The 144,179-nt window shown below is 45.3% G+C and overlaps 4 protein-coding genes across 4 annotated transcripts; 1 reads left to right on the forward strand and 3 right to left on the reverse strand.

Annotated features, from left to right (window-relative positions):
- Window positions 1-7,017: 7,017 nt before the first annotated feature.
- On the reverse strand, window positions 7,018-30,128 carry MRPL27 (mitochondrial ribosomal protein L27). Its single transcript, XM_089677606.1, has 4 exons — window positions 29,962-30,128; window positions 24,969-25,088; window positions 20,809-20,876; window positions 7,018-7,277 (listed from the first exon to the last, which is right to left on the reverse strand). Exons 1-4 carry the CDS (start codon window positions 29,993-29,995, stop codon window positions 7,071-7,073), a joined length of 429 nt encoding a protein of 142 aa, XP_089533732.1. The 5' UTR covers window positions 29,996-30,128; the 3' UTR covers window positions 7,018-7,070.
- On the forward strand, window positions 30,007-52,130 carry EME1 (essential meiotic structure-specific endonuclease 1). Its single transcript, XM_089677605.1, has 8 exons — window positions 30,007-30,445; window positions 33,642-33,769; window positions 35,664-35,750; window positions 40,364-40,479; window positions 40,558-40,684; window positions 42,222-42,337; window positions 46,054-46,243; window positions 47,951-52,130. Exons 1-8 carry the CDS (start codon window positions 30,070-30,072, stop codon window positions 48,119-48,121), a joined length of 1,311 nt encoding a protein of 436 aa, XP_089533731.1. The 5' UTR covers window positions 30,007-30,069; the 3' UTR covers window positions 48,122-52,130.
- Window positions 52,131-55,752: 3,622 nt separating this feature from the next.
- Window positions 55,753-93,653, reverse strand: LRRC59 (leucine rich repeat containing 59). The gene is made up of 8 exons (XM_089677608.1): window positions 93,539-93,653; window positions 82,028-82,136; window positions 75,494-75,553; window positions 71,082-71,240; window positions 67,411-67,515; window positions 65,228-65,300; window positions 64,949-65,122; window positions 55,753-60,067 (listed from the first exon to the last, which is right to left on the reverse strand). The coding sequence occupies exons 2-8, from the start codon at window positions 82,130-82,132 to the stop codon at window positions 59,826-59,828; spliced, it is 918 nt and encodes a 305-aa protein (XP_089533734.1). The 5' UTR covers window positions 82,133-82,136; window positions 93,539-93,653; the 3' UTR covers window positions 55,753-59,825.
- Window positions 93,654-103,379: 9,726 nt separating this feature from the next.
- Window positions 103,380-112,626, reverse strand: LOC149462000 (trafficking protein particle complex subunit 5-like). The gene is made up of 2 exons (XM_089677609.1): window positions 112,471-112,626; window positions 103,380-105,906 (listed from the first exon to the last, which is right to left on the reverse strand). Exon 2 carries the CDS (start codon window positions 105,901-105,903, stop codon window positions 105,337-105,339), a length of 567 nt encoding a protein of 188 aa, XP_089533735.1. The 5' UTR covers window positions 105,904-105,906; window positions 112,471-112,626; the 3' UTR covers window positions 103,380-105,336.
- Between the last annotated feature and the right edge of the window lie 31,553 nt (window positions 112,627-144,179).

The following is a 144,179-nucleotide window of genomic DNA, read 5'->3' on the forward strand; positions in this document are numbered from 1 at the left end:
TACTCCTCACATCCAATAGATGGAAGACTTTTCCTGCGTGTAGTACTTCCTCTCAGCCACTAGAGGTCAGACTTTTCCTGAGTGTAGTACTCCTCATAACCAAATTTGCACTCAAGAAATTGTGGGATTGACTAATCCCACACTTTTTGAGGGCTGAGCAAAACAGAAAAGTATGAAAATTAGGGTAACCATTGTCCTTTGCGATAGGATCAGAACACTCTTCCTAATGTGCAACAAAATAGGAAAGGGGAGAGAGAGTGAGCAAATATGCTAATTACATACATTGCTCTCCCTAAGTTAAAACCATATGGTCAAAAAGTATCCTTATTGGTGCTGGCTAAAAATGAGAGAGAGATAATGAGAGTGACCTTTGCAATTGGATCAGAACACAATCTTAAATAAGTTCACCTTTTACAAACATAATAGCACTTTTTTTTTTTTGCAGGTAAAAAAAATGTGCATTTGTTGTTCTTGTTTGTGTGCTGTTTTTTTTTTTTTTTTTTTTTTTTTTTTTTTTTTTTTTGAGCCTGTAAAGGATTACACTCATGATCAGCAGATCTCGGGGTGCAGTGCAGGGCTCCTGCAGACTGTCAGTGTAAGCTGTCTGTCCGTACCTCTTACAGGCAGACAATTACATAATGACAGGAAGCATCAATGAACTACCTAGAGTGCTCACTATCGCCCCGATAGTTCATTGAGAACTACAAGCATTCAGCCACAAATTCTCTTGGTACATGTATTTTTTCATTCACAGAACTCGGGGAATTAATTATGTGTCCGTGTGGGCAGGACACTGTACAGATGCGTTCTTGTTAATTTGTGACGGTGAGCACAGGGAGAAGATCCCCAGCCCACTGTCACAATTAGCTGGGGGATCCAGGGAGGCCGCAGGAGCAGTCACATGTTACATGTTCAATCCTAAAAACATTAGGAGCATGTAACATGTTAGAGCCTGGCAAACCATCAGAAAGGAGAAACCCCAGTCTTTGGTAATGTCCATGGGTTCCAGACTTTAGGAAGTCATTGCCAGTAAAGGATTCTCAACAAAATATTAAAAATTAACATTTTATTTATGATGATATTCAATTGTTCAATTACTTTTGGTCCGTTATTTATTACAGGTACTTGTATAGCGCTGTAAATTTACTCAGCACTTTACATTTATATTGTACATTCACATCAGTCCCTGACCCTCAAGGGGTGTACAATCTAAGGTCCCTAATTTACATTCATACATACACATACTAGGGACGATTTAGACAGGAGCCAATTCACCTACCAGCATGTCTTTGGAGTGTGGGAGGAAACCGGAGGAAACCCATGCAGTTACGGGGAGAACATGCAAACTCCAGGCAGGTGGTACCATGGTTGGGATTGGAACCAATGACCCTAGTACTGCCAGGTGGAAGTGCTAACCATTTAGCCACTGTGCTGCCCATTAAAAAAAAAAGGGGGAGATGGCTACTCCTTAAGAGTTGTAATTCCTAAACCCTTCCTCCAATTTGACTGTACATACCCTCAAATTAAACCTGAGAGTGTGCACTTACAGGCCATAAAATTTAAAATGATGCCTGTGTCCAAATATATATGGACCTGTGTGTGTGTGTGTGTGTATATATATATATATGTGTGTGTGTGTGTGTGTGTGTATGTATATGTGTGTGTGTGTGTGTATGTATATGTGTGTGTGTGTGTGTGTGTGTGTGTGTGTGTGTATATGTGTGTGTGTGTGTGTGTGTGTGTGTGTGTGTGTGTGTGTATATGTGTGTGTGTGTGTGTGTGTGTGTGTGTGTGTGTGTGTGTATGTGTGTGTGTGTGTATATGTGTGTGTGTGTATATGTGTGTGTGTGTGTGTATATGTGTGTGTGTGTATATGTGTGTGTGTGTATATGTGTGTGTGTGTATATGTGTGTGTGTGTATATGTGTGTGTGTGTATATGTGTGTGTGTGTATATATGTGTGTGTGTATATGTGTGTGTGTATATGTGTGTGTGTATATGTGTGTGTGTGTGTGTATATGTGTGTATATGTGTGTGTGTGTGTATGTATATGTGTGTATGTGTGTGTGTGTGTGTGTGTGTGTGTGTGTGTGTGAATGTATATGTGTATATGTGTGTGTGTGTGTGTGTATGTGTGTGTGTGTGTGTGTGTGTGTGTGTATATATATATATATAATGTGTACATTAATTGGTTTGTGTGAAAGTTGAAGCATCTACAAACTATGGTATAAATACTGGAATTTTTTATTTCTTTTTATACTTGTAATGTTGGTGACCAGCCATTTATAGTGGGACTGTGATAGTGCTGCTGCCAATCTGACACGAATTGACGGTGGCTGGGGGGTACTGACACTGAATAATACAATGATAATACTATACACTGTCACTGTACTAATAAAACAGGCTGGGAAGGGATTAACACCTAGGGGCAATTAGAGGGTTAACTACCTAACAATGTGTAATGTGTCAAACAACAACAGAGAACAATTCCCAGCTCAACTTACCAACCAGCCGAATTGTCCTTACAGTTCATGTTAAAAAAGGGTATAGTTTGCACACATTTAAAGTTCCTAACTCCCGTATTTGTAAATTTCTGCAAACTAACCCCGGTTTTACCATGAACTGTTAGACAGGACACGTCCGTTGGCTGCAGGCTGGTTTAGACAGGACACTTCGGTTGGCTGCAGGTTGGTTGGTAAGTTGAGCTGGGAATCTCTCTGTTGTCACCCTTCCATGTGCTCCTTACTTAAAGGCTAGTTATAGAGTGGGGCAGTTGCTGTGTGTATTATGTGCTGCCTTTTACTAAATATGTTTGTTCCTTCTCCCTGCTTTGTTCCCTCTGGACAGAGACCATGTGCTGTTTGACAACACAAGGCTCTGGGCTGTGATTGGCCACAGCCAATCAGCAGGTCTCAGCCATGGACCATTGGCTAAAACCTGCTGATAAAATCTTTGTGTCCAATCACAGCGAGAGTCCACACGCCCTGATCCCGGAGGCTGCTGCTGACGTATAGGTACGTTATTGTGACTGTACAAGCTGTAAAATGCAGGCGGGTGGTTAGCAAGTGGTTTAAGGATTTTTGTATTCCCAGTCAAATCCTTTTTTTTGGGAGTCCTTTGAGAGACACAGGAAATCTTTAACCTTTGGGTTATGCTGCTACTTACAGGATTGGACAGCGGGTAGAAAAATAAAAATAAATTGTAGGTCAGCCCTTCCTCCTACCAGAATGTCTTTAGCCAAACCGTATAGAGAGCATGACCACAAATGCAGAGGGGTGGGACCTGTGTCCCCCTTTGGAGTCCGTGAAGTTTATGGTTCCTAAAATAAATGTTACATATTTTTTTTGGTTTTTTTCCCCCTCCTCTCCGTATTGGAATGTAGGAATACTTTAACCTTCAGGATGTCCAAAAGCAGCCCAAACTGAGAGGTAGGTGAGGGTAAACAAATGCAAAAAGGCCCAAGAAAAAAAAAAAAAAAAAGATAAACTAGGGACCGCCTGCAGCTCAAAGAGCCACCTGAAGCATGTTACACCCCATGCATCAGATGAGGCTTCAACATCCACCTGATTAAAATGTGTGAACAGAAGATCAGGTAGCAGCCAGGGTCCATTTAGAATTACAAACTCCTTATCTTCCTTGATAAATCAGCAACTGGGACATAAACGCTCACAGCCCAAATCTTATGCAGTGGAGAGAAATGGAGCCGGGTAGAGGGAATGAAGAACCATGCCTACCTTAGGTGAGAGGGAAGTCCTAGGCCTGAACACCACACCTGGGTTGGGGTCATTGAGTATATGAGAAAGGTATAGAGGTGTCAGCAGTTTCTGCTTTCCAGTGTTGGGGTGTAATAGTGTGTCTCAGGGTATCTAAGTAGGGTGTATGGAGGTGTCAGCTGTCACTTCATTCCAGTTTGGGGTACAGCAAGGTGTTATGAGGTGTAGAAGGGGACGTAAGGTGTTGGGGTGTAGAAGGATCTCATGGGGTGCTAGTTGTCCTTTCCAGTTCCGGGGTAAAGTAGGGTGTCCTCTGTTGTAGCAGGTTGTCTCAGGATGTTGGGGTGTATCTTGGTTTTAGGGTGTCAGCTGTCCTCTATAGTGTTAGGGTGCAGGGAATAGTCGGGTGTTATGGAGTGTAGTAGGGGGCTGTGCAAGGTGTATTAGGGTCAGCTGTCACCTCTCTCCAGTGTTGGGGTGCAGTAAGATGGAATAGTGATTTTGTCAGGGTGCTGGGGTGTCAGCTGTTGCCTCTCCCCAGTTTTAGAATACAATAGGGTATAATGGGGTATATAAGTAGGGTGTTGGGATGTCAGCTGTCACCTCTCCCCAGTTTTGGGGTGTAGCAGGAGGTTATGGGTTGTCCCAGTAGGGTGTTGGGATGTCAGCTGTCACCTCTCCCCAGTTTTGGGGTGTAGCAGGAGGTTATGGGTTGTCCCAGTAGGGTGTTGGGATGTCAGCTGTCACCTCTCCCCAGTTTTGGGGTGTAGCAGGAGGTTATGGGTTGTCCCAGTAGGGTGTTGGGGTGTCATCATGATGTGGATGTTGCAGCTCTCATCTCTCCAGTGTTTTTATTGTCCAGAAAATATTAGGAAAGAAGCTCATAGCTGCTGTGGGGCCAGATTTATTGTGAGCAAGCAGAGTATGAGCACACATATTACATGTGGGGGGTCAGCAACCCGTTCATGGCATCCGTGCCTTGCTGACCCTCCGAAGTGCTCCTGATCCCTGCCGCCTCTACTCTCATCCATCCCATAGGACACCTTGGATGGACAAGAGAGAGGAGGCCTGGTCTAGCAGAGTTCTGTACCCTCTGTGCTTACTTCACATGCGCCTGTCTCACAGCTCAGTGATGGGCCTGGGGGGAGGAGCCAAACACTGCCAACCCCTCACCTGGCAGACATTTTAATGTGACAGATGTGATCGATATTGTTTATCGGGCATGTCGTGTGATGGCAGGGGAGGGAGGAAGTGTCCTCTTCCTACCTGTACTCTACAGAATATTATATATACCCCAATGTATGGTCAGCACACCCAGCTCATGGTTTGGGGGGGGGAGGTGTCAGTGATGGTAGGGGTGTTTTTTTGAGGAGGGTGATGCCCAGAGTTGATCTTTAAGGCTCAAGAGCTATCCCCACATTTAGTATAATAACCCCCCCTCCCCTCAGCCTTTCACTGGGAAGGTAACTGTGCTGCTGTTTCTCCTCCCCCAGCTCTCAGCTCCTTATGCAATTGAGAACAGAGGGTATATGGTAACTTTTTAAAAGGGGGGAGAGGTTTTTTTTTTTTTATATCTACACGTTTTGCCTTTCAATTCTATTTTAAACTGTATGGGTTGTTTTTACAAGTTTGAGGGTTTACGTATAGTGTAATTGCACTCATGTTCAGCAGCACAAAAAGGGAGAAGGAAGCTATTTTTTATTTACTGCTCCAGTGCCTTACCACATCTAATATGGGTGCCAGAGAACTTACACCCAAATCAAATGCCTCCTGGAAGCTCCATTCCCCCAGAACTTCCTTCCTCTCAAATCTAAAGAACAAATAGATCAGTAGAGGCCCCTGTGTCATACAGTGAGAACTCAATGCCATCTACTGGAAGATGAAAGGTATTACATCATCCTAGCACTTCCTATCACTAACTATAATATATATATATATATATATATAAAATATAGCTGAATCCTAGGAAATACATACAAATGCATAATAATTCATACACTCCATATCATCAGAAAACACCAAACACGGATTATATAATTTTATTTAAATTATATGTGATGATGTGATAGCATAGGCAGTGACCGGGTCATTTAACTATTATACCCCAGATCCCTCCTTCTGGTCCTGAACACACCAGATCAAACGGAGATCGGTAACCGCCTGATTACATTAGGCCAAAAACGGAAGCTTCGGGTTTCTTAGACCATAGAAATGATCAGGGATATTCTTGTTCTCACACATCTCTATGGTGAGCCAGCAAAACCGCCGGCTTTAGTCCCAGGCTCCTCAGTGGGACAGGTGAGCCTGTAAATGTGGCTGGAAGGACCCCCTTCGACCACCTGTAAAAGTGATCCAGTGGCTATTTAGCCGATTGGATCGCTTCTAATTTATTCAGCATTGCTGGCTGAAAAAAATTGATACTGAGGCTATGACTGCAGCTCCGGTATAACCACTAAAAGCAAACGACGTATGGGTATATCCTTTTGGTGAAGGGGTTAAAAGTCAACTTGTAAAGAATAGGTGACGTGATAGCTGTATTTTCCCCAACTGATTCACACACCTACTGGTGGGTATGTACCCTGTGGGGCATCACTGGAGGAAATGATGATGGCTGCCAGGTGCCTGAGTTTCCAAGGCAATGAAACGCTTATACCCCGCAGTTATTCAGGAGGGGAGGAGCAGCTGGAAGTGAATTCACTGTAACTGAAGACGAGGGATTGGTGTGCGGAGGGAGTGGCTTTGTACAGACATGCTGTACTCTTGCACAGCATGCCTGTACAGACAGCGCGAGATGACAAGGTGTAAACTGACCGGGCTAGCATGGATTGACTGCCATGTTTAGCATGGTCAGTTTACTCTCAGGAGCAGCACAGACAGGCTTAACTAAGTATTAGAGAACACCGGCAGGCACAAATAAACACTAACATTAACTCCTTTGTGCCGCCAGTACATATATACGCCTTCTGGCAGGCGGGCCCTGACAACGAGATGGTTGTATATATGCGTACCAAAACGTAAACCAACCTGTGCCGAGAGCATGCGCCCTGCACACTCCCGGCACAGTTATTGGTGCCTAATGGAAAACTCCCAATCACTACTTGCGATCAGGAGCTTTACAATCGTGTGACAGCCAATGGAGGTGGTTACGGGATCATAAAACCCCCCTCTTGGCATCAGAAACCCCTTATAAAGGGTCGAAAGGTGTCGGCGTTAAAGAACCAGTAGCATGTTTTCTTTTGGTTTTTGTTTTTTATTAGATTTACAAGACTGTAGAAACCTTCACAAATAAGGGAAAGACCACAATCTTTCTTAGAAAGCAGTTTAATTAAATAAATGTTATTTACATGATGATTACCACTCACATCATTTCCACCAATTTAAAGCTATGTTCTTTAGGCTCCGGAATGACATTAATGAAGGTTTTATATAGAACTGCGCCCATAGGTAGCTTGGGGATAACTTTGATACCATCACTGCTACGAGGTCTTGGTACATAGACTTCTTTGGTGTAACGTACAATGCCATCCTCTAGTGCGTACAGAGTGTTATTTCGGCCAATTCCTACCTAGAGAAATCAAGGAAATTGTTACGATCTCAGTACAGTTATTGAAATATTTATTCAAAAGTGAGTATTTGATTTTAACGTTTGGGGAAAAAACAAACATTTATACTCACCTAGGTGAATGCAGCATCAATCCATACTGCATCTGTCCCCCACTGCCTCTAAGACCGAGAACTGAGCGATCAACCACCGCTGATTGCTCAGTTCTCTGTCTTCAGTGAGCAGAGGGTGTCAGTCACCGGCTCTCTGCTCCCCCCCTCCAGCACTCGGAGCACTTAGCTGTGGAGGGAGAAGAGTGGCAAGCTCAGCATCTCAGTGGCATGCTGTGAGGCTGAGCTAGCTGCTGATCAGGCATCTGGGCAGATCTCAATAATAGGATCGGGTTGTTTCAGAACCGATCCCACCCCCCCCTCATAAACCATGATCCTTCTGTGGCTGTCAGCTTCCCTACTCTGCCTCTCCCGCTGATTTTCAGTGCTGAAGAACAGCCACAGAGCGATCCAAATGGAAGACCAGATACCCCCCCACGCTGCTCTGGCCCCCCCCACCTTTCCTGTATCAGGGCACACCTCCCTGAAGCTGTTTGCTGGCTCTCCCTACTTCCCCTTCCACTGGCTGTAGCCGCTGACAGATCGCAGATGTGTTTACCAGCCCCCTACCTTTCCTCAATGAATACAGACAGCTAAGATGAGTGGGGGTGCCTTTGCCAGAATGAATGGCAGCCCTGCCCACCTTGCAAGAGCAGCTGTCTTCAGTCCTCAAAAAAAGAGAGACATTACAGGTCTGTTTAGACCCCTGTTGTCTCTCCAGAGCCCCCCCCCCCCTTCAAAAAATAACAAAAATGTACCATTTAAATAAAAAAACATAGTAAGGGTAGATTTAGACATGCGTCTAAATCTCCCTTTCTTCTGGAGCATGGTGGCATCATCACCCTGTCCATTGCCTATTGCAACTTAAGGGGGGTGTTTGGCAGGCAGCAAAAACCCAGCATGTCCACGCATTTTTACTGCCCCTAACTGCATGTCTAAACAAGGCCAAAGGCCTCATTCATGTGGGGCATACTACAGCGGAGCCCTGTTTAGCTGCAAAGGGATGCACACGTGTTCCATGCATCCCCATGCAGGCAGTCCCATTGATGGTAATTTGGACGCAGTGGTTGCATGGGAACGCACAGGTGTTCCATGCATTCCTGTGCAGGTAGTCCCGTCTATATCAATTGGGACACAATGGCTGCAACAAGACAGCCACTGCTCCCAACTTGACATCCATGTGGGTGTATATCCCTGAACACTGCGTTTTGGGCAATGGACCTACACCCACATGGATGTCAGATCTGTCCATGCAGCTGCTGCATCCCAGCTGACATGAATAGGACTACCTGTGCATTTCCTTGCGGGTAAACACGGCCCTCCATGGACATACGCTTTAGTGCTTCCCATTGAATGAGGGCTTAGTAGGAATTTAGCAGGAATGTTGGAAGTTATGTTGTGGTTTTGACTGCAAATAAGGACTTTAGTGTTTTTTTTGTTAGTGAAAATAGCGAGTTGATAAACATTTAAACTATTGTGGTGCCTACAAAAAAATCAGTAGCACCATCTTTTTATTCTATTGGTCACGTGCTTTCAGATTTTACATACTTACCTGTAAAAATCCATTTTTGTGAATGGACACTGGCCGACCAATCAGAGAGGAGTTCCTCCCCTATATAACCTTTCCTATACAGGAAGTATTTTTTGTAGCAAGCAATAAACATTCCAGAAATAGGGGTGAGACCTCTGTGTCCCGTAATGTACTCCAAGAAATGGATTTTATAGGTAAGTATGTATAAAAAAATCCAATTTTCTTTATCATACATCACGGGACACAAAGCAGGCTATTCGTGACTATGGGGTCCTCTTATGAAACTGAGATCAGTGGCGATCCTAAGGATCATTGCTGATCTCAGATCATTAGTGGTTTAGGAAACAGAGATGATCAGCGGAGAACATGTTATCCGCTGATCATCTCAGCACACAGAGAATCTGACAGACACGGCCAGTGTATGAAGGAGCGATGTCAGCCCTTCACTGGCAAACTGTGAAAATTCTCCCTCCAGATTCTCCAGTTGAGGTGGAGAATCGGGGGAGCAGCAGTAATTTACCGCTTACTAAACTGTGTGTTTGACTGATCTCTTACTGTAATCTCGCGAGATTATAGTAACAGCAGCCGTTTTCCAGCATTCAAAGCGTTTGTAGATCACTTCTCTCCTCATTAGAAGCGATCTACACTGCTTCATGAACAGGCATTCAGAGAACTGTGTTCTCTGGGAATGCCAGAGAACTGAGCAGCGGTCATTTTCCACCGCATGATAAAAGGACACCATAGTTGGATGTCCCAAAGCAATAAGAAATTTGAGGGGAGGGTGACACCATGATAGCCACCATCCATAATCCCTCAGCCACCCGTAGAACACTGTGGCCAACTGCATAATCCTCTGCCGCCTTGACATCCACTTGGTAGAATCTTGTGAATGTGTGAACTGAAGACCATGTAGCAGCCTTGCAAACCTATGCCACTGATGTCTGATGGAGGATTTCCCAAGATGCCCCCCGAAAGGGTGGGATTTTACCTTTCAAACCATAGGCTTGAATGATCAATTGGTGGATCCAATGAGAAATAGTCACCTTGGATGCCACCTGCCCCTTCCTAGGCCCCTCTGGCAGCACAAACTGAGCATCTGACCTCCTGGCCTGTGCTGTAGCCTTCAAAAAGACCCTTACAGCACGAACCACATCCAAGGTATGCTGGGATCTTTTGCTTGATGACTGAAGAAAGAATGAAGGCAGAACTATGTCCTGACTGGGATGAAAGCTAGAAACAAGCTTTGGTAAAAAGCACGTATGAGGTCGCAACACCACCTTATGATGTAAAACCAGAAATGGTTCTCTGCAAGATAGAGCTGCCGGCTCAGACACCCTTCTCGCAGAAGCGATTGCCACTAGAAACAACACCTTACGAGTCAACCAAACCAGTGGAATCTCTCCAATAGGTTCAGATGGTGGCTTTTGCAAAACCTCCAAAACCAAGTTCAGGTCCCAAGGACACAAAGGCAACCTGACAGGAGGAGCCATATGCATCAAAAATGAGATGCCGAAGAGTGAGATGCAATGGGAAAAAAATAGCTAATGCTGAAACCTTGCCCTTAATGGTACCAATATCCAAATTACTCTGCAACCCTGTTTGAAGAAACGACAGAATCCTGCCAATCACATACTTTCTTAGGTGCCATTTGTGAACCTCGCACTAGGCAATGTAAGCCATCCAGGTTCTGTAATAAATGTTCCTAAAAACTTCCTTTCTAGCACCCAACATGATGGGGATGACAGAATCCGACACTCCCCTATCCTTCAGGATCTGGGTTTCAATAGCCACGCCATCAAATTTAGCGACCGTAAAGCTGGGTGCAATATAAGACCTTGAGACAACAGATCTGGCCGATACGGCAGGGCCCACAGCCCATTTACTGCCATCTTCACTATGTCCGCGTACCAGGCCGGAGCAATCAGTAACACCGGAATAAACTCCTCCAGAATACTGCGTAAGAGACACGGCAGCAGCTGGATCAGAGGAAAGGCATTAATCACTCAGAACTGGTTCCAAGGACTCAGTAAAGGTGTCTACCCCTGCCGTGCGGGGGTCCCTTACCCTGGACACAAAGACCAACCTTGTTGTTGAACCTGCATGCCAATAGGTCTACATCCGGGCAACCCCATCACTGGCAGATTTCCTTGAAAATATCGGGATGCAAAGCCCATTCCCCTGGAAGCAACTGCCGGCAGCTGACATAATCCACCTGCCAATTTTCCACACCTGGAATTAACACTGCTGACAGACTTGGAACATATCTCTCTCCTCAGGTCAGAATGTATTTCACCTCCTTCTGAGCACCTCGATTCCTGGTAGTTGCTGTGGTATTGTCAGACTGAATCATTACAGGCAAACCCTGAAGCCTGGATGTCCAATACCTCAGAGGCAGCCTCACTGCTCAAAGTTCCAGGACATTGATGGAAGAACCCTTTCCCATGGAAGCCATGTTCCCTGAACTATGGCCTCCTCCAGAATGGCCCCACCAACCTGAAAGGCGGTTACCAACTTCCACACCACCAGCTGAAAGGATCTTCCCTTTACAAATTGTGAGGTATCAATCACCAATTCAGGCTCTGCTGCACCTCTAGAGACAGAGATATGCAGTAATACAGGGCCGGAATCTCTCTGTTCCAAACAGACAGAATGTACCTTTGCAGCAGTCTGGAGTGGAATTGAGCATAGGGAATAGCCTCAAGCGAGGACACCATTCTCCCCAGAAACCTCATACAGAGGGGAATCGAAGGATACCTCTTGGCCTTCAAACTGCAAACCTTTTTCTCAGGGTGCCACATTTCCCTGGAGGCAGAAATACCTTTGCCTGAATCGTGTCTAGGACCATCCCCAAACACTTTAGGCTTTGCACTGGTTCAAGGGACAATCTCTTGAGGTTCAGCACCCAGCCCAGCTGTTCCAGGATCTGCATCGTAAGGACCACATCCTGCTTCAGATCTGGCACCGACCGATTTCTGAGCAAGAGATAGTCTAGACAATCTGTGACCGATACTCCCTGAGTTCTGAGTATTTTTGTGAAAACTCTGGGAGCCGTGACCAGCCAAAACGATAGTGCTATGAACTGGAAATGCTGAGCGCCCTACTGTAAACCACAGAAATCTTTGGTGAGGAATGAATATTGGTACATGCAGATATACGTCCCTGATGTCTATGGACACCAAATCTCCCTCTTGTAGGGAGGCCACTACTGACCAAACTAATTCCATACGAAAGGATCGGCTATTAAGGAACTGATTTAGCCCCTTGAGATCTAAAATGGGCCTTGTATCCCCATTTGGTTTTGGGACTGTAAACAGGTTTGAATAAAACCCCTGAAATCTTTCATCCGCTGGAACCTCCTTGATCACTCCCTGAGATAATAGGCAATCAAGTGCCTGAAATAAAGCTCTTCTTTTCTCTGGATTTATTGGTACATTTGATCTTGGAAACCAAGGAGAAGGAAATACCCGAAATTCTAGCCTGTACCCAAGAAATTCGGGAGATGACCTATTTATCTAAGATTAGAGCCCTCCGTGCGGCCACAAAATTCAAAAGCCTTCCCCCTACCCGAACAAGTGGGGTTACCCCTTCATAAGGAAGCAGACCTCGGATCTGGCTTAGACAACTTTTGCACCCAGGGCCTCCTTGTGTTTTGATTCTGAGATCTACCTCTGGAGGCTGGGACCTGTGTGGGGTGAAATGACTGGTAGATGAGGGCCCAGAAACCGAAGCCCCTGACACCTTAAAAGAAGCGCGTTTGGATTTCCTCTTAGAGGGTAAAAGAGCACTCTTACCCCCTGAAATCTTTTGGATATATTAGTCCAAATCTTTCCAAAACAGCCATTCCCCATGAAAGGGAAAACCTGCCAACAATCTTTTGCATGGTAGTTCTGCTGACCAACTCTTCAGCCACAAAACCTTGGGTATGTGCACTGATAGAGAGGGCCAAGCGAGCAATTTCCTGAATTGAATCCTTAAAGAGCATCAACCGCAAAACACAAAGCACACGGAACATCCTCCAAATCCTTGGCCAAGCATTCCCCCTGCACGTATGGTCCTCCAATCCGCTGCCTGACACATTCAGAAAGACTGGCAAATGCTAATAGCTGCCACAGCTGTACGGCAGAACCTGCCAGAGAGAGGGAGGCCTTAGGGAGAGACTCCAGCTTCTTATCCGCTGGGTCCTTGAAAACCTGTACATTATCCGTAGGTCATAAGGATTTACTCAGGGATGAAACCGCTACATCCACTACAGGCAACCCCCATTTCTTGACAAACTTTTGTTCCATGGGGTACAAGAAAGAAAATCTCTTTGGTGGAACAAAAACCCTGTCTGGGTGATCCAAGTCGGCATACATAATTTGCTCCAGAAGAGGATGCACCGGAAAGGCCCAAGTACTCTGTAAAGGCTTCAAAGAGCCCAGGGAAGAATAAGTAACCTCAGAGTTTTCTGTCGGAGGTAGCCCAAATCCAGACCATACCACATCAGCGAGGTCCTGGACTAAACATCTGAGGCTGGGAGGCAGAGACCGCCTGCTTCTCCTCAGGCTGTGACTCCATAGAGATTCTGTGCCTGACCTTCCTCCAGTTCTTCCTCATCCTCAGGCTCCACCCATTCCTGCTCCAGGAATGGTGGTTCTAGTGATGATCTATTCCGCTTCTCAGTCCCCTGAGAAACTGATGCAATCATCCCAGCGATCGTATCTTCTAAACCCGCTAAGGCTGAAGCAAGATCATCCCTGGTTACATATGCCGAGGCAGAAGCCCCAGTAGGAGCCAAAATGCCAGATAGATGCAGCGGCTCAGACTGCCCAGTCGCTTCTGGCTTGTCAGGAGAGGATATTACAATGGACCTTCGGTTCCTCAGGACCTGGCAGTGGTACATTGGTGCCCTTTCCTGCCGCACCTCCCCCACTCCGCTTTCTGGAAGACAGTACTTCAGATAGTGTAAACCTGTGCACCTCCACTAGTAACACAGATCTCAAGATATAGCTAGGCAAGTAGTGTGCTGAAGTAAAACACTCAATGCAAATGCTGCCTTACGAGCCACCTGAGTGACTGGTCCAAGCTTCCCCCTCAGGGGAGTACTCACGTGCCCCTACAAACTAGTCTGCTCTGTGTCCCAGCCACAGTAGATTCCCCAGCAGCAGCAGCCCATGTGTCTTCTGGTCTCCAGATAAACAAATATGGCCAATTTCCATTTCCGGCCACTGTTGAACATGCTGCTTGCTGGCTGTACTCCCTCTAGTGGCCGAAAACAGAAGATCAAGCACATCTCGGGAACAATTGCCAACACCCCTCTGATGGAAACTCAGTCACAAAACCTCTCCTTTTCCCTCAAATTCAGAACTTTGTTTCCTTTTACAGAGAGAGAAAAAAAAAAAAAGATATCTTACCAGTCCCACTGCAGGTCCCTGATTTCCGTCAGGCACCAACCTTCATCCATCACGGTGGGAATTGTCATACAGACCTTCAAGGACTCAGATCCCATGCTGAGCGGCCACGGCCGTATAGCACCCCACTGGAAGTTCCTTGGTCAGATTTAAAACTGCTCAGGGTCCTATCTGTGCGAGGTCCAGCGCCGTAAGGCTACATTACAGGCAAAACCTCAAGGATTCTTCTCCTTATCCAGCAAGGCTCAGGTACCATCCATTTTGGCTCACAGCTTTCCAAATGGATCCGATTAAAGTCTCTGATTCTCGAATGGAACCGTTCTGGACTTTCAGGTATACTCCAAGAGCACAGCAACACTGCCACTGACCATCCACCTTACAGACACTGGCGAAAGAACTGAAGTACTTCCTGTATAGGAGGGGTTACAAAGGGGAGGACCTCCTCTCTGATTGGTCAGCCAGTATCCATTCACCTATAGATCACCTATAACCTACATAGTCATGAATAGCCTGCTCTGTGTCCCGTGATGCACAATAAAGAAATATGGTTTTGGGGGGGAATACAAATTATGAAAGCTGTAAGTGAAAACCTCCAGATTTGAGAAATTTTTGCATATGTTCGATTTTCACCATTTCGCAAAAAGGCACAATTTAATATCGACAAAATATCAGTACAGTTTAAGCTTTTATATTTAGTAGGAATTTAGCAGAGATTTTGTAAAATTTGCTGTGTTTGTATCTGCTAATAATGAGTTTAGTGTATTTTTAGCAAAAATATGGTTTTGATAAATATTTGCGCAAATACTGTGGAGACTTAACTATCAGTAGCACCTTCTTTTTATTCTACTGGTCACGTGATATCAGAAAATATATGGATTGGGGTTTTTTACAAATTCTGAAACCTGTAAGTGAAAAATTAAAAACCTCCGATTTTTGATCATTTACATTTTTGCATGCTTTCGATTTTCACCATTTTGCAAAAACGCGCAATTTAAAACTGACAAATATTTGTTATTTATTAACTCAACACAGGTTAAACTGTTGTATTTGGCAGCAATTTTGTAAAATTTTCTGTGATTTTATCTGCTAATAATGATTTTAATGAATTTTCAGCACCTTCTTTTATTCTACTGGTCATGTGCTTTCAGAAAATATATGGTTTGGGGGGGGGGTCTTTTACATACTCTGAAAGCTGTATGGTAAAAATAAAAAAAACAATGGAAAAATTGCAGAAATGGTCTGGCCAGCTTAGTTTAAAAGTGGAGCGCAGGACCTGGCACTGAAAGGGTTACTGCATGAAGGTACAAAAAAAAAAAACCCAAAAAAATTCTGCCCTTAGAGCCACTTTAGCTGTAGGACAGTGTGTATTTTTTACTGAAATTCTGCTCTTGATAAACCATTGCGCAAATATCAGGGTCTTTCAGCAAATATATGATGTTTGGGAGTTTTAACCACTTGCCGTCCGCCTGCTGTTCATAAACGGCAGGGCGGTGGCACTCCAGGGGCGGGTTGCCGTTCATAAACGGCACCCACCTTTCCTAGCTGTGCGCGCTCCCTGGGAGCGCGCAGCACTGCGATCCGGTGCCCGTTGTGTCCTCCGGACACAGTGAAACACCGATCGTCGGACGGGACCTCGGTCCCGATCATGTGATCACTGATTGGCCAATCAGTGATCACATGCAAAGTAGTAAGCAAGATGTCACTTGTGACATCATTGCTTACTACGTGTGAAATCTGTGAATGATCACAGAGGTCACATGGTACAAGGCTATTCACAACAGCCTTGTATCATGTGACAAGGTGTGACCAATCACAGCTCACTCAGTAGTTCTCAATGGCTGCAAGAATGCAGACAGAGAGAAAGAGAAATGATTGCTTTTACATCCTATATGGGTGTAAAAGCAATCACTGTAAAAAAAAAAAAAAAATCTTCGTCACCCCCCACAAGTAGTACAGTGTCACCATGGTGACACTGTACTGCTAGGGTGACAGTATGTAAAAAAACAAAAAACAAAAACATGAATAATAATTAAAAAAAAAAAAAGAATTAAAAAAAAAATGTTTAAAAATTATAATTTTTGGTTATAAACTAATTTGGCTTATTTTTTTTTTTTCTAAAAATATAACGGAATACATTTCGGCCAAGATTTATGATGAAAAATTATTTATTTGTAAAATCTTATAAGAAAAACACTATTTTTCAAAATTTTTAGACATTTTCATTTACATAGCAAAAAAAATAAAAATCCCAGTGGTGAATAAATACCACCAAAATAAAGCTTTATCTGTCTCAAAAAAATGGTAAAAAATTCATATGGGTACAGTATTGCATGACCGCGCAATTGTCATTTAAAGTGTGATAGCGCTGAAAGCTGAAAATTGCCCTGGACAGGAAGGGGGTGAAAGTGTCCGGTCTGGAAGTGGTTAACTAATCACCTGATCTAGAGTGATTTTTTTTTTTAAACGAATGCAAAAAAAAAAACATGCAAAAATGCCTTTAGTAGCAAAAGGGTTAAAGAGACAGGTACTGTGCAAAGAACCCCCAGACCCAGTGATACTCACCTCCCTAGCAGCTCCCTTCACTGCCATGTTCAGACCTAGCAGATGACTGCTAGTTCCAAGCACTGTCACATTATAAGGGGAAGGATGTCAAGACTCAAGCAATCTACACCAGAAATGTTTTTTTTTTTTTACTGCTTGGTGCAATGCCAGTTTGCGCTGAGCAGCTGGGGCGCTTTTTTAAAACGTCTCTTTAACCACTTGAGCTCCAGAAGATTTACCCCCCTTAATGACCAGGCCTCTTTTTGCTACTCGGCGCTGCACTAATTCAAATGATAATTGCGCGGTCATGCAATGCTGCACCCAAACGAAATTTACGTCCTTTTTTTCACACAAATAGAGCTTTCTTTCGGTGTAATTTGATCACCTGTGCGCTTTTTATTTTTTACGCTATAAACAAAAAAAGGCCAAAAATTTTGAAGAAAAACAATATTTTTTACTTTCAGCTATAAAAAATCTATAGTAAACTCAAAGTTGGTTATAAATTTAGGCCAAAATGTATTCTGCTGCATGTTTTTGGTAAAAAAAATCCCAATAAGTGTATATTGATTGCTTTGTGTGGAAGTTATAGCGTCTACAAACTATGGTATAGATAATAGAATTTACCCCATTTTTTTGCTATACAGCGCTGCGCTAGTTTAACGGACAATTGCGCGGTCATGCAATATGGTACATAAATGAAATTTACATCCTTTTTTTCCCCACAAATTGAGCTTTCTTTTGGTGGTATTTGATTGCCTGTGCGGTTTTTATTTTTTGCGCTATAAAAAAAAAGGCTGACAATTTTGAGGAAAAAAAAACATTATTTTGGACTTTTTGCTATAAAACACGTCCAGTAAAAAAAAAAATCAAATGTAGTCATAAATTTCTGCCAAAGTGCATTCTGCGAGATGTCTTTGCTAAAAAAAAACCCAATACGTGTAAATTAATTGGTTTACATCAGCGGTTCTCAACCTGGGGGTCGCGACCCCTTTGGGGGTCGAACGACCATTTCCCAGGGGTCGCCTAAGACCATCGGAAAACACATATTTCCGATGGTCTTAGGAACCGAGACACCGCTCCTCTGACTCAGTCGATGTGTGGGCGGGATGATACGCTGCCCTGTCACCTGGCCACACCTCCGGGATCACAACAGCTGTGCCTCCTCGCCGCTGATTGGCCACCGGAACTGTAGCTCAGGAGAGGCACACAGGCGGCCAATCACCGGCGAGGAGGTGGAGCTTGGAGAGGAGGAGCCGAGCGGCAGCGCGCGTAGATCTAAGAAGATCGAGGGAGCTGCCGGAGTAAGTGAAGAGGAGAGCGGCCAGAGAAGGAAGACAGCTGACAGGTAAGTGAGAGAGCGAGCCCAGGCTGGAGCAGGGGTCAGCAAGGTAAGTATCATTGGTGTCAGTGGGAGGAATAGTGCCCCATCATTTGTGTCACTAATACCAACGATGGGGCACTATTTCTCCCACCACTGACACCAACGATGGGGCACTATTCCTCCCCCCACTGACACCAACGATGGGGCACTGGTCCTCCCCCCACTGACACCAACGATGGGGCACTGGTCCTCCCCCCACTGACACCAACGATGGGGCACTGGTCCTCCCCCCACTGACACCAACGATGGGGCACTGGTCCTCCCCCCACTGACACCAACGATGGGGCACTATTCCTCCCCCCACTGACACCAACGATGGGGCACTATTCCTCCCCCCACCGACACCAACGATGGGACACTATTTCCCCCCCCCCCACTGACACCAATGATGGGGCACTATTTCCCCCTCCACCACACTGACATCAATGATGGGGCACTATGCCCCCCACTGACACCAATGATGGGGCACTATTCCCCCCACTGACACCAATGATGGGGCACTATTCCCCCCACTGACACCAATGATGGGAAACTATTCCCCCCACTGACACCAATGATGGGGCACTATTCCCCCCACTGACACCAATGATGGGGCTCTATTCCCCCCACTGACACCAATGATGGGGCTCTATTCCCCCCACTGACACCAATGATGGGGCTCTATTCCCCCCACTGACACCAATGATGGGGCACTATTCCCCCCACTGACACCAATGATGGGGCACTATTCCCCCCACTGACACCAATGATGGGGCACTATTCCCCCCACTGACACCAATGATGGGGCACTATTCCTCCCACTGACACCAATGATGGGGCACTATTCCTCCCACTGACACCAACGATGGGGCACTATTCCCCCCACTGACACCAACGATGGGGCACTATTCCTCCCAATGACACCAACGATGGGGCACTATTCCTCCCACTGGCACCAACGATGGGGCACTATTCCTCCCACTGGCACCAACGATGGGGCACTATTCCCCCCACTGACACCAACGATGGGGCACTATTCCTCCCACTGGCACCAACGATGGGGCACTATTCCTCCCACTGGCACCAACGATGGGGCACTATTCCTCCCACTGGCACCAACGATGGGGAACTATTCCTCCCACTGGCACCAACGATGGGGCACTATTCCTCCGACTGGCACCAACGATGGGGCACTATTCCTCCCACTGGCACCAACGATGGGGCACTATTCCTCCCACTGACACCAACGATGGGACACTATTCATCCCACTGACATCAGTGATGGGGCACTACTCCTTCCACTGACACCAATGATGTGGCACTAGTCCTCCCACTGCAAAATTACAGTTATGAAGTAGCAACGAAAATAATTTTATGGTTGGGGGTCACCACAACATGAGGAACTGTATTAAGGGGTCGCGGCATTAGAAAGGTTGAGAACCACTGGTTTATGTGAAAGTTATAGCGTTTACAAATGGCAGAAAGATACTGGGATTTTTAGGGGTTTTTTATACTAATAATGGCAGCGATCAGTGAATTATGGCAGCGACCAGCGACTTATGGTGGGACTGCGGCGGACATTCTGACATTGGGGGGTACTGACTTGGGGTCACTGACATCCCCAAAAACACTAATACAGTGATCAGTGCAAAAAAAAAAACACTGACACTGTACTAATGGCAATGGGGAGGAAGGGGTTAACTTTATTTTGCAGGGAAAGGTTATAGGAGTGAGGGGGAGTGTTTTACTAGGGGGCGGGGTGTGTACTGGATGGGACAAGGCTGATTGAGAAAGAAAAACTGTTCTCTCTCGATCAGCTCATCCTCGAGCTGACAGGGAAGTGACAGACAGCACAGCTACTGCAGCTGTGCTGTCTGTCACTGTTTGCCGCCAATCGCCGGGAAACAGCCGCTAAGGACCGGCTGTGACCCGGCGACTCACATCTGCGGCGGTGATCGGCGGGACAGATAGGGCGGTGGCACGCCTCCTATTTGTTTACAAAACACACGTTTTAAAACGTGGTTTTGCCTGCGAGTGCCGCCCTGCCGCCGTATATCTACAGTGGCTGGGCGGCAAGTGGTTAAAATTTTTTTTTTAAACTTTATTACTCTCGCAAAGGATGAACATAATCAGCATGGGCTGTGATAGGTACTCTTTACTGAGACATCTGGGATCTATTAGATCCCCAGTTATTTCCTCTGCCCTTAAAAGCATCTGATCAAACTGAGATTGATTTGATCAGACGCTGTACAAGGTTTTGTTTACAGCATCCTTGTTGCTTCCGGTTTCATAGCGACGACTGGGGAGCTTCCATTCTTCTATTTCTATGCTCAGTGAGCAGAAATGCTGGCTTCAGTCCTGGACTCCCCCCGGGGGAACGCAAGAGGGGAATGGGACCACTTTCAACCACACGTAAAAGTAATCCAGTGGCAATATAGCCGCTGTGATTACTTTTTCATTATTCAGTATCAACACCTGAAAAGAAGGATACCGGGGTCATGACTGCAGCCATGACCTTGGTATAACCACTTCAACCTGAAGGTGTACCGGTACGTTCTAAGGGTGGGAAGTGCTTAAAGTGCAAGAAACCATAAAACTGTCAGTAATTTTAACTGCAGCCTACCTGAGACCCTGGGTGCCATCGCATCAGCCTCTGAGTAGCAAGAATGTTTCCAGCATGGACAAATTCACCTAAAAATGTAATCAGACAAGGGTCAACAGGATGCAGCAGGAGAGGTAACAAAAAATAATAATGTACGCCAGGCAAAGCAATAAAATACTCCCAAAACAAATTTAAATGACAATATAATCTCCCCCAGAAAAACTTAGAGAGCCAAAAGGTAGGAAACAAGTTGCTGGAGAGGCAAGTGTGATGTCTCTTCACTTGCAGAGACCTTCAATCCGGGTTCCATTTTTTTTGGTGACGACAGTGTCACTTTAGAGAGGGACTCTCTGGAACCTGTGACTAGTTCCAATATTTTTTGGTTCCCTGTGGGTGATCTATCCCGGTACGGACTTATGTTTTGGTCTGCACTGTCTCTGTGGAAGTAGCCATCTTGGTAGAGAGAGGGTTTTCCTTCTTAATGTCAGAGTCTCCAGCAAAGAAAACAGTGAGCAGCACAGTATTGACATCACCAAATTACCTCCTGACACAAGCAGTCAGAGGCAGCAGTGACAGAGATACAGTGGGGATCGAAAGTTTGGGCACCCCAGCTAAAAATTTGTATTAATGTGCATAAAGAAGCCAAGGAAAGATGGAAAAATCTCCAAAAAGGCATCAAATTACAGATTAGACATTCTTATAATATGTCAACAAAAGTTAGATTTTATTTCCATCATTTACACTTTCAAAATAACAGAAAACAAAAAAATGGCGTCTGCAAAAGTTTGGGCACCCTGCAGAATTTATAGCATGCACTGCCCCCTTTGCAAAGCTGAGACCTGCCAGTGTCATGGATTGTTCTCAATCATCGTCTGGGAAGACCAGGTTATGTCAATCTCAAAGGTTTTAAATGCCCAGACTCATCTGACCTTGCCCCAACAATCAGCACCATGGGTTCTTCTAAGCAGTTGTCTAGAAAACTGAAACTGAAAATAGTTGACGCTCACAAAGCTGGAGAAGGCTATAAGAAGATAGCAAAGCGTTTTCAGATGTCAATATCCTCTGTTCGGAATGTAATTAAGAAATGGCAGTCATCAGGAACAGTGGAAGTTAAAGCAAGATCTGGAAGACCAAGAAAAATATCAGACAGAACAGCTCGCAGGATTGTGAGAAAAACAATTCAAAACCCACGTTTGACTGCACGATCCCTCCAGAAAGATCTGGCAGACACTGGAGTTGTGGTACACTATTCCACTATAAAGAGATACTTGTACAAATATGGTCTTCATGGAAGAGTCATCAGAAGAAAACCTCTTCTACGTCCTCACCACAAAAATCATCGTTTGAACTTTGCAAATGAACATATAGACAAGCCTGATGCATTTTGGAAACAAGTTCTGTGGACCGATGAGGTTAAAATGGAACTTTTTGGCTGGAATGAGCAAAGGTACGTTTGGAGAAGAAGGGGTACAGAATTTAATGAAAAGAACCTCTGTCCAACTGTTAAGCATGGGGTTGAATCAATCATGCTTTGGGGTTGTGTTGCAGCCAGTGGCACGGAACATCTCACGAGTAGAAGGAAAAATGGATTCAATAAAATTTCAGCAAATTTTGGATGGTAATTTGATGCCATCTGTGAAAAAGCTGAAGTTAAAGAGAGGATGGCTTCTACAAATGGATAATGATCCTAAACACACCTCGAAATCCACGGGGGATTACATCAAGAGGCGTAAACTGAAGGTTGTGCCATGGCCTTCACAATCTCCTGACCTCAACATAATTGAAAATCTATGGATAGACCTTAAAAGAGCAGTGCGTGACAGACAGCCCAGAAATCTCAAAGAACTGGAAGACTTTTGTAAGGAAGAATGGGCAAAGATACCTCAAACAAGAATTGAAAGACTCTTGGCTGGCTACAAAAAGCGTTTACAAGCTGTGATACTTGCCAAAGGGGGCAGTACAAGATATTAACTCTGCAGGGGGCCCAAACTTTTGCAGACGCCATTTTTTTGTTTTCTGTTATTTTGAAAGTGTAAATGATGGAAATAAAATCTAACTTTTGTTGACATATAAGAATGTCTAATCTGTAATTTGATGCCTTTTGGAGATTTTTCCATCTTTCCTTGGCTTCTTTATGCACATTAATACAAATGTTTAGCTGGGGTGCCCAAACTTTCGATCCCCACTGTATACAGCCATAAAAGCTACACACACAAGAACCTATGCACCCCCACATTCCATGAAGTGCATTTTGCTGAGAACCAGCATGACCTCCCCCCATCACTAATGACTGCAATTATCAAAGATTATGTTCCCTGTTGGTAGGACAATTCCCATCCTGACTCAGCAAGTGGCACATTTCACACCTCTGCTTCCATGCAGAGCACAAATGTCTTCTCTGTGGCATGCTGGCAGTGGACAGGCTATTCTACACAGGCTGTGGCTGGAGGACTTTGCACACTTTTGTTTTGATGCACCTGAAATGTTTTGAGTAAATTCAAATTGAATTCACATGCTGTTCATACTCAGTCGCTATGGGATTCGTTTTCTGTGTTCTGCAAAAAAAATGGTTGATCCTGCTGTTCTCTATCTCCCCCTTCTGTCCATGTTCCCAATGCAGTTGGAGATTTTGCAGTGCACTGTTGGCAGCTCAGCACATGCTCAGTTTTCAGTGAATATGTATGCTGTGCACTTCCTCCCTATCACATCTGAGCAGCCATGTAACTAAAGTCACACAAGTGGGTGTATACACAGTGGTAAATGACAGCCCACTCCCTCCCTGCCCTCTAACCAGCTAAACACAGTGGGGGAGGGATATTACATCTTGATTGATGGAGGCTTCACCTCCCTGGTATTCTAAGACAATGTTATTGCCAAAAAATAATAACGATTTGATTTCAACTATATGACAATTTAAAACAGTTTATTGATATTATTTATTTTTACTCTGTATCCCAAAAGGCAGTTTTTTTTTTTTTTAATTTTGCATGTGACCAGCAGCAAAAGACTAGAAGTGCCTCTTGCTTACGTTTCCCTGCAGACAGGCTAGTAAGGAGCTGGTCATGTGACAGCTGTATATTGATTAGGAAAAAAGTACACACATTTTTTTTTTTTTCTTCAATTAAAATAACTACAGTGCCACCATCCACATACAGAATGAGAAGGGCTAATGTAAATTAAACAGTTTGTGTTTAGTATCACTTTAACCTCCCTGGCGGTATTCCCAAGTGTAGCTCGGGGTAAAATGTCAGTACCGAGAGCGGTAACCCTGAGCTACACTCGGGCTTACCATGCGGCGCTGCATAGGGAGTCCCTGCAGAGCTTACCTTGTCCTTCGCTCCCGCGATGTGTCCCCTGCAGCGTTCCCAGCCATCTCCTCTGGCTGATGCCGGCATCCGGCTTCTGTGTTCCGGTCCTTGTGACGTCGGGACGTACGGGTACCGCCGGCGGGAAATTTTAAAATTTTAAAAAATGTCATTTTTTTAAAAAAAATTTTACATAGCAAAACATTGCTGTTTCAACCCATTTCACATACATTTTGTCCCGAGTGCTTTGTCCGGCGCCCTGCCTGCATTTTTACTGTTCTTTCTGCCTGGAAACTGAGAAACGTCCATGGCGTCCAAAAAGTGTCCCTTTAGGTCAAAAGCGGTTTTAGACCGGCTAGAGAACAGCGATAGTAAATCAGAACCACTTGCAGAATTGAGTGATAATGATTCGTGGGGGAAATTCCTCATCAGACACTGAAAACGATTCTGCGACTTTGCTCAGCGATGTGCGAACTTGGCGCTCTATTTCAAATTTCAGTGTTTTTGGTTTGATTATATTATTGAATTAAATGTATTATTATTATATTATTTTTTATGATTATTTATTAAATTATAATTTATGATTTTGTGTTTCAAATTTTATCATACCCGGGATGTTTACTAGACTCTTGTTCGGACAGATTTCAGGGAGTTATTCCTAAATATTACAGCCTACAATAAAAAAACTACATATTTCCATGCAAAATAATGGTACCGCTTTCAGCACCAAAAATCTGAAATAATCATACCGCCAGGGAGGTTAATAAAATATAAATTCTACATTGTTTCAATCTGCTAAATACACTGATCTATTGTGCACTGCATTGGCTCTGTTTCTATCTTTCGATTCAATAAAGCATCACATAATAGGCTCACCATCTAGGGTCTTGACACCGTATCTCTGCCCTGGACTCTTTCCTCCCATGTTCTTTGAAGTAGATCCTGTTTTCTTTGATGCATCCCTTACCAGGATCAACGTTGCAGGTGACGGAGAAACTGAGGCAAAAAACAAACATATTTACAGCAAAATGTTATAAAAGCCCATCTCTAAAATAAAGATAGACTCCTCCTCCATCCCATGCACCTCTAAGGACCTGTGTGTTCAAGGACAAATGCAAGGAACACATAAGACCTCCTCTGCCTGTTCTGGATCCTCTGTTTCTCAAGTGGTCAGTTAGAAAGCAGGAATGCCTCTTCATCAATGCAGATACTCTACTGTTGACACTCACCAAAGACCCGGCCGCACATGCAACCAGTCGTTTTTAGGCTCCATGCATACTAAAAACTAAAAAAAAAAAACAGCGAAAAAACACTGAATAAAAACACTCAGTATTAGCGTTTTTGCCGGCGTATTTCCATTTTTGCCCTGCTGATTTGCCAAAGTTTAGCTGGGTATAGCAGGTTGTGAAGGAGCCGGCGTCCGCCTGCGTGCTTAACAACCGATGACTCATCAGTGGGATTCCCAGCTGACTGCTGAATGTAAACAAAAGAATGCTGGCAGCATTAAAAAACAAAACAAACTACATACCCTCCATGCCACAAATAAAAAAAAAAACAACAACAGCGTGTTCCCCACCCCTGATGTGAATGTACAATATAGAATGCTCAAAAAAATTAAAGGAACACTTTTTAATCAGAGTATAGCATAAAGTTAATGAAACTCGTGGGATATTGATCTGGTTAGGTAAGTCGCAGAGGGGGTTGGTAATCAGTTTCCGCTGCTTTGGTGTTAATGAAATTAACAACAGGTGCACTAGATGGGCAACAATGAGACAACCCCCAAAACAGGAATGGTTTTACAGGTGGAGGCCACTGACATTTTATTCCCTACTTATCTTTTCTGACTGTTTTTCACTAGTTTTGCATTTGGCTAGGGTCAGTGTCACTACTGGTAGCATGAGGCGATACCTGAACCCTACAGAGGTTGCACAGGCAGTCCAACTCCTCCAGGATGGCACATCAATACGTGCCATTGCCAGAAGGTTTACTGTGTCTCCCAGCACAGTCTCAAGAGCATGGAGGAGATTCCAGGAGACAGGCAGTTACTTTAGGAGAGCTGGACAGGGCCATAGAAGGTCCTTAACCCATCAGCAGGACCAGTATCTTGTCCTTTGTGCAAGGAGGACCAAGATGAGCACTGCCAGAGCCCTACAAAATGACCTCCAGCAGGCCACTGGTGTGAATGTCTCTGACCAAAAAATCAAACAGACTTCATGAGGGTGGCCTGAGGGCCCGACGTCCTCTAGTGGGCCCTGTGCTCACTGCCCGGTACCATAGAGCTCAATTGGCATTTGCCACTGAACACCAGAATTGGCAGGTTTACCACTGGCGTCCTGTACTTTTCACAGATAAGAGCAGGTTCACCCTGAGCACATGTGACAGACGTGAAAGAGTCTGGAGAAGCCGTGGAGAACGTTCTGCTGCCTGTAACATCGTTCAGCATGATTGTTTTGGTGGTGGGCCAGTGATGGTCTAGAGAGGCATATCCATGGAGGGACACACATACCTCTACAGGCTAGACAATGGCACCCTGACTGCCATTAGGTATCTAGATGAAATCCTTGGACCCATTGTCAGACCCTACACTGGTGCAGTGGGTCCTTGGTTCCTCCTGCTGCACGACAATGCCTGGCCTCATGTGGTTAGAGTATGCAGGCAGTTCCTGGAGAATGAAGGAATTGATACCATTGAATGGCCCTCGCGTTCGCCTGACCAAAATCCAATACAACTTCTCTGGGATGTCATGATTCGGTCCATCCGACGCCGCCAGGTTGCACCTCAGACTGTCCAGGAGCTCAGTGATGCCCTGGTCCAGATCTGGGAGGAAATCCCCCAGGACACCATCCATCGTCTCATTAGGAGCCTCCCCCGACGTTGTCAGGCATGCATACAAGCACATGGGGGCCATACAAACTACTGAGGACCATTCTGAGTTGCTGCAATGAAATTTCAGCACAATGGACTCGCCTGCTGCATCATTTTTTCACTTTGATTTTTGGGGTGTCTTTGAATTCAGTCCTCTGTAGGTTGATACATTTAATTTCCATCATATGATGGGGCATCCTTACATTCATAACACATTACTCCGTCCATATCAGTATAGAGATCCAGCAGGAGATTTGCCCCCAGTGAGATCTGATGTGTTTTCAAAGTGTTCCTTTCATTATTTTGAGCCGTGTATATGTAAAGGGAAGCATAAACTGACAGTGCTATATAAGTACCTGTAATAAATAAAATACTTTTTTTTTTCTAAATGTGCTGCACAAATATTGTGTGACATAAAAATATGCAACGCCTCCATTTTATTCTCTGGGGCCAGTGCGTAAAAGCGCCAAAACCGTGAAATTATATGCGAAATAAATGAATAAATGCTGCTGCTCATTAAGCCTTGTAGATGGATTCGCTTTTTGTCTACACAGCTAATGAGTGGTGTCTGGTGATCCTGGAGGTTGGAGGCTGGCTATATTCCTGTCTGGAGGAGGGGAGATCCAAAAATATCTGGTGATTGGAGGCATATTGACTGGGTCTAGGATCCCGAAAAACCCTAAAAGGCGTTTTTTCACCAATATCTGATGAGTGCGGTATTTGAGCACCATTATGGTGGAAAAACGGGTTAAAAGTTTTATTTTTGGAAAAGGACTTTCCTGAATATATTTGATTTTTCACTTTATTGATTTGGAGTGGGACTTATTAATTTTCTTTTTATATTTTTTATTGTCATTTATTTTTCACTGCAGTGTTTATTTATGAATTTTTTATTATATATTTGTGCTGTTTTGATGGTTTATTTTATATATATATATATAAATAATGTTTGGGGGTTCTAAGTAACTTTCTGGCAAACAATAAAGTGCTGGTTCTTCAATGCAGAATACCAGCCTTGGCCCGGACTGGGACTAGTTAGGTACGCCTGCGTGGACGAAGCTCTAGGCCCAGGGTGGATAAAAATCAATGATTTTGTTTTTAAAAAATCAAAAAACAAAAATCGGATTTTTTTTTATTTAAATCGGATTTTTTTAAATAAAATGCTTTTTGAGGAAAATATATTACCATCCAAAGGTTATTCCATCATAAAATAAAGATTAGTTTTTAATTATGTAGAATAAGGCTGTATATGTTTAGATTTTTTGGTACATAAATTCCATGAATCCATTCACAATGTCATGCTCTTCCAGAGGTTTTTGTAAGATTATTGGGCAGTTTCTCTGCCTACAAGATATTATCACAGATGTTGGTTTACTTTTGCAGTTCTCAAAACTGAATTGGACTCAGCGGAGATCACATGCCTCTTCTTCACAGCAAAAATGTTATAACATGAACAGTTAAGAAAAAGACCTTCATCCTAACTTCTACAAACCTATGAATACAGAATCAACCCCTTCAGTGCTAAGTTTCAAGAAGTTCAGTGAATAGAATAGAAACAATATTTTTCTGATTGTTTGGAGTGGAATAGATCTGCGCAAGAAGAAAGTGAAACTAAGTGTGAGGAGGAAGGGGCTGACAGTCTAAGTTTCTTCAAATATATATATTTTGTTTAGCCGAATTAGTTACCAAACATGGATGTTTAAGCAAATCACATCTGCTGGAATGTTATTGTTTCAGATGAATAAATCTATTTAAATTGTTATTATTAAGGTAATGATTATTTTTCTCCTTCCTAAGTACAACAGAAAAGTTGTCCAAATATGAATGATTAACCTATTAAACTGGGGATAAAAAAACTAATATGAAAAGTTGTTATTCTAAAAATCTTCATCTACTTGTATATTAAAGTTATACCAGCAAGAATTAGTCTTTATGTAGAAAACTAGGATTTATATCAAGCCTTACTGACTAGTGATTTAAATCAAATCCACCCTGGTCTAGGATCCCGAAAAAACCCTAAAAGGCATTTTTTTCACCAATATCTGGTGAGTGCGGTATTTGAGCACTATTTCAGTGGAAACACGGGTCAAAAGTTTTTTTTTTTGGAAAAGGACTTTCCTGAATATATTTTATTTTTCACTTTATTGATTTGGAGTGGGACTTATTAATTTCCATTTTATATATTTTGTCATTTATTTAATTTTTCACTGCAGGGTATATTTATGAATTTTTTTATTATATATTTGCGCTGTTTTGACGGTTTATTTTATATATAAATAATGTTTGGGGGTTCTAAGTAACTTTCTGGCAAACAATAAAGTGCTGGTTCTTCAATGCAGAATATCAGCCTTGGCCTGGACTTGTTAGGTACACCTGTGTGGACGAAGCTCTAGGCCCCATTCACATGACACGTAGGTCACGTCTGCAGTTTATGTTTTGTATGTTTTTCACATGATGCACAGAGAACGAAGCCCTACGCACTCCAAAGACGTCCCGGCACCTTGTCGGGCACTGCTCTTGGTGCGTGTTGTCTGCTGTGTTCGGGGTGATACTATGGGTGGCGTGATGCGTGTCTTGCCAGGCGGGAACACAAGACGTGTGCGTGGGACCTGGCACAACAGTCCTATGCGTGTACTGGAGCGCCCCCCTATGGTTACATGGAAGCCCCCTGTCCCCGGTATGTTTATCTGGTTGTCAGGTGACGAGCCTCTCCACAGATATCGGGGGCTCTTCTCCACACCGCCATCTTGTCCGACTCTCAGGTGAGTGTCGGTCGGGTGACTTCCTCCATATTCCAGGCAGAGAGCTCTCCCCGACCCCTATGGCTGGACTCTGCGATCCAGGAAGACGGTTCTGGAGGTCACAGCTCAACCCCACGTGGATGACACTGATGTGTGGTGACCGGTTCTCTTTAATGAGCTGTCAGTGTCACCTAACCCAACTGCCCCGGTTGCCATGGAGACACAGCCAGTCAGGTTACACGCACAGCGCGGAGGTCACTCACCGAGCCGCCGGGACACAGCGCACAGCAGCGACATTTTTCCTCACTTCCTGACGTCACTGCCGTTTCCGCCCACCTCGTTTCCGGCGCCAAGTTTGAAGGGAAGTCGGCATGAGCTCCTCGTCCGAATCCAGCGACAGCGAGCAACTGCCCCGCCTGCCCTTCCTGGCCTCCACCGCCGCCGCCAGGCGCCCAGTCGCAGCGCAAACTATCATCAGCAGCGACAGCGAGCAGGAAGTGGAGGAGCTCCCTCTGTTCCGGCGATTGGCTGCTCCGCAGTCACGTGCCGCCACAGCTCCGCGAGAGCCCTCGGCCCGCCCAGCTGAGTCACGTGAGCCTGCGCCAGCCGTCAAGAGCACCGCCTCCGCCAGTGCTCCTCCGCCGCGTAAATTGGCCAGAGCTCCTCCGTCACGTGACCCCGCCAGGGCTCCTCAGGCCAAGAAAGCCAAGAAATGTCCAGAGAGCCTAGCAGTGTACATAGACACCGGTACGGCGGTGGGGGGTATTCATTATTGTTGTTATACAGCTTTCACGGGTGTCAAATTGAGGGCCCTCCAGCTGTTCCCAAACTGCAAGTCCCATGAGGCATTGCAAGATTGACAGTTGCGAGCATGACTTCCAAAGACAGAGGAATGATGGGACTTGTAGTTTCACAACAGATGGAGGGCCGCTTGACACCCTGCGCTAATAGGAATCATTGCAATGCTCCTGCACACCTGGCTCACCCGCATTACATTAACCACTGCCGCCAGTCTGACATTCCTCTCCTACATCAAAAAGTTTAATTTACGTATGCGTGCAGTGCAATCACAGTTTACGCATGAGCGCAGTGCAATCACAGTTTACGCATGAGCGCAGTGCAATCACAGTTTACGCATGAGCGCAGTGCAATCACAGTTTACGTATGCGTGCAGTGCAATCACAGTTTACGTATGCATTCAGTCACAGTTTACATATGTGCACAGTGCAATCACAGTTTACGTATGCGCGCAGTGCAATCGCAATGTACATATGCGCTCAGTGCAATCACAGTTTACATATGTGCACAGTGCAATCACAGTTTACGTATGAGCGCGGTGCAATCACAGTTTACATATGCGCTCAGTGCAATCACAATTTACGTATGCGCTCAGTGCAATCACAATTTACGTATGAGCGCAGTGCAATCACAGTTTACGCATGAGCGCAGTGCAATCACAGTTTACGTATGCATGCAGTCACAGTTTACATATGCGCACAGTGCAATCACAGTTTACGTATGCGCGCAGTGCAATCGCAATGTACATATGCGCTCAGTGCAATCACAGTTTACATATGCGCTCAGTGCAATCACAATTTATGTATGCGCTCAGTGCAATCACAATTTACGTATGAGCGCAGTGCAGTCACAGTTTACATATGCGCTCAGTGCAGTCACAGTTTACGTATGAGCGCAGTGCAATCACAGTTTACGTATAAGCGCAGTGCAATCACAATTTACGTATGCATGCAGTGCAGTCACAGTTTACATATGCGCACAGTGCAATCACAGTTTACATATGCGCACAGTGCAATCACAGTTTACATATGCGCACAGTGCAATCACAGTTTACATATGCGCACAGTGCAATCACAGTTTACGTATGCGCGCAGTGCAATCACAGTTTACATATGCGCAAAGTGCAATCACAATTTACGTATGCGCGCAGTGCAATCACAATGTACATATGCGCAAAGTACAGTCACAGTTTCCGTATGCGTGCAGTGCAATCACAGTTTACATATGCGCTCAGTGCAATCACAGTTTACATATGAGCGCGGTGCAATCACAGTTTACGTATGAGCGCAGTGCAATCACAGTTTACGTATGCGCGCAGTGCAATCACAGTTTACGTATGCGCGCAGTGCAATCACAGTTTACGTATGCGCGCAGTGCAATCACAGTTTACGTATGAGCGCAGTGCAATCACAGTTTACGTATGCGCGCAGTGCAATCACAGTTTACATATGAGTAAGTGCAATCACAGTTTACATATGAGTAAGTGCAATCACAGTTTACGTATGCGCGCAGTGCAATCACAGTTTACGTATGCGCGCAGTGCAATCACAGTTTACGTATGCGCGCAGTGCAATCACAGTTTACGTATGCGCGCAGTGCAATCACAGTTTACATATGAGTAAGTGCAATCACAGTTTACATATGAGTAAGTGCAATCACAGTTTACGTATGAGCGCAGTGCAATCACAGTTTACGTATGCGCGCAGTGCAATCACAGTTTACGTATGCGCGCAGTGCAATCACAGTTTACGTATGCGCGCAGTGCAATCACAGTTTACATATGAGTAAGTGCAATCACAGTTTACATATGAGTAAGTGCAATCACAGTTTACGTATGAGCGCAGTGCAATCACAGTTTACGTATGCGCGCAGTGCAATCACAGTTTACATATGAGTAAGTGCAATCACAGTTTACATATGAGTAAGTGCAATCACAGTTTACGTATGAGCGCAGTGCAATCACAGTTTACATATGAGTAAGTGCAATCACAGTTTACGTATGAGCGCAGTGCAATCACAATGGAAGTGACTAAATCCTCATTGCTTCCTATTGCTGACATCCATCGTAGATTGGGAAGAACAACATCAGTTCCTCTCCCGGAGTACCTGGTACCAGATGCTGCCAGTCACATCCTTACTGGACCTCGATCGAACGGGAGAGCATTGTTAAGGTGGCGGCGGAGGGGGACAGAGACCCTCTGCAGCCGCTTGTGAAAGTAAACCGACGGCTGTTTAGCCACTCAAATTACCTTTTCTAAAATAGATTCACCTGCTGAAAAAAAACAATACAGAGATCAAGACTGTAGCTTCAGTCATGACCTTGGTATAACCCCTCAACCCCCTTAAAGCGGAGCTCCACCCAAAAGGGGAAGTTCCGCTTTAAGGACTGCTCCCCATTAAGGATTGGCAAATTTGACAGGTACCCGCTCCCAGTTCCGGTCCAATCACCTAGGCGATTTGGAAGCGGAAGTTGTCCTCCCTCCCCGAAGTCTTGTGGGACACGTGACAGGTCCCAGAAGACGACGGGACCATTCATGAAGCACATCGCTACTCGCGCATGCGCAGTGGGTACCCGGCTGTGAAGCCGCAAGCTGTCACAGCCGGGTGCCCCCGCTGAAGATGCCGGCCTCCTGGAATACAGGACAGCTGGTGAAATGGGCTGCGAGGGACACACCACGGGACCGAGGGACAGGTAAGTGGCTGTTTTTTAAAAGTCAGCAGCTACAGTTTTTGTTATTTTTTGACAGGTGAGTGGAACTCCGCTTTAAATCCCTCTGTAATGAATGCTAATAGTCTGCTGGCCACGCTCGCTGCCGCTTGGCATTGCATTCTATTGCTGCGCCTGTAATCTACTAGGACCCTCAGATCCTTTTCCATTCATTCCACACCTTCTGATTTTGGGTCGGGGAAGTAAACAATGGACTGCAAGTACCAGGAGGTCCATCAGACACAGCTCTAGGAACCTCTGGAGAGACCCTGAAGTTCCACAGAGCCCTGGTTGAGAATGGCTGGTATACTGTATACAGATTGCTGTTTTTTAGGCGTTAGATATGGTTAGCTTCAGAGGTTGTGCAGACTATAAATGATTCATGTATGTGTGCATTCTGGTATATCAGCAGCAGACTCAGGGGGCATTTCCAATCAGTTCTCTTACAGGATGGCTCTGGAGGACAAGTGCTGAATGCTCTGCAGGCTCAGGAGTATAAGTGCGTGATCCAATCACAGCCGGTGGCACGGAGTATTACCTGGAGCAGGTCAGGGGAACACTGCAATGTGAGTTCTTTCTTCCAATTATTATCATTACTATCAGGGGCAGACTGAGAACTCATGGGGCCCCCGGGCAATAGGGGATCATGGGGCACCTGTGTCCTTGCCCACACTAAAAAAAAGCCTATGAAAAAGGTACCAGGGGCATCTCATGGGGCCCCCTACTGACCCCGGGCCCTCGGGCAGTGCTTGAGTCTCCAAATGGTCAGTCCGCCCCTGATTACTATTATTATACAGGATTTATATAGTTCCAACAGTCTATGCAGCGCTTTACAACATAGGGGCAGACAGTAAAATTTCAATACAATGAATACAGGAGGATTCAGAGAGCTCTGCTCCTCAGAGCTTACAGTCTAAGAGGGAGGGTCGACAGATATAAAAGGTAATCACTGTGGGGGATGGGCTGATGGACAAAATACATGTACAGTTGTTAGGTGGGGGCAGGATAGGCCTCTCTGAAGAGATGAGTTTTCAGGGATCGTCTAAAAGTGGACAGAGATAGTTGGACATATTGAGGAAGGGAGTTCCAGAGGATGGGAGCGGCTCTGGAAAAATCCTGGAGGCAAGCATGGGAGGAGGTAACAAGGGAGCTAGAGAGCAGGAGGTCTTGGGAGGAACGAAGAGAGCGATTTGGTTCTCATTCAGTAACAGCCAGCAGGGGGTTTCAAAGGTCACTTCAGTTTAGGGACCCCCTAGGTGTATTTTCACATTAAACTATATTATCCTTTCTCAACCTTTTTACCTCAGAGGAACCCTCAAATATTTTTTAGGTTTTAGGGTACTCCTGCTAAAACCAGATCTCTAAGAGTAAGTGGACTATATGTCCCTTACATTGGAGGTCAGGGGAAGGAAGGCAACCCCTTACATTGGAGGTCAGGGGAAGGAAGGCAACCCCTTACATTGGAGGTCAGGGGAAGGAAGGCAACCCCTTACATTGGAGGTCAGGGGAAGGAAGGCAACCCCTTACATTGGAGGTCAGGGGAAGGAAGGCAACCCCTTACATTGGAGGTCAGGGGAAGGAAGGCCACCCCTTACATTGGAGGTCAGGGGAAGGAAGGCCACCCCTTACATTGGAGGTCAGGGGAAGGAAGGCCACCCCTTACATTGGAGGTCAGGGGAAGGAAGGCCACCCCTTACATTGGAGGTCAGTGGAAGGAAGGCCACCCCTTACATTGGAGGTCAGGGGAAGGAAGGCCACCCCTTACATTGGAGGTCAGGGGAAGGAAGGCAACCCCTTACATTGGAGGTCAGGGGAAGGAAGGCAACCCCTTACATTGGAGGTCAGGGGAAGGAAGGCAACCCCTTACATTGGAGGTCAGGGGAAGGATGGCAACCCCTTACATTGGAGGTCAGGGGAAGGAAGGCAACCCCTTACATTGGAGGTCAGGGGAAGGAAGGCAACCCCTTACATTGGAGGTCAGGGGAAGGAAGGCAACCCCTTACATTGGAGGTCAGGGGAAGGAAGGCAACCCCTTAAATTGGAGGTCAGTGGAAGGAAGGCAACCCCTTACATTCAGCAGAGCTGGGGGTTATTACTAAACGGGGATCAGCAAAGCCGGGGGTACTACTGAGTGGTGCATCAGCAAAGCTGGGGGTACTACTAAACAGCAGATCTGCTGAATGAAGGTACCAATGAGCTAGGGTTCTACTGGGCCCCTTTAAAGCAAATTGAAAATCAACATACACAGGGCATTTTCCAAGATTTATTAAGGCTAAAAAGTATAAGAAGCAACAAAAACACATCAAAAAGCATGGTGAAGCGGTAGGCTGCTTGTGTCTTAAAGTTGAAGCAAGTGTAAATGAGCTCCAATAGTCATAACTTGCTGGTTTCATCTGAAATAGAAGACCAAGTTTGAATTGAATATGTTTCATTAGTTTTTGTGCTCCTTCTTTCCTGTAGGGAGAACCCTTCTGCCAGGAAGAGGCAGAGATGTTGGTCCTTGTACCAGGAGAAGCCTTTATTGCCATGGTTCAAAACAGTAAACCGGTAGGAATTTTATTGAGCTAATGCCATGGGCGATTATCCGTTCATACATCCATATACTTCAGGCATGAGTGGGGATTGGACTAATTGCACTGTAACCTGATTATTTCATCTAGGATTCCATTCAAATAGCAAGTGTGGAAACTATTTAATAGAGAAGTATGGCCAATGCTTTTCTTGGGGTGGGTCTGTATCAGAAGAAAGCAAATGTTGTTATATACTTGTGACCCAGAGTCAGGTTATAGCTGGCTGTTGCCTGCTATCAGTTAACAGTGCAGAGCCGCTCCAGGCTCAGGAAGAATCCCGACAGAATTGTCGGGATCCACACCACTGCCTGACAGCTAACTTCGCTTTGCAAGCGTCACCTATTGATAATAAAAATACATGTACTTTGTTGCCATTGCACCGACATGCACAATTTTAAATCATGTCATGTCTGGTATCTATTTACTCAACGTAACATCATCTTTTATAAGTCATCAAACAATTGGGCAATATATTGTGTTTTTGTGCATTACAATTCTAAAAAGTGTATTTTTCCCAAAAGATTTGCGTTTGAAAAATCGCTGTGCAATAATGTGTGACGTAAACAATTTCAACACCCACTGTGTTATTCTCTAGGGTCTCTGCTTTAAAAAAAAATGTTTGGGGGTTCAAAGTAATTTTCTACCAAAAAAAACCCTGTTTTTTCGTGTGAACAAAAAGTGTCGGAAAAGGCTTGGTCTTCAAGAGTGGGTGATGTGTGACATAAGCTTCTAATGTTGGCCCTGAAATGCCGGGATAATAGAAGCCCCCCCCCCCCCCCCCCCTCTAAATGACTCCTTTTTGGAAAGTAGTCACTCCAAGGTATTTGCTAAGCGGCATGGTGAGTATTTTTCAGATCTCATTTGTTGCCACATGTTTTTGGAAAACGAAGAAAGAAAACAAAAATGTATTTTTTCTTTTTCAAAACCCTAAGACAAAAATTATGTCTGTAAAATACTCACCATGCCTCTTATCAAATACCTTGGGGTGTCTACTTTCCAAAAAGGGGTCATTTGGGGGTGGTTTGTACTATCCTGGCATTTTAGAGCCTCTGAAACTGTGATAGGTAGTGGAGAAGTGATATGAGGAAATATGCCCTTTGAAAGCCTGGAGGTGGTCATTGAATTTTGGGGACCTGTACAGTGGGGATCGAAAGTTTGGGCACCCCAGCTAAAAATTTGTATTAATGTGCATAAAGAAGCCAAGGAAAGATGGAAAAATCTCCAAAAGGCATCAAATTACAGATTAGACATTCTTATAATATGTCAACAAAAGTTAGATTTTATTTCCATCATTTACACTTTCAAAATAACAGAAAACAAAAAAATGGCGTCTGTAAAAGTTTGGGCCCCCTGCAGAGTTAATATCTTGTACTGCCCCCTTTGGCAAGTATCACAGCTTGTAAACGCTTTTTGTAGCCAGCCAAGAGTCTTTCAATTCTTGTTTGAGGTATCTTTGCCCATTCTTCCTTACAAAAGTCTTCAGTTCTTTGAGATTTCTGGGCTGTCTGTCACGCACTGCTCTGTTAAGGTCTATCCATAGATTTTCAATTATGTTGAGGTCAGGAGATTGTGAAGGCCATGGCAAAACCTTCAGTTTACACCTCTTGATGTAATCCCCCGTGGATTTCGAGGTGTGTTTAGGATCATTATCCATTTGTAGAAGCCATCCTCTCTTTAACTTCAGCTTTTTCACAGATGGCATCAAGTTACCATCCAAAATCTGCTGAAATTTTATTGAATCCATTTTTCCTTCTACTCGTGAGATGTTCCCTGTGCCACTGGCTGCAACACAACCCCAAAGCATGATTGATCCAACCCCATGCTTAAAGTTGGACAGAGGTTCTTTTCATTAAATTCTGTGCCCCTTCTTCTCCAAACGTACCTTTGCTCATTCCGGCCAAAAAGTTCAATTTTAACCTCATCTGTCCACAGAACTTGTTTCCAAAATGCATCAGGCTTGCCTATATGTTCATTTGCAAAGTTCAAACGATGATTTTTGTGGTGAGGACGTAGAAGAGGTTTTCTTCTGATGACTCTTCCATGAAGACCATATTTGTACAAGTATCTCTTTATAGTGGAATAGTGTACTACAACTCCAGTGTCTGCCAGATCTTTCTGGAGGGATCGTGCAGTCAAACGTGGGTTTTGAATTGTTTTTCTCACAATCCTGCGAGCTGTTCTGTCTGATATTTTTCTTGGTCTTCCAGATCTTGCTTTAACTTCCACTGTTCCTGATGACTGCCATTTCTTAATTACATTCCGAACAGAGGATATTGACATCTGAAAACGCTTTGCTATCTTCTTATAGCCTTCTCCAGCTTTGTGAGCGTCAACTATTTTCAGTTTCAGTTTTCTACACAACTGCTTAGAAGAACCCATGGTGCTGATTGTTGGGGCAAGGTCAGATGAGTCTGGGCATTTAAAACCTTTGAGATTGACATCACCTGGTCTTCCCAGACGATGATTGAGAACAATCCATGACACTGGCAGGTTTCAGCTTGGCAAAGGGGGCAGTGCATGCTATAAATTCTGCAGGGTGCCCAAACTTTTGCAGACGCCATTTTTTTTTGTTTTCTGTTATTTTGAAAGTGTAAATGATGGAAATAAAATCTAACTTTTGATGACATATTATAACAATGTCTAATCTGTAATTTGATGCCTTTTGGAGATTTTTCCATCTTTCCTTGGCTTCTTTATGCACATTAATACAAATTTTTAGCTGGGGTGCCCAAACTTTCGATCCCCACTGTATGTAGCTAGGACGCCAAAAAGTCATCACTTGTGGTATCCCATACTTGGGAGAAGTAGAAGACTGTGTTTTGTGGTGTTATTTCACATATACCCATGGCATGCATGAGCAATATATCATTAAAGTGACAACTTTGTGTACAACAAAAAAAATGTAAAAAAAACTTGTCATTTTCAAAAAATTTGTGGCAAAAAATAAAATGTTCCATGGACTCAACATGCCTCTCTGCAAAATCCTGGGGGTGTCTACTTTCTACAAAGGGGTCATTTGGGGGGGGGGTGTACTGCCCTGGCATTTTAGCACCTCAAGAAATGTGATCAGCAGTCAGAAAGTGAAAGCTGTGTAAATTCCAATATATTCACCATAGTTTGTAGACGCTATAACTTTCACACAAACCAAATAATATACATGTATGGAGATTTTTTTTTTTTTACCAAAGACATGTAGCAGAATACATTTTGGCCCAAATTTATAACTAACTTTGAGTTTATTGGATATTTTTTATAACCAAATGTGAAAAATATCTTTTTTTTTTCAAAATTTTTGGTCTTTTTTTGTTTATAGTGCAAAAAGTAAAAACCGCAGAGGTGATCAAATACCACCAAAAGAAAGCTCCATTTGTGTGAAAAAAGGACATAAAATTAGTTTGGGTACAGCATTGCACGACCGTGCAATTACCAGTTGAAATAGCACAGTGCTGAACAGCAAAAAATGGTTCTGGTCATGAAGGGGGGTAAATCCTCAGGAGGGCAAGTGGTTAACCTCCCTAGCAGTCTGATTATGTCAGTATTTCTGTGCTCAAAGCGGTAAATTTTTTTGCATGGAAATATGCATTTTTTTAATTGTAGGCCTGTAATTTTTAGGAATAACTCACTGAAATCTGTCCGAACAAGTGTCTAGTAAACATCCCGGGGATGATAAAACTTGAAACACAAAATCATAAATGATAATATAATAAATAATCATAAAAAATAATAATATAATAATAAATTTACTTCAATAATATAATCAAACCAAAAACACTGAAATTTGAAATATAGCGCCAAGTTCGCACATCACTGAGTAAAGACGCAAAATCGTTTTCAGTGTCTGATGACGAATTTCCCCCACAAATCATTATCACTCAATTCTGCAAGTGGTTCTAATTTACTATCGCTGTTCTCTAGCTGGTCTAAAACCGCTTTTGACCTAAAGGGACACATTTTGGACGCCATGGACGTTTCTCAGTTCCAGGCAGAAAGAACAGTAAAAATGCAGGCAGGACGCCGGACAAAGCACTCGGGACACAATGTATGTGAAATGTTTTGAAACAGGAATGTTTTACTATGTGATTTTAGTGAATGTCACTTTTTGTCATTTTCAAATTTCCCGCCGTTCCGTCCCCCGTACGTCCCGATGCTTGTAGGGGACGGAACCCAGAAGACAAATGCTGGCATCCGCCGGATTACATTGCCGGGGACACTGCAGGAGGGACATCGCGGGAGCGCAGGACAAGGTAAGTGATCGAGGGATCCCGGAGCAGCGCCGCATGGTATTCCCGAGTGTAGCTCGGGGTTACCGCTTGTGGTACTGAAACTTTACCCCGAGCTACACTCGGGAATACCGCCAGGGAGGTTAAAGAATGACTTTTGTTGCTATAAACTTGAGAACGTCAATTCATGGTATAAATTTAGGTTCATGTTCTAAAAATACCAAAAATACTAGGAGGCCAGATTCTGGTTCCTCATCTCTAGTGATCTATCACATTGCAACACTTCAGACCTGGAGAACTCCGAGAACCATAGAATTCTATCCAAGTTCCTGGTGTTGAATGTTTTTTTTTTGCCTTTGTGCCCATACAGGAGGCGCACTTTACCCAGAAGACGGGTACTTTAAGAGACTTTGTGTCCCACATCATGGCGAGCAAGTCACGTGTCATCCCCTCACTGGTGATCATGGAGATAGAGAAGTATTTCAGGTGGGCCCCGGTGATAAATATATTAATGGATCATCTCTAAAGCTGCAAGAAAATCCCACATTTACCTTTTATTGACAGAGATCAGAAGACAAAAGGTAGAAAGATGCTAAAAGATGCCGTCCGAGGAGAAGGGGTGAAAGAAAGGAAACGCAAGCAAAAAGATCTTCAAGAACTGCCGAAACTTAGCAGGGTAGATGTGGAGGAGGTGAGATGATTGAATTCATGCCTGCCTAGTATATAATGTGTTATTTTATTAACTCCTTCCTGCTCAGCCTTGACTTCCCTTGAACAGGGTCTGTACACCTGAGGGCAGGAAGGACTGTCCAGTCACGTGACTAGTGTTACTGGCTATCACAGTGGTCACATGATTGGATGTCAGTGTATGACAGCTTGGTCACTGTGCTGGGAGCCCGCATCTATGTGGCATGTGGGTGTTAAAGCCCACCCTCTTTGCTGCCACACACATGGCTTATGTGGATGGCAAGAGGATAAGAACATGAAGCATTTTAACAATTGATTTTTAGAGCAATGCAAATGCTCTTAAAGTGATACTAAAGGTTCAGCTTATGTCAAACTGTCATAATTACCTGCTCTGTGCAATGGTTTTGCACAGAGCATCCCCAACCTCCTCTTCCTGCTCCAGGCTCCTCCTCCCCAGTTGAGTGACTCCAGAGCATGCTGCTTGCTCCGGAGACACAACTGTGTGCTCACCCCCAAGCTGCCTCTGTTTGTCTTTTAAGATGTGGAGCATAGCTTGGCCCCACCCCCTGCTCCCTCCTCACTGGGTGTGATTGACAGCAGCAGGAACTAATGGCTCCTGCTGCTTCATCTCAATCAATCAAGAGGGAGAGACCCGGAAGAGCTGGATCGAGATCGAGCTCAGGAAAGTATGAGGGGGTTTTTTTTTAGGTAAAAACCTTCAGCTTTTAGAACCACTTTTAAATCTGCCAACCTAGAATGTCATAGGCAGCTGTAAAACTGAAAGCTGAACTCCAGGCAGATATAAAAGACACAATTTAATGGAGCGCTGTATTTCTTTTTAGAAAACGTATTAAATGTACAAATTTATGCAAAAAAGTGCATTTATTATTTTTTTTCCTACAGGAGCCTGCAAAGCATTGCACCTGTTGTCAGCGGATCAGAGGTGCAATGTCAGGCTTCTGCAGAAAAGCCGTGCAGCTTTCAACCTGTACCTCCATATGGGCTGTTTGAAAGTTGCAGGGCCTGTGAATGAACTACAAGAGCGCTCATCAGCATCCTCAGTTTGTTCAGAAGTACAAGCCATCTGCTGCAGTGGTTGATGGTACTTCTGTAGGTAGTTCATTTGTTCACAGGAAACCACAAATGAATGACTCGGGTGTGTGGGCGGAGCCCCGCATGTCTGCACTGTTTTTGAATTGTGACAGCAGGTGCGGGGAGAGGATCCCCTACCTGCTGTCACACTGAGGGGGGGGGGGGGGGGGGGCACAGCAGGAGCTGGAATATATCACATTTTTCACTGTAAATATGGTCCTCATCCTCAAACCTGTTACCACCCATTCCTTTACAGAATCCAGGGGTCCTGTCAAAATAAAAAAAAACAATATTAATTGAAAATTATTTATAATTAAAAATAATAAATTAAGAATACAGTAAAATAATTAAAAAGATTTAATTAGGGAGTACATTAGGGACAAATAATTGAATTAAACTGATTTTTTTTCTTTTTTAACTGTTGGTTTCTCACATCTCCTGTATTTCAGGCTCTGATGGTCTTGCAGATACAATTGAATGTCCGTGTCTGGTACCTGGAGACCTGGAAGGAATTCTCAGACTTTGTCTGCATGTTTAGCAAAGCTCTAGCGGAGGCTCCAGCCAAGTAATGACACTTGATGTAGTTACGTTTTTGGGTGGTGGGGTGTGATTTAGTGGTGCAGTGTTTGTCTAGTTCAGTATGAATGGCCGCAGGCGTAAATCTGGGCAATGGTAAACCTACTGCATGGATTTTAGAAGAAATCTTCCAATCCAGACAGATTTTGTCCAGATTGGGTGAACATGTAGCAGGGTTGTCCAATTTGTATCGCCAGCAGTTTTTTTACCCTTTAGGCTTTCTGCGGGTAAGCAGCAAGGCTCACCTGTCAAGTGGAAGCATTCGGGTGGTAGCGATGGTGCCGGATTACTTCCACACAGCCCACAGTGCCAGCCTCCGCCCCCCTGCCAACTCTATGTCCCGGGCTCCACTTGGCCATCTGCGGGCCCGGGACCAGTTCGGTAGCTGCCGGCGTGTATATGGAAGGGATGAGAGCAGACACATCTGCTCCCATCCCCTTCTGTCCTGACCCGGAAATGATGTGATGTCACTTCCAGGTCCCCGTTGACAGATTCCTGGCCATCGAGGCCGGTAAAAAATGTAATGCAGTGCTATGTGCACTGCATTACATTCAGTGTAATACAGGGGAGACATGCAGGGTCTTTTAGAGTTTCAGCAAACGAAAGCTCTATTTGTCTGAAAAAAATGATAAAAATGTCATACGGGTACAGTGTTGCATGACCGCACAATTGTCATTCAAAGTGCAACAGCGCTGAAAGCTGAAAATGGGCCTGGCCAGGAAGGGGGTACAAGTGCCCGGTATTGAAGTGGTTAAACAGGAATGCAGGCTGGAGACTGGACAAGTCCTGATAAACTGTTTGCTGTTGGGTGATGTTATCATGCATACTTCTCCAAACACCTAATGACTATGGCCATGGTACAGTAAAGCTGTGCATTGCCTATGCATGGGAAGTAGGGATGCACCAATACCCTTTTTTGATCGGCAAGTATGTGTACCGATACTTTTGAGCAAGTACTCGCCGAAACCGAGTGCTGATACTTTGCAGTGTGATTTGCGTCAATACAAAATGTTTGGACCACAAAAAATAGAATGCAATTCCTGTCCAAATCACATGCGGTTTCCCCACTGCTCCTGTGTGAACCCAGGCTTGTCATAGCCCGAGTTCACACAGGAGTGGTGTGGGGAAACCTCCCTGCACTGATCCCATGCTGTCACAGAAGGAAAAGCTGGGGATATGGAATCCTCGTGGCTTTCTCTCCTCTCAGCGCAGGGATCACAGTATGGGCTAGACAGCTTTTAATTGGTTGCAGGTATCGGGAGCATTTTCATGAGTATTCCTGAAAATACTAGGTATCGGTACCGGTAGTGGTATCTATGCATCCCTAATGGGAAGAGAAACACATTTTCTTAAATTTCCACCTCCTTTCCCACCCCTGCACATTCTCATCTCCTCTTTCAGGAAGCTGAATGGAGTGATTGGGAAGCAAATACCTGATACTTCTGGTTATGAGGAGCATGCAACTCCCCTTCCTCCCATGTTGCAGTGCTGGGTAAATAATGGGGTGAGGAAGGAGTGTGCCCTTATCTGTGTGACATGGGCTTACAGGGGTGCGAGGGTGTTTAACCACTTCATGTCCGGACATTTTTACCCCCTTCCTTTCCAGGCCAATTTTCAGCTTTCAGCGCTATCACACTATGAATGACAATTGCGCGGTCATGTAACACTGTACCCATATGAATTTTTTTGAGACAGATAAAACTTTATTTTGGTGATATTTATTCACCACTGGGATTTTTATTTGTTTTGCTATATAAATGAAAAAGTCCAAAAATTTTGAAAAAAAAGTTTTAGTAAAAAAAAATAACCCAAATTAGTTTATAACCAAAAATTATAATTTTTTAAAACCATTTTTTTAACTTTTTATTTTTTTTTTTATATTATTGTTTGTTTTTTTACATACTGTCACCCTAGCAGTACAGTTTCACCATAGTGACGTTGAATGCTTTTACACCCATAAAGGCTGCAAAAGCAATCATTTCTTTTTCTCTCTGGCTGCATTCTTGCAGCCATTGAGAAATACTGAGTGAGCTGTGATTGGTCACAGCTTGTCACATGGTACAAGGCAGTTGTGAATAGCCTTGTACCATGTGACCTCTGTGATCATTCACAGATTTCACACATAGTAAGCAATGATGTCAGAAGTGACATCTTGCTTACTACTCTTCATGTGATCTCTGATTGGCCAATCAGTGATCACATGATTGGGACCTCACATAGAAGTCCCGTACAGCGATCGGTGTTGGGCACCGGATCGTGGTGCTGCACACTCCCAGGGAGCGAGCACAATCCAAAATGGCGGGCGCTGTTTATGAACGGCAACCCGCCCCTGCACTGCCACCGTTTTCTAATAGAGGTCCAGGTATATTTTGCACCCTCCAGCATAGATTGTACCAGTGATACTATACATTTACTAGAACCAATGATTAATAAAAATTGCAGTGACAATGTGGAAATACATAAGCCACTAGAAAGGTGGCTAATCTTGTGAAGGAGGTGTCAAACTTATTATAATAAACAGTTCAAAATGAGAGTGCCGATAGGATCTCAGATGATCTTCAAATGTTCAGTAACTGGAACCGTGGAAAGGGTGATAATTAATGTGAAGATTGCGCACTCACCAGATACGCAATTTCAATGCGCATATTGTAATCAAAAACCTCAGAACATCTGATATCCTCAGATTGGTGTGGTCAGGATCTGGTCAAGTATAACTCACTGCCTCATGGTGCTGTCACGTTCAGGAAAGACCGCTCTGTAAATGTAGCCGGCTCCAGTGGGAGCTCAAAGAAACAGAGAAGGTCAATAGTGCAGTATCTTTTGAGGATGTTTATTCAAAATAAGGCAGAGAGACCCATAACAGGAGAATAAAAAAAAAATGACCAAATGATACCAAAATGGCTGTAAGCTGAACCTCTATGACTACGAGCAGTCGCTCGAAACGCGTCAGGGCAGAGCCACAGCGGGTGTGACGCTATACCGCCGGCACCACAAGGGCCCCCCGCGGCCATTTTGGTATCATTTGGTCAGTATTGTTTTATACTCCTGTTATGGGTCTCTTTGCCTTATTTTAAATAAACATCCTCAAAAGATACTGCACTATTGGCCTTCTCTGTTTCTTTGAGCTCCCACTGGAGCCGGCTACATTTACAGAGCGGTCTTTCCTGAACGTGACAGCACCATGAGGCAGTGAGTTATACTTGACCAGATCCTGACCACACCAATCTGAGGATATCGGATGTTCTGAGGTTTTTGATTACAATGTGCGCATTGAAATTGCGTATCTGGTGAGTGCGCAATCTTCACATTAATTATCACCCTTTCCACGGTTCCAGTTACTGGACATTTGAAGATCATCTGAGATCCTATCGGCACTCTCATTTTGGACTGTTTATTATAATAAGTTTCACACCTCCTTCACAAGATTAGCCACCTTTCTAGTGGCTTATGTATTTGCACATTGTCACTGCAATTTTTATTAATCATTGGTTCTAGTATATGGTGTTTATGTTTATTACGATAGTATCTGTGGATTTTTTAAGCGCTGCACCCCTTTCTTTTTCTTTAGCTTTGTTTGAAGGTCTTATATGGTGCCTTTTGGTGCATAGTCGCTGATGAATTTGACATTGCATTTTCTATAGCGCTCACTTACTCCGTTTATTATTACTGATACTATACATTTGCTGACATATCTGTTTCTTTTAGGAGGCAGCGCGATAACACCTCTTTCTCCTTCTACCTGGATGGTGATTGGGCAGGGGGGGTGCGTGTAGAGAAATGTGGAAAAGGTCTGCTGGAAGTGTGGAAAAGGCAGATTCAACAGTTCAACAGAGTCAGTGTGGAAGTTGCCAGTGCAGTGGTGGCCGCCTATCCCTCCCCGCAGTTACTGATAAAGGTGAGTTCACCCTGCCCCGCCACAAATCTTGTATGTCCGCCTGGAGTTCAGCTTTAAAAAATGTACCTGGTGATCCTGCCAGAAGGCGTTCGCTCAGGCACTTCCTGATCTAGGTCGATAACACTCTTTTCTTGTCTCCCAGTTATGTTACTGTGCTATCACACTCTCACAGGATTCCATTGGAGACTATAAATTGTCACAGTAAGGAAACTCTAGAGAAATGCCATGCAGCCATCACTAGAGTGCATGTAGAGGGCAAGTGGTTGCAAAGAGACTGCAGGAAATCAGCGTCACTGAGAGTGAAAAAAGGATGAAAATGTTTTTAAATTGCTTCCGCAAAGTAAATGTCGTTTAGTTAGGCTTTGTTCACACTAGCTTTGTCAGCAGCGTTTTCAACACTTCTCAAAGAGATATGAAAATTCTGCACATGGCAGCACACAGTGCTGTTCACACTGAAGCGTTAGCGTTGCGTCGCAGCAAAACTGGCGCCTCGTGTCGAGTCAGGAGGAGTTGAAGCCTCCCGTTAAAGTCTATGGTACCGCTCTGCAAACATCTGGCAGGCGTTTTCGGGGCGTTAATACCATTTAACTTCATTATTGGTGTTTGTGGTGCGGTTTTAAAGCTTGGCAAACACCTATTATTATTATTATTATTATTTATTTCAGGTACTTCTATATCGCCGCCAATTTACACAGCGCTTTACATATATATTGTACATTCACATCCGTCTCTAACCCTCAAGGGGCGTACAATCTAAGGTCGCTAACTCACATTCATACATACACATACTAGGGACAATTTAGACAGGAGCCAATTCACCTACCAGCATGTCTTTGGAGTGTGGGAGGAAACCAGAGCACCCGGAGGAAACCCACACAGTCACAGGGAGAACATGCAAACTCCAGGCAGGTGGTGCCAGGGTTGGGATTCGAACCAGCGAACCTAGTACTGCAGGGCGGAAGTGCTAACCATTTAGCCACTGTGCTGCCCCACTTCATTATAGGCGTTTGTGATGCAGTTTTAAAGCTTGGCAAATGCCTATCAAACGTCTCAAAACCGCGCATAGGGCATTTGAGGAGCGTTAAAAACGCTTCCCTAACGCCTGTCAAATGCTATGGGGGCGTTTGGCAAAAGTTAGATATAAGTCAAGTGTGAACGAGCTCTTAGGGTGTACATCTACCTGAAATCAACTGAATGGCAGTGCAGGCAGCCAGCAAATATGTCACAGGCATACAATGTGTAATGGAAGAATTTGCCTGTGAATACTGCCGGCCATACATGGGTCAAAATTTGACCGATTTTTCATCTGAAAATTGGACCTAAGAATAATCGCCCAATTTTCGCTCTGTTAGTGGGTCAATGGCACCGGCCAATTTTCATGGTTCCTCCCCTTTTCGATGATTGGGCATGTTGGAAAATTTGTGAAAAACAACCAATTTTCAACTCAATGATGATCAAATCGTACGATTGGTTTCCGAAAAGAATATGCGCATGAGCCGTGACCTGGAAGGAACAGAATTTTCACCTGTTATATGGGGTGAACTTTATGACTTGGTCGGCCAATTTTTCTAAATCATTGATGGCACCATCGGATTACAGAGCGAACAACGTTTTTGATTTTCGGACGAAAAATCCTTCGGAATTCGACCCATGTATGGCCTGCATAAGTCCTGCTTGTGTACTGACTTTTGTGTACCTCTCTTCCAGGCCTATCGCCACTGTCAGACCAACGCAGAGCGACATGGCCTCTTGAGCGATATCCTTGTGCGGCGAGGAGAAGGCGTCACGTCTACGTCCCGTCGCGTTGGCCCGGAATTATCCAAACGGATCTATCTGCAGTTTACAAACTCACAGCCGGAGTTGTCACTTGATTTATGATTTCAAAAAATAATCGCAATTCCATATTGATGTGTTGAAGTGAAGCTCTGGGCTCCCTCCCAAAAAAATTAAAAGTCAGAAGCTACAAATACTGTAGCTGCTGACTTTTAATATAAGGACAGTTAGCTGTCCAGGGATCCATCGATGTCCGCACTGGAGCCAATTCTTATGTCGGCTTTGGCTGCTGGTGTCGGCATCTTTAGTAAGGGAAACCGGAAGTGAAACCCTGCGACTTCACAGCGGTTTTCTACTGCGCATTCGCTTTGTGAATAGGCCGCAGTCTTCTGGAACCTGTGAAGTGTCCCAGAGGATTGGGGGGGGGGGGTTTGAACTTCCGGCTCAGATCACCGCTTACTGTGCTCTTTGGTGTTTATATTTCTTCAGTGAGCTTTATTTAAAGTGGTTGTAAACCTCAGACATGAAATACTGTATGAACAAAGCATATCCCTCTATTGTGTGTACTTGTCTCAATTAGGAGTAATGTCCGTCTGCTACTTCATTCTTTTACTATCAGCATCAGGGGCGGACTGACAACTCATGGGGCCCCTGGGCAATAGGGGATCATGGGGCCCCTGTGTCCTTGCCCAAACTCAAAAAAGCCTATGAAAAAGGTACCAGGGGCATCTCATGGGGCCCCCTACTGATCCCGGGCCCTTAGGCAGTGCCCGAGTTTCCAAATGGTCAGTCCGCCCCTGATCAGCATCAAGTCACTTCTGATAAGTTTTCCTGACACCAATAGAAAAATGGTGACAGGGGAGGGACCTCCAGCAGATTGACAGCCTCAGCTCTGTTCTTGTGAGCTGTGTGGAGGGTGATGTGTCTCTTCCTCCAGTCAGCTCCCTGAACTCTGCAGAGTGTAACTTCAGCTTGCCTTCCCCCTTTTTTTTTTTCTTTCAACTCTCTGACAAGCTGTATGCATTCTGGACTTTCAATAGATGTAGAGAAGAGAACACTGCAGATAAACAGGTACAACTTATGTAGGGGGATTTGTTTTATCTCTGTCTATCACCTGAGGTTAGTCACTTCACTGGGTACATGTAAGGGTTTGCAACCACTTAAAGCGGACTTCCACTCACCCTGTCAAAAAATAAAAGTCAGTAACTACAAAAACTGTAGCTACTGACTTTTAAAAAATAGCCACTTACCTGTCCTCCACAGCCCGTTTCACCGGCCGTCTTGTATTCCCGGAGGCCGGCATCTTCAGTGTGGGCACCCGGCTGTGCTAGCTTGCGGCTTCACAGCCGGGTACCCACTGCGCATGCGTGAGTAGCGCTGCGCTTCATGAATGCTCCTGTAGTCTTCTGGGACCTGTCACGTGTCCCAAAAGACTACAGGGAGGACACCTTCCGTTTCCAATCGCCTAGGCAATCAGACCAGGTCCCGCTCTCACCCCCCAAATGTGCCAATCCTTAATGGGGAGCGGGGGAGCAGTCCTTAATGCGAAACTTCACCTTTAGGGTGGAGTTCCACTTTAATAAGGAAAAGAGCACTGTGCAGTTATCTGTGTCAGCTGATCATTTCATTGTTAGCTATATTACATTGCTAAAATATAATTGATTTTCAAAGTAGAACATGGAATGTTAACTCCTTTGCCATACACACGCAGGTGCACTACTCTTGCTCCTGAAGGTAACAGTTACCTGTGACCAATGTCTTCTCAGGGGTGGTCAGGCATCCAACAGACCACATAGATATTGGAACTCTGAATACTATTCTGGTCACCTCGCATCTTCCTTCATGGCACATTCAGCACTTTGTATCCAGGAGCTGAACCTTTTCATGGAACACTGCGTGGATCACGTGACTGCAAGATATCAAATGTGATTACCATTGGCTAAAAGTGGCACTTCCTCTAGTGTAGCAATCACTATATATTTATTACGACATTGTACCAAGCTCACATATGCAGGCAGAATATCATGCAGGTTCCCCCTTGGTGGATGCCAGTTACTCAGCGAACTGGTGAACTATTGATATCTATGGCAATAGCACTCTTCTGTCAGCAGTGGTCCCTCCATCCCAACACTTTCAAACAATCCTGTTCATCAATAAAATAGAAAAAAATCAAACCTGCGCTTGGATAAATACACAAAATACAAACTTGAAATAAAATATAAAAGGCAAGATACAAATTAAATACAAAGAAAATGCAGTGCTAATCTATAACACAAAACATAATCATAAAGTCGAAATAATCAAAATAGGTTTGGATAAACTGCACAAAGAGTAGTTTGGTGCCACACACGCTGAAGCTCCCCCGCTGGAGCTTCAGCGTGTGACGTCACTGCATTCTGGAGGGATGGCGGCCATCTTTCTGGTTGGAAACTTGTTTAATGCTGGTAACCATTCATATTGATGTACGTGGAACTTGTATTAAATTGGTTTGTAATAATATCAAAATACTACACTATGAGTGGTTTTCTTTTTATATTCTTTGATTACTGGATGGGAGTCCTTTTTCTGGGTTTTTGAGGATTTCATAAGAGGAAGAGAGAATCTTATCCTTGGGAGGATTGTCAGCTTCATCATCTGCACTATTGATCCCTCTTTTGGGCTGCGTATATTGACCGGTGTGTTTCGGTCAGAACGTCCGGTAAGGGGCTTATTCATTTGGGTGGCTTGGTGATGGTGGACGGTGCCAAACTCCTCTTTGTACAATTTATCACAAAACCTATTTTGATTATTTGGACTTTATGATTATTTGTTGTTATAGATTAGCGCTGCATTTTCTTTGTTTTTAATCCTGTTCATCCTCAGGGGTTATTATTTGTTACACCAGTGGTGTGATGATACATCTGGTTACAGGTGAGAAGAGTGGCACTGGTTTGCTTTTTCGGTTGAAATACCTTTTGCTGTTTGATGTTATTAGTGTTGGATGGCAATGGCTGCAGGGCAAAACCGACAAGATGAAATGCATTGTTGTCCAAGAAGACTGGTCAAATGTTATCATTTTTAAAGTAGAACTTTCTTTTCGTTTTTCATAAAGTTAACAGGGATTAGCACCCCTGTCTGTTTTTATTGCCGACCCTGTTAGGGAGATCCATCCTCTTTATTTGTCCTTTTTACCATTATTATTAATTATTAATAATAATTATTATTAATAATAATAAATATTATTAATTATTATTAGTGAAAGTAAAGGAAAATCTAAAGGTTTGGGTTGTCCCCAGAAAAGTAATAGAGGGGAAATATTCCAATGGGGACACTGATTCTGGTGGCCTGGGAGTCCTCAAGAAATTCTGTACATTTGCAGGAATTTCTTCTCACTTCCTGTTTGGCTATGGGACCGGAAGTGAAGATAAATCTAAAAAGATGGCAAAAAATAAACCTTACAGGGACCTCCCTCCCTTACTCTATTCAAAATGGGAAAAAACGTGTTGCCTGTAGTTCTACTTTATTGCTGAATTCCACGTATGATATCTTTTAGATAGTTATATTGGTCCAGCTTGAACCAACGTAAAAATGTATGTGCCATGCCTGTGGGATCCCCATGAAAGCTGGAAGGCTGCCCTTCTGGTTGTAAAATGCAAAGTGTTCTCTGATGAATGAGGTGGAGATCAGGACATCACTGCCCTGTCCCTCCACCATGTCAAATTGGAGAATGGTTTGCATTTTCTCAAAGTGGTCTCCGAGTTGCATGTGCGCTGAGCTAGTGTGATCACAAAGCAGCAGAGTATTGTGAAAACAGGAGCTTGCTTGCTCGGCCCAAGGACTCAGAAGCTAGTGGAGATCACTGGAGTAGCGGTGACTACTACAGTGATTTCCAGCTTCCACTGAGATCCCATGGGTATGGCACATACATGTTTGCCTTGGTTCAAGCTGGCTCAAACTGATTATTGTATCAAATATTTACCGTCAATTTCATATGTAACCAAGTGTGTTTTGTGGAATATTTTTTATTTTATCTGTTGTAATATCTTTGTATATATGTATAGCCAGCTGGGAACTCCAGAAATGTACAGTATGTGTCAGACCAATGTAATTAAAGCTATATTTGGTGTACAGTGCATTTTTGCTCAACAGATAATTTTGATAGCTATGACGGTAAACATCACAAAAATAACTTCTCTTTTGTCTACCCAAGCAAAGCGGGCAGATTTGCTATGTTGATTTTTACCTCTATTAAGCACAGCTCAGATTCCATTGCATTACCTTATCAAGTACTTGAAAGACGTTTGACATAAAGCATTTCATTACATGTCCAAAAGACTGTGGACACCTGACCACCACACCACTGTGAGCCTCCAATCTTCTAAGAAGGCTATCCACAATTCCAGGATTTTGGGGGAATGTCTGTTGGAATTTGTGCCCATTCAGCCAAAACAGCAATTGAAATGTCTGGTACTAATAGTGGATGTGGTCAGGGCTTTGTGTAGGCCATTCAAGTTCCTCCACTCCAAACTCATGGATGGCATACTTTACTCGATCTGAGTTTTGGGACCCAGGAGTTTCTCTGTGGGCTGAATTCTCTCCTTCCTGGAGCTGGGTCTGGATGAGCATCTGGCTTTCAGCACTACCAAGAGTCAGGTTTTGCCTGCTATTAATTTTACAGGTTCTCTAAAGCAGAACTACACTGCATTTGAGCACTACAAATCAAAAATGCAGTTCAATTCATTTTTAATATTTAAAGCAAATTTACCCCATCCACCCATGTCTCCATGCTTTATTTTGCTGAGATATCACTTTGAAAAACACCTCCCCAGCATTTCTGGCCGTGGCCATCGTAAGTAAGGGCAAACGATTCATATAGAATTTATTTTTTGGAATCCATCTGCTTTTAGTGCAGGCAGGAGGGTGTGCTTTAGATTAGAAAATCCCTCCTCCCTTCCAGAAGACTCCTGGGATGTATGACATAATTTGCCTATGCAAGAAAGCAGGAAGTAACTGGAGAAACATAAAACAAATGGTTTTAGTAAATATATATACTGCTCAAAAAAATTAAAGAATACTTTAAAAACACATCAGCTCTCAATGGGGAAAAATCTCATGCTGGCTATCTATACGGATATGGACTGGGTAATGTGTTAAGAAGGTAAGGATGCCCCATTGTTTGATGGAAATGAAAATTATCAACCTACAGAGGACTGAATTAAGACACCCCAAATACCAAAGTGAAAAAATGATGCAACAGGCTAGTCCATTTTGCTGAAATGTCATTGCAGCAACTCAGCATGGCACTCAGTAGTTTGTATGGCCCCCACGTATTTGTATGTGTGCCTGACAACGTCGGGGGAGGCTCCTAATGAACCGCCGGATGGTGTCCTGGGGTATTTTCTACCAGATCTGGACCAGAGCATCACTGAGCTCCTAGACAGTCTGAGGTGCACCCTGGCGGTGTCACATGGACCAAAGCATGCTCCCCCAGAGGTGTTCTGTTGGATTTAGGTCTGGTGAGGGTGGGAGCCATTCAAAGGTATCAATTCCTTCTTCCACCAGGAACTGCATGCATACTCTCGCCACATAAGACCGGGCATTGTCCTGCACCAGGATGAACCCAGGACCCACTGCACCAGCGTAGGGTCTGACAATGGGTCCAAGGATTTTATCCCGATACCTAATGGCAGTCGGGTGCCATTGTCTAGCCTGTAGAGGTCTGTGTGTCCCTCCACAGACCATCACTGGTCCACGGCCAAAACAGTCATGCAGCAGAACGTTCTCCACGGCTTCTCCAGACCCTTTCACGTCTGTCACATGTGATTAGGGTGAACCTGCTCTCATCTGTGAAAAGCACAGGGTGCCAGTGGCAGACCTGCCAATTCTGGTGTTCAATGACAAATGCCAATCGAACTCTATGGTGCCGGGCAGTGAGCACAGAGCCCACTAGAGGACGTTGAGCCCTCAGGCCACCCTCATGAAGTCTGTTTCTGATTGGTAAGAGACATTAATAACTGGCCTGCTGGAGGTCATTTTGTAGGGCTCTGGCAGTGCTCATCCTGTTCCTTGCACAAAGGAGCAGATACCAGTCCTGCTGATGGGTTAAGGACCTTCTACGGTTGTCCAGCTCTCCTAGAGTAATTGCCTGTCTCCTGGAATCTCCTCCATGCTCTTGAGACTGTGCTGGGAGACACAGCAAACCTTCTGGCAATGGCACATATTGATGTGCCATCCTGGAGGAGTTGGACTGCGTGTGCAACCTCTGTAGGATCCAGCTATCGCCTCATGCTACCAGTAGCGACACCGACCCTAGCCAAAACTAGTGAAAAACAGTCAGAAAAGATGAGTAGGGGAAAAAACTGTCAGTGGCCTCCACCTGAAAAACCATTCCTGTTTTGGGGGTTGTCTCATTGTTGCTCAGCTAGTGTACCTGTTGTTAATGTCATCAACACCAAAGCAGCTGAAACTGATTAACAACCCCCTCTGCTAGTTAACGGACCAGATAAATATCCCAGGAGTTTCATTGACTTGATGCTATGCTCTGATTAAAAAGTGTTCCTTTCATTTTTTTGAGCAATGTAGCGGTACTTTCCTATCTATTTGCTAATGCTAGCAGCATCAGGATTAAAAATAGTCAATGTTGATTGAGAGAGTGAATTTCTTCCAGGTGGATCTTTCTCCAGTTCTCTGTTGTGTTCTTGGAACTGTTAGCATTTGTTTTGCTGAGCTGCCCACCCCTCAGTGGGGCTGCCTTTGGATATCTTGAAGGTTAAAGACTTCCTATGTTCCTCAACAGACAAGAAAGAACATAGGATATATGTACTCAAAACAAAATCCTTTTATTAAAGCCCATTGAGGGACACAGGTGCCACCAACTGGGACAGGCTAGAAGTGGAAGGGGTTATCCTGGACTGGCTTTTTTTTTTTTTGCTAGTGTCCAATCCTCTTGTAGGCAGCAGTATAACCCAAAAAGTTAAAGACGTCCTGTGTCCCTCAATGGACAAGAAAGAAAATAGGATATTTGTACTCAACACAAAATTCTTTTACTGGAGTCCATTGAGGGACAGGTGCCACCAACTGGGACATGCTAGAAGTGGAAGGGGTTATCCTGGGCTGGCTTTTTTTGCTAGTGTCCAATCCTCTTGTAGGCAGCAGTATAACCCAAAGGTTAAAGACTTCCTGGGTGCCAGGATGACCAAAGTCACAGTAGGCAGGCAGCAGAAATGGAACAAAGGTCAGGGCCTCATGGGGCTCTTGCAAGCAGGAAAACCCACGGGGCTCTGTATAGTAGGAAAGAGCATATGGATGGCGCATGTGACACCTCCATCCAGCAAATTACACCAGCGTTCAGTCCCACAGCTTTAAAACCCGAAGCAGTGGAAGGGTGAAACAGAAATTTTAAGGAGGGCAGGGACCTAAAGTAAATGAGGTAGCTACCAGTTCTTAACGTGACCAGCCTGCTCACAGTGAATCGTCAGGGTAAGCACCAAGGCAATGCCAGCAACTCAGGATCTGCAGCTAACTTTTAATAGAACAATGTCTTGAAAGCACTGTTCATGGAACCCAGTTTGTGAAGGTCGCTTCCAGGCTATCCTCACAACGTCCAGTCCAGCAGGGTCCAGATGTGGAATTTCAAAAGCCAGGCTGAGGATGGCCAGCAAGTTGCAACTGAGGAAACAAGGTTTTAGCAGCGCTGTAAAGAAGAGTGTTGAGTAAAGGAAAATCTGCGAGCAAAAAATGAAAGACACGACACAATCAACAAGAGAATGTTTTCTTTATCATTTGTTCTTTTGGTACAGCTACCAATCAAAAGGCAACTTTTATTGTATCTTACATAGAAACGTTACACCGTTACATCACAGTTACTGGCAAAGCGATCCAAAAGCAGCTCATTTCCAGGAATCCAGCAACTGGCTGGTGAAATTATTTGTAGAACCTGAGTTGTAGAGTGACAAGGAATGCACAACTTCAAGTGGCAGTTTTATTCCATTTCTTTAGATAGAAAGCGAGCACAATACAGTCCTTATAAAAATATAGTGGCTCATTCTAAACGTAGTGTGGCGATTCTATTCTCTCTTACATGAAAAGGCCATAGAAATGTACCAGGCCAACTTTTTTTTTTACAACAACCCTTCCTTTTAATGGCAAACGGAAAAATAAATGCAGACGTTGACAGCGTCGTCAGTAATACCACATTTTAAATACAAAACGGTAATGCATTTAGGAGGCAATTTTTAACCTTCTTAATTTATTAAAAAACAAAAAAATAAAACATCACATAGCAGGCTCTAGCATAGAGGGGTGAGCATCAGCGCAGTGTGTAAATATCATTGCCAGGCCCCAATTCACGATTTACATCATATTTCCTTCCTGGTATGTACAGAAGTTTCTATTTTCTGTTTTGAATTTGTATTTTCGGTTTGAAGTGAACCTGATTTTTGATGGGCAGAGCTAAACAACAGGATCACTTTAACTGCTTGCCGGCCCACCATAGTACATATACAGCAGCGGGAGGCTCCCACAGGCACAGCGACGTACCTGTACATTGCGTCTGGTCCACCCGCCTACTCCCCTCTGATTTGAGTTTGTGAGTAGATCCCGCCAATGATTAATAAACACGGGCCTCTATACAGAGGGAATGATCACTTGGTTTGTTTTCCCTGCAAAGCAGGGAAAAGAAACAAATAATCTGTAATATAAAGCAGCAAACATTATACATTGTTAGGCACACAATTAACCCCTTGACTCCCCCTAGATGATAACCCCTTCCCAGTCAGTGTCATTAGTACAGAGACAGTGTATATTATTTGCACTAATCACTGTATTAGAGTCGCTATTGATGTCAGTGGCAGTTAGTCATTTCCCACAAAATGTCAGACTGCCCAATGTACTATCACAGCCCCACTATAAGTCGCTGATCTCCGCTATTACTGGTATAAAAAGAATAAACTAGAAAAGCTACAATTTCTGGGGAAAATGTGCGAAGTGTTCTTGCCTCCACCAGTAGTCTACAACTGGAGTGGGCGGAGTGGCTTGTCACTCTGCTGCCTGCTCACACACCTGGGTTTCTATGGCAACTCACTCTACAGCAAGGGCAGAGAAGAGCGGTTAAAAACAAACTGCTCCAACTTGCTCACTTAACTGGCGGTTGCCATCTTCAAACGGTTGTAGTTTAAAACTTATAAATCCTACACTGAAGAGCTTTATATTGTGAGAATCACAAGACCCAGACCTACATTTTGATGCATAGTATGTCTCTGAAATATTAAAAATGAAGGCACAGTCGCAGTTTAAAAATTGCCCTTCAAATTTGAGGTGGCTAGAGTGGAGTTTCAATGAATGTCAATAGGCGGCGTGAGTTGCAAACAAATGGTCATATTGTGAAAACTATCAGGACTATGGCTTAGCCGTGGACATTTTTAGTGGCAGCGGGGATAGCTGAATGTTTTGATATAAGATTTGTGTAGGTGGGTTTGAAAATGAGGGAGTGATGGCAGTTTAGATATCATGTTCTGATTTTTCAGCTCACACTCTAGCTTTTGTCAGCTCCCTCTCTAGTTTTGAACATTCCGCCATTCATTCCTATGGGACCAATTTCACCACAAAAACGCCGATATTTCGTAAACCATTTGGCGAAACGTTCCACAAAGTAATAGCACACCAATCGGGAACAATCCGCACGTTTCGGTATATTACTGTCTATGTAGTGTAAAAACTGTGGGAGGAGTTAGGGTGGTAAATTTGGCTATAATAATAAGAATATATATGTGAGATAACAGGAAGTGGTCTGCCATGCAGGAACACTTAATAAATAAAAATTCTAGTATATATACACACATGCACCATAGATTGTAGATGCTATACATTTCAGGCAAACCAATTAATACACTTTTTGGGATTTTTTTTTCTTTTTACCAAAGACGTAGCAAATATATTTTTATGAAGAATTTTTTTTTATTATTATTAAATATGTTTAAGAATATATTTTTAACTAAATTTATTAATTTTTTTTTTCATTATTATTAAATATGTTTAAGAGCAGAAATAAAAAAAAAGGTTTTGGGCTTTTGTTTCAAAATTTTCAGTCTATTATTTCGGGCCTGTCCCAGCCTTTCATTGGTGTGGCGTAAAATTTCTGAAGTGGCCTCTGCTGTGGCAGATGCCCCGGTACATTTGTCTGTGCAGATTTGCTTACTGGGAGCCCCTATCTCGAGAATACAGACCAAAGCTATGAGGCCGATTCACACCATCTGTGTCTCATCCCTATGGGTCATTGGAAGTCGCCTACAGTGCCATTGGCCTCAGTTCTACGTAGAGTTGACGCGGTGATGCTCATGGAACATATTCATTATACATTACTGCATAGGATGCACTTATTTGACAGAAAATGGGATGTTTGGAAAACTCAGACATTTAGGGGTTTATTTACTAAAGTTGGAGAGTCCAAAATCAGACTCCCTTCTGCATAAAAACCAATCAGCTTCCAGGTTTCATTGCCAAAGCTTCATTGAACAAGCTGAGGTTAGAAGCTGATTGGTTTCTATGCAGAAGGGAGTCTGATTTTGGACTCTCCAGCTTTAGTAAATAAACCCCCTAGTGTCTGACTAATGGATATACATGATGTAATTGATAGTTTTCCTCTGTTGGTAGCCTATTGCTCTGCCTACCTTGCTCATTTACTTGCTTTTTATGTCTTACATGATTGTATTGTATTTTGAGGATTATTACATATGTGCCTTTTTTATATTGTATCCTATACTTTAAGCTGTTTTTGCAGTCTATTCCTTAATTAAAAAAAACACGCTTGTAAAAAAAACAATTTTAGTCTTTTAGATTTATAGAATAAAAAAAATAACCCAGTGGTGATCAGATATCACCAAAAGAAGGATCTATTTTTGTGAAAAAAAAAAAATGATCTAAATATCATTTGGGCAAGTGTTGCATGACCGCGCAGTTTCCAGTTAAAGTAGCGCAGTGTCGAATAATAAAAAATGGCCTAGTCATGACGGGTAAAATCTTCCAGAGCTTAAGTGGTTAATGCTAGCCCCTCAACTGTTTATTCTTCCATTTCCTATGATTATGGTCAAAAATAATATCCAAAAATCAACACTGCTCCAAGGATCAGGGCCCTCCTATCCCTCTTGTATTGAACTGTATTGTTGCTGTATTGTCTCCCGTTATATTGTAAAGCGTTGAGCAAACTGTTGGCGCCATATAAATCCTGTATAATAATAATAATAGTATACCTTCCTATCTATTTACTAATGCTAGCAGTACAAGGATTAGAAATAGTTAATGTTGATTGAGAGTTTGTTTTCCTTTTAACCCTTTCCACCATCCCAATGCATATACAGTATGTGGCACTATGATGTGGGCTTTGACACTTAGTTGTCACATAATTGCATACAGTGTCACTGTTCTGCGCTGAGATCGCGCTCACTCAACTACAACAGAATTGTGACCTTACTCGTCATGGACAGCTCCTGGTCCCCCATTGGGGGGTGGACTGCTGATCATGTGACCACTGTGACAGCCAATCATAGTGATCACATGAGGAGGAGGCCCATTTGTCGCCATCATCACTTTTAAAAGGACTGGCTCCTGCTGGCTGGAAAAAAAACATGTATGTGAATTCTGAGATAAGCGAGCAAAACCTAATGAGATACCCAAATGTGATAAGTGAAGGATTTTAAACCAATAGGAGCAGAAAGATGTTTACACACTGCACTTAGATCACTCTTAAAATGTATGCTTAGCAGCGATGCCCTTCGGTACAAAATACTCCCCCCAATCAATCACTTTTCCGTATGCACAAAAACATCTTCAGTCATCACTGCTGTGAGCGGAACTTGAGGACGCTTTCCACCAAGTGGCAGCTCTGCAGAGTTCTCACAGTGTCCTCGTACACTGTATTCACATTGGAGCACACACTCTGAGTCCGCAGATCAGTGTACCGACATACCGCAACACTGGCCGCAGTCACCAGAAGCAAGAACAGGACCATCTGCAAGATCAGCCTTCTCCATGATCGCTTCCGGGGCTGCTTCTTCTGAGAGGGACCTGCTACGGTTTCTGCAAAGGAAACACATGGAAGTTAAAGGAGAGCTCCACTTAAACTTAAAATATAGCAGAACATTACATGTACAGTGCCTTGAATAAGTCTGCCTCCTCCTTGAAATTTTCCACATTTTGTCATGTAACAACCAAAAACGTAAATGTATTTTATTGGGATTTGATGTGATAGACCAACACAAAGTGGCACATAATTGTGAAGTGAAAGGAAAATGAGAAATGGTTGTCAATATTGTTTACAAATAAATCTGTGTAAAGTGTGGGGTGCATTTGTATTCAGCCCCCCGGAGTCAATACTTTGTAGAACCAACTTTCTCTGCAATTCCAGCTGCAAGTGTTTTTGGGGGATGTCTCTACCAGCTTTGCACATCTAGAGAGGGACATTTAAAGTTCTGTCAGATTGGATGGAGAGCATCTGTGAACAGCAATTTTCAAGTCTTGCCACAGATTCTCCATTGGATTTAACCACTTCCAGACCGGACAATTTCCCCCCCTTCCAGTCCAGGGCAATTTTCAGCTTTCAGCGCTATCACACTTTGAATGACAATTGTGCGGTCATGCAACACTGTACCCAAATTAATTTTTTACCATTTTTTTGAGACAGATAAAGCTTTATTTTGGTGGTATTTATTCACCGCTGGGATTTTTTTTTTTTTTTGCTATGTAAATGAAAAAGTCCAAAAATTTTGAAAAAAAAGTGTTTTTTTTTATAAAATTTTGCAAATAAATAATATTTCATCATAAATCTTTGCCAAAATTTATTCCGTTATCTTTTTAGTAAAGAAAAAAATCCAAATTAGTTTATAACCAAAAATTATAATTTTTAAACATTTTTTTTTTTACATTTTTATTTTATTTTTTTATATTCTTATTTTTTATTTTTACATACTGTCACCTAGCAGTACAGTGTCACCATGGTGATACTGTACTACTTGTGGGGGGTGATGAAGATTTTTTTTTTTTTTTTACACTGATTGCTTTTACACCCATATAGGATGTAAAAGCAATGATTTCTCTTTCTCTCTGGCTGCATTCTTGCAGTCATTGAGAAGTACTGAGTGAGCTGTGATTGGTCACAGCTTGTCACATGGTACAAGGCTGTTGTGAATAGCCTTGTACCATGTGACCTCTGTGGTCATTCACAGATTTCACACGTAGTAAGCAATGATGTCACATGTGACATCTTGCTTACTACTTTGCATGTGATCACTGATTGGCCAATCAGTGATCACATGATCGGGACCTCGTACAGAGGTCCCGTCCGACGATCGGTGTTTCACTGTGTCCGGAGGACACAGCGGGCACCGGATCACGGTGCTGCGCGCTCCCAGGGAGCGTGCACAAGCAGGGTGTGGGGAGTTTATAAACGGCCACCCGACCCTGCACTGCCAATGTCTGGCCGTTTATATGCAACAGCCGGTCGGGAAGTGATTAAGTCGGGACTGGGCCATTCTAACACATGAATATGCTTTGATCTAAACCATTCCATTTTAGCTCTGGTTGTATGTTTAGGGCTGTTGTCCCCCTGGCCTGGTGTGGTTCAGGAGGAAGGGGGGGGGGTGCCTGCTTGCGCCCTCCCCCTTTCCTGACCTGCCGGGCTGCATGTTTGGATAAGGGTCTGGTAAGGATTTTGGAGGGGACCACGCCATTTTTTTTTTTTTGTAATTTTGCCGTGGGAGTTCCGCTCAAAATCCATACCAGACCCAAAGGGCTTGTTATGGATGGAAGGGGGGACCCCATGCCGTTTTGTTTTATTTATTATGGTGTCGGTTTTTAAAATGTAATTACCGTTTTTTCTTTCTTCACTATAGCTCAGAAATTCAGCTATCACTTTCCCCCCCCCAGCTAAAAGAAAGAAAGTTTTCTTTTAATTTATTTCCCCAGTTAAGAGAAACAATGTTTTGTTTTAGTTTCTTAAAAAAAACGTTTACGTTAATTCCGAGGAAAGTGACAGCTAATTCTGGGAGCTACAGTGAAGGAAAAAAAACAAAAAACTTGGCAATTGCATTTAAAAATCAGCACTGACATACACTTCGTATTGTGAAAAACATTTGTAAAAAATTCGTAAACCGAGGCATTATTTTCAATAGATTTTCATTCATAAACTGAAAATGACGTTAACCGAGGTGTTTGTAAACCGAGGTTATACTGTACATCCAAAGTGCAGAATTTGCGCAGGATGTCTCAGCTCTGAAAAGCAGGGGGTGGAGAGCTGAAGTTACATCAGTGAGGAGAGCTCTGAGAGCTGATTGGAGGGAAAAGACCCCCCCCCCCCTTCACACAGCACACAGGAACAGAGCTAAGGCTGTTAATCACAGGCTGTGCCCTCCCATCACCATATTTCCCTTGGTGTCAGGAAAACTTATCAGAAATAACTCCTGCTTATAGTAGAGGAGAGAGGCAGCAGACAGAAATGCCATTTAGTGCTCTGGACTGAGACAAGTACACACTACAGAGGGATATTCTTAGTTCATATTTAATGCCTGACGTTTACAACCACTTTAGACATTTTAAAAGCTTTTTGTCAGCACATCGACCTGAAAAAAAAATCAATGCACCTTTACTAAAAAAAAAAAATTTAATTTCATGTACCAAATTGGAAAAGGACTGTCCGTTCATAGGATTAAAAAACAGTAATGCTTGTTTTTTCCTAAGTGCAACTTTTAATAAACAGTCATTGGAAATACAACAAATTTTATCAAAACAAATCTAATTCCTGGCAAAAAGTGCAGCTTTTATTATATGGAGTTGGAAATGAATTGTTAGCTCTTGAGCTGCATCAGAGTAGAGGGACAGTGCTTCCTTAAAGCAACTCCACACAGCAGGATATACTCAGTGATCCACACTCCCTCCCCACCTCCCTGCTGCAGGTGTCCACCCTTGTTATTCTTCATTATTGATGCTTACCTGAGTGGATGATTTCACCGCCCCACACTAAATGACTGCATTCAGGCCAGGCTGACTTATGACTGCATAAGCCCCACTTTGTTACATCAACACAGCAGGATTCAGACAGAGCAGGTAGGTGGCATGGAGGGGGGAGTATACCTTGTTGGGGAGATGTTTCCCAACTTCCCATTTCAAAGCTGGGGTTTCACAAGTACAGCAAGTCAGAGGAATGTATTTCCATTCCAACAAGCAGAAGAAAAAAAAAAATATTTATTTTTTCTAGAATGCAGATGGGTTAGGACAGGGCTTCAAATTTAAAGTCCTGAGCTACTAGCCAGGCCTAAGAGTTACTCGCCACCAACAAACACACACAAACAGAGACACCTGTATACACACACAGACATGTACACAAAGACATGTACATACACACACACACACACACACACACGTACATACACACAGACATGTACATACACACACACACACGTACATACACACAGACATGTACATACACACACACACACACGTATACATAAACAGGCACGTACAGACACGCATACACACACAGATACATACACAGACACATGTACGTACATACACATAAACACACATACATGTACAGATACACAGACACACACATGTACACACACGCACACAGTTAAGTGCTCTCTCCTCTCCCCTGAAGCCACCACTGGCTGACAGAGGATCATGTGACCAGAGTGAGCTGAAATTAGGTACATACACACACCCTATAAAAAGTTGCAGTACTTCGTTGTTCACTCACAGAGGCGGGTACTGCATTCTAGGGGGAGGCAGAGAGCACAGCACACACTCCTTCCTTTGCTTTCACTGCGCTCATCTATTGAGCAGTCCGACGGCTCCCAGTGCCACTGACAGATCCGGCCTGAGCTCCCAGCCTGCTCAGCAAGACAGCCCTGGAGGACACACTCACCCCCACCATAATTTCCACTCGCCATTGGCGAGCGGGCGAGTGGAAATTTCAAGCCCTGGGCTAGGACCTCTTTCAGGTTTTTATTGATGTCTGCACCTTTCTATCCAGGCAATACCTATTCCTCCTTGCTTCTATTTCAAGTGGAAATAAATTCTACTGGGATCAAGTCTGCTCTCCCAATAATGTACAAGTATGCTGACCAGGGGCGGACTGACCATTTGGAAACTCGGGCACTGCTCTCACAGGTGGGGGGGAAGGGTTGTTGTTGGTCAATGTCAGGCTCTCTCCGCGGAAGGGGGGATGGTGTTGGTCGGTGTCCGTGGAGGCAGACGATTTTTGTGTTGCCTAGGGCAGCACAAAACCTAAATACACTACTGGTGGTACCCCCTTATCAGGGATGGACTGACCATTTGGAAACTCAGGCACTGCCCGAGGGCCCGGGGTCAGTAGGGGGCCCCATGAGATGCCCCTGGTACCTTTTTCATACGCTTTTTGAGTTTGGGCAAGGGCACAGGGGCCCCATGATCCCCTATTGCCCGGGGGCCCCATGAGTTGTCAGTCCGCCCCTGATGCTGACCGAGTTGGAAACAAACTGGCACATCTTGCACTGTACCCCCTTCAGTGGTGACAGGTCCAGCCTTCAGTTACTGTTTTATCAGCCACTGCCACCATCTGCCCTCACTGCTTCTTCTTAGTCCCATGATGCTCTTCTGCGGCCACTGGACAACTACAGACAGTGTAGTTCCAATGCTTGTGCACATGGGGTTATATTATCCTGCAATCAAGCTCTATTCTGGGCATGTGCCATGCAGTGTGTTCAATTGCTAGGAATGTCGGGGGAGAGTTTTCATGTCACAAATAATCTTAACTTCTAACAAATTTTCAAAGTGGGATTTGGCCCATTTCAGTGGCCTTCCAAATGGGCATCAGCAAAGGTGCTGCTTAGACCTTTTGATTGCTATGTGCAACAGCTTCAATTTCACCTTCCCTCCAGGATGTACACATTATCAAATCGTGGCTGCGGCCATCACAACACTCACTGTGGTTCTCCGTGTGCTCTCTCTCTGTTGCCTTTTTCACCTCCTGCTGAGCTGCTTGAAGAGCGTTGTAGTCCCTCCTTTTGCGCGCTTTCTGCTTTGCTTTCTGCTTGCGCTTCTGTTCTCTCTCCCTCTCCTCTTTCTGTCTCTGCTCAGCCTCACGTTTCTGCTTTAAAGCTGTAGGACCGATATAAAGATTAATGCCAGTTAAATTTGCTTAGTTCAAACCATGCATTCATAAAAATCTTTAAAAAAAACAAAAACACACAAATAGATACAAACCTTGCTCTTCAAGAAGCTTGCGTTGCAATTCTCGCTCTTGTTCTTCCTGGATAACTTTCATATGTTGTAGAACCTGCACAAATAACAGAAATGATCGGTGTGGTCTCCAAGATATATCTCACCAATCCTCCCTGTTATTCCATTTCTTCTATTTTTCTATTTCTCTTTTAATCGCTACCTTTCTCACAACCCTTCTCTGGTTGGCAGCTACTGCCACCCCTTTCTTAACAGCTTGCTGACTGGCTCATGCAGATTTTCTATGTGCCAGATCACGTACATGATGTGGGATTTCTGAGTGGGTGGTGGGGTTGTCTACAAACAGCAATGATTTGCTGGTCTTTTTCTCCCTGCGAAGCTGGGAGTACAAAACCGGCACATCGCTTAGAAAAAACAGCACAGGGTAAATACTGTTAGGCACACAGTTAACCCTTTGATTGCCCCTAAATGTTAAACTCTTCCCAGCCAGTGTTATTAGTAGTGACTGTGTATATTATTAGCGTTAATCACTATATTAATGTCACTTAGCATCAGACTGCTCACCGCACTATCACAGTCCCACTATAAGTTACTGATCACTGCCAAAAAATAAATAAAAATTACAGTATATATACACAAAAGTTTGTAGACGCTAAAACTTTCACACGAACCAATTAATATACACTTACTGGGATTTTTTTTTTAACCAAAGACATGTAGCAGAATACATTTTGGCCTACATTTCTGAAGATTTTTAACAGATATTTTACATAACAGAAAATAGAAATATAGTTTTGGTTTTTTTTTCTGCACAATTTTCGGCCTTTATAGAATAGAAAATTAAAAACCCAATGGTGATCAAACACCAACAAAAGAAAGCTCTATTGTGTGAAAAAAAAAATTATATAAATTTCATATGCGTACAGTGCTCCATGACCGCACAATTGCCAGTTAAAGTAGCACAGTGCCAAATAGCAAAAAAATGCCCTGGTCATGAAGGGGGTAAAATCTTCCGGAGCTGAAGTGATTAACATATTACTGAAAATGACAGCAACAAATTAACTAACATTACCATTTAAAGTGGATTTTTAGCTTTCCTTAGCCCACCCATTCTTTTTTTTTCCCCCGGTTTACCTTGTGTCAGCATTTTCTCCACAGTTTAGATACTCACCTACCCAGCAGATCCAGTGTTGTCCTGGGGAGATCCTCCCCTCAGCATCTGCCGGTCAGGTCCCACTCACCATATTTGTTTGTGACATCGGGAATCCCACCAGTTCCAGCATGCGGGCCTCCCGATCATAAACCGCTAGTCCTGCCTCCCTCCTCCTCTGTGAATGAAACACTAAAGCCCCTTGGGATATGAGGCGTACATATTTCAGGAGGAACAGTGGGAACAGTACATGTCATTCACCTCAGCAAATTATGTGTACTGGAGAAGGGACCAAACCCTAAAAGGTAAATTTTTTTTATAAAAACCTTTATACGTGTGGTGGAGTGGACAGGAGGGACTTTCAATTTAAAGCAAAGCTCCACCCAAAAGGGGAAGTTCCGCTTTAAGGACTGCTCCCCCCCCGCTCCCCATTAAGGATTGGCATCTTTGGGGGGCGGAGTGGGTTCCCGAATTTGACAGGTACCGGCTCCCAATTGCGGCCAGACCGCCTAGGCGATCGGAAACGAAAGGTGTCCTCCCTCCTTCCCTCCCCGTAGTCTTCAGAGACACGTGACAGGTCCCAGAAGACTACAGGACCATTCATGAAGCGCAGCGCTACTTGCGCATGCGCAGTGGGTACCTGGCTGTGAAGCCGCAAGCAGTCACAGCCGGGTGCCCACACTGAAGATGCCAGCCTCCAGAAATCCAGGACGGCAGGTGAAACGGGCTGCGGGGGGACACACCACGGGACCGAGGGACAGGTGAGTGGCTGTTTTTTAAAAGTCAGCAGCTACAGTTTTTGTAGATGCTGACTTTTATTTTTTGACAGGATGAGTGGAACTCCACTTTAAGGGTGAAGATCTGCTTTAACAGCAGCCAAACCAAACAATATAGGAATCCTTTAAAAACCAAGTGTTGCCCATAGCATCTAGTCAAATGCCAGCTGTTAGGTTTTTATTATAACATGAAACTTTGTCCTTCAGTCGTATGTGAAGCCTGTTCTCTGAAAAGTATCTCTAGCATTGCAGCAATGGAGACTCCTCCATAGGATACTCACTTTCTGGGCACAGTCCTTACACTGCTTCTCATCCAGGCAGTCTCCGGCCACCTTGGCCAGGGCAGGGTTCAGAGGGTTGTCTTTCAGGTCCAACCATTTCAGGCTCTGTACACAAAACAAGAGTGAAGGTATCATATACCAGCTGTGTGCGCGCCTAACCAAAGTCAGCAAATCTTTATCTTTGTTAACCTCTTGGATCTCCCTTCCAATCTCTACTGGTTCCAGTATTAACAGAGGAATTCCGTACTGTATTCTGTATCTGATCCCAGAAACAAATATATTGCAGCTTACCAGTTATTAGATGTGGTGGCAGCACAAGTCTTGTTGTTTTATGCTCTTTTTAATCATTATTTTCACCTGGCGATCCTGTCAGTAAAACACTACCTGTCTCTGGGTGGCTGCACTCACTCCTCACCTCATAGTTATCACCTAGGCTAAACTTCGAGCATCTTACTCTCTTCACCCCCATTACATTGAGATGGGGGGATTAGTAGTTTACAGAAGGTAGAGAACATTGTTTGTGCTCTTAGTTCAGCTCACAGGAGGTGACAAGGCCACTGAATTTATGGCAGAATCAATAACATTTATTATACCAACACTGGAGATGATCAAATGATTACAGTGATAATATTATAGTGTAATATATTTGCTAAATCCTTTACAATATATACAGCTGACATGACCAAGATGTTTAACCACTTTAACTACATCTCCTCCTGCTGCTTGTAAAAGTGATCAACTGCTAATTAGCCACTCAGATTGCTTTTACAAGAAAGCCAACTGTCTGGTCTTAGCCCCGGTTCACATCTATGCGGCCGTGTGTGCCGCGTTTTGCGTGGGCACGAGAGCCCATTCATTTAAATGGACTCCCGTGCCTGTGATATACAGAGAAGTCCCTGCACTTCTTCCAAAAACACAACCCGCACGGGAACCTTGGTTCCCAGTACGGTTGCGTTTTCCAGTGCGGGTGGCATGCCATTAGAACTAATGGCACCCGCCCGCGGGTCCGCATTTCTCTGTGCGGGTGGTGTGGTTCCACAGCGGCACCACCCGTACAGATGTGAACCAAGCCTAAACAACGATACTGGGATATGATGCCTGCACCGAAAGTCCAGTGACATACGGGTACGTCGCTACAGCTGAAGTGATTAAATAAAACTGGAATTTTACTATGTACTTTTTTTTGTTTTTGGATAAAACCCCTATCATTTATAAACGGTCCATACCCCAACCTGGTAGTTTTACCTCCTAATTTACCCTGTGACCAATATCACCAAGACAAAGTAGGGGGAGAGGGGGGTTACAAAATGCTTTGGATTATCTCAAGAATAAGAGGATAAAACTTTCAACGAAGACTTCTCTTCCTGTGACGTCAGCCTACGAAGGTAATTCTCCCTTCTTTTTTTGTAGAGACTTCTCTATACTTCCCTTCTCCTTCTGACCTGGAGAAGCAACAGGAAATCTCCCTTACGGGATGCAAGACGGCAAGAAAATCTGACAGGGTTTATAACTCTTCCCTAGCTATACCAAACAAACTTAAAACAGGACTTCATCCAAAAATAAGATAAAAACTAATAGACCATTAAAAGATAACATAACAAAGTCAGCTTTTGCTGTGATAGTCACCAGCAATCCAGATTTCCTCTGCAATATACTTTTTCTGCCATCAGATGTTCTCAGGCTGATGGCCAGTATTATTCAACCCACTTCCTCTGAACCCAGGTCACCTTGAGCGCACCTGAGCCCAAGACTGCAACGTGAAAAGAGAAGCAGCACAGCAATGTGTTCGTCTCTCTGCTCTCTCTTCCTATCACCATGTTCCTTGTCAGTATATGAACTGACTGGCTCCACGTGTTGCGGCTTCCTCTGACACTCCAGCACTGCTGTACAAGAGGTTGATACTGGAAAAGGCTGATACCAGTTCAGATTCAGGTACTTATGCCGCTTGCATTAAAAAAAAGAAAAAACGTATAGAAGAATTCTAGATATAGTATTTTTTAGTCACATTGCTCCAGCTTGGACCACTGTAACGGTGTATATACCATACCTGGTCAATGCCCCTGGAAGCTGGAAATTGCAGGCTGGCTTAGCGGCTGGCCTGATGCATTGTGAACACAGGAGGTCGACTGCTCAGCATGAGAGCCATTCAAACAATGCTTTGCATTTTCTGAATGAATGCAAAAGGAGTTGATTTACTAAAGGCAAATAGACCTTGTACTCTGCAAGTGCAGTTGCTCCAGAGCTCAACAAATGAGGTAAAGCTTTACTTTGCAAAGAATATCCAATCACATATAGGGAAAATTAAAAAAAAAAAAAACAGCATTTTTGCTTGAATGTGATTGGATGATGGAAGTCAGCAGAGCTTCTGCTTATTTACAAAGCTCTGGAGTTACCTGCTCTTGCAAAGTGCACAGTCCATTTGCCTTTAATAAATCAACCCCAAAGTGTTCTCTGATTGGACAAGATGGAGAAGTGAGATGGTGATGCCACTAGTGACGTCAAGCTGGACCACTGTAATTATGTAAAACTTCATCTTTAACCCCTTCCCGCTGGCGCCTCCCGGCCCTTTAATAGTTTCAGAAGCCGGGAGGCGGGGTTCCGGGATCATGTGACCGCCGTGACACGTCGTCACAGCAGTCACATGATCGGGAAAGGTCCCAATCGAAAGAGCAGACCGGGACCTTTCCGTGAGTAGCGGACATGTGTGCTGAGAGCGTGCTCTCAGCACATATGTTTTTTTCTTTCATGAACGCAAATGTGCAGCCGCTCGGCGTCTAGGCCCAGACGCTGGGAGGCCACGTATTTGTGTGCAGCCGGCGTGAAGGGGTTAAAGTGGACTGTCACTCTCTCAGCCAACATTGACTATTTAACATCCTGTTAGCATTAGTAAATAGATAGGAAAGTATAATATAATTACTTGTTTCAGGTCACGTTCACACCATACGCGCAGAAAAACTGATGGGAACTGATGCGCAGATTTCACTTGCAGCGACATCAGTTTTCATGCACGCTTCAATGAGTTTTATACACGTTGCAGATTCCTGCACAGAAAAAAATCTACACGTGACACTAGTGTTGTGGTGTGAATAGGGCACATACAGAACAACTGATTTTGTTGTGCCCTTGCAGAACACGTGCAGAAAAACAGATGTATCTGCACACTGGTGTGAACAAGCCCTTAACCTTTTTTTATTCTTCAGTTACTTCCTGGTTTCCAAGGCAAATGATGTCATACATTCCTGGAGCCATCAGGAAGGGGAGGGATTTTCTCAGCTAAGCAAACCCTCCTGCAAGCCTGAACTAAGGGCAGAGAGATTCCAGGAAGCAAATGATACATGAATCGTCTGACCTTACTCTGACCATGGCCATGACCATGGGGGTGTTTTTCAAAGTTCTTTCCCAGCAAAATAAACCATAGAGACATGGATGGATGGGAGAGTTTGCTATGAACAAGAAGAGTGAATTAAACTGCTTTTTTGGTTTGTGGTGCTCTGATACAGTGTAGTTCAAATGATGATTAGTGTAAAGGCTCATATCAGGTACTTACACTGCTTGTACTTTTAATACATACTAATGCATTAATGATTACAGGGCTGCATTCATTTGTGTCATTTATATTGGCACATCGACATTTTCAGGTTCTATTCCCAAGTAAAATATTAGGTCTTTACCCTGAGTTGAGCAAAGGTTGCTGGCAGTATAGTCAAACGGTTCTGCAGTAGATCGAGGTGCTGCAGGTTTATCAACCTGCCAAATTCAGATGGGAGTTGCACAAGCTGATTTTTGCTGAGATCCAGTCTTACAATATGAGTGAGAGAGCAAAAGTCACCCTGCAAAGATAAAAGCGATAATTAAGGAAATGAAAGACATTAAAATCCGAAAATACACATTAAAGTGGATGTAATCCTCAGACATGAAATATGAACAAATCATATCCATCCACTTGTGTACAAAGCACTAAGTATCATTTCTGTCTGCTGCCTTGTTCCTCTGCTATTAGCATGAATCACTTCTGACAAGTTTCCCTGACACCAAGAGAAAAATGGTGACAGGGGAGGGACCTCCAGCAGATTGACAGCCTCAGCTCTGTACCTGTGAGCTGTGTGGAGGGGGGGTGTGTCTGCGCCTCCAATCAGCTACCAGAGCTCTCCTCACTGAGCAGTTTCAGCTCTCTGCCCCTTTTTACCTGAACTTCCAGACAAGCTTTAAAACACAGCACTTTGAATGGAAGTAAAGAAGAGAATACTAAAGATAAACAGGTACAACTTATGTAAGAGGGGATTTGTTTAATCTCTGTGTATTCACCTTAGGCCATTCACTTCACTGGTTATTTAACCTCTTATGTAAGAGGTTAAACCATATTGAAAGCAAACCTTACATGGCAAACAGAAGGTCTGCTTTTTGCTAGCCCCCTGCCTCAGAGCTATTCATTCCCATATATATTTAAAAAAAAAAAACCTTGTCCCTGGCACCTGATATTTCCAGGAGGCAAGAGTGATGTTGCAGTGCCTTCTGGCATAGCAGGGAGTTCAAAATTATGCAAGAATGTACTCTTGCAATGGGCTGGAGTGCATTTTTGTGGGATTTAGAACTATAACAAATAGTTTTTAACAGCCATTTATTTTATAGTGGGGCAAAAAAAGTATTTAGTCAGCCACCAATTGTGCAAGTTCTCCCACTTAAAAAGATGAGAGAGGCCTGTAATTGGCATCATAGGGAGACCTCAACTATGAGAGACAAAATGAGAAAAAAAAATCCAGACAATCACATTGGCTGATTTGGAAAGAATTTATTTGCAAATTATGGTGGAAAATAGGTATTTGGTCACCTACAAACAAGCAAGATTTCTGGCTCTCACAGACCTGTACCTTCTTCTTTAAGAGGCTCCTCTGTCCTGCACTCATTACCTGTATCAATGGCACCTGTTTGAACTTGTTATCAGTATAAAAGACACCTGTCCACAACCTCAAACAGTCACACTCCAAACTCCACTATGGTGAAGACCAAAGAGCTGTCGAAGGACACCAGAAACAAGATTGTAGACCTGCACCAGGCTGGGAAGACTGAATCTGCAATAGGCAAGCAGCTTGGTGTGAACAAATCAACTGTGGGAGCAATAATTAGAAAATGGAAGACATACAAGACCACTGATAATCTCCCTCGATCTGGGGCTCCACGCAAGATCTCACCCCGTGGGGTCAAAATGATCACAAGAATGGTGAGCAAAAATCCCAGGACCACACAGGGGGACCTAGTGAATGACCTGCAGAGAGCTGGGACCAACGTAACAAAGGCTACCATCAGTAACACACTACGCCGCCAGGGACTCAGATCCTGTAGTGCCAGACGTGTCCCCCTGCTTAAGCCAGTATATGTCCGGGCCCGTCTGAGGTTTGCTAGAGAGCATTTGGATGATCCAGAAGAGGATTGGGAGAATGTCATATGGTCAGATGAAACCAAAATAGAACTGTTTGGTAGAAACACAGCTCGTCGTGTTTGGAGGAGAGAGAATGCTGAGTTGCATCCAAAGAACACCATACCTACTGTGAAGCATGGGGGTGGCAACATCATGCTTTGGGGCTGTTTCTCCACAAAGGGACCAGGATGACTGATCCATGTACAGGACAGAATGAATGGGGCCATGTATCGTGAGATTTTGAGTGCAAACCTCCTTCCATCAGCAAGGGCATTGAAGATGAAATGTGGCTGGGTCTTCCAACATGACAATGATCCCAAACATACCGCCCGGGCAACGAAGGAGTGACTTCGTAAGAAGCATTTCAAGGTCCTGGAGTGGCCTCGCCAGTCTCCAGATCTCAACCCCATAGAAAACCTTTGGAGAGAGTTGAAAGTCCGTGTTCCCCAGTGACAGCCCCAAAACATCACTGCTCTAGAGGAGATCTGCATGGAGGAATGGGCCAACATACCAGCAACAGTGTGTGCCACCCTTGTGAAGACTTACAGGAAACGTTTGACCTCTGTCATTGCCAACAAAGGATATATAACAAAGTATTGAGATGAACTTTTGATATTGACCAAATACTTATTTTCCACCATAATTTGCAAATAAATTCTTTCCAAATCAGCCAATGTGATTGTCTGGATTTGTTTTCTCATTTTGTCTCTCATAGTTGAGGTCTACCTATGATGCCAATTACAGGCCTCTCATCTTTTTAAGTGGGAGAACTTGCACAATTGGTGGCTGACTAAATACTTTTTTGCCCCACTGTATGTTAGGGGGTGGGTAGGGGGCTGCAAAAAAAAAAACAAAAACAAAAAAAATACAAAAGAGCAGACCTTCTGTTTGCCAAAATACACATTTGTAAATTCTTATCTAAAGGATTTGGAATTCTGTCCAGCTACTCTTCTGCTTCATCAATCTCAGCACCAAGAGGGAGGTGCAGTATCAGAAGCCTCATGTGCTGACTAGAGGGAAGCGACTGGGCAGCGATGAATCCTCTTTCATTCTGCTGCTGATCCTTCATTATCCAATTAAAAGGATGCACGGACAGCCAAGAGAGCGATCTCTTTGAGTGTTAAAATGTAACTCCTGTCAAAACCATTTCTTTTTTAATGTTGGATAGACAGATGAAAGATTCTATTGCTATCTGTGTCCCCATCTGGGAGATTTTTCTGCACTTCCTCTCCACAGATAGTCAACAGAAATTTCTCCAGGGGAAAATACCAATCCTTCCCTAGTCTATCCAAAATAAAAAATAGTTTTGGTTGGAGTTACTCTTTAAGGAATACCATGGTTTCACATTATCGACTCCATACACAGAGCCATTACCCAATCCAGCTGAAAAAGCCTACCCAGTGATTGTCATCTAATGTATAAAGATATTCGGCTCAAGTCACAAAGCTCTGACACAAGGTTAAAGGCTTAGTTCACCTTTTGCAAGTCATTTAGAGCTTAAAGTGATATTAAAAGGTTTTTCTTTTTTTTTTTTTTTTAACAACATGTTATACTTACCTGCTCTGTGCAGTGGATTTGCACATAGCAGCCCAGAACCTCCTCTTCTCAGGGCCCACGCCAGTGCTCCTGGCTCCTCCTCCTCGACCAGTGCCCCCAGTAGCAAGCCACTTGCTATGGGAGAACTGGTGTGTACTCACTTCTGAACCCTGCTCCATGCATCCGTAAGACACAGAGCCGCAGCTCGGTCCTGCCCCCCCTCCTTCCTCAACTCTCTACACTGGCTGTGATTGACAGCCAATTGTCTCAGTTAATGAGGGGAGAGAGACCCAGGACAGCCGAGACTCCTGTGCACATCACTGGATCAAGAGGAGACTCAGGTAAGTATTAGGAAGGGATGAGGGGGCTGCACACAGGTTTGTTACCTTCATGCATAGAATGCAAAAATCCTTCACTCTATACAATCACTTTAACTACAGTATGTGTCAGGGAAATGTCTTACCCTTTATCCAGGTTTGTTCACTAGGCTCATCCTATCCATCTGTTGCCTTCTATTTAAGAATGTCTCTATGATAGCTAATCAAATGTCCTGAGTACAAGTCAGGAAGCCCCACTTGTTAGCACAGCCCTGAAGATCTGTTCCTGTGTGCACGGACTTCAGTAGCAAATCTGCCTACTACTTAGGTCACCCTTCTCCCCACCGCTCTGCCACCTTGGAATCATGGGAACTGTAGTACCTTGCAAGCTCATCACTGTCATGTGCACAGGGTACAGGATACAGAAAGCCCAGCAAATGTTTGGAAATTGACAAGACAGCACACAGATTCACTGTGGCCTGGGTGGGGATTAAGTACAATATGTCAGAGTAGGAACAGGCTGGGCAAAATGTCACTAGCAATTGGCTTCATTTCATACTGAAAACTAACTTTCTGATAGAAGGTGAACTATTTATTTTGTCCAATTTTCAAATCTTATTGGACCTGGTGTGTGAGCTTTGTGAATTGAGGGCATGTTCTCTTTCAAAAAAAAAAAAAAAACATCCTTCACGCATATCCAACAAGTAAAGATCCTCCAAGCAGCTGTGACTCTAAAGTTCTACAACTTCTATAATGGATTAAAAGAATGTATCTTGTGGCAAATAAGAGAACTTCCTCTTCTGCAATACTTTACCGGTAATGTTGTAAGCTTGTTACAAGAAAGGTCCAACACCGTGGCCTTGGGGAGGGCAGCCTGAATAGAAAGAGTAATAGAAACAGAATTATTCTCAGTGCAGACCAAGGAAAGACTTCACAGAGCCAGACAAGAAATCATTTCTCACTTTGGTTAGTCAGTTGTGACAATAACAATGGCCAAAGGCAGAGAGTAACCAATCTGCCTCCTTCCCTCTGCAGCAGTGCATACTAAAATGTCCTGCACCCACTGGGAGGGAAGAAAATACCTGCTACTTCCAGACATTAGCCATTGGCTCAACATTGATTTAGTTACAGCTGGGGGGGTACATTCAATTGAACCAGCATGGACAAATTAAAGCCCAACCCCCCCTCCGCAAAAAAAGACCCCACTGCGAGGGTTAAATGCTTGCTTAGCTTGTGCGAAGAGATGGGAAAAGCAGTTTTACTTACCCGATCCACTGCACCATTATGCTCCAGCAGAGGCCAATTGCTCAATGTCCTCAAGACCAATGCAGGGATACAGTGGGGCAAAAAAGTATTTAGTCCCCACCAATTGTGCAAGTTCTCCCACTTAAAAAGATGAGAGAGGCCTGTAATTGGCGTCATAGGTAGACCTCAACTATGAGAGACAAAATGAGAAAAAAAATCCAGACAATCACATTGGCTGATTTGGAAAGAATTTATTTGCAAATTATGGTGGAAAATAAGTATTTGGTGAATATCAAAAGTTCATCTCAATACTTTGTTATATATCCGTTGTTGGCAATGACAGAGGTCAGACGTTTCCTGTAAGTCTTCACAAGGTTGGCACACACTGTTGCTGGTATGTTGGCCCATCCTCCATGCAGATCTCCTCTAAAGCAGTGATGTTTTGGGGCTGTCGCTGGGCAACACGGACTTTCAACTCCCTCCAAAGGTTTTCTATGGGGTTGAGATCTGGAGACTGGCTAGGCCACTCCAGGACCTTGAAATGCTTCTTACGAAGCCACTCCTTCGTTGCCCGGGCGGTATGTTTGGGATCATTGTCATGTTGGAAGACCCAGCCACGTTTCATCTTCAATGCCCTTGCTGATGGAAGGAGGTTTTGTCTCTCATAGTTGAGGTCTACCTATGATGCCAATTACAGGCCTCTCTCATCTTTTAAAGTGGGAGAATTTGCACAATTGGTGGCTGACTAAATACTTTTTTGCCCCACTGTATGTGCCCTGCTATGCTACAGTCTTGAGAATCTCAGTGGTAACGGTCCACCAGTACACAGAGGAGAAGAGGCTGCAAGGACCGGTTTTGCAGTGTAGAAGGAGCCTGTGGAAGCGGAGGAGTACAAGTATAACTGCTTTTCCCAGTCTTCTAGACTTAAAGTGGTTCTACCTTCATGTACGGAATTCATGAAGGTAGAAAGACTTCAGTGTGCAACAGCCCCCCACCCCCTTCTAATACTTACCCGAGCCCCCTCTCCATCCAGCCATGAGCATAAGGACAGCAGCTCTTTTGGGATTCTTCCTCCTGATTGGATGAGACAGCAGCGGGAGCCAATGGCTCCTGCTACTGTCAATTACAGCCAGTGAGCCAATGAGGAGAGAGGGGAGGATGGGGTGCAGCCACGTTTTAGTGTTTGAGCAGATGTGCAGAGCAGTGGCTCAGGAGCGAGCCTGCTTGGGTGCCCCCATAGCTTGCTGCTTGCTCTTGGGGGCATTTGAAAGGAGGGAGGCGGGGGATCTGAGGAGAGGAGGATCGGCGTTGCTCTGTGCAAAACCATTACACGGAGCAGGTAAGTATGACAAGTATGTTATTTTTTTAAAAATGCCTTTAATATCACTTTAACCCCTTGTTTTTTTTCCGTGGGGACGCTAATTTGCATACCTGACTTTCTGCTGGGAGTACGCCACACAGCATGCTCCCAGCACAAAGACCGCTGAGATCCCAGGTCCCATTCTAACGATCAGGACCCGAACACCCGATTCTGGGATAGCCTATCACAGTGGTCACTTTGAAGCCCGTCCCCTTTGACTTCTCTTTCTGAATGGAGGCGAGAGATACATTGTATCTCTCTCGGCCCTTTCAGAGAGGAAAAAAAAAAAAAGGGAAAACAAGTGTGCGTAAAAAAAAAAATAAAATAAATGAATAAATAAAAATAATAATAATACAAAAATAAACAAAAATACCTAAAGGTTTGATCTAGGTCTGTGCCAGGGTTAGTGTTTTGGTCAAGGTCAGATTTTTATTTATTTGGGGGGGGGGGGGGTGTCAGGTTTTTTTTTCATTTTTAAAATAGTAACAGTGTCAGTTAGTGGCAGAATAAAAAAAAAAAAAAAATCCAATTGCGCACTATGGTTTGTAGGCTGTACTACCGGTACAAACAACAACCACAACCAACATACACATGTGGTATCACTGTGATCACCAGAAGTTATTTTGGGTTGTTCATTGGTGGTAGGTTATGGTAGTACCAAGAAATATACAGATAAATTTAAAAAAAAGTTTTGGGGGGGTTTTTTTACTATTTTGGGCCAGTTTTTTTTTTTTTTTGGTAATAAAAAAAAAAAATATTCAGGAGATATCCATTACCATTTAACACCAAATGAAAGCCCAATCTGTCCTGAAAAAAACCAAGGTATAATCCACCTGGATACACAAAGTAGTTGTGATGATATGTACGGTTTTGCTAACACATGTCAAAGTTGAAAAATTGTACTTAGGCATTAAGATTTGTCTTACCCTTAGGCACGAAGGGGTTAAACAAGCAACCAACCATTGCAGTGTGGAGACAGCCCAGCTGCAAAGAAGGATGTTTCTATTCCCTGTAGTTCAGCTTTAATATATTTTATATATATATATATATATATATATATATATATATATATAAAATTTATTCTAACCCATGGTTCACATATTCGCATTCTGCGTTTTGCGTGAGCAGGAGAGCCCATTCATTTGAATGGACTCCTGTTCCCCGGGACAGTCCCTGCACTTCTTCTGAAAACGCAGCCTGCACAGGGACCTCGGTTCCCAGTACGGTTGCGAATTTCCAGTGCGGGCGGCGTGCCATTACAATTAATGGCACCCGCCAGTGGGTCTGCATTCCTCTTTGCAGGTGGTGTGGCTGCAAGGATTTTTGTGCGGATCCGCAGCGGCACCACCTGCACATATGTGATCCTAGCCTAAATGTGCATCCTTCTTAGTGAAACCTCCATGGGGTAATGGAAGGCATCCCATCTTCAATCTGGTTATTTATTACTACTTGCATTTGTTGGTTTATACAATTTTACTTTGCACATTTACATAGCAACAACAGGGGCGGGCTGACAACTCATGGGGCCCCCGGGCAATAGGGGATCATGGGGCCCCTGTATCCTTGCCCAAACTCAAAAAAAGACTACGAAAAAGGTACCAGGGGCATCTTATGGGGCCCCCTACTGACCCCGGGCCCTCGGGCAGTGCCCGAGTTTCCAAATGGTCAGTCCACCCCTGAGCAACAACATTTCAGCCTTCCCTGCCGCCTCTTGGGAAACTGACATCACATATCCCAGCAGGCTGCAGGCCTCCTCTCAATGCTGCGAAGACGCATCAGATGCTGTGTCATCGAGGGGCAGCTGCAGGAACCTGGAGGTGACAGCCTGCCACCTGATGGAACACAAGAGGAAGATGGTGTCATCGGACCAGACCTGCAGTAGAAGAGTGTGCAAGAGAAAAGGACAATGCTGGACCTGCAGGGATTGTATATATAATTTATCCAGCATAGAAACAACATCAAAAGGTAAAGGTCATAGGAACTTTATTTGGCGGTGGGGTAAATTGGTGGGACGTAGTGAGAGGCTGAAAATGTACTGGTTGTAAAATTCCGGGTGTTTTCCTGTGCTGGCTGTAGTCAAGTAAACGCCATGCACAGACACACAGGCGTTTACCCTACACATGCAAATCAGACATATTTCCTGAACACGCATTTCTTGTTTGGGGAAAACGTTGTATTTGTGAGTCATTGCTGATGCACAGAAGCATCGGCAGTTACAAGAGTACAGCCATTCACCTGTATAGTAGACCATACAAGAACGTAGCTCTGAGGGAAAGGATTTGTCCCCGAAACGCGTCGACCATTTGACCGCACTGACAGTTGGAACACCTTGCCCGTTGTTGTGGCCGTCTCCATTATGCAAAAGCTTTTTATACATGCTATGTCTGTATGTTTTTGTCTTTTACACCTTTGAATAAATCTTGAATAATGCACTAGGTGTTTTCGCCACCTGACTGCTCTTAGCCCACGCAAGACGCCTGCGGCTCCCCGAGCATGGGAAACCACCCAGAGTTTTACAACCAGCAGATTTTCATCCTCTCACTGTACATGTGCATGAGACCTTGAAGTATAATGAGAGGCAAAACTTTTTTTTTTTTTTTGTTTTGGATAGAGTGCAGAGAGATTAGTACATCTGCCAGTTTTATTGCTGTCTGTGCCCACGTTAGGGAGAGCCACCCTCTCTATTTATCCTGTTCACTATTATCATTGAAAGTGAAAGAAACCATAGTTCTAGAGGGGAAATCTTCCAATGGGGACACTAGTTCTGGTGACCTGGGGGTCCCCAAGGAATTCCGTTAAAGTGTTACTAAACCCACAACATTCAAATCAGTCTGTAGATGCAGTAAAGCACGCTTGTTATACTCACTGTGGAACGTAAGGGGTTAATCTTCTGCATTGTGTAAAAAGGCTGTTTAATTCTGTCTTCTTTGATCCTCCCCCTCTTCCACAGTCCCTAATCCATCTGCTGACAGTACAGAGCCCTAGGAGGCACTCTGCACATGTTCAATATGGCGTGTATTGCTAAAACGTTTTTTATTGGGGGGGGGGGGGGGGGAGAGTGCATGTGATCACAGGGCCAATCAGGGGTTATGCAGAATCATAGGACAGACAGAGGAGAATGAAAACTCCTTCCACAAGATTAACCAGTGCTCAGCCGGACACTGATAGAAGTTGCAATACTGCTGATGAGAAAAGGTATTAAGCAGGTTACTAAAATAATTGCATTTCCATGTTTTGTGTACTGTGGGAGACCAGATATAGTGAATGCGGGGTCCGGGGAGACCAGATATAGTGAATGCGGGGCCCGGGGAGACCAGATATAGTGAATGCGGGGCCCGGGGAGACCAGATATAGTGAATGCGGGGCCCGGGGAGACCAGATATAGTGAATGCGGGGCCCGGGGAGACCAGATATAGTGAATGCGGGGCCCGGGGAGACCAGATATAGTGAATGCGGGGCCCGGGGAGACCAGATATAGTGAATGCGGGGCCCGGGGAGACCAGATATAGTGAATGCGGGGCCCGGGGAGACCAGATATAGTGAATGCGGGGCCCGGGGAGACCAGATATAGTGAATGCGGGGCCCGGGGAGACCAGATATAGTGAATGCGGGGCCCGGGGAGACCAGATATAGTGAATGCGGGGCCCGGGGAGACCAGATATAGTGAATGCGGGGCCCGGGGAGACCAGATATAGTGAATGCGGGGCCCGGGGAGACCAGATATAGTGAATGCGGGGCCCGGGGAGACCAGATATAGTGAATGCGGGGCCCGGGGAGACCAGATATAGTGAATGCGGGGCCCGGGGAGACCAGATATAGTGAATGCGGGGCCCGGGGAGACCAGATATAGTGAATGCGGGGCCCGGGGAGACCAGATATAGTGAATGCGGGGCCCGGGGAGACCAGATATAGTGAATGCGGGGCCCGGGGAGACCAGATATAGTGAATGCGGGGCCCGGGGAGACCAGATATAGTGAATGCGGGGCCCGGGGAGACCAGATATAGTGAATGCGGGGCCCGGGGAGACCAGATATAGTGAATGCGGGGCCCGGGGAGACCAGATATAGTGAATGTGGGGTCCGGGGAGACCAGATATAGTGAATGCGGGGTCCGGGAGACCAGATATAGTGAATGCGGGGTCCGGGGAGACCAGATATAGTGAATGCGGGGTCCGGGAGACCAGATATAGTGAATGCGGGGTCCGGGGAGACCAGATATAGTGAATGCGGGGTCCGGGGAGACCGCACATAGTGAATGCAGGGTCCGGGGAGACCGGATATAGTGAATGCAGGGTCCTGGGAGACCGGATATAGTGAATGCAGGGTCCTGGGAGACCGGATATAGTGAATGCAGGGTCCTGGGAGACCGGATATAGTGAATGCAGGGTCCTGGGAGACCGGATATAGGGAATGGAGGGTCCTGGGTTTAGTAACACTTTAATCTTTAGTGAATTCCTCTCACTTCCTGTTTGGCTATGGGACAGGAAACTAAGAGAAATCACAGCAAAGGGAAACAGATGGCAAAAATAAATATGATGGGTTATAACCCTCTCTTACTCTATCCAAAATGAAAAAAAAAATAAATAGATTTGCCTTTAGTTCTAATTTAAAGAACAATTCCAACTCAAACGACATGGTTTTACAAACAGCAATCCTCAGTAAATTCTCCATATTTTACGGACAGATCTGAATCAATTAATTTTTAAACAAAGATGTCAGCATAGACAGGGAAGGTGTTACTGACCAGTTCCCGCACAGGGACTTCACTCAGGTCACTCAGACTCAGGTCTAATTCATTTCCATCCAACTTATCCCTCAGGTTTCCGACTTTTCCAGCTGATCGCGACATGTTCCTGCACAGCAAAGTTGGAGCAGTATTAGAGAAGTTACATTTTCATCTGACATACACTCATACAAACTTTGTATTCAGCCTTTTTTTCTAGATACCAGATTTAAAGTGTAACTGCACCCTAAAGCTTGCCATACCTTGTATGAATTGTGGTTGGTTCCAGAGAAACCTGATGACATTTGCTCAGTGGGTGTCCCTGTCAGTATCCTACATGAAATCCCTTGACTGAAAAACTGTAGGAGCCACGTGGAGAATCGTTGGCCCGAAAAGTAACTGTATCCAATACCATGCAGCCGCTGTTCAGGCAATGTGACAGGCAGCAGGCTATTCTGCGGATGTGTCACTGCCGCTGTTCCGGGCCGACATGTAAACATCAGTAGTGTGTAATCATTGGTGGCACCGCTGTTGATGGGAACACGTCAGCCCTGAGAAGTGGTGGCAGCCATCAACGTGCAGATTTTTCCATTCACAAAAATAGAAAAACCTGCATTCACAGTCTTTCGTATGGATTGTATTTCATGCCACATTTACAGCTGTGCTCAAAAGTTTGCATACCCTGGCAGAAATCGTGAAATTTTGGCATTGATATTGAAAATATGACTGATTGCGCCAAAAAACTGTCTTTTATTTAAGGATAGTGATCATATGAAGCCATTTCCTATCACATAGTTGTTTGGCTCCTTTTCACATCATAACAGAAAGTCACTCAAATGGCCCGGATCAAAAGTTCCCATCCCTTGTAATATTTGGCCTTGGTACAGACACACAAGGTGACACATGCAGGGTAAAATGTAATTAAAAGGTTACATTTTCCCCATCTGTGGCTGTTTAAATTGCAATTAGTGTACGTGTATAGTCAATGAGTTTGTTAGCTCTCACTGGATGCACTGAGCAGGCTAGATACTGAGCCATGGGGAGCAGAAAAGAACTGTGAAAAGACCTGCGTAACAAGGTAATGGAACTTTATAAAGATGGAAAAGGATATAAAAAGATATCCAAAGCCTTGAATATGCCAGTCAGTACTGTTCAATCCCTTATTAAGAAGTGGAAAATTCAGAAATCTCTTGATACCAAGCAAAGGTCAGGTAGACCAAGAAAGATTGCAGCCACAACTGCCAGAAGAATAGTTCAGGGTACAAAGAAAAACCCACAGGTAACCTCAGAAGAAATACAGGCTGCTCTGAAAAAAAAAAAAAATGATGTGGTTGTTTTTAAGGAGCATGATACTTGAACAAAAATTAGCTGCATGGTCGAGTTCCTAAAAAGAAGCCTTTACTGCCTCAAAAAATCCTGCCCGACAACCAGGGGCAGACTGACCATTTGGAAACTCGGGCACTGCCCGAGGGCCCGGGGTCAGTAGGGGGCCCCATGAGATGCCCCTGGTACCTTTTTGATAGGCTTTTTTGAGTTTGGGTAAGGACACAGGGGCCCCATGATCCCCTATTGCCCGGGGGCCCCACGAGTTGTCAGTCCGCCCCTGCTGACAACACTTTCACACGCCTCACCAGGCTTTTTTGAATTTTTTTTTTAAAGCAAAGACCCTCGAGAATAAACTGGTGGGTGTTGCAATTTTTATTGTCATGAGGTATTTGCGCAGCATTTTTTCAAAGGAACTTTTTTGGATTTTTCTGCACAAAAACCCAATATAATATCCAATTGCCTGGTAAAAATTTAAAAGACGATTTTACACAGAGTAAAGAGATACCAAACATGTCACGCTTTAAAATTGCGCATGCCCGTGCACTGGTAACAAACGGCAAATTTTACTATCTATAGGTGACGCTTTAAAAGCCTTTACATGTAACCACTTTAGATTTACAGGAGGAGGTCTGGTGCTAGAATTACTGCACTCAATCTGACATGTTTGTTGATATCTCACAAGTGTGAAGCGATCGCTGTTTGCGTGTGTGCGGGACCGACGCATGAGTTTACATTTGTGCACAAGCACGGGACGACAGGGTCACTTTAAAAAAAATTTTTGTTAATTAATTTTTTCTTTTTAACAGTTGCGTTTATTGAAATCTTACCAAAGTATAACAAAGCAAGGTACAGAAGAACATTCAAGCATGTGGCACACAGTAGGTATGCGTTATATACAACTTCCAATGCTGTGAATCCTACAAATTCAACCCGTCGCCCTAAGCAGAGTGAGCGATCACGTAGATAGGACAGGTCAGATGGCAGTGGTAGGTAACACTAACACTTGGACAAGCAATACCATTCAGGTCTGCATCGCTATCATTTCCATGGATCTGTTGAGGAAATAATTATTATTATACAGTATTTATATAGTGCCAAAGGGTATGCTCAGCGCTGTACAGTAGCAAGGGGGACATAACATGAGACAAGACAGTAACAATACAATACACGAGGGGTTCGAGGGCCCTGCTCTTTCGAGCTTACAATCTAGGAGGGAGGGGAAGGTGGTACAGGAGGAGATGGCTGTGGGGGATGGAGTGGTGGGAGGAGTGGAGGAGGTTAGTTGTTAGGTGAGGTCAGGTGTTAGGGGAGGTTGGGGTAGGCTTCCCTGAAGAGATGGGTTTTCAGGGTGCGCCTGAAGGTGAGGAGGGTAGGTGACAGTCTGATGGATTGGGGTAGGGAGTTCCAGAGGATGGGGGAAGTCCTAGAGAAGTCCTGCAATCGGGCGTGGGAGGAGGAGACCAGGGAGCTAGAGAGTAGGAGTAGAATTTCATTCTACTGTTATTATGGACACTCTACAATCCTTATCAGCTGTTCCATTCATGATCATGCCTATTTTATGGTTATTTTTTACTTTTGAGATATATGGGATATAGCTATAATTCAATTTTCATTATTTATGTGTCCTTCGGTAATTCATTTACAGTCCTTTCTGATATCTTTATTTTCTCTTGGAGCATACATACTATCTTCCTTTGGGCTTATTATTAACCCACTAGGTGTCGGGATTATTTCGTGCACAGCGTCACCCCAGACGACCATGTCATTCTCTTCTCTATTTGTCTCTTTTGGTGATGGTGAGGTTTTTCTTTCCTTGTTTTGTCCTATAATTGTTATTTATCCGCGTATTTTACTGCAATAAATGTTTTGTAATTTTTCATTAACAAGGCGCAGTCTGTCCTTTTTTGGACCTGCTTGACCTAGGGGTTCTTTACCCTTGGTTTTTGTCTTTTTTCCCCACATGTATTATTTGGGTCCTTAGGACACCACAGGGTTACTTCTATGCAGGGTGGATAAAAATCAATGATTTTTAAAAAAAAATTATTTAAATTGGATTTTTTTGAATAAAATGCTTTTTGAGGAAAATATATTACCATCCAAAGGTTATTCCATCATGAAATAAAGATTTGTTTTTTAATTATGTAGAATAAGGCTGTACATGTTTAATTTTTTTGGTAAATAAATTCCATTCATCCATTCACAATGTCATGCTCTTCCAGAGGTTTTTGTAAGATTATTGGGCAGTTTCTCTGCCTACAAGATATTATCACAGATTCTTGGTTTACTTTTGCAGTTCTCAAAACTGAATTTGACTCAGCGGAGATCACATGCCTCTTCTTCACAGCAAAAATGTTATAACATGAACAGATTTAAGAAAAAGACCTTCATCCTAACTTCTACAAACCTATGAATACAGAATCAACCCCTTCACTGCTAAGTTTCAAGAAGTTCAGTGAATAGAATAGAAACAATATTTTTCTGATTGTTTGGAGTGGAATAGATCTGCACAAGAAGAAAGTGAAACTAAGTGTGAGGGGGAGGGGCTGACAGTCTAAGTTTCTTCAAATATATATATTTTGTTTAGCCGAATTAGTTACCAAACATGGATGTTTAAGCGAATCACATCTGCTGGAATGTTATTGTTTCAGATGAATAAATCAATTTAAATTGTTATTATTAAGGTAATGATTATTTTTCTCCTTCCTAAGTACAACAGAAAAGTTGTCCAAATATGAATGATTAACCTATTAAACTGGGGATAAAAAAACTAATATGAAAAGTTGTTGTTCTAAAAATCTTCATCTACTTGTATATTAAAGTTATACCAGCAAGAATTAGTCTTTATGTAGAAAACTAGGATTTATATCAAGCCTTACTGACTAGTGATTTAAATCAAATCCACCCTGCTTCTATGTGAGTCGGCTATGTATTATATTGGGGTCATTTTTCTTAATATGTTTCTGAACCCCTTTTTCTTCTTTTTGATTGACTTTTCATTTTGTCCTTAACCTCCCTGGTGGTATGATTATTTCAGATTTTTGGTGCTGAAAGCGGTACCATTATTCTGCATGGAAATATGTAGTTTTTTATTGTAGGCTGTAATATTTAGGAATAACTCACTGAAATCTGTCCGAACAAGAGTCTATTAAACATCCCGGGTAGGATAAAATTTGAAACATGAAATCATAAATTATAATTTAATAAATAATCATAAAAAATAATAATATAATAATATACATTTAATCAATAATATAATCAAACCAAAAACACTGAAATTTGAAATATAGCGCCAAGTTCGTACATCACTGAGCAAAGTTGCAAAATTGTTTTCAGTGTCTGATGACGAATTTCCCCCACGAATCATTATCACTCAATTCTGCAAGTGGTTCTGATTTACTATCGCTGTTCTCTAGCTGATTTAAACCCGCTTTTGACCTAAAGGGACACTTTTTGGACGCCGTGGACTTTTCTAAGTTTCCAGGCAGAAAGAACATTCAAAATGCAGACAGGAGACAGGACAGAGCACTCGGGACAAAATGTATGTGAAATGGGTTGAAACAGCAATGTTTTACTATGTAAAATCGTTTTGAAAAAAAATGACATTTTTTTAAAATTTTCAAATTTCCCGCCGCCTCCGGCGGCGCCCGTACGTCCCGACGTCACGGGGACCGGAACACAGGAGCCGGATGCCGGCATCTGCCGGAGGAGATGGCCGGGGACACTGCAGGGGACACATCGCGGGAGCGAAGGACAAGGTAAGCTCTGCAGGGACTCCCTATACAGCGCTGCATGGTAAGCCCGAGTGTAGCTCGGGGTTACCGCTTTTGGTACTGATATTTTACCCCGAGCTACACTCGGGAATACCGTTAGGGAGGTTAACTAAGAGTGTCCCGGTTTTTACTTTACTTTCCATAGGTAACACTAGCAGCAACAAGGTAGACAGACGTAAACGGGACACAACCCCAAAAAGAGTACGCCAGTGACTATACCAGAAGGCCCTGTGCCTCCACCCACCCAGCCCATATTCTGTCAGATTTAGCTGTACAATTACGACTCATAAGTTTATACAAAAGAAGCGCACCGTTAATAGCCGACTTCAAACCCGAGATAGTGGGCGGGGTAGACAGGTTCCATCTCACCAAAATTTCTCTTCTAGTATAATAGAGAGAATAGAAAACAGTTTGCTATGCTTAGATGCTTCCATGAGGTCAAGGAGGCCTAACAACACAATCAATGGATCCATGGGAATAGACAATTTACCAACAGCGTTAATAGTATCTAATACCCCGGTCCAGAAGGGACGGAGCTTCGCAAGTTCCCAACACATGTGGTGAGACGTGCCTACCGCCATATCACAACGAGGACATGTTGCCGATCTATCAGGATATATCGCAGCCAGTCGTTGCGGGGTGCCCTTAAAACCCTTCTCTTCAGGGAAGCCTACCCCAACCTCCCTAACACCCGACCTCTAACCACTAACCTCCTCCAGTCCTCCCACCACCCCATCCCCCACAGCCATCTCCTCCTGTATCAACTTCCCCTCCCTCCTAGATTGTAAGCTCGAAAGAGCAGGGCCCTCGAACCCCTCGTGTATTGTATTGTTACTGTCTTGTCCCATGTTCTGTCCCCCACTATAATGTACAGCGCTGAGCATACCCTTTGGCGCTATATAAATACTGTATAATAATAATAGTATACTCTATGAATAAATTTTAGTTCTATAAAGCGGTGTCTGGTCATGGTAGGGAGACCTTGCAAAAAAAATCCTCCCAATCATCCTCCAACAGGGACAGATGGTCTGTGTGCCATTTATCGTAAAGCGGCTGCATTCTAGGGTTAGATAGAGGTAACAACAGGGAATGGCGGGAGGTTAAAGGTTTAGGCAAGTCCTCCTGTAACAACAAGTGTTCTAGAGGGTCAGTCTGAATGGCAGGGGGAGAGAGAAACTGGGCAGCCACATCATGTCGCAATTGGAAAATCATCTGATTAGGCGAGCCGTGGTTATGTTTGAGTTCATCAAAAGGAGAGGAGGAAACCACAAGGCATGATATGGTTCAACATTTTGATGCCATACCGAGCCCAAACCACAGGATCCAGTATCATGTGCAGATGGGGGAGCGTAGGATTACCCCAGAGCGGCGTGCGAAAGGAAGAGTTATTTACAGTGTACTGAACCCTCGCCTTCCTCCACACTTTCAAGGTCGTCAGCATGGGAATAGTGATGGCCGAGTTGGACTTCGCACCTCTATAAACTAAGTTGCCAAGTTCTGCATAGGATGTAAGCAAATATAGATGGCGCCACAGAAAAAACTATCAATTCACAAATATAAATAAATTCTACCAGCTGCAAAATCCGCCCTATACCATAAGGTGTACAAATAATAAAACAAACAAATTGCGCTAGTGAAAAAAGAAGAATTTAATTAAAAATATCACACAGTTATTGTCATAAGGAAGAAAGAAATTGTCCCATAAAAATTAAACATAAAAAAAAGTCCCAAAAAATATATATAACTCTTCAATAATATAATTGGTGAAAAAAATGTTCAAACGAAATCCACCAAAAGTGTCAATCCGCCACCAAATCCACTTCTTATAGATCCACTTCTTATAGACACCACCATATCCATAGAATGTTGGAACAGCCACTCGGAAAGAAAACAGAAGCTCATGGTGCAGTACTTCTTAAAATCTCACTTTTTAATAAAACATATCACAGTTACAAAAAATGGTTCCCCAGCTGACACCAGCATCCACAGTATAATCAGCTCCCATAAAACGAACCCAGCCACCTTGCACATGCGCCGTAACGAGCGCTGGGAACGTAATGACGTCACATCAATCAAGCCCCACCCAGCGGCTGTCTATAGGAAGTGGATCTTTTTAGTGGTACATCCTATTGCAGAGTATTGCCCCCTGCATATCGATTTCCTAGTCAAGCATTGCCTCATCAGTCTGCAAACCATCGCTCCTAGAGCAAAAAGCGTTTTATGCTGATTTATAACATTATCAGCTTAAAGCTCTGGTGAGTTTATTCATTTCATTTGGTGGCGGATTGACACTTTTGGTGGATTTCGTTTGAACATTTTTTCACCAATTATATTATTGAAGAGTTTTATATATATTTTTGGGGATTTTTTTTATGTTTATTATTTATGGGACAATTTCTTTCTTCCTTATGACAATAACGGTGTGATATTTTTAATTAAATTCTGCATAGGAACCCAATATCACCGCCTCCAGGATCACGGCTGCATTATCCCTAGGCCAGGAGAACCAACAGCACACCGTGACCAAAACAGCCACCCAATACTATAAAAGCAGCTTAGGAAGTGCCAGGCCGCCACGATTAATGGGTAAGTGCAAGGTAGATCGGGCAAGCCTAGGGATCTTCCCAGCCCAGAGAAACACAGAAACAGTACCATCCACACGACGGAAAAAGGACTGTGGGACCTGTACCGGCGTATGCCGACAAAAGTGGATAAACTTTTGTAGAAATATCATTTTAAATAGATTTACTCGGCCTATGGTGCTAATAGGAAGGGAAGACCAAGCATTACTTTTAGTCTGTAAATGTTGGAGGATGAAGATTGTCCGAAAGGTATTTCGTCAAGTCGTGTTGCACCGTCACACCCAAGTATTTAAATTTGGAGACCAATCTAATAGGAGCAAAAAAGATGTCAGGCAGTAGGCCCGGCACAAGAGGAAAAAATAATGATTTCTCCTAATTTTAGGCGTATCCCAGAGTGCTTGTCAAAGCGATCGATAAGGTCCAGCGCCGTTCTAAGGAATGAGCTGCAGTCCTTGAGATATAAAAGAGTGTCATCCGCATGCAGGGAAACTCTATCCTCCTACTCACCCGTAACCCATGTAAGGTCTCGGAGGAGCGAATCAGGCAAGCCAAAGGCTCGATCGCCAGGGTGAAAAGACCCGGCGAAAGTGGGCAACCCTGCCGAGTGCCCCTATGGAAAGCGAAAGGGGGAGAGAGAATATTATTAGTACGCACTCTCACAAATGGCGCACTATACAAGCATCTAACCCAGGAGATGAGATTGGGGCCAAATCTGAAACCTCGCAGAGTCTACCAGAGATATTCCCACTCAACCAAATCGAAAGCCTTTTCGGCGTCCAGGGACAGCACCACACCCAGGCCGTCGCTATCTCGAGCTGCAGAAATGTGAGTGAACAGTCTCCATATGTTGATGTCACTGCCCTTACCTGGCATAAAGCCCGTTTGGTCATGATGTACCAAGGTAGATATAACCAAGCTCAGTCTTCCAGCAAGCACTTCAGCGAGTATTTTCGCATCAGTGTTCAACAGGGAGATCGGCCGATAAGAGGAGCATTGTGTTGGGTCCTTCCCAGTCTTCAAGATCATCACTATCATCGCCTGGAGCATAGAAGGGGGCAAGTTTCCTTTCTCAAGTAGTACATTAAGAAGAGTGTGAAATCGGGGAGCAAGCTGTTCACTATATATTTTATAGAATTAAATTGGAAAGCCATCCTGACCCAGCGTTTTGCCAGATTGGAGAGCACCAATCGCCTACTGAATCTCCTACAAAAAAAATCGAAGCCTCTAACTGTTACTGCTGGGCCTGGAAAGAGATGGCAGTTCAACACAATCCAGATAGCAGGATAAGTCCTGAGGTGTATAAGCAGCTTTAGAGGGGTAGAAGTTTGCATATTAATCGGCAAATCTAAATTTGATTATTTTTACACTGTTGCTATTTTTTTTTAAATCACTTTTATTATCACAGGGAATATAAACATTCCTTGTGATACCAATAGGCAGTAACAGGTTCTCTTTATGGAGAAATCTGGGGTCTATCAGACCACAGATCTCTCCTCTGCCCTTAAAAGCATCTGATCACATGAAGATCAATGTGATCATATGCTTTCCCTATTTACAAATGGCTCTGTTTACATCCGGGGAAAGCGAAAGTGATGAATGCTCATCGCTTCTGGTTTCCTATCCCACAGTCTCTGATCGCCTCTATGGTCAGCCGGCAGAAGCGCCAGCTAATCGCTCAGGTCCCCCGATGGGACAGAAGGGCCAGAGAAAGCCACGGAAGATGATGGGAGAACGTTCCTTCCTACTGCTTGTAAAAGCAATTCAGCAGCTAATTAGACGCTAGGATTTCTTTTAGAAGAAAGCCGATCGCCAGCTCTAAAAAATGATACCGGGCTATCATCCCGGTATAACCACTTGAAGTCCAGTGATGTACCGGTACGTCGCTGGCCGTCAACTGGTTAAAGTGGAACTAAAGTCCCATCATTACCCACTAGGAGCAGGCAGGGTTTTTATTGCAGAACAAACTTGTATTGTGTCTTCTGCAACAAAACACACTTACCTGCTTGCTCTTTGTCTCCAGCATGAAAACTGAGCTGTGCATGTGCAGCTCAGCTTACAGTGCCGGCTCAGTCCTTGTGTGTCAGGATGACATCATTCCACACCGGCCAATGGAGACGGTTGAAGACTGGCACAGGGAAGATGATGCTGGCGCTGGTGAGGGATGTGGACCATTTAAAGGATAACTCTGATTTTGGGGGGAAAAAAAACAGCAAATAAAAAAAATAAATATAGCATATCCAATTGCTACACAAGCCATATTGTAACTGATTAATAATGACTTTTCCTTTTCAATATGCAGTGCTGTAATTTTCTATAAAATGCAATCCAATATGACTTCTGTGCAAATCAGTGAGCCAATCACTCAAGCAGGAAATTACATTTTTGGGGGGTGGTGTACAGAACAACCCCCAGAAATGTCATTTCCTGCTTGAGTGATTGGCTCACTGATTTCCCTAGAAGCCTGCACTAAGATACAAGTCAGATATTGGGCATCCCCTGCAACAAAATCATCATTTTTGGCAAGATACTCCCAAAAGGGAAATCACGTCTAAAGGGATGCAGACCCTGCCACTTTTCTCCTTGGAGCCATGCAGCTGATTGATCATTATAAAATCACTCCCAGTCATGTTCATATAGCACAGTCTGGACACAAAGGGCTATTGCTTCAGAATAACAAAAGGTAGGAATCTGCAACAAAGTTTGTTAACCTCTACCTGCTGACGTGGCACACGCGTGTGGGCTCTCGGTGGGTGTGGTTTATGGCACAGAGGCCATATATTTGCAGCCTTATGTAAACAACTCTCTGTGTTGAGAGCGCACGCCCTGCGAACTCTCGGCACAGGCATGGATTGGAAACATCCGATCCATACTAGTAAATCAGAAGCTTTCCGATCATGTGACTGCCAATCACAGAAGTCACATGACCCAAATGCCCACCTCCCAGCATTTAAAAGCTCTTAAAGGGCCAGGAAGCAGCGGCTGGAAGGTGTTAAAATCCCTGCAATGTACACAGATCAACCAGAGGGGGTGGTTGTTTTTTTTTACTCAACAAAAGTGGAGTTACTCTTTAACACCCACATATCCCACAAATGGGGGGAGCCGAGGTTTCTGTGCGAATAGTGCTGTCCCAGCACTGACAGCTCCTGGTCCCTGTTTGTGATCGAGAGCTGTCGGGAGGGGCTGATAATCATGTGACCGCCAACCACCACTTAAAGGGGCTGCCAGGAGGGTGGGAAGGGGTTAAAATGTGTAATAAATCTCATACCTGTAGGTCATTTCCTGCCCCTCTCCTCTCAGAAGTCTGGCTGAAAATCTCCCATAGCTATCTGTGCCCCATCTTGTCACTAGGAGGTTGCAGCTGTTGGCGGATCTCCTGTGGGGACAACCAGCGTCCTTGTCCTGATCCCCACACATGCGCAGCGTGCTCTCTCTGCTGGGCTCCTCCATGCTGAGATGGGAGAGGGGGCTTTGCACACATGCGGATCAATGAATGAAAAAGCATATGCATGCTCCTGTGTTGCCAGGGGCGACCATCCAACGCCTGGGGTATCCTAGCAACAGGACAGGGCACAGCTGGCTATGGGGCCCAGGCTTCCGGGGGGCCCAGGTGGGCTACAGATCTGGGATTTCTATAATAAATATATTACCCGGTATATTAATACCTGGATACCTGACTGCAAGGTGTCCCATCTCCAGGCCTTGTCTGACAACTCCCTCAACCCCATTCATTACCCCAGTGCCAGCTCATCACCCCCTCCCCCACCTCCATTCTCCTGTTATTTCCATTACTACCTCCCACCAGCCAGCCCAGTGTGTGCCCCCCCAACCCACAGCACCGTACACAGCAAACTCACACTGATGAACCAGCACCGGTGCTCCCAGGACTCACTGCACACACTTCCTGATCCACGTCACACCTCCCCAGTCCAGGAGCAGCGAGAGGCCGCCGGATAGACGGGACAGCGCTGACAATGAAAGGCTCACGCTGTCATGTCCGCCCCCTGCCGCTCGGTAGAGGTATCGCCGCCTGAGACGAGCTCTGTGCTGAGCTAAAGCGGATGATGAGCTGTGCTCGCTTCCGTGACACTTTCGCCGCCTGAGAGTTCATGGTAACCCTTTATTTTCCACAGCGAGTGCAGATGAACCTTTACCTACATTGTCAGCACAGCACAGCTAAGGTCTTCCTCTCTTTCCCTCCTTCTCTGCATCCATACATTCATCTCCTGATTAGTGAGGGATATGCATCCACCGCCTAGCTACCAACCCCTGAGCATCCATCCACCGACTGACCACCAACCCCTGAGCATCCATCCACCGACTGACCACCAACCCCTGGGCATCCATCCACCGACTGACCACCAACCCCTGGGCATCCATCCACCGACTGACCACCAACCCCTGGGCATCCAACCACCGACTGACCACCAACCCCTGAGCATCCATCCACCGACTGACCACCAACCCCTGGGCATCCATCCACCGACTGACCACCAACCCCTGGGCATCCATCCACCGACTGACCACCAACCCCTGAGCATCCATCCACCGACTGACCACCAACCCCTGGGCATCCATCCACCGACTGACCACCAACCCCTGGGCATCCATCCACCGACAGACCACCAACCCCTGGGCATCCATCCACCGACTGACCACCAACCCCTGGGCATCCATCCACCGACTGACCACCAACCCCTGAGCATCCATCCACCGACTGACCACCAACCCCTGGGCATCCATCCACCGACTGACCACCAACCCCTGGGCATCCATCCACCGACTGACCACCAACCCCTGGGCATCCATCCACCGACTGACCACCAACCCCTGGGCATCATCCACCGACTGACCACCAACCCCTGGGCATCCATCCACCGACGGACCACCAACCCCTGGGCATCCATCCACCGACGGACCACCAACCCCTGGGCATCCATCCACCGACTGACCACCAACCCCTGGGCATCATCCACCGACTGACCACCAACCCCTGGGCATCCATCCACCAACTGACCACCAACCCCTGGGCATCCATCCACCGACTGACCACCAACCCCTGGGCATCATCCACCGACTGACCACCAACCCCTGGGCATCCATCCACCGACTGACCACCAACCCCTGGGCATCATCCACCGACTGACCACCAACCCCTGAGCATCCATCCACCGACTGACCACCAACCCCTGGGCATCCATCCACCGACTGACCACCAACCCCTGGGCATCATCCACCGACTGACCACCAACCCCTGGGCATCCATCCACCGACTGACCACCAACCCCTGAGCATCCATCCACCGACTGACCACCAACCCCTGGGCATCCATCCACCGACTGACCACCAACCCCTGGGCATCATCCACCGACTGACCACCAACCCCTGGGCATCCATCCACCGACTGACCACCAACCCCTGGGCATCATCCACCGACTGACCACCAACCCCTGAGCATCCATCCACCGACTGACCACCAACCCCTGGGCATCCATCCACCGACTGACCACCAACCCCTGGGCATCATCCACCGACTGACCACCAACCCCTGGGCATCCATCCACCGACTGACCACCAACCCCTGAGCATCCATCCACCGACTGACCACCAACCCCTGGGCATCCATCCACCGACTGACCACCAACCCCTGGGCATCATCCACCGACTGACCACCAACCCCTGGGCATCCAACCACCGACGGACCACCAACCCCTGGGCATCCATCCACCGCCTGACCACCAACCCCTGGGCATCCATCCACCGACTGACCACCAACCCCTGGGCATCCATCCACCGCCTGACCACCAACCCCTGGGCATCCATCCACCGCCTGACCACCAACCCCTGGGCATCCATCCACCGACTGACCACCAACCCCTGGGCATCCATCCACCGACTGACCACCAACCCCTGAGCATCATCCACCGACTGACCACCAACCCCTGGGCATCCATCCACCGACAGACCACCAACCCCTGGGCATCCATCCACCGACAGACCACCAACCCCTGGGCATCCAACCACCGACGGACCACCAACCCCTGGGCATCCATCCACCGCCTGACCACCAACCCCTGGGCATCCATCCACCGACTGACCACCAACCCCTGGGCATCCATCCACCGCCTGACCACCAACCCCTGGGCATCCATCCACCGCCTGACCACCAACCCCTGGGCATCCATCCACCGACTGACCACCAACCCCTGGGCATCCATCCACCGACTGACCACCAACCCCTGAGCATCATCCACCGACTGACCACCAACCCCTGGGCATCCATCCACCGACAGACCACCAACCCCTGGGCATCCATCCACCGACAGACCACCAACCCCTGGGCATCCAACCACCGACGGACCACCAACCCCTGGGCATCCATCCACCGCCTGACCACCAACCCCTGGGCATCCATCCACCGCCTGACCACCAACCCCTGGGCATCCATCCACCGCCTGACCACCAACCCCTGGGCATCCATCCACCGACTGACCACCAACCCCTGGGCATCCATCCACCGACTGACCACCAACCCCTGAGCATCATCCACCGACTGACCACCAACCCCTGGGCATCCATCCACCGACAGACCACCAACCCCTGGGCATCCATCCACCGACAGACCACCAACCCCTGGGCATCCAACCACCGACGGACCACCAACCCCTGGGCATCCATCCACCGCCTGACCACCAACCCCTGGGCATCCATCCACCGACTGACCACCAACCCCTGGGCATCCATCCACCGCCTGACCACCAACCCCTGGGCATCCATCCACCGCCTGACCACCAACCCCTGGGCATCCATCCACCGACTGACCACCAACCCCTGGGCATCCATCCACCGACTGACCACCAACCCCTGAGCATCATCCACCGACTGACCACCAACCCCTGGGCATCCATCCACCGACAGACCACCAACCCCTGGGCATCCATCCACCGACAGACCACCAACCCCTGGGCATCCAACCACCGACGGACCACCAACCCCTGGGCATCCATCCACCGCCTGACCACCAACCCCTGGGCATCCATCCACCGCCTGACCACCAACCCCTGGGCATCCATCCACCGACTGACCACCAACCCCTGGGCATCCATCCACCGACTGACCACCAACCCCTGGGCATCCATCCACCGACAGACCACCAACCCCTGGGCATCCAACCACCGACGGACCACCAACCCCTGGGCATCCATCCACCGCCTGACCACCAACCCCTGGGCATCCATCCACCGACTGACCACCAACCCCTGGGCATCCATCCACCGACTGACCACCAACCCCTGGGCATCCATCCACCGCCTGACCACCAACCCCTGGGCATCCATCCACCGACTGACCACCAACCCCTGGGCATCCATCCACCGACTGACCACCAACCCCTGAGCATCCATCCACCGACTGACCACCAACCCCTGAGCATCCATCCACCGACTGACCACCAACCCCTGGGCATCCATCCACCGACTGACCACCAACCCCTGGGCATCATCCACCGACTGACCACCAACCCCTGGGCATCCATCCACCGACTGACCACCAACCCCTGAGCATCCATCCACCGACTGACCACCAACCCCTGGGCATCCATCCACCGACTGACCACCAACCCCTGGGCATCATCCACCGACTGACCACCAACCCCTGGGCATCCAACCACCGACGGACCACCAACCCCTGGGCATCCATCCACCGCCTGACCACCAACCCCTGGGCATCCATCCACCGACTGACCACCAACCCCTGGGCATCCATCCACCGCCTGACCACCAACCCCTGGGCATCCATCCACCGCCTGACCACCAACCCCTGGGCATCCATCCACCGCCTGACCACCAACCCCTGGGCATCCATCCACCGACTGACCACCAACCCCTGGGCATCCATCCACCGACTGACCACCAACCCCTGAGCATCATCCACCGACTGACCACCAACCCCTGGGCATCCATCCACCGACAGACCACCAACCCCTGGGCATCCAACCACCGACGGACCACCAACCCCTGGGCATCCATCCACCGCCTGACCACCAACCCCTGGGCATCCATCCACCGCCTGACCACCAACCCCTGGGCATCCATCCACCGACTGACCACCAACCCCTGGGCATCCATCCACCGACTGACCACCAACCCCTGGGCATCCATCCACCGACAGACCACCAACCCCTGGGCATCCAACCACCGACGGACCACCAACCCCTGGGCATCCATCCACCGCCTGACCACCAACCCCTGGGCATCCATCCACCGACTGACCACCAACCCCTGGGCATCCATCCACCGACTGACCACCAACCCCTGGGCATCCATCCACCGCCTGACCACCAACCCCTGGGCATCCATCCACCGACTGACCACCAACCCCTGGGCATCCATCCACCGACTGACCACCAACCCCTGAGCATCCATCCACCGACTGACCACCAACCCCTGGGCATCCATCCACCGACTGACCACCAACCCCTGGGCATCCATCCACCGACTGACCACCAACCCCTGGGCATCATCCACCGACTGACCACCAACCCCTGGGCATCCATCCACCGACGGACCACCAACCCCTGGGCATCCATCCACCGACGGACCACCAACCCCTGGGCATCCATCCACCGACGGACCACCAACCCCTGGGCATCCAACCACCGACGGACCACCAACCCCTGGGCATCCATCCACCGCCTGACCACCAACCCCTGGGCATCCATCCACCGCCTGACCACCAACCCCTGGGCATCCATCCACCGACTGACCACCAACCCCTGGGCATCCTCCACCGAGTAGCCACCAACCCCTGGGCATCCAACCACCGAGTAGCCACCAACCCCTGGGCATCCATCCACCGACGGACCACCAACTCCTGGGCATCCAACCACCGACTGACCACCAACCCCTGGGCATCCAACCACCGAAGGACCACCAACCCCTGGGCATCCAACCACCGAAGGACCACCAACCCCTGGGCATCCATCCACCGAAGGACCACCAACCCCTGGGCATCCATCCACCGGCTGACCACCAACCCCTGGACATCCATCCACCGGCTGACCACCAACCTCTGGGCATCTATCCACCGGCTGACCACCAACCCCTGGTCATCCATCCACCGACTGACCACCAACCACTGGGCATCCAACCACCGAGTAGCCACCAACCCCTGGGCATCCATCCACCGCCGGACCACCAACCCCTGGGCATCCATCCACCGACGGACCACCAACCCCTGGGCATCCATCCACCGGCTGGCCACCAACCCCTGGGCATCCATCCACCGAAGGACCACCAACCCCTGGGCATCCATCCACCGAAGAACCACCAACCCCTGGGCATCCATCCACCGCCTGACCACCAACCCCTGGGCATCCATCCACCGACTGACCACCAACCCCTGGGCATCCATCCACCGAAGGACCACCAACCCCTGGGCATCCATCCACCGACTGACCACCAACCCCTGGGCATCCATCCACCGACTGACCACCAACCCCTGGGCATCCAACCACCGACTGACCACCAACCCCTGGGCATCCATCCACCGACTGACCACCAACCCCTGGGCATCCAACCACCGACTGACCACCAACCCCTGGGCATCCAACCACCGACTGACCACCAACCCCTGGGCATCCATCCACCGACTGACCACCAACTCCTGGGCATCCAACCACCGACTGACCACCAACCCCTGGGCATCCAACCACCGAAGGACCACCAACCCCTGGGCATCCAACCACCGAAGGACCACCAACCCCTGGGCATCCATCCACCGGCTGACCACCAACCCCTGGACATCCATCCACCGGCTGACCACCAACCTCTGGGCATCCATCCACCGGCTGACTACCAACCCCTGGTCATCCATCCACCGACTGACCACCAACCACTGGGCATCCAACCACCGAGTAGCCACCAACCCCTGGGCATCCATCCACCGCCGGACCACCAACCCCTGGGCATCCATCCACCGACTGACCACCAACCCCTGGGCATCCATCCACCGACTGACCACCAACCCCTGGGCATCCAACCACCGACTGACCACCAACCCCTGGGCATCCAACCACCAAAGGACCACCAACCCCTGGGCATCCAACCACCGACTGACCACCAACCCCTGGGCATCCATCCACCAAAGGACCACCAACCCCTGGGCATCCATCCACCGGCTGACCACCAACCCCTGGACATCCATCCACCGGCTGACCACCAACCTCTGGGCATCCATCCACCGGCTGACTACCAACCCCTGGTCATCCATCCACCGACTGACCACCAACCACTGGGCATCCAACCACCGAGTAGCCACCAACCCCTGGGCATCCATCCACCGCCGGACCACCAACCCCTGGGCATCCATCCACCGACTGACCACCAACCCCTGGGCATCCATCCACCGACTGACCACCAACCCCTGGGCATCCATCCACCGACTGACCACCAACCCCTGGGCATCCATCCACCGACTGACCACCAACCCCTGGGCATCCAACCACCGACTGACCACCAACCCCTGGGCATCCAACCACCGACTGACCACCAACCCCTGGGCATCCATCCACCGACTGACCACCAACCCCTGGGCATCCAACCACCGACTGACCACCAACCCCTGGGCATCCAACCACCGACTGACCACCAACCCCTGGGCATCCATCCACCGACTGACCACCAACTCCCGGGGCGTCCATCCACATACTGACCACCAACCCCCGGGGCGTCCATCCACATACTGACCACCAACCCCCGGGGCGTCCATCCACATACTGACCACCAACCCCCGGGGCATCCATCCACATACTGACCACCAACCCCCGGGGCATCCATCCACATACTGATCACCAACCCCCGGGGCATCCATCCACTTACTGACCACCAACCCCCGGGGAATCCATCCACATACTGACCACCAACCCCCGGGGCATCCATCCACATACTGATCACCAACCCCCGGGGCATCCATCCACTTACTGATCACCAACCCCCGGGGCATCCATCCACTTACTGATCACCAACCCCCGGGGCATCCAACCACCGACTGACCACCAACCCCTGGGCATCCATCCACCGACTGACCACCAACTCCTGGGCATCCAACCACCGACTGACCACCAACCCCTGGGCATCCAACCACCGAAGGACCACCAACCCCTGGGCATCCAACCACCGAAGGACCACCAACCCCTGGGCATCCATCCACCAAAGGACCACCAACCCCTGGGCATCCATCCACCGGCTGACCACCAACCCCTGGACATCCATCCACCGGCTGACCACCAACCTCTGGGCATCCATCCACCGGCTGACTACCAACCCCTGGTCATCCATCCACCGACTGACCACCAACCACTGGGCATCCAACCACCGAGTAGCCACCAACCCCTGGGCATCCATCCACCGCCGGACCACCAACCCCTGGGCATCCATCCACCGACTGACCACCAACCCCTGGGCATCCATCCACCGACTGACCACCAACCCCTGGGCATCCAACCACCGACTGACCACCAACCCCTGGGCATCCAACCACCGACTGACCACCAACCCCTGGGCATCCAACCACCGACTGACCACCAACCCCTGGGCATCCATCCACCGACTGACCACCAACCCCTGGGCATCCAACCACCGACTGACCACCAACCCCTGGGCATCCAACCACCGACTGACCACCAACCCCTGGGCATCCATCCACCGACTGACCACCAACTCCCGGGGCGTCCATCCACATACTGACCACCAACCCCCGGGGCGTCCATCCACATACTGACCACCAACCCCCGGGGCGTCCATCCACATACTGACCACCAACCCCCGGGGCATCCATCCACATACTGACCACCAACCCCCGGGGCATCCATCCACATACTGATCACCAACCCCCGGGGCATCCATCCACTTACTGACCACCAACCCCCGGGGAATCCATCCACATACTGACCACCAACCCCCGGGGCATCCATCCACATACTGATCACCAACCCCCGGGGCATCCATCCACTTACTGATCACCAACCCCCGGGGCATCCATCCACTTACTGATCACCAACCCCCGGGGCATCCATCCACTTACTGACCACCAACCCCCGGGCATCCATCCGTCCACCTAAAACAAAATTGAGGAGCAGAAAGCATTTGGAAAGCTCTTCACAGAGCATTTTACAGGTGTGAGGAGGAAAATGCCTCACCACCGCCTGCTTTACTCACCACTTGATTGATGAGGGCATAATTTCTACCATGGCTATGGCGGATAGGATCACGGCTGTGGTGTTTTAGCAAAAATGTAATTTGGCTGTAAGGGGCCTCATAATTTCTAACATCAGCCCTGTGACCATCACACTCAAACTACCCACTTTGCATCATTCCATCCCGCACCCCCGATTAGCCCTTCCCCCCCAACATCATGTCATTGCTGAAATTCGGTGCGGTTGTGTCATTCATTCACAATGAACAATTTGATGTTACAGCACTTGTAGTCATCCATACTTCTTCCAGCCTCATAAGTGAAGGCTGGAAGGAATAGCCTGCACTTGCCTGAGCATTGCACCTGAGATCCACTGATTGCAGTTGCAATGCTTTGCAGGCTCCAATACAAAAAAATAATAAATGCGTGTTTTTAATAATCTATATGAAAACATTTTTTTTTCTTTAAAAAAAGGTGGACTATGCAATAGCTGGCAATAAAGACCCAAGCATTAAATTGGACCTTTCCTTCGCCAAAGCAGGGGAAAAAAATAAAACCAAAAAAACCCATTCACTCAGTAGCCCCCCTTCCTCACACTTACAGCATACTGACCTTATATTCTACCCCCCCCCCCCCCCCCCACCAACCTGTTCATCTGCTGGAGCCAAGTATTAAAAAATTCAATATAAGTTCTAAGTTGGTTTGGTTGGTGCCCTCTTCCCACACCTAGGTGACAGTGTTAGAGCCTAATGATTGGCCGCTCGGTCACATGGCGTTGCCCCCAATACCCAGAAGTACTGGATATTTGCTTCAGTGGGAACCTGAAAGCAAAGTATAAGTGTTGGATGGTTGGACACAAACATGACACCAATATCCAGAGTCAGGGCATTCTTTTATAGGATAAGCACACTTCAAATGTAAAAATGTAATTTCTCTGCCCCACTGTCCTCCATAAGAATGTAGACTATTGCACTGTGTACCCCTACCATTGGGAATCTCCTTTCCCTAGTGCTGGGCCTCGGAGACTTTTATTTACCGCAGATGTAAACTCTTTCCTAATGCACTGCGTATTATGAACATTTTGCCTTTATTCATGCAATACTTGTTCTCACCTGTATGCTGCTGATCTCCTGCAGCCTCTTTGCAGTACATGAAAAGTATGGGGGTTGTCATTGTCCTCTTTCTGAATGCTAGTGACCTGGCTGTGACCAAAGAACAAGCCGCTGTAAACGAATGTCCAAATTCCTTATGTCTATGCTTGTTCCGGGTCATCAGCTCAGCTAGCATCAAAGCACCAGCATTATCAGCCAGGAAACGAACATTTGTAAGAAGGAGAGTTCGGCAATAGCGACCCCCATTAATCTAATCTATCCTAACAGATTCCCATAATAGCCCAACGCTGGGCTCAACTCCCTACACAGAACAAAGATCAAGATAAAAGTATACAACCCTCTGATAAAAGGTAATTCAATGAACACTGGGTGAAGCAGAAATACAAAAAGAGAGAATGTTTTAATGATTTTTATTTACAGCACTCAAAAGCTGTAGTAACAAAGTCAACCTTAACAAACACATTAACCAGAGAGCACCGATGTTAAAAGACAAGCTTCTGTTTCGATGCAAACAAAGAAAACCCAGAGGAAGGTTCAGGGCTCAAATTGAAGGCTGACTGCACCCAAAACAGATCTGTTTCTGTCTAAGCACCAACAAGCTTCTTATACCTCTTGGAGACTCAAAATGTGAGGTTACCTAGTTCTGATTGAAAAATCGAAGCGCCATCTAAGTGCAGCAAACCGATAATTTTTAATAAGCTCATAAATTGGCAACTCACATGTTAAAAACTGCAACTCACTTATCAAAAGGTTAAAAACACTTCTGTTGTCCTGGTCCCAGGATCCTGCTGTGCACCATGCAGGTCTCGCTGTCTCTCTCTATGGATATTGTAGCAGCCAAAGCAAGCAGGTGGAAGAGTACTGCAGTCCAGCTTGGAGTGCACGTGCATCAGTCCAGGGACACAGAGCGGTGTGTGAGCGTGGCTACATGTTAAGGAGCATGTATGCTGCTTTCTCAGGACGACAGCTGTGTTTACCCTTCTGATAAGCGACTTGAAGTTTTTAACATATGAGTTGACAATTTATGAGCCTAATAAAAATTGTTGGTTTGCTGCACTTAGATGGCGCTTCCCTTTTTCTGCTTGCATGAATTCACTTCTTACTCTTGGATAGCAGCCAAAAATTTGAAGCAGACCATAGGAGTGTTTTCCTTGAATTCCACATTGGACTTTAATTGGATTTTCAAGGCTGTGTTATACAAAGGCTTAGCCCCATGGTTATAACCCTTTATGCGCCATAAATACCCCTTTACTAGTACTAGTTGAGTCCTTGCTCCTCCTACAAGTCTATATTGTTACTGTCTCACTGTGGAATCCAAAAATTATTTATTCTGGGTTTTGGTTAAAGCTGAACTCCAGAAAAAAGAAAACTCCTCCCTTGCAGTGGGGCTCCCCACGTTCTGGAAAGGTTTACTTTGCTTCAACTGTACTGAAAAGTCACAAAGTAACATTTTATTTACTTATGTTCACCACAGCCGGTTCAAATGCAGTGTAATACATCCTGCTTTTCAGTACAGTTGAACTGGACTGAACTGGGCTAATAGGACAGAAGGCAAACTGCCTTGCCTAAGCATTAGGCTGCTCAATGCATAGGGTGTGAATGGGCCCTAAAAGTACAGTCCTAGGCATCGGAGAATGACCTGTGTGGGTTTAAAAATGAAAAAAAAATGAAGATCCCTGAAATAGAAAATATATTATTTCACCTCTTCAGCAGCTCGAGTCTCCTGCCTTGCCCCTGTTCAGAGCTGGAGCCTCCATAAGGTCCTTTGGCATTCAACACTTCCAGGAGTGTCAGATGTCTGTGGTTCCATCCTCCGACCCTTACACGACTGCTGTGTCCTGTAGTGATGTTGGAGTTGGAGGATGAATAATAGCACATGGCGGGGGGACATCTGCCACTGATCGTAGTGTTGAATGCTCAAGAAACTGACCGAAGCTACAATACTGCAATGGAAGAAAGGTAGGAGACACAGGCTGCCAGAGGGGTGAATATTGTACCTTTTTTATTGCAAGGACCTTCCATCTGGATGATTTTAACCACTTCCCACCTACCTGGCGCATATATGGGGCCCTAGGTAAGTACTTTACTGTGCTGAGAACACGATCCCAGCACAGTAACTAACAGGTACTGGAAAGCTCCCAATGCATACTTGTGATCATGAGTTTTCTGATTATGTAACAGATTATGACTGTCAATCACAGTGGTCACATGATCAGAATACCCACCTCCACCTCCCAGCATTAAGATCCACTTAAAGGGCCAGGAGGAGGCGGTGGGAAGGGGTTACACCCAACGGGACACTTTAATAGGCTCATCCTAAGCACGTGTCCTTTCAGGTAAAACTCCTATTTTCAGCGTCCATCCAGCGATTTGTCCCGAGCAATGACGGACTCATCGAATTTGATCATGAGAGTGGTCCCCTTGTGCCAGTGGGCGGTCACCTTAGCCGGAAAGCCGCTGCAGGTCAGCAGAGCCTCCACGATGCCGGCTGTGAAGGAAGCGCAGTTCAGAGTGCTGTTCTCCTTTGGGACGGATATATAAGAGTTGATCAGAGGGTCCTTCTCAATAATGTAGTAGGTTTTGTCGTCGTCGTTGGCTTGCTCCAGCTTGTCCGCTTCTTTCCCGAATAGCGCCTTCCAGGCCACCACCTTGATGAAGAGCAGAGCGCTGATCACTTTGGTCTCACGTTTGCCGTTCTTCTCCCTCATCACCAGCGGATCGAGGATCCGGCATCCCACTTGCTGGCCCAGCTCGGACAGCTTGGCTTGCAGCTCAGAAACCGAATATACTCGGTTCTGGCAGTACTGGACTATCTCGGAAAATAAAAGAGCAAAGGCGCTGAGGCTGACTTCTGTCTTCGGCCTGGCCAGCGAGCGCTCTAGTATGGAAGATTTACCGCGGCTAAATCGGGAATCCATGATCTGAGGGAGAAAACAGAGAATAAATAACTGCAACTACAGACAAAAAAACTTTTTCTTGAAACGGATGCCCCCCCCCATCCTCCTTATATTAAACCACCACCTTAAAATTGCATAGCCAAATAAATGGATTGTTGGCTCATTTTTGTGTTCCTGTATGCTACTGCTACATTCCTCCTCTTCCAACAGCTCATATCATCAGAAGCTGGCATCTTCTTCCATGTTTTTGGCACCAGTCCACCAATGACATCATATCTCGTGTATGTGTTGTACAAGATCTGATGCTATGTATTATTGTTTATGCGTTGCCATGACTTCCATGAGATCAGTATACATATGAGATCTTCCTGGAAGGCACTGGTGATGTAGCTTTCCCAGGGGGCAGCTGGAAGGCCCATGTCTCCAGTGCCTTATCTAAAACAATCTGTACAATTATTTTTCAACTAGACCGGCCCTTGAACTACATAGTTGATGTAAAAGAGAATGTACAATCAGATTGTATAGGTATGGCTAGCTTTATGCTCACCACACATATTATAATCTGATTGTACAATCTCCTTTAGGCTGTACATGGATCGAAATTCGGCTGGCTCAGCAGGGACACAGCCATGTGTGGCCACTGTGGTGGAACAGAAATCAACGTCTGTACAACTGCCCTGTCAGACTCTCCCCGCTCGATCAGAGCTGCAGGCTATAGCCTGGAATGTTGATCGCTCCACATTCTAATGGTGAGAATTCTCCTAACTGGCAGAATACAATCCTCGGTGAGAAAATTCCCCATCTGCCTTAAATGTGTGGTTGGGGGAATCAATTCAACCCGATGGTTGAACAAAGAAAACAGACTCATCTATGGCCAGCCTTAGATCTACCATCAACTATGTATGTAGGTCGAGGGCCCACCGGACTGCATACAGATTGGTTGGATTGTTTAGGTTTGTCCTCATAGTACATAGTTTTGCTAAGACTACAGGAGATTGTACAATCAGATTGTACGGTGAGCATAAAGCTGGCTATACAGTCTGACTGTACAATCTCATTTAGATCTGCCAACAACTAAAGCCATGGCCAAACATATTGGCACCCCTGCATTTCTGTCAGGTAATGCACCACTTCGCCTAGAAAACGGTTGCAATTACAAATGTTTTGGCATTCTCCTGTCCAGAGAATGCCGAAATGGGAGTAAAGGATTTGTTTGTATTGGTATGACACAAAAAAGTGGAGAGACAAAAAAAACAAATCTGACACAATCCACGGAAAACCCCCAAAATGGACTGGACAAAATTATTGGCACCTTCTCAAAATTGTAAGAAATAATTGTATTCCAAGTTTGTGATGCTCCTGTGATTTGTAATAAACTCCCCTGTATCAATTAGCAGGTGCTGACAATATAGAAATCACCATCAACCAGTTACAATGGTGAAAAATTGACTCCTCCTTTCTGTTGTGTGTCTTTGTGTGCCTCATGGAGAAGAGAAAGAGCAGCAAAGAAATGTCTGAGGATTTGAGAACACAAATTGTGGAAAAGCATGGACATTCTCAAGGTTACAAGTCTATCTCCAGAGATCTTAATGTTCCTGTGTCCACTGTGCGCAACACTGTCAAGAAGTTTACAGCCCATGGCACTGTAGCTAATCTCCATGGACGAAAGAGAAAAATTGCTCAAAGATTGCAACGAAAGATTGTTTGAATGGTGGATAAAGAACCTTGATCAACTTCCAGACAAATTCAAGCTGACCTTTAGGCACAGGGTACAACTGTGTCAGATCACACTATACGTCGCCATCTGAATGAAGAGGGACTCTATGGTAGGAGAACCAGGAGGACCCCACTGCTGACACAAACATAAAAATGCCACATTGGAGTTTGCCAAAACTTATCTGAGGAAGCCAAAATCCTTTTGGGAGAATGTGCTGGGGACAGACAACACAAAATGACAGCTTTTTGGTAAAGCCCAAGCTGCAAGCTGTCACAGCTTGGTGCCCAGAGTAGAGATGCCGGCGCCATGGAGGAGAGAAGAAAAGGGACTGTGCGGGTGAGACTATCGCTGGACCCCAGGACAGGTAAGTGTGTGTTTCTCAAGTCCTCTCTGCTTTATTATTAAAGCGGAATTTCACTCAAAAGTGGAAGCTCTGCTTATTTGCCTCCTCCCCCCCACTGCCAAATTTGGCACCTTTTGGGGGGGGGGGGCGGAGCGAGTACCTGGTTTTGACATGTAGCCGCTCCCACTTCTGGCTCGGTTCGCCACGGCGACGTGACCAAGGAGTTCATCCCCCTCCTTGCTCCCGCAGTCTTCTGGGAACTTTCACAGGTCCCAGGAGACTGCCGAACCAATCAGGACGCGCGGCTCATGCATGTGGGCACCAGGCTGGGAAGCCGCAAGCTGTCACAGCCTGGTGCCCACAGTAGAGATGCCGGCGCCGTGAAGGACAGAAGGAGAGAAGGGATGGCGCAGGTGAGAACATCGCTGGACACAGGGACAGGTAAGTGTGCATTTCTCAAATCCTCTCTTTGCTTCATTATTAAAGCGGAGTTCCACGCAAAAGTGGAAGCTCCGCTTATCTGTACATATACTGGAATTTTTTTTTTTAATTTTTACTAGTAATTGTGGTGATCAGTGACTTATAGCGGGACTGCAGAAGGCATTCTGACACTGGGGGGGGGGACTGACTTGGTGTCACTGAAATCCCCAGTGCTGAAAAAAGAAAAAAAAAAAACACTGACACTGTACTAATGGCACTGGGCAGGAAGGGGTTAACATCTGGGGCAATCAAAGGGTTAACTGTGTGCTGGGTGTGACTTACTGGGGGGGCCATGTATTTGTGCTTTACTGTAAGCACACTGCTTTGTATCTGTGTTGTGCACCAGCTGACAGGGAGGAGAACTGTTTTGTTTACAAACAGTTCTCCTCTGAATTGGAGATCCTCAGCAATCACCAGGCGCCGGCGAGTAATCACCGGCACTGGGACCCAGTGATTGACAGCCGCGGCTGCGAATGGCAGCGTGGGTAGGGCACACGCCCCCTACCCGAAAATGCAAAATCATGCCCTGTAGCAGTATTTCTGTTATAGGGTAGACGGGAAGCGGTTAATAAAAATAAAAATGGCTGGAACTCAACTTTAACAGTTTGGATACATTATATCAGCTGTTCTGCATTCATGTGAGATAGGTTTACACAATGTTGCAAAGGAACTGCTATCCTCAGTATTAGGTCTTATATTCCTCCTTCCTACTTGATACATTGTTTAATCTCTTTATGATCAGTTTTGAGTGGAGGTTCATGATATTGCTGATAGCCAGACAGGTCTCCCAGGCCCGACACCACTCCCACGTCACTTTCAGTCCGGACTCTGTGATTTTATTTGACAACATTGTCAAACTTAATGGTGATGGGTGGAGGTGTATATTCTTTTACTGGAAAATCTTTTTAATTTTTGTTGATTTTTTTCAGGGTTCTGTAATAAAATTTGTTACTTCATCAAACTACTTGGATCACGTTACTTATGCAGGCCATAGATGGGGAGAAAAACTGCAGATTTTTCTTTTAAAAAATGAAAAATCGGTTGTTCAAGTGGCCGACGTTACCATCAATGGTAAAAAAAAAAAATAAAAATCGGCCGATTTTCTACCCGTCTAGAGCCGGCAAAAAGTGTCCCTGCAGAGAGCTCTGCTATTTCTTTGACAGTTCTCTGACAGTTCCTTGACATTTATAGAAGTTGCAACAATGTATCTATTTGTTTCCATTTAGGATACAGATGTTTTTATTCGGAAACAAATAGATACAATGTTTCAACCGCTGTAAATGTCAAGGAACTGTCAGAGAACTGTCAGAAATAGCGGAGCTCTCTGCAGAGACACTTTTTGCTGGACTGGAATTCTTCTTATTTTCATCCTACTTCTTCTTCTTCTTCATCCTCATCCTCTTCTTCTTCTTCATCCTCATCCTCTTCTTCTTCATCCTCATCCTCTTCTTCCTCATCCTCTTCTTCTTCCTCATCCTCTTCTTCTTCCTCATCCTCTTCTTCTTCCTCATCCTCTTCTTCTTCCTCATCCTCATCCTCTTCTTCATCCTCATCCTCATCCTCTTCTTCATCCTCATCCTCTTCTTCATCCTCATCCTCTTCTTCATCCTCATCCTCTTCTTCATCCTCATCCTCTTCTTCATCCTCATCATCCTCATCCTCTTCTTCTTCATCCTCATCCTCTTCTTCTTCTTCATCCTCTTCTTCATCCTCTTCTTCTTCATCATCCTCATCCTCATCCTCCTCTTCTTCATCCTCTTCTTCATCCTCTTCCTCTTGCAGGTCACTGCTCATGCGCAGATTTTTTATCGGTAAAAAAATCGGCCGATTTGCCCACTAATTGCCGCGAAAATCGGCCGATCGGCAAAATCGGCCGATTTTTTTCCAACTTTACCGGAAAAAAAAACGGCCAAAATACCGAAAAACGGCCGACCAAATCGCCCACTAACGATCCGAAAATCGGCCGATTTTATTTTCGGCCGAAAAATCGGCCGATTTTTGACCCAACTATGGCCTGCATTACCTTCTTTCTTAGGGCTTCTTTCCGTTTATCTTTTTGTATAGTTACAGTATATGTTGGGTATTGTGCTCCACACCCTATTTTTAGCGCAATGAAGGGCCCAGTGTCGGAAAATATGGTCTTCATCAGAGGTTATGGGTCTTACAGCAGGACAATGACCCAAAGCACACGTCAGAAATCCCTCAGAAATGGTTTCAGACAAAGCACTGGAGAGGACTAAACTGACCAGCAATGAGTCCAGATCTCAATCCCATAGAGCACCTGTGGAGAGATCTCCAACCAGAAGATGGAAAAAGGAACCCTTCCAATCTGAGAGACCTGGAGCAGTTGGCGAAAAGAGAGTGGTCCAAAATTCCAGTAGAGAGGTGTAAGAAACTCATTGATGGTTACAGGAGGCGACTGATTTCAGTTATTTTTTCCAAGGATGGGCTACCAAATATTAAATAGAGGGTGCCAATCATTTTGTCCAGTCCATTTTTGGGGTTTTGCGTGGAATGTGTCAGATTTGGATTTTTGTTTCTCCACTTTTTTGTGGCACACCAATACAAACAATGAAATAAACATGAGAATGTCTAAACATTTGTAACTGCAACCATTTTCTGGGCAAAGTGGTGCATTATCTGACAGAGATGCCGGGGTGCAAATAATTTTGGCCGTAACTGTACGTGGTACATGGGCCGGCCTGATTATATACAGATTGATTGGATAGTTCAGGTCGGTTCTCATATTCCATAGTTCGGTAAATCAGCTGATTGTACAGACAGACTGTAAATCTGTACGTTGACCAGAATTATACAATCTGATTGTACAATCTACCATCTACTGGCCCATGTACTACATAGTTGGTAGATCAAAAGGAGATTGTACAGCCAGCTATATGATCAGCATACAATCGGATTGTACAGCCAGCTTTATGATCAGCATACAATCGGATTGTACAGCCAGCTTTATGATCAGCATACAATCGGATTGTACAGCCAGCTTTATGATCAGCATACAATTGGATTGTACAGGCTGCCCTCCTTTCTACTTCTGGGTCACCTCTGTCTCCATCATGGCAGCGCTCAGGCAGCTGTTTGCAGCGGCAGAGATGAGACTCCGGTGTAGCCAACTTTATAATCATCATACAATCGGATTGTACGGCCAGCTTTATGATCATCATGCAATCAGATTGTATGACAATCATAAAGCTGGCTGTACAATCCGATTGTATGACGATCACAAAGCCGGCTGTGCAATCCGATTGTATGACGATCACAAAGCCGGCTGTACAATCCGATTGTATGACGATCACAAAGCCGGCTGTACAATCCGATTGTATGACGATCACAAGCCGGCTGTACAATCCGATTGTATGACGATCACAAAGCCGGCTGTACAATCCGATTGTATGACGATCACAAAGCCGGCTGTACAATCCGATTGTATGACGATCACAAAGCCGGCTGTACAATCCGATTGTATGACGATCACAAAGCCGGTTGAACAATTCGATTGTATGATGATCATAAAGCCGGCTGTACAATCCAATTGTATGATGATCATAAAGCCGGTTGTACAATTCGATTGTATGATGATCATAAAGCCGGCTGTACAATCCGATTGTATGATGATCATAAAGCCGGCTGTACAATCCAATTGTATGATGATCATAAAGCCGGCTGTACAATCCAGCTTTATGATCATCATACCATCGGATTGTACAATCTCATTTAGATCTACCAACAACTATATAATAGAAGGCCAAACCTACACAATCCATAGGCAATCTGGTGGCCCTAAACCATCCCAGCGATTTATATCCAGACAGGTCCATCCACTGCATAGCTGATGATGGAAGGAGATCGCACGGTGTGTGATGGGTCTATAGGGAATTGTACAATCAGATTGCACAGTGTACGGTCAGCTCACAGCCGATCGATGTGAGAGGTGATGGCCCTCCCAGAGATGAAGACAAGAATCACCCCAGGAGGGTCCTCACTAGGAAAGGTGGGTGCTGGGGGGGTCACAAAGCTGCCACACACTCACTGCTCGCACAGACGGAGTCCTGTCACCGAACACCGGAGGATCGCCCAGCTGACCAGTCCGAAGCCGCCGTGTCTTCTTCCACTGGCAGAGATCCGGCCAATCAGAGAGCGGCAGGAGAGGTCACAGGTGATTAGACATTGACGTCTGCGCAGTGCGGAGAGAGCTGTCATTGGTTGGATAATGACAGGTGGCATGAGACAGACTAATAGCAAAAGCGATAAGAGGGAGGGGTGGGGTCTAAGAGGAAGGGCGGAAATAAAACACAGGAAAATTACCTAAAGCAAGGACGGAAGTTGAGGGAGGGGTCTGATTGGAAGGACGGAGGTAGAGGGAGGGGTCTGAGAGAAAGTGGAAGTAAAGGAATGGAAGTGTGCTGTAGAGACAACAGGAGGGGGAGGTGCCCTGGCCCGTTTCTCTCTCACTATAGCTGACAAACCCCGCCCACCTTCAGAAACTGAGCATGCTAAGAATTGAATATGGGCGGGGATTCCTTGCCCGTCTTTGATTGCCTGGGGGGCTGTGCTCTAGTTTTAGAGGTGGTGGGCGGGGTTTGTCGGTTACAGTGAGAGAAGCCGCCACTACATCGGAGTCTCATCTCTGCCGCTGCAAACAGCTGCCTGAGCGCCGCCATGATGGAAACAGAGGTGACCCAGAAGTAGAAAGGAGGGCAGCCTGTCACTTCAGGTGTCCTCAACCCACAGAGCTCCGCCTCCTTATCTATGAATCCGCCTCCTGGTCGCCCTCTAGGTGGAGATCCGCCCCTTCCATCACGGTGGATGAGGATTCTGACCCCGCCTCTTCTCCGCCCCCTCGAAGAGTTCTACACCATACTCCTCCTCCTAGGCGGAGTTTCGGTCCTTGCCACATGACCCAATTCAGACTACTCTCCCCTCCCCACCATCATTATACTGCACCACGCCCACTATCCCCTCCCCCACCCTCATTATACTCCGCCACGGCCTGTGGGGGCGCTACACGACCCGATTCAGACTACTCTCCCCCTTCCACACCCTGATTATACTCCGCCACGGCCCGTAGGGGCGCTACACGACCCAATTCAGACCACTCTCCCCTCCCTCACCCTCATTATACTCCGCCATGGCCTGTGGGGGCACCACACAACCCAATTCAGACCACTCTCCCGTCCCCCACCCTCATTATACTCCGCCACGGCCTGTGGGGGCACTACGCGACCCAATTCAGACCGCTCTCCCCTCCCTCACCCTCATTATACTCCGCCACGGCCTGTGGGGGCACTACGCGACCCAATTCAGACCGCTTTCCCCTCCCCACCCTCATTATACTCCGCCACGGCCTGTGGGGGCACTACGCGACCCAATTCAGACCGCTCTCCCCTCCCTCACCCTCATTATACTCCGCCACGGCCTGTGGGGGCACTACGCGACCCATTTCAGACCACTTTCCCCTCCCCCACCCTCATTATACTCCGCCATGGTCTGTGGGGGCACTACGTGACCCAATTCAGACCACTTTCCCCTCCCCCACCCTCATTATACTCCACCATGGCCTGTGGGGGCACTACGCGACCCAATTCAGACCACTCTCCCCTCCCCCACCCTCATTATACTCCGCCACGACAAAACCACTTCTTCGGTTCCAAGACCTTCCATTCTCAACCAGTGTTCCATGGAACCCCGGAGGCTCCTCTAGAGGTTAAGGGTCCTTTGAATTGTGGCTGAATCTGATGGTGCCTGAATAGTTCTGGACCCAATGCCTATTTGAAAAGCCAACGGCAGGACACCAAAGATCTTTTTAGCGGTCTGTAAGAGGGGCCACCAATGTGAGGGCCGTTCTTCCCACCGGCCACCAATGCGAGGGCCGTTCTTCCCACCGGCCACCAATGCGAGGGCCGTTCTTCCCACCGGCCAGCAATGCGAGGGCCCTTCTTCCCACAGGCCACCAATGTAAGGAGCATTCTGCCCACTGATCACCAATGAATTCATTTTAGCAAGGGTTTCCTGAAACCTGAAAATTATTTCAAGGATTCCTCGGGTAAAACTCTTGAGAAAGTCTGTCTAAGAGTTTCACAAAGATGCTCAGCATTTATATTCACACGTTAGGTCACCTCACCCTGATTGCCATGGATTGTCCAAGAGCAGGATGTGGGTGTGTGGAAGTGGCACCATCCTGTCCTAGTTACATAACCCCATTGTTGGTGTCAGGAAACCTTTATAGTCCTTAGCTCCTCCATTTACATGGGCTGATAGTGTGAATTGTCCTCAAATCGCCGAGGCATTATATGTGTTAGTAAGATGGTGAAGAAGGCCACCCACCCAGTGGGGTATTTAGGTTTTGTGCTGCCCTAGGCAACACAAACATCAATTGACCCACGGACACCGACCAACACCAACCCCCCCCCCCTTGTCCCTAGTGGAGAAAGCCTGACATTGACCAACAACACCCCTGCCCCCCACCTGGGAGAGCCTTCCACTACCACCCCCACCCCGGCAATAGGGAGAAAGATACTCATCTTCATCTCTGGACATCCTCGGGAACGAGAATCAGGCTCTACATACAACAGTAACCACTTCCAGTCCAGACACTTTCCTCCTCTTCCGGTCCAAACACTTTCACCCCCCTTCCGGTCCGGACACTTTCTCCCCCTTCCAGTCCAGACACTTTCACCCCCCTTCCGGTCCGGACACTTTCACCCTCCTTCCGGCCTGGACACTTTCAACCATTCCAGCCCGGACACTTCCCCCCCCTCCCTCCAATCCGGACACTTTCACCCCCTTCTGGTCCAGACACTTTAACCCCCTTCCGGTCCGAACACTTTCACCCCCTTCCGGTCCGGACACATTCACCCCCTTTCCGGTCCGGACACTTTCCCCCCCTTCCAGTCCGGACACTTCCCCCCCTTCCAGTCCGGACATTTTTTTGTTCTATAAATGAAAAAATCCAAACATTTTGAAAAAAAATGTTTTTCTTATAAAATTTTGCAAATAAATATTTCATCATAAATCTTGGCCAAAATGTATTCCGTTATCTTTTTAGTAAAACAGACACTTTCACCCCCCTTCCGGTCCGGACACTTTCACCCCCCTTCCGGTCCGGACACTTTCACCCCCTTCCGGTCCGGACACTTTCACCCCCTTCTGGTCCGGACATTTTCACCCCGTTCCGGTCTGGACACTTTTACTCCCTTTCCTCCGGACACTTTTACCCCCCTTCTGGTCCGGACACTTTCACCCCCTTCCGGTCCGGACACTTTCACCCCCTTCCAGTCCGGACACTTTCACCCCTTTCCAGTGCGGACACTCTCACCCCCTTCCAGTCCGGACACTTCCCCCCCTTCCAGTCCGGACACTTCCCCTGCTTCCAGTCCGGACACTTCCAGCCCGGACACTTCCCCCCCTTCCACTCCGGACACTTTCACCCCCTTCCAGTCCGGACACTTCCCCCCCTTCCAGTCCGGACATTTCCCCCCCTTCCACTCCGGACACTTTCACCCGCTTCCAGTCCGGACACTTTCAACCATTCCAGCCCGGACACTTCCCCCCCCCCCCCTTCCAATCCGGACATTTTCACCCCCTTCAAGTCCGGACACTTTCACCCCCTTCCAGTCCGGACACTTCCCCCCCTTCCAGTCCGGACATTTCCCCCCCTTCCACTTCGGACACTTTCACCCGCTTCCAGTCCGGACACTTTCAACCATTCCAGCCCGGACACTTCCCCCCCCCCTTCCAATCCGGACATTTTCACCCCCTTCAAGTCCGGACACTTTCATCCCCTTCCAGTCCGGATACTTTCCCCCCTTTCCTCCCCAGGCCAATTTTCAGCTTTCAGTTCTATCATACTTTGAATGACAATTGCGCGGTCATGCAACACTGTACCCATATGAATATTTTAGCATTTTTTTGAGACAGATAAAACTTTATTTTGGTGGTATTTATTCACCGCTGGGATTTTAATTTTTTTGTTCTATAAATTAAAAAGTCCAAAAATTTTGAAAAAAAGTGTTTTTCTTATAAAATTTTGCAAATAAATATTTCATCATAAATCTTGGCCAAAATGTATTCGTTATCTTTTTAGTAAAACAAAAAAAAATAACTCAAATTAGTTTATAACCAAAAATACAACATGTGGGGGGTGATGAAGATTGTTTTTTTTTTTTCTTACACTGAATACTCTTACTCCCATAAAAGCTGTAATAGCAATCATTTCTTCTCTCTGACTGCATTCCTGCAGCCATTGAGAAATACTGTGTGAGCTGTGATTGGTCACAGCTTGTCACATGGTACAAGGCTGTTGTGAATGGCCCTGTACCATGTGACCTCTGTGATCATTCACAGATTTCACACGTAGTAAGCAATGATGTCAGAAGTGACATCTTGCTTACTACTCTGCATGTGATCACTGATTTGCCAATCACTGATCACATGATCACACAAAGATCCCATACAACAATCGCAGTGCCACTCACTTCCGGCAGCACTCCCATCTGGTCGTTTATGGACATGGTCCAGACGGGAAGAGGTTAACGGGTTAATTTGCTGCATGTACGCGCCCTAAACAGTGACATGGGGAGGACAGTGACATGGGGGGTGCATGACATGGGGAGTACAGTGACATTGGGGGGGCAGTGACATGAGGAGGACAGTGGCATTGGTGGGGGCCATGACATGGAGAGGACAGTGACATGGGGGGGGGCAGTGACATGGGGGCATTGGGGAGGGGGCATTGATATGGGGAGGACAGTGGCATTGGGGTGGGCCATGACATGGGGAGAACAGTGACATGGGGGAGGTCAGTGACATTGGGAGGGCAGTGACATGGGGAGGACAGTGGCATTGGGGTGGGCCATGACATAGGGAGGACAGTGACATGGGGAGGACAGTGACATGGGGGGGGGGGGGCAGTGGCATGGGGGAGGTCAGTGACACTGGGGGGGCAGTGACATGGGGAGGACAGTGAAACTGAAGGGGGGCCATGACATGGAGAGGATAGTGACAATGGGGGGGCACTGACATGGACAGGACAGTGACATTGGGGGGGGGGGGGCATAACATGGGGAGGACAGTAGTGAAGTGCTATACACCATAACCTTATAATGAAAATTATTTTAAAGTGCAACAATGTGTGCCAAGATATAGTGCCATACCTATGTGATCTTAGGTCTAAATAAATTATCAAAACTTTCATAAATAAATTTCATAAATCACACTTAAAGTGATACGTGCAAAAAAAGTGACCAAATTATGTGTATATATCAAATATACACATATATTTCACTCTGAGATAAATACTAATATGTGCAATAAATGATTAAACAACCCCTATCACAAATTATATACCACACTTAGGGCTCGTTCACACTAGGCTGTTTTGCCAACGCTTGCCAAACGCCCCTATAGCGTTTGGCAAGCGTTGGTCCGGCGTTTGCGGAGCGTTTTTTAACGCTCGGCAAACGCTCCGCAAACGCCGCATGCGCGGTTTAGCGGCGGTTGCTAGGCGTTTGCCGAGCGTTAATAACGCCCCACAAACGCCTATAATGCAGTTTGAGTGGTGTTACCGCTCCGCAAACGCCCCGCAACCGCGTCGCAACCGCACCGCAAACGCCGGCCGGGCGTTTGCGGAGCGGCACCATAGACGAGAATAGGAGGCTTCAAAGCCTCCTGACTCGTCCAGAGGCGTCCGTTTTGCCGCGACGCGACGCAAACGCTCCCGTTAGAACAGCACCATGTGCTGTAATGTGCAGAATTGGCAGAGGCGTTTGGGAAGCGGTAAAAACGCTTCCCAAACGCCTCTCTGCCGCCTGCACACAAGGCTAGTGTGAACGTAGCCTTAAAGTGATAAGTGCAAAATAGTGACCAAACTGATACAAAATGAGTATAAAATCACAAAAGTTCATAAATCCTCTGTTAAAGTTCTCAAACCACAAAAAGTTCATGCAAGGTGATCAAAGTGATAATTGCTGTGTTGGTGTCAGCACACTTATCCCCTGTGGCTAAAATGCCCCCTCACCTCCACTCTGCAACCCTAATGGGCCACCAAGCCTTCAGGATCAATCCTAGATCCTTCTCCAGCAGTATCTGGTATCCTCTTTCTGTGGTTCACCTCTCAGGTAAATGATCTGATCTCCAGGCCCCCCTTCGATGTCACTGTCCTCCCCATGTCACTGCCCCCCCAATGTCACTGACCTTCCCATGTCACTGTTCTCCCCATGTCAGTGCCCACCCATGTCATGGCCCACCCCAATGCCACTGTCCTCCCCATGTCACTGCCCCCCAATGTCACTGACCTCTCCCAGTCATGGCCCAACCCAATGCCACTGTCCTCCCCATATCACTGTCCCCCCAATGTCACTGTCCTCCCCATGTCACTGCCCCCCCCATGTCACTGTCCTCCACAATATCACTGTCCTCCCCATGTCACTGCTCCCCAAATGTCACTGTCCTCCCCATGTCACTGACCTCCCCATGTCATGGCCCACCCCATGCCATAGCCCACCCCAATGCCACTGTCCTCCCCATGTCACTGCCCCTCAATGTCACTGACCTCCCCCAGTCATGGCCCACCCCAATGCCACTGTCCTCCCCATATCACTGTCCTCCCAATGTCACTGTCCTCCCCATGTCACTGCCCCCTCCCCATGTCATGGTCCTCCACAATATCACTGTCCTCCCCATGTCACTACTCCCCAAATGTCACTGTCCTCCACATGTGAGGCCCCCACAGTCACTGCCCCCCCTCATGTCACTGTCCTCTCTATGTCATGGCCCCCACCAATGCCACTGTCCCCCCAATGTCACTGTCCTCCCCATGTCACTGCCCCCCAAATATCACTGTCCTCCCCATGTGAGGTCTCCCACAGTACACAGAACATGGAAGTACAATTATTTTAGTAAATATAAACTGCTAAATACCCTTAGTCATTAGCAGTATATAGCAGTCTTGTGACTTCTATCAGTGTTCAGCAGAGCACTGGTTAAAGATTGTAGGAGGGGCCTTGGATCCTTGTGGTCTCTGTTCTGATTGATTATTATTTCTTTTATTCTGTCCATTACGGGATCTGCGTATCCACATTGTTTTATTTATGTGTAATCCTGTTGATGGAGTAATGTCATTGTGGATTTTGTAAGTACTGTTCCATGTTTTTTTATTATCTTGGCAATAAAAGTTGTTTGGATTTAAAAAAAAAAAGCTTGTAGGAGGAGTGTTCTTTCTGCTCTAGGAGGATGCAAAGCCCCTGACCTCTGTCTGGACAGTGCTGATTGCACTCTCCCAATAAAAAAAAAAAACCTCTCTAGCAATGCACACTAAACTGAGCATGTGCAGAATGGCTACAGTTCAGTCTGTCTTATCAGGAGATAAGACGTGGACATTTGAGCAAGAGGAGGATCAGAGAAGTCAGGATCAAACTTCCCTTTTACGCAGTGCAGAGGTTCCACAGTGAGTATAACAAGCATGCTTTATTGCATATACAGACTGATTTGAATGTTGTAAGTTTAGTAACACCATCGAGTTGATTGTATATGTCACTTCCTGTACCGGTGTTTGTCGGAAAAAGGAAATCAGAAAGAAAGCGACAGTGAACGATAAATGGTTGGAGGATCCCTTCATTACCACAGATTTTGTCTTCAGGTTTCCAACATAAAGACAGATGCCGCATCATTCTCAGGGGCCCCTGCAATGGGATGTTGCTGCAACATTCATCTAGAACAGTGGTTCTCAACCTTCCTAATGCCACGACCCTTTAATATTGTTCCTCATGTTGTGGTGACCCCCCAATCATAAAATTATTTACCCAGAAATTATAATTCATGAAGTGTCGTTTTACCTCCAATACTGCTGCTTTCTACACAATAGCTGTTTTTAACAGAATAGCTGCTTTCAACACAGTAGGTGCTTTCTTCACAGTAGCTGCTTTCTACACAGTAGCTCCTTTATTTATTTATTTATTTCAGGAAACCGGAGTACCTGGAGGAAACCCACACAGGGAGAACATGCAAACTCCAGGCAGGTGGTGCCGTGGTTGGGATTCCTTTCTACACAGTAGCTGCTTTCTTCACAGTAGCTGCTTTCTACACAGTAGCTGCTCTTTACACATCAGAAATATGTGTTCCCCCCCCCCCCATGGTCTTAGGCGACCCCTCTGAAAGGGGTCACGACCCACAGGTTGAGAACCACTGATCTAGAAGTACAGTACTTTGCAAAAGTCTTAGGCAGGTGTGAAAAATTGCTGTAAATGAAGAATGTTTTCAGAAATAGAAGTGATAATAGTTTATTTGTATCAATTACCAAAATGGAAAGTAAATAAGAACAGAAATCCAAATCAAATCAATATTTGGTGCGACCACCCTTTGCCTTTAAAACAGCATCAATTCTTCTAGGTACACGTGCAGACAGTTTTTGGAAGGAACTCGGCAGGTAGGTGTTTCCATACATGTTGGAGAACTAACCACAGATCTCCTGTGGATGTCGGCTGCCTCAAATCCTTCTGTGTCTTCATGTACCGTATTTTTCGCTCCATAAGACGCACCTGACCATAAGACGCACCTAGGTTTTAGAGGCAAAAAACAAGAAAAAAAAATATTCTGAACCAATGGACTGCAGACACAGTACAGGAGATGACCAGAGACTGCGGACACAATACAGGAGATGATCAGAGACTGCGGACACAGTACAGGAGATGACCAGAGACTGCGGACACAGTGCAGGAGATGACCAGAGACTGCGGACACAGTGCAGGAGATGACCAGAGACTGCGGACACAGTGCAGGAGATGACCAGAGACTGCGGACACAGTGCAGGAGATGACCAGAGACTGCGGACACAGTGCAGGAGATGACCAGAGACTGCGGACACAGTGCAGGGGATGACCAGAGACTGTAGACAGTGCAGGAGATGACCAGAGACTGCAGACAGTGCAGGGGATGACCAGAGACTGCAGACAGTCCAGGGGATGACCAAGAGACTGCAGACAGTCCAGGGGATGACCAAGAGACTGCAGACAGTCCAGGGGGTGACCAAGAGACTGCAGACAGTCCAGGGGGTGACCAAGAGACTGCAGGGAATGACCAGAGACTGCAGACAGTGCAGGGAATGACCAGAGACTGCAGACAGTGCAGGGGATGACCAGAGACTGCAGACAGTGCAGGGGATGACCAGAGACTGCAGACAGTGCAGTGGGTGACCAGAGACTGCAGACAGTGCATGGGATGACCAGAGACTGCAGACAGTGCAGGGGATGAACAGAGACTGCTGACCTTTGGGGAGGGAGGGGGAGCGGGTACCTGAATTTGACAGGTACCAGCTCCCACTTCCGCGGAGTTGTCCTTCTGTCTCCTTCCCGGGCCGGCTTCTGTGACAGCCGGGTGCCCTCTGCGCATGTGCGAGAAGCGCTGCGCTTTGTGAATGGCCCGGCGCCTTCTGGGACCTGTCATGTGTCCCAGAAGACACCGGATCATTCACAAAGCGCAGCACATGCGCAGTGGGCACCCGGCTGTCACAGAAGCCAGCGCGGGAAGACTGTGCAGCGCTGGAGCGAGGAACAGGTAAGGCCCTGCAGGAGAGAACAGCTGAGCTGAGCTGAGCGGCCGGCCCGGTATTCTGACATGGTGGCGGCAGAAATACCGGACCGGCCGCTTTATATTCGCTCCATAAGACGCACTGACATTTTCCCCCCTTTTTTTGGGGGAATAAAGTGCGTCTTATGGAGCGAAAAATACGGTAATTCCAGACAGATGTTAAGATCAGCAGTGCTGTATTTAGGTTTTGTGCTGCCCTAGGCAACACCAAAATTGGATGCCCCCCCTCCCCGGCAGAGAGAGCCTGCCACCAACCAACTCCAGACCCCCTCTTCCTGCAGAGAGATCCTTCACAGCTCTGGCCATCCCCAGGAATGACAGTTGGGCTCTGCATAAACCATCAAGCAGCCCACAGCCTCTCTCGGAACCCACCTGGTCCCACCTGGTCCCAATGTCCCTTCTTCCGGGGGGCAGTGCTGCCCCTCTAAAAAAATGCGCTCTAGGCAAATGCCTTGCTTGCCTTGTGGTAAATATGTCCCTGGAGATCAGGGCTCTGTGGCTGCCTAACCATCACTTCCAGGACTCCTTGTTCTTCTTTAAGCTGAATATAGTTCCTAATGAAATTGGTTGCATGTTTGTTTGGGGTCATTGTCCTGCTGCAGAATACATTTGTGGCCAATCACATGCCTCCTTGATGGTATGGCATGATGGATATGGATCTGCCTGTATCTCTCAGCATTGAGGCTCTATTTGCAGAAATACAGCCCCAAACTTGCAAGGAACCTCCACCATGCTTCACAGTTGCCTGCAGACCCTCATTATTGTACTGCTCTCCAGCCCTTCAGCAAACAAACTGCCTCCTGATACAGCCAGATATTTCAGATTTTGACTCATCAGTCCAGAGCACCTACTGCCATTTTTCTGCACCCCAGTTCCTATGTTTCCATACATAGTTGAGTCGCTTAGCCTTGTTTCCACATCGAAGGTATGGATTTTTGGTCACAAATCTTCCATGAAGACCACTTCTGGCCAGACTTCTCCAGACAGTAGATGGTGTACCTGGGTCCCAATGGTATCCGCCAGTTCTGTGCTGATAGCACTGCTGGACATCTCCGATCTTGGAGGGAAGTAAGCATGATGTGCAGGGGCGGACTGACCATTTGGAAACTCGGGCACTGCCCGAGGGCCCGGGGTCAGTAGGGGGCCCCATGAGATGCCCCTGGTACCTTTTTCATAGGCTTTTTTGAGTTTGGGCAAGGACACAGGGGCCCCATGATCCCCTATTGCCCGGGGGCCCCATGAGTTGTCAGTCCGCCCCTGATGATGTGTCTTTCATCTGTATTAAGTTTTCTTGATGTGTAAGAATTGATGCTGGTTTGAAGCCAAAGGGCAGTCACACCAAATATTGCTTTGATTTAGGTGCTTCTTCTGTTCGCTCACTTTGCATTTTGCAAATTGATAAAAAAAAAATCAAATATATTTTTGAAAGCATTCTTACTTTACAGCATTTCTTCACACCTGCCTAAAACGTTTGCACAGTACTGTATCTGATGTGAATGTACAATATACAGTGATTATATATAGAACTCGGTGTAGAGTTATTCACCCTGAGGTCATCACAGAGGACAAGGGGGCACGCTTTACGTCTGGAGGAAAAGAGATTTAGTCTCCAAACAGGGAAAGGTTTCTTCACAGTAAGAGCTGTGAGAATGTGGAATAGATTCCCTCAAGGGTTGGTTCTGGCCAGCTCAGTCGGTTGCTTTAAAAAAGTCCCGGATTCTTTCCTAGATACACAGAATATAACTGGATACTAACATTTATAGGTAATGTTGATCCAGGTAATATCCGATTGCCTCTCGGGGGATCAGGAAGGAATTTGTTTTTCCCTGCAGGAGCAAATTGGATCATGCTTTGCTGAGTTTTGTTGCCTTCCTCTGGATCACCTGTGGGTGTAGGATTATAACTTTTTTTTGTTTTAATGGTTGAACTGGATGGATTTTTGTCTTTTTTTCAGCCAGACTAACTATGTAAGTATTTATGTGTGTAAAGCGTTGACGGCTTAATATCTGTTACTACTAATAGTTGTCCTGTGGACAGATTCTCTCACCTGAGCTCTGGATCTCTGCAGCTCCTCCAGAGTCACCATGGGCCTCTTGGCTGCTTCTCTGATTAATGCCCGGCCTGTCAGTTTAGGTGGATGGTCATGTCTTGGTAGGTTTGCAGTTGTGTATACTCTTTCCATTTTCAGATGATGGATTGAACAGTGCTCCGTGAGATGTTCAAAGCTTGGGATATTTTTTTATAACCTAACCTTGCTTTAAACTTCTCCACAACATTATCCCTGACCTGCCAGTTGTGTTCCTTGGACTTCATGATGCTGTTTGTTCTCTAATGTTCTCTAACAAACCTCTGAGGGCTTCACAGAACAGCTGTATTTATACTGAGATTAAATTACACACAGGTGGCCTTTATTTACTGATCAGGTGACTTCTAAAGGCAATTGGCTCCACTAAAATTTAGTTAGGGGTATCAGAGTAAAGGGGGCTGAATACAAATGCACATCACACTTTTCAGATATTAATTTGTAAAATAGTTTTGAAAACCATTTCTCATTTTCCTTCCACTTCACAATTATGTGCCACTTTGTGTTGGTCTATAACATAAAATCCCAATAAAATACATTTACGTTTTTGGTTGTAACATGACAAAATGTGTAAAATTTCAAGGGATAGGAATACTTTTTCAAGGCACTGTATAAGGAGAGACAGAGAGAGAATATATAAAAAATTGTCCATAAATGTATGTATTTATTTAATACATCAACCAGATGTGTATATATATATATATATAAAACAGTACAATTCCTCTTTAACTCACGGGCAGGCACTCGTGCTTGTCATTGCTTATAGACATCTCAGATCATTTTTTTGTTTCCATTTTTTTTCTTAGAAGACTTTTACATGACACTGATTGCATTCAGAGTCTCTTGCAGCTGAGCACCGTTTATAATCGCTGTGACAGGAGAAATTGAGTTCTTAGGCGACTCTCCAAAGTAGAGCATCTTGTCCTTAGACGACCGGGCTTCGGCTTTGCAGCACACAGTATAAAAGGAGAGGAACACATCATGCCAACATCTATAGAAAAGAATGTAATTTCATACCTCTTTTTTTAATGGTGGCCATGCATGCTTTGCTGATCGATTTCTTTTCCGATCAATCTCTTCTGATAGCGATAAAAATATAGAAAAGTGACAGCAGAAAAAAGATAAAATGGTCCATTGAGTTTCCACCATTTTTTTTTTTAATTTATACATGTTTTTTTTCTTTGGTACCTTTTTTGTCTGGGTATAAATCTCTGTTTGTCCCAAGCATGTTTGAAACCACTACCGTTGACTGATTCACTTCCTCTGCTGGAAGTCTATTCCAAGCCAGGGGCGGACTGACCATTTGGAAACTCGGGCACTGCCCGAGGGCCCGGGGTCAGTAGGGGGCCCCATGAGATGCCCCTTGTACCTTTTTCATAGGCTTTTTTGAGTTTGGGAAGGACACAGGGGCCCCATGATTCCCTATTGCCCGGGGGCCCCATGAGTTGTCAGTCCACCCCTGTTCCAAGCATCTTCTACCCTTTCAGTAACATAAAACTTTGTAAGACTAGTTAGTTAGTTTGAGGTCATGTCTGCGTGTTCTTGATCTTGGCTTCATATTGAAAATACTGCCCTCCTGAACTTTATTCACACCTTGATGTATTTAAAGTGATACTAAAGTCTATTTTAAATAACAAGCATGTTATACTTACCTGCTCTGTGTAATGGTTTTGTACAGAGCATCCCTGATCATCCTTCTCTCGGGTCCCCTGCTGGTGCTCCTGGCCCCTCCCTCTTGTCAGGTACCCCCACAGCAAGCAGCTTGCTATGGGGCAGGGACGGACTGACAACTCATGGGGCCCCCGGACAATAGGGGATCATGGGGCTCCTGTGTCCTTGCCCAAACTCAAAAAAGCCTATGAAAAAGGTACCAGGGGCATGTCATGGGGCCCCCTACTGACTCCCGGCCCTCAATAGGGGATCATGGGGCCCCTGTGTCCTTGCCCAAACTCAAAAAAACCTATGAAAAAGGTACCAGGGGCATGTCATGGGGCCCCCTACTGACTCCCGGCCCTCAATAGGGGATCATGGGGCCCCTGTGTCCTTGCCCAAACTCAAAAAAACCTATGAAAAAGGTACCAGGGGCATCTCATGGGGCCCCCTACTGACCCCGGGCCCTTGGACAGTGCCCGAGTTTCCAAATGGTCAGTCCACCCCTGCTATGGGGGCACCTGAGCAGGCACGCTTACGAGCTGCGTGTCCATTCACAAAGAGCCATGACTGCCCTCTTTCCTGATTGGCTCACTGCCTGTGATCCCACTGCTACCTCAGCCAATCAGAAGTGTGAGTCTACAGAGAACTGAGGCTCTCATGGACATTGCTGGATCGCTATGAGGCTCAGGTAAGCGTTAATAGGGGCTGCTACACACAGAAAGCTTTTTTTTTAGAAAGCATGAAGGTAAAAAAAACCTCAAACCACTTTAAAGAATGCAATCATGTCTCCCCCCCTTCCCTTCTTTCCTCCAGACTGGGCTGCCCTATAACGTCATCACGCCACGCATCACGGCCATCTTGTTGGTTGGAAACATCTTTGGATTTTACATGCTGAACATTCAATGTTTGTAAGTGAGATATTCTTATTAAAGCTTTGATTTTACTAAATACTATACAATGAAGAGATCTTGTTTTTTCACATAAATGCATTTGGGACTTTTTGATCAGCCTCTCGATTTAATATTGCATTTCTGCTATGGAGTAAGTTGCAGTGGAAAAGCTTCAGTGAAGAGATCAGTTGGGACCCCTAGCCATCAATACACTTCACATGCGCTGTTTTGACCGCATGCTTTGTGGCCATTCCTTTAGGGTAAGAGGCTGTGTGTGTTGACGGTGGAGGATTTCCTTTTCTTCGGTGGCACTGTTGTCTCTATGGATATGGGGTTTGTATGATTTCCAGCTGCACATCATGGACTTTTTTTGAGGACTGTACCTTGTTATCTGTTTTATTTTATCTTCATATGTTTATGGCATAATTTATATGTAACCGGTTTTAGTGGCAAAGCGGTTTTCTTTAAATGTGAACAGTATACCGGATAAAATGATAATGTGGTGGGTGTGCAGAGATGTTATTCCAGTCTGTCTTACCTCCCCCATCCCTGGCAATGCTGAGTTTATATAACAGTCAGATGGGGATAGCAGAGCTTCCTCTCACCTCCTCCTCCTACTGCTAACAGAGAGGCCAAGCTTCGTCTATGGTGACGATAGGAGTGAAGAACAGCGCAGACAGGTGACCTGTGCATGGAGCTGGTGGGAGCCGAGTCCACTATTCTACCAGGAATACCAGAGAGGGAAGAGTACAATGGAGGAACCATCCGAGGGAAGGCAATGTTCTACCTACAACCAGGATCTCCAACACAAGGTATACACTCTACATAGAGAACATAGACAGAGGAATATAGAGGTGTGAACGTGGCAAGGTGTGTGCTTAGAACAAGTCATGTCAGTTACATCTATCTATCTATCATCTGTCTGTCTGTCTGTCTGTCTATCTATCTATCTATCTATCTATCTATCTATCTATCTATCTATTATCTATCTATCTATCTATCTATCTATCTATTTATCTGTCTACCTATCTGTCTATCTATTACTGTAACAATAGAAATCTATCATTGATTTATCATCTGTCTACATATTTATCTATAGACATCTATCATTGATTTATTATCTATTTATCTTTCTATCATCTATGATGTATAAACATTTCTATATTAATAGACACCTGTCATTGATCTATCATCTCTTATCTTTCTATCACTCTATCATCTATCTATCTCTATCATTCTATCTATATATAGACATATATAATTTATGTATCATGTGTAGATAGATAAAAAAAATCAATGACAGATATGTAGAAGAAAGGAAAGAAGGAAAAAAGGAAGGAAGAAAGGACAAATAAAGGAAGGAAGGAAGGAAGAAAGGAAAAAAAAGAAAGAAGGAAGAAAAAAAAGGAAGGAAAGAAGGAAAAAAGAAGGAAAGAAAGGATGGAAGGAAGAAAGGAATATAGGAAGGAAGGAAGGAAAAAAAGAAAGGAAGGAAGGAAATGAAAAAAGAAAGGAAGGAAGGAAGAAAGGAAAAATAAAGTAAGTTAGGAAGGAAGGAAAAAAGAAAGAAAGAAAGGACGGAAGGAAGAAAGAAATATAGAAAGGAAGGAAAAAAAGGAAGGAAGGAAGAGAAAAAAAAGAAAGAAAGAAAGAGAGAAAAAAAGAGAGAAAGAGAGAAAGAAAGAGAGAAAGAAAGGAAGGAAGGAAGGAAGGAAGGAAAAAAAAAAGAAAGGAAGGAAGGAAAAAAGAGTGGGAGCCGAGTCCACTATTCTACCAGGAATACCAGAGAGGGAAGAGTACAATGGAGGAACCATCCGAGGGAAGGCAATGTTCTACCTACAACCAGGATCTCCAACACAAGGTATACACTCTACATAGAGAACATAGACAGAGGAATATAGAGGTGTGAACGTGGCAAGGTGTGTGCTTAGAACAAGTCATGTCAGTTACATCTATCTATCTATCTATCTATCTATCTATCTATCTATCGATCTATCATCTCTCTATCTGTCTGTCTATCTATCTATCTGTCTTTTTATCTGTCTCTGTCTGTATATCTGTCTATCTATCTATCTATCTATCTATCTATCTATCTATCTATCTATCTATCTATCTATCTATTACTGTAAATATAGAAATCTATCATTGGTTTATCATCTATCTACATATCTATCTATAGACATCTATCATTGATTTATTATCTATTTATCTTTCTATCTATCATCTATCTATGATCTATAAACATTTCTATATTAATAGACACCTGTCATTGATCTATCATCTCTTATCTTTCTGTCACTCTATCATCTATCTATAGCTATCATTCTATCTATATATAGACATATATAATTTATGTATCATATGTAGATAGATAAAAAAAATCAATGACAGATATGTAGAAGAAAGGAAGGATGGAAAAAAGGAAGGAAGAAAGAAGGAAAGAAAGGATGGAAGGAAGAAAGGAATATAGGAAGGAAGGAAGGAAAAAAAGAAAGGAAGGAAGGAAATAAAAAAAGAAAGGAAGGAAGGAAGGAAGAAAGGAAAAATAAAGTAAGGAAGGAAGGAAGGAAGGAAAAAATATAGGAAGGATGGAAAAAAAGGAAGGAAGGAAGGAAGAGGAAAAAAAAGAAAGAGAGAAAGGAAGGAAGGAAGGAAAAAAAAAAGAAAGGAAAGAAAAAAGAGTGGAAGCCAAGTCCACTATTCTACCAGGAATACCAGAGAGGGAAGAGTACAATGGAGGAACCATCCGAGGGAAGGCAATGTTCTACCTACAACCAGGATCTCCAACACAAGGTATACACTCTACATAGAGAACATAGACAGAGGAATATAGAGGTGTGAACGTGGCAAGGTGTGTGCTTAGAACAAGTCATGTCAGTTACATCTATCTATCTATTATCTATCTATCTATCTATCTATCTATCTATCTATCTATCTATCTATCTATCTATCTATCATCTCTCTATCTGTCTATCTATCTATCTGTCTGTCTATCTGTCTCTGTCTGTCTATCTGTCTATCTATTTATCTGTCTATCTATCTATCTATCTATCTATCTATCTATCTATCTATCCATCTATCTATCTATTCCATATCTATCTATCTATCTATCTATTATCTATCTATCTATCTGTCTATTACTGTAAATATAAAAATCTATCATTGGTTTATCATCTATCTACATATCTATCTATAGAACTCGATCATTGATTTATTATCTATTTATCTTTCTATCATCTATCTATGATGTATAAACATTTCTATATTAATAGACACCTGTCATTGATCTATCATGTCTTATCTTTCTATCACTCTATCATCTATCTATCTCTATCATTCTATCTATATATAAACATATATAATTTATGTATCATGTGTAGATAGATAAAAAAAATCAATGACAGATATGTAGAAGAAAAGAAGGAAGAAAGGAAGGAAGGAAAAAAGGAAGGAAGAAAGGACAAATAAAGTAAGGAAGGAAGAAAGGAAAAAAAAGAAAGAAAGAAGAAAAAAAGGAAGGAAAGAAGGAAAAAAGAAGGAAAGAAAGGATGGAAGGAAGAAAGAAATATAGGAAGGAAGGAAGGAAGGAAAAAAAGAAAAGAAGGAAGGAAATAAAAAAAGAAAGGAAGGAAGGAAAAAAGGAAAAATAAAGTAAGGAAGGAAAAAATAAATAAAGAAAGGACGGAAGGAATATAGAAATATAGGAAGGAAGGAAAAAAGAAAGGAAGGAAGGAAAAATAAAGAAAGGAAGGAAAAAAAGGAAGGAAGGAAGAGAAAAAAAAGAAAGAGAGAAAGAAAGGAAGGAAGAACAGATACGTAGAAGAAAGGAAGGACGGAAAAAAGGACAAATAAAGTAAGGAAGGAAGAAAGGAAAAAAAAGAAAGATGGAAGAAAAAAAAGAAAGGAAGGAAGGAAAAAAGAAGGAAAGGAAGGAAGAAAGGAAAAATAAAGTAAGTAAGGAAGGAAAAAAGAAAGAAAGAAAGAAAGAACGGAAGATAGAAAGAAATATAGGAAGGAAGGAAAAAAGAAAGGAAGGAAAAATAAAGTAATGAAGGAAAAAAGAAAGGAAGAAAGGACAACTATGTCCATCATCTATCTATCTATCTATGAGGAGACTTCACTTGGCAAAACCAACTTTTACTTAGCTAAGTAAATACGGTGAAGAGACATTTATTTTAATCATCCAATCAAGCACAAGTAAAAATCCTGCCTTTCATTCTCCCTTGCATGTGATTGGGTGAACACAGTGTCACCTTATGGACTTACCTATGGTGAGTGAACATCCTCTATTCCTTGAATAAATCATCCCTGCTGTGAGTATAGGTATATACTGTATATCTTGCTCAGCTCATCATTAAAGAAATACGGATGGTGCTATTTTCCTTATGAAAAATGCTAGTTGCCTGGCTGTCATGTTTAATCTCTGATTTCAATTCATCTAGAGTCACTGACCCAGAACATGCACACAGATCGGGACTGTCAGAGTAATGTCAGCTGCATGCTTGTTCTGGGTTAGTGATGAAAAGTAAGAGGAGCAGCATGAAGCATTTTCATAAGGAGGCCAGCCTTGGTAACCTCTGTATGTCTCTCGTGCAGGGGCGGACTGACAACTCATGGGGTCCCTGGGCAATAGGGGATCATGGGGCCCCTGTGTCCTTGCCCAAACTCAAAAAAGCCTATGAAAAAGGTACCAGGGTCATCTCATGGGGCCCCCTACTGACCCCGGGCCCTTGGGCAGTGCCCGAGTTTCCAAATGGTCAGTCCGCCCCTGCTCTCATGATAAGTTTACTGTATATCACTATGGGTTTGGTTTACTAAAACTGAGAGTGTGCAAAATCTGGCTCAGCTGTGCATGGTAGCCAATCAGCTTCTCACTTCTGCTTGTTCATTTACACTTCAGCAATAAAACCTGGAAGCTGATTGGTTTCTTTGCAGAGCTGCAGCAGATTTTGCACTCTCAAGTTTTAGTAAATAACCCCCTATGATCTTGGAAAAACTGATTGGGGAGGCAGGCATCTTCTGCTCTAGCCATGTAAATTTCAGGCAGTGAAGCTCTGTCAGCAGCATGTTTCAGGCACTGGAGAAGGAGAAGAAATAACTGCATCCTCGGAAAATGTACTCGCATGTTCCAACTTGTGACAAATGTAAAGAATGGAGGACCCTGATAGAACCCAGTACTGTACATGAAAAGATTTTCCCAGTACGCAGTTGCTATTATATCCAGGTAAAAATAGGTTATTGAACACAATTTAGTCATATGTCTATAAAGTGAAAGTCCAGCAATGTTTTTGTATTTTTATTGAGTTATAAAAAAAAAAAAAGTATAAAAAAAACCAATCCAATGGCACTAGGCTGGATATAGGTCTGAAGTATCTGAAGTGTACATGTTAATAGGAAAGATAAAGGTCATTATAAAGAAACAAATAACAGGTTCCTGACACATTATGCACATCATAGTAGTTGGCCCACAGCAGCAACGTTTTTATGTTCTAGACAGAGTAGAGAGGGGTTAGAATCTCTGTTTGGTCTTTATTGCTGTCTGTGACCCCCCCAGTTGGGGGAGACTTCCATGTATTTAGTTACAGTGGTCAATGGGGAGAGGAACTGAGGGGAAACTTCTCCACTTATGACACAGGCAACAATAAAAACTAAGACAGAGCTTCTAAATCTAACACTCCATCCAAAACTAAAAACACGATTGTGTTTCCACCATAACAGAATCCTAATGCGCATAGAAACCATGATAAATGTACTTTAGAGCTGAACTCCAGGAAGATATAAAAGCCACAGATTAATGCAGTTCTGTAATCATCGATATATTGTACGTGTGTTGTCTAAGCACCTGAATTTGGATTGGTATCAGCCTTTTGTAGACTCTTACAGTGGTACAGGAGTGTGAGAGTAACAAGCAGCACAAAGAGCCAATCATATCATGTGTTAACAAGAAATATGCTGATAAATTGGGCAGCATAGTGGCTAAATGGTTAGCACTTCCACCTGGCAGTACTAGCGTCATTGATTTAAAACCCAGCCATGGCACCACCTGCCTGGAGTTTGCATGTTCTCCCTGTGCCTGTGTGGGTTTCCTCCCACACTCTAAAGACATACTGGTAGGTTAATTGGCTCCGGTCTATACTGTACATGTGTTGTCTAAGTATCTGGATTTTTATCAGCCTTTTGTAGACTCTTACAGTGGGACAGGGGTGTGAGAGTAACAAGCAGCACAAAGAGCCAATCATATCATGTGTTAACAAGAAATATGCTGATAAATTGGGCAGCACAGTGGCTAAATGGTTACCACTTCCACCTGGCAGTACTAAGGTTGTTGGTTCAAATCCCAACCACAACACCACCTACCTGGAGTTTGCATGTTCTCCCTGTGCCTGTGTGTGGGTTTCCTCCAGGTACTCCAGTGTCTTCCCACACTTCAAAGACATGCTGGTGGGTTAATGACTCCTGTCTAAATTGTCCCTAGTATGTGTATGTATGAATGTAAGTTAGGGACCTTAGATTGTACGCCCCTTGAGGTTAGGGACTGATGTGAATGGACAATATATGTATAAATTGACAACACTATATAAGTACCTGAAATAAATAAATAAAAGGAGAGAGCAGAGTAAGAGAGATGGGCTCACCAATCTGCTGCTTCTCCTTTCACTGTCCTGTCACATGTTGGGGGCTCGTCCGGGACAACCTTGGCTTAGAGGACATGGGCTGAATGATGTTTTCCATCAAACTGAGGAAATCTTGTGGTAGAAAAGATGCACTGTGGGGGAAATCTCTGAAGTGAAAGTGAATATGGCAATAATAGTTGTTTTTATTATTTATTGTATCTGTTGCAGGGCTTTTCATTTTCATCTTGTTTCTTTAAGCTGGAGATTTTCTTTAATGTAAGCAGTCCTTTACACTAATGGATTCCTGTATAAATTTCCTGGACAGCAGTGCGCTGTTTCTCGGGTATTGGCTGTAAATTTTGCATTGCTGTTTGTTTTCTGCATCTCCCTCCCACGCCTACATCTGTTCTTAAATGATCACTTTGCTGCCAATTAATATAAAAATGCTTAAGAAGCTTTCTCAGCAGCAATACCATAGTACTGATCTAATAGAATGCACAGTAGCCAGAATATATGAAGAAAATGAAAGGTCCAGTTACATTTTTGTGGCATGTTATGTGGCGCATTAATGTGCTTTGTATGAAGGCAACCCATTGAAACTAATGTCTTCACTTACCAAAATGTCCCAAAATTTGGATGTGCCAAACATTTTTTAGGACGAACCATGGTGTGTTGCCATGCGTCGGAGAATGCTTCAACCAGGGGCGGACTGACCATTCAAGCACTCATGCACTGCCCGAGGGCCCGGGGTCAGTAGGGGGCCCCATGAAATGCCCCTGGTACCTTTTTTATAGGCTTTTTTTGGGTGTGTTGTGTGTGCAAGGATATTGGGGCCCCATGATCCCTTATTGCCTGGGGGCCCCATGAGTTGTCAGTCCGACCCTGGCTTCAACACATGTGCATTGCCCAGGGGTAGACTGACCATTTGGAAAACTAGGGCACTACCCGAGGGCCCAGGGTCAGTAGGGGGCCCCATGAGATGCTCCTGGTACCTTTTTCATAGGCTTTTTTGAGTTTGGGCAAGGACACAGGGGCCGGGGGGCCCGGGGGCCCCATGAGTTGTCAGTTGGCCCCTGGCACTGACTTTGTGCATGGGGGTGCTATTCAAAATGAATGCCACTGAAAGTCACACACACTGGGCAACATCAGCACACTGCTTACCAAGAATCTTCTCCATCAGCTTGGGGTATCTTTTACCTGCACCCCTATTTCAGCACCAGAGTATCAGCAGTGAAGTGTAAGTGTCCCTAAAGCCCCTTGCACACGGGGCCACCCAGCTTCAGTGCATCCTTCCTAGTGTGCCTGGGAGGGACAGCTGCAGTCTCCAGCCCCTCTGCAGGCTGCCTGGAAAAGTCTATGGCAGGCTGCAGCTGGATGCTGTTCCGAGTGGTACCCGCATTTAGGGCATTGTGCGTTCCGGAACGAAGGCCCAGAATGCAGGTTCACTGTTAATATTTGCTATGTAGAAATATCATTTCTACCAAAAACAGTGATTGTGTTCAAAATAATAGCAGTCAGACATCACTAACCTGATCAATCACTGTGTTTGGTAGAAATGATATTTCTACATGGCAAATAATTTACTAGCAGGTGTAGTAGAGTAATAGAAATCCAACAGACCCAACAGTCATGACATGCATGCTGCTGGTTCTGTGTCATTGAATCACTCATTGAAAGGGGCGTGTTCAAAATAATAGCAGTGTGGAGTTCTATTAGTGAGGTCATTCATTCTTTGAAAAACAGGTGGCAATTATTGCCCTTATTTAAGGAAGGAAGGCAGCAGATGTTGTACATGCTGGTTACAATGCATTTCTCTCTGAAATTCTGAGGAAAACGGGTCATTCCAGACATTGTTTAGAAGAACAGCGTACCTTGATTAAAAAATTGATTGGAGAGGGGAAAACATATAAAGAAGTGCAGAAAATGATAGGCTGCTCAGCTAAAATGATCGCAAATGCGAAGAAAGCAAAAAACTACCATTCGAATGGATAGAAGAATAGCCAAAATGGCGCGGACTCAGCCAACAATCAGCTCCAGGAAGATGAAAGAAGGTGTAAAGTTCCCTGTGAGGACTGTTACAATTAGAAGACGCCTATGTGAAGCCAAGCTATCTGCAAGAAGCCCCCGCAAAGTCCCACTGTTGGGAAAAATACATGTGCTGAAGAGGTTACAATTTGCCAAAGAGCACATTGACTGGCCTAAAGAGAAATGGCGCAACATTTTGTGGACTGATGAAAGTAAGATTGTTCTTTTTGGGTCTAGTGGCCGGAGACAGTTTGTCAGACGACCCCCAAACACTGAATTCAAGCCACAGTACACTGTGAAGACAGTGAAGCATGGTGGTGCAAGCATCATGATATGGGGATGTTTCTCATACTACGGTGTTGGGCCTATTTATCGCATACCAGGGATCATGGATCAGTTTGAATAAATCAGAATACTTGAAGAGGTCATGCTGCCTTATGCTGAAGAGGAAATGCCCTTGAAATGGGTGTTCCAACAAGACAACGACCCCAAACACACCAGTAAACGTGCAACATCTTGGTTCCAGACCAACAAGATGGACGTTATGGAGTGGCCAGCCCAATCCCCGGATCTTCATCCAATAGAAAACTTGTGGGGTGACAACAAAAATGCAGTTTCTGAGGCAAAACCAAGAAATAGAGAAGAACTGTGGAATGTGGTCCAATCATCCTGGGCTGGAATACCTGATCACTGGGGCCAGAAGTTGGGTGACTCCATGCAACACAGATGTACAGCAGTTCTCAGAAACAGTGCGACTACAACCAAATATTCATGAAGTCATTCAAAGGAAAGCAAAACTTCAAACATTTCTCAGTTTATATAGTGAATGTTTGAGTTTGTAAAGAAGAATACAAACACTGCGATTTTTTTGAACCGTCTAATATTCACTTTTCTTCAATTTTTTTAGAGGAACAACACAAATTTGATATATTTTTCTTCATGTTTTGATTTGGAATAGAATGTGTCGTGTTCCCAATGCATTTGTGTGGATGGAAATAAAAGCTATTAGAAGGATTTTCAGCTTTATTCACTTTTTTCAACACACTGCTATTATTTTGAACACAACTGTACATATGGATGAAGGTCCAGCTGCAGCCTACCCTAGACTTTGACAGGCTGCCTGCACAGGGGCTGGACACTGCATCTGTCCCTCCTAAGTGCATTAAAGGACGCACTGCAGTTGGACGGCCCCTTGTGCCCCTAAAGCATTTAATGCACATGCATTATGTCTGAAAAGTTTTTCTACATCCTCGAGGTTCCTAATTATATATTGCATTCATAAAGGTGGAGGAGTCTCCTGTGACATATCAATAGACCAACCAAAAAGAACAAAAATCTGTGATCTGGAAAGAAAAGAAAATTCTTGGCCATGAAAATTCTTATTTTAGCAACATAAAGAGAAATTAAAGGCTTGGTTGGTTGAATTTCAAAATCAATGGTGGTACCATCGCATTACACAAAATTTCTGATTTTCTAAAGAAAATGAATCCGGAATTCGACCCATGTATGGCCTACATATACCAAGTTCAGGGGCAGACTGACAACTCATGGGGCCCCCGGGCAATAGGGGATCAGGGGCCCCTGTGTCCTTGCCCAAACTCAAAAAAGCCTATGAAAAAGGTACCAGGCGCATCTCATGGGGCCCCCTACTGACCCCGGGCCCTCGGGCAGTGCCCGAGTTTCCAAATGGTCAGTCCGCCCCTGACCAGGTTTTTCTTCTTTCTGGTTGTTGTAGCCTGCCTGGAGGTATTCCCGAGTGTAGCCCGGGGTAATGTTCCACTACCACAAGCGGTAACCCCGAGCTACACTCGGGCTTACCATGCGGTGCTGCTCCGGGATTTGTTCTCTTACCTTGTCCTGCGCTCCCGCGATGTCCCTCCTGCAGTGTCCCCGGCAATGTCCTCCGGCGGATGCCAGCATCTGTCTTCTGGGTTCCATTCCCTGTGACGTCAGGATGTACGGGTACAGAACTGGCGGGAAATTTGAAAACGACAAAAAGTGACATTCACTAAATTCACTAAAATAACAGTAAAACATTCCTGTATCAAACCATTTCACATACATTTTGTCCCGAGTGCTTTGTCCGGCGCCCTGCCTGCATTTTTACTGTTCTTTCTGCCTGGAAACTGAGAAACGTCCATGGCGTCCAAAAAGCGTCCCTTTAGGTCAAAAGCGGTTTTAGACCGGCTAGAGAACAGCGATAGTAAATCAGAACCACTTGCAGAATTGAGTGATAATGATTTGTGGGGAAATTCGTCATCAGACACTGAAAACGATTTTGCGACTTTGCTCAGCGATGTACGAACTTGGCGCTATATTTCAAATTTCAGTGTTTTTGGTTTGATTATATTATTGAATTAAATTTATTATTATATTATTATTTTTTATGATTATTTAATAAATTATAATTTATGATTTCATGTTTCAAATTTTAACTTACCCGGAATGTTTACTAGACTCTTGTTCGGACAGATTTCAGTGAGTTATTCCTAAAAATTACAGCCTACAATAAAAAAATACATATTTCCATGCAAAAAAATGTACCGCTTTGAGCACAGAAATATGGACATAATCAGACCGCTAGGGAGGTTAATGTGACTTATGGCCCTTGTTAACATGTATTTCATTAATCATTAAGGTAGCATGTACATTATGGATAAGCTGCCAATGTACTGCAATGGAACAAAAAAAGTGCATTTCAAAACGCAGCAGAGCACAACGCATGGTATACTTGCATGCACTGTGGTGCACTGATGTGGATCATTCATTGGACTCACACTGAATGAGCATCACAATCAGAGCAGGTGAGTTTTCATGCATTTTGGCAAAGCTTCGTGTGTGCAATGATGCCACAATGGACAAGTGTGAATGGGCCCTTGGGGACGCATGCGGGAACTTACTGGGTCCCCCTTATTGGAGGCGCCTGATTGCATCAGCAACTGCATTCCCTGTGCTGCTGAATCAATTTTTTATCGTGATGTGTATGGCTGGCATGGAGATAAAACTCTGAATAATGGATGGGAGTGCACATTTGTGTTTAATATATTCTCACCGTGCATCTGAGGAGAGCAAACTCAGATCTCATTAAATATGGATATGCCCAGGACAGACCACCGGGGATTCAGAGCAGGGCACGGACCGACTTTCCGAGATCAGGAAGAGGGACACCTTTTAGCACAAAGTACCCCTGCAGCACCCTAATTACACAGACCATGAAGAATTAATACACAGAAATGAAAGGTTGAACCTACATTTTTTTTACTGGCTATTCAAATAACATTTTAAAGTTGAACTCCTAGGAAAATCAAAAGTCACATTTGTAGTGGGACTCCCCCTGAGCTCTAAGGGTAAGTGCTTGTAACATAAAATCGGTTTTAATTAAATTACTCCTTGTTCCTGAAGGCTCCCTCCCTGTTCTGTTTCAAATGCTGATTTATTATTATTATTATTATTATACAGGACTTATATAGCGCCGACAGTTTGCTCAGCGCCTTACATTATGGAGGGAGACAGTACAGTAACAATACAGTTCAATACATGAGGGGATCGAGGGCCCTGCTCCTTGGAGCTTACAATCTAGGAGGGAGGGGCTAGTGGTACAAAAGGTAATTAGCTGTGGGGATGGAGTGGTAGGAAAAGTAGAGGATTCCAGTATTAGCTGGGGTTGGGGTAGGCTTCCATGAAGAGATAGGTTTTCAGAGTACGCCTAAAAGTGAGCAGAGTAGGCGATAGCCTGATAGATTGGGGTAGGGAGTTCCAGAGGATGGGTGAAGCCCTTGAGAAATCCTGGAGAAGGAGCATGGGAGGAGGAGACAAGGGAGCTAGAGAGTAGGAGGTCTTGCGAGGAGCGGAGAGTACGGTTTGGGTGGTATTTGCAGACAAGATTGGTGATGTATTCAGGAGCAGAGTTATGAATGGCTTTATACGTCAGTGTTAGTGTTTTGAATTTTATCCGTTGGGCAATGGAAAGCCAGTGGAGGGATTGGCAGAGAGGGGTGGCAGATACAGAACGGTTAGTAAGGTGCAGGGGCGGACTGACCATTTGGAAACTCGGCACTGCCCGAGGGCCCAGGGTCAGTAGGGGGCCCCATGAGATGCCTCTGGTACCTTTCATAGGCTTTTTTGGGTGTGGTTTGAGTGTGGGCAAGGACACAGGGGCCCCATGATCCCCTATTGCCCGGGGGCCCCATGAGTTGTCAGTCTGCCCCTGGTAAGGTGGATGAGTCTGGCAGCAGCATTCATGATAGACTGAAGTGGGGATAGCCTGCCGTGAGGTAGGCCAATGAGGAGGGAGTTACAGTAGTCGAGGCGTGATATAATAAGGGAGTGAATGGGTTGCTTAGTGGTTTCCAAGGTTATGCATTATGCTTTATGCATTGACATACCTCCTTAGACCCAGACTATCCAGACAGTATGGTCACCTGCTGACTTGGCATGATCCACAGGCAGCTTAACTCTAAGGCACAGAAGCTTAATTCCATTTCTTTTTCAGATCATTGCAATACAGGGGATGTTTTTCCAGTCCTTTTGAAATTTAAATAGGCAATGACTTTCCTAACCCCTGTGTCTGCTGATAACTGACACTGACTGAAGAACCATGGAAAGAGTGGGGAGGGTCTAGTTAGGACTAACTAGCGCTAAATAGGAGGGGAGGAATGGAGATGAGACAAAAATCACATAAGTAAAAAGTTGCAGTGACCAAAAACCACCACCTGATGTAAGGATAGCACAAAAAATGATAACCTTGTGCAGTTCAACAGAAAACATAAAAAATACACGAAAGTGGGGCAAAACACTACAAAGTGCACGATGGGTCTGCCAAAAACACTTTTCTTCACCACGCTATCATTTTCAGGCAGGGTTAGCCAGGGGGTAGGCAGAAAGGCAGCGCCCTAAGGCACTGCAGCAGCAGGAGGGGACCAAAAAAAAGGAGAAGACCTGAAGGCTATGCTGCTGAAGTAATTCAAAACTCATTGTTGCTAACAGGGGTGGACTGACAACTCATGAGGCCGCTGGGCAATAGCGGATCATGGGGCCCCTGTGCCCTTGCCCAAACTCAACAAAGACTATGAAAAAGGTACCAGGGGCATCTCATGGGGCCCCCTACTGACCCCGGGCCCTCGGGCAGTGCCCGAGTTTCCAAATGGTTAGTCCGCCCCTGGTTGCTAAACAATCTTGTTACATAGTTAGTCTGGCTGAAAAAAGATAAACGTCCATCCAGTTCAACCATTAAAAAAAAAAAAAAGTTATAATCCTACACCTACAGTTGATCCAGAGGAAGGCAAAAAAAACAAACAAAACATGATTTAATTTGTTCCTGCAGGGAAAAAAATCCTTCCTGATCCCCCGAGAGGCAATCGGATATTCCCTGGATCAACTTTACCTATAAATGTTATATCCAGTTATATTCTGTGTATCTAAGAAAGAATCCAGGACTTTTTTTAAAGCAATCCACTGAGCTGGCCAGAACCAATTCTTGAGGGAGTCTATTCCACATTTACACAGCTCTTACTGTGAAGAAACCTTTCCGTAGTTGAAGATTAAATCTCTTATCCTTCAGACCTTGTCCCTGATCTGACGTCATCACGTACAATGCAGGACCAGCAGTTTTTCATTATAAGTGAGGATGGTGAGGGCTGGCCTACAAGCCAGAGCGTCAGAGAGAGGAGTGCTGGTTGCTGGGGGAGTGATTGATAAGGTAAAGTAAAAGTGTTGTTTATGTCAACCTTGCAGTGTTAGGAGAGCCCAGCTACAAACTACAGGCGCACCTCGGTTTACGAACGCCTCGGCTGACGTAATTTTCGGTTTACAAATGAAAATCCATTGAAAATAATGCCTCGGTTTACTAATTTGTTTTGCAATACGAACAGATTAATTGGTTTTCAATCAGGGTGGATAAAAATCAATGATTTTTTTTTTTTTAAAAATTGGATTTTTTTTAATTTAAATCGGATTTTTTTTAATTTAAATCGGATTTTTTTAAATAAAATGCTTTTTGAGGAAAATATATTTCCATCCAAAGGTTATTCCATCATGAAATAAAGATTAGTTTTTTAATTATGTAGAATAAGGCTGTATATGTTTCATTTTTTTGGTACATAAATTCCATGAATCCATTCACAATGTCATGCTCTTCCAGAGGTTTCTGTAAGATTATTGGGCAGTTTCTCTGCCTACAAGATATTATCACAGATGATCGGTTTACTTTTGCAGTTCTCTGAATTTGACTCAGCGGAGATCACATGCCTCTTCTTCACAGCAAAAATGTTATAACATGAACAGAGTTAAGAAAAAGACCTTCATCCTAACTTCTACAAACCTATGAATACAGAATCAACCCCTTCAGTGCGAAGTTTCAAGAAGTTCAGTGAATAGAATAGAAACAATATTTTTCTGATTGTTTGGAGTGGAATAGATCTGCACAAGAAGAAAGTGAAACTAAGTGTGAGGGGGAAGGGGCTGACAGTCTAAGTTTCTTCAAATATATATATTTTGTTTAGCCAAATTAGTTACCAAACATGGATGTTTAAGCAAATCACATCTGCTGGAATGTTATTGTTTCAGATGAATAAATCTATTTAAATTGTTATTATTAAGGTAATGATTATTTTTCTCCTTCCTAAGTACAACAGAAAAGTTGTCCAAATATGAATGATTAACCTATTAAACTGGGGATAAAAAAACTAATATGAAAAGTTGTTATTCTAAAAATCTTCATCTACTTGTATATTAAAGTTATACCAGCAAGAATTAGTCTTTATGTAGAAAACTAGGATTTACATCAAGCCTTACTGACTAGTGATTTAAATCAAATCCACCCTGTTTTCAATGCATTTACAATTTGTTTTGAATCATGTCCTTTTATGCCTTTAGAGTGCACTTTATAAAGAGTTTTGGACAGATATAACTTTTTTTGACTTTTTTCTGACCTCCGGAACGGATTAATTAGTTTTCAATGCATTTATGATTTTTTTTTTTTTTAATCATGTCCTTTTATGCCTTTGAAGTGCACTCTATAAAGAGTTTTGACAGATAAAAGATTTTTTTTTTTACTTTTTTCTGACCTCCGGAATGGATTAATTGATTTTCAATGCATTCCTATGGGAAACCGCGTTTCGGTTTACAAATTTTTTGCAATACGAAAAGTCCCGCAGAACGCAATAAATTCCTAAACCGAGGTACGCCTGTACTTTTGATTTTACCCAAAATTCCCTGAATGCATGGGGCCCTAAATGCGAATACCGCTTGGTACAGCATTTAGTTGCATTCAGTCTCAGCCTGCCATAGACTTTGACAGGCTGCACGCTGCACCTGTCCTTTTGTTCACACTAAAATGCCGGGAGGGACTCACTGCAGCTAGAGGACCCCATGTGCAAGGGGCCAGAAGAATGAGTGGAACCAGCTATGCATTCTTGCAGCACTGCACTGCCACCTACTGATTAATTGTGGAGTTGCACCATTCCGTCTGGGATGCTCCTACTGATTTATTTATTACAGGCAGGGGCAGGCTGACAACTCATGGGGCCCCCGGGCAATAGGGGATCATGGGGCCCCTGTGTCCTTGCCCAGACTCAAAAAAGCCTATGAAAAAGGTACCAGGGACATCTCATGGGGCCCCCTACTGACCCCGGGCCCTCGGGCGGTGCCCGAGTTTCCAAATGGTCAGTCCGCCCCTGATTACAAGTACTTTCATAGCGCCGTCAATTTACGCAGCACTTTACATATATATTGTACATTCACATCAGTCCCTGACCCTCAAGGGGCGTACAATCTAAGGTCCCTAACCCTCAAGGGGCGTACAATCTAAGGTCCCTAACCCTCAAGGGGCGTACAATCTAAGGTCCCTAACCCTCAAGGGGCGTACAATCTAAGGTCCCTAACCCTCAAGGGGCGTACAATCTAAGGTCCCTAACCCTCAAGGGGCGTACAATCTAAGGTCCCTAACTCACATTCATACATACACATACTAGGGACAATTTAGACAGGAAGTATTTAACCTATCAGCATGTCTTTGGAGTGGGGGAGGAAACGGGAGTACCCGGAGGAAACCCACACATGCACAGGGAGAACATGCAAACTCCAGGCAGGTGGTGCCGTGGTTGGGATTTGAGCCAATGACATTGCCAGGTGGAAGTGCTAATCACTTAATCATTGTGCTGCCCATTTAGGTCAGGGGCCCCCAATCCTTTCAGTACGAGGGTTCCATTGTACATTTTACAAATATTCACGCTCTGAAAAAATCAGTTTTATAAATGAATCATTAAAATTTGGATAAATAAATAAACATGCTCCAACAAATATATTCGCATTTGAGGTCCCCCCTTTCACATCAGAAGCCCCACAACCATGTCAGAGTTCCCTCTTCACGTCAGAAGCTCTCCTGTTATATCAGAGTTCCCCATTCCATCAGAGTCCCCCTTTTCACATCAGAAGTACCTCTGTTACATCAAAGCCCCCACCTTTCCATCAGAGTCCCCCTTTTCACATCAGAAGTACCTCTGTTATATCAAAGCCCCCCCCCCTTCAATCAGAGTCCCCCTTTTCACATCAGAAGTACCTCTGTTATATCAAAGCCCCCCACCTTTTCCTCAGAGTCCCCCTTTTCACATCAGAAGTACCTCTGTTATATCAAAGCCCCCCCCCCTTCAATCAGAGTCCCCCTTTTCACATCAGAAGTACCTCTGTTATATCAAAGCCCCCCACCTTTCCCTCAGAGTCCCCCTTTTCACATCAGAAGTAACTCTGTTACATCACAGCCCCCTTTTTACATCAGAATTCCCCCAATCATTTCATAGCCCCCTTTTCACATCAGAAGCCCTCTATCACATCACAGTCCCCCTTTCACTTTGGAAGCATTTCTTTCACACCAGAGCCCTCCTTTCCATCAGAGCCC

Source organism: Staurois parvus, unplaced genomic scaffold, assembly GCF_062004578.1.
Source record: "Staurois parvus isolate SC_StPar_1 unplaced genomic scaffold, SC_StPar_1.0 ptg000189l, whole genome shotgun sequence".
NCBI lineage: Eukaryota > Metazoa > Chordata > Amphibia > Anura > Ranidae > Staurois > Staurois parvus.

What these genes read in the sequence shown, in the direction of transcription:
- MRPL27 (XM_089677606.1), bottom strand. Translation starts at nt 29,995, where the DNA reads ATGTCGCTGCTGTGCGCTGTGTCCCGGCGGCTCG. An exon ending in CGCTGTGTCCCGGCGGCTCG is followed by an intron (nt 25,089 to 29,961) that starts GTGAGTGACCTC and finishes TTTTTGCCTCAG; the next exon opens with TTTCTCCGTCACCTGCAACG. An exon ending in GATGGCACCCAGGGTCTCAG is followed by an intron (nt 7,278 to 20,808) that starts GTAGGCTGCAGT and finishes TGATTTCTCTAG; the next exon opens with GTAGGAATTGGCCGAAATAA.
- LOC149462000 (XM_089677609.1), bottom strand. Translation starts at nt 105,903, where the DNA reads ATGGATTCCCGATTTAGCCGCGGTAAATCTTCCATACTAGAGCGCTCG.
- LRRC59 (XM_089677608.1), bottom strand. Translation starts at nt 82,132, where the DNA reads ATGTCGCGATCAGCTGGAAAAGTCGGAAACCTGAGGGATAAGTTGGAT. An exon ending in AAGTCCCTGTGCGGGAACTG is followed by an intron (nt 75,554 to 82,027) that starts GTCAGTAACACC and finishes CTTTCTATTCAG; the next exon opens with GCTGCCCTCCCCAAGGCCAC. An exon ending in CAAGCTTCTTGAAGAGCAAG is followed by an intron (nt 65,123 to 65,227) that starts GTTTGTATCTAT and finishes TCGGTCCTACAG; the next exon opens with CTTTAAAGCAGAAACGTGAG.
- EME1 (XM_089677605.1), top strand. Translation starts at nt 30,070, where the DNA reads ATGAGCTCCTCGTCCGAATCCAGCGACAGCGAGCAACTGCCCCGCCTG. An exon ending in CTAGCGGAGGCTCCAGCCAA is followed by an intron (nt 42,338 to 46,053) that starts GTAATGACACTT and finishes TGTTTCTTTTAG; the next exon opens with GAGGCAGCGCGATAACACCT. An exon ending in CCCCGCAGTTACTGATAAAG is followed by an intron (nt 46,244 to 47,950) that starts GTGAGTTCACCC and finishes CCTCTCTTCCAG; the next exon opens with GCCTATCGCCACTGTCAGAC.